The sequence below is a fragment of the Patella vulgata genome, chromosome 3 (assembly GCF_932274485.2).
Source record: "Patella vulgata chromosome 3, xgPatVulg1.2, whole genome shotgun sequence".
NCBI classification, from domain to species: domain Eukaryota; kingdom Metazoa; phylum Mollusca; class Gastropoda; family Patellidae; genus Patella; species Patella vulgata.
The window spans coordinates 14228182-14372360 of NC_065881.2; the positions used below are offsets into that span (position 1 = coordinate 14228182).

At 37.1% G+C, this 144179-nt stretch overlaps 7 protein-coding genes across 9 annotated transcripts; 4 read left to right on the plus strand and 3 right to left on the minus strand.

Annotated features, from left to right (window-relative positions):
• Nucleotides 1-17981: 17981 nt before the first annotated feature.
• On the plus strand, nt 17982-19714 carry LOC126815309 (neuropeptide F receptor-like). Its single transcript, XM_050540878.1, has 2 exons — nt 17982-18890; nt 19706-19714. The coding sequence occupies exons 1-2, from the start codon at nt 17982-17984 to the stop codon at nt 19712-19714; spliced, it is 918 nt and encodes a 305-aa protein (XP_050396835.1).
• A 14015-nt stretch (nt 19715-33729) lies between these two features.
• Nucleotides 33730-42507, plus strand: LOC126816182 (uncharacterized). The gene is made up of 8 exons (XM_050542443.2): nt 33730-34936; nt 35505-35553; nt 36660-36840; nt 37692-37909; nt 38395-38649; nt 40184-40455; nt 40803-40953; nt 42165-42507. Exons 1-8 carry the CDS (start codon nt 34934-34936, stop codon nt 42491-42493), a joined length of 1458 nt encoding a protein of 485 aa, XP_050398400.1. The 5' UTR covers nt 33730-34933; the 3' UTR covers nt 42494-42507.
• A 983-nt stretch (nt 42508-43490) lies between these two features.
• LOC126816220 (protein FAM204A) lies at nt 43491-57337 on the minus strand. Its single transcript, XM_050542523.2, has 7 exons — nt 57064-57337; nt 56189-56282; nt 55581-55695; nt 54812-55001; nt 48185-48241; nt 47861-47910; nt 43491-46589 (listed from the first exon to the last, which is right to left on the minus strand). Exons 1-7 carry the CDS (start codon nt 57250-57252, stop codon nt 46547-46549), a joined length of 738 nt encoding a protein of 245 aa, XP_050398480.1. The 5' UTR covers nt 57253-57337; the 3' UTR covers nt 43491-46546.
• LOC126816222 (ankyrin repeat domain-containing protein 42) lies at nt 49241-53199 on the plus strand. Its single transcript, XM_050542524.2, has 2 exons — nt 49241-49385; nt 50349-53199. The coding sequence occupies exon 2, from the start codon at nt 50363-50365 to the stop codon at nt 51098-51100; it is 738 nt and encodes a 245-aa protein (XP_050398481.1). The 5' UTR covers nt 49241-49385; nt 50349-50362; the 3' UTR covers nt 51101-53199.
• Nucleotides 57338-58719: 1382 nt separating the features above from the next.
• On the minus strand, nt 58720-62624 carry LOC126816227 (H/ACA ribonucleoprotein complex subunit 2-like protein). The gene is made up of 4 exons (XM_050542531.2): nt 62398-62624; nt 60786-60858; nt 60107-60212; nt 58720-59767 (listed from the first exon to the last, which is right to left on the minus strand). The coding sequence occupies exons 1-4, from the start codon at nt 62546-62548 to the stop codon at nt 59645-59647; spliced, it is 453 nt and encodes a 150-aa protein (XP_050398488.1). The 5' UTR covers nt 62549-62624; the 3' UTR covers nt 58720-59644.
• A 1906-nt stretch (nt 62625-64530) lies between these two features.
• On the plus strand, nt 64531-83845 carry LOC126816167 (poly(U)-binding-splicing factor PUF60). 3 transcript variants are annotated; one of them, XM_050542417.1, is made up of 12 exons: nt 64531-64873; nt 71680-71774; nt 72271-72479; nt 73210-73268; nt 73931-74272; nt 75044-75115; nt 75730-75832; nt 76683-76829; nt 77289-77562; nt 78337-78479; nt 79753-79942; nt 80509-83845. In XM_050542417.1, exons 3-12 carry the CDS (start codon nt 72318-72320, stop codon nt 80616-80618), a joined length of 1602 nt encoding a protein of 533 aa, XP_050398374.1. In that variant the 5' UTR covers nt 64531-64873; nt 71680-71774; nt 72271-72317; the 3' UTR covers nt 80619-83845. The 3 variants fall into 3 exon arrangements, with proteins under 3 accessions (XP_050398374.1, XP_050398372.1, XP_050398373.1); XM_050542415.1 differs by lacking the exon at nt 71680-71774; XM_050542416.1 differs by lacking the exon at nt 64531-64873 and having other exon boundaries at nt 69171-71774.
• A 9539-nt stretch (nt 83846-93384) lies between these two features.
• On the minus strand, nt 93385-109245 carry LOC126816156 (uncharacterized). The gene is made up of 14 exons (XM_050542389.2): nt 109217-109245; nt 108069-108222; nt 106647-106827; nt 105046-105141; nt 103450-103719; nt 101698-101825; nt 101238-101482; nt 99977-100115; nt 98994-99234; nt 97874-97994; nt 97498-97651; nt 97083-97195; nt 96175-96382; nt 93385-95731 (listed from the first exon to the last, which is right to left on the minus strand). Exons 1-14 carry the CDS (start codon nt 109242-109244, stop codon nt 95200-95202), a joined length of 2610 nt encoding a protein of 869 aa, XP_050398346.1. The 5' UTR covers nt 109245; the 3' UTR covers nt 93385-95199.
• Nucleotides 109246-144179: the final 34934 nt, after the last annotated feature.

The following is a 144179-nucleotide window of genomic DNA, read 5'->3' on the forward strand; positions in this document are numbered from 1 at the left end:
CGCGTTAACCATTCGGCTACCCAACCCTCCACGCACTGAAAGAGTTCGGCGTGGTTCCCCTTGTCAGTGGCCGTGGCATGGTACAACGAATAATAGGCATTCCAACTGGGCTAATAAGGACGGGCATACGCCCCACGCACAGAAAGAGTAAAAAAATGTTAAACTAGGGACACGTTCAATAATTTAGGGACCGAATACCTCGGGATTTTCCAGCGTGGTTTCCATTTGTCATTGGTGAAAGACTGTGGCGTTCGGATGGGACAAAAATAACGCGTGCACGTAAAAGAACCCTTGAGAGTTGGCATTGAATTAAGAGTAGGCCGTAGCGCCACTGCCCCGCCAATATTCCCCTCATAGCCCACTGAATGCCGTATGCCAGTCTCCATTAGGATGTTAAACCTCATTTAAATTCTATTCAGTGTTCGTTTTGTTAACAAAATGCCAAAGCAATTCTCTTTCCGGTCGCAGCTTTTGAGATGTTATAATTGAACTTGAGATTCCATGGAAATGTTCAGGCTTTCAATGTGCCGTGTATTGTTCACGGCGCCCCCGTGTGTTGGAAAGCTAATCTAAAGAGAGTGACTGACCTTTTCATTAGTCGTTATATCTGCCTCCGGTCTATCTTAGAGAAAATGTCAGCAATTAGTACAAAGCAAACGGGAGATAAAATGAAATGGGGGTTAATGTCCTACTCTTGTGCACCAGCTGGGCTAATGAAAACTGGCATATGTTGTGTTCTATAGGGAGGAGGAATTTTGGTACTGACAGCGGTGCTGCGGTCTACAGCAATTAGTACAAGTGGGTCAGGTCTAAATATTAAGGCCGCCTGCATAATACGTCAAGGTTGCGCAAGATAAATAGGGTTAGGGTACGTGGTTGTTGACGAGATTGTGGACTAAGGCTAGGTTTAGGTTTAGGCTTAAGAATTTTTGGGAGAGGTTTAGATATTGTCCAAAAACGCGATCAGCGACTTTATATTAAGTGTATTTAAAGTTTTGAATTTGCTCGGGTGGGGGGGGGGGGTGAATGGTTAGCGTGCGCGCGCTGTATCGTAAAGTCTGTCATTGAGTCGACTGGTGTGGTTTCGAATCCCCGGTTGTACGTGACAAGGAGTAGGGTGGCCTGTCCAACCACGTGGGTTTTCTCCGGGTTCTCCGGTTTCCTCCCACTGCTAAAGACCCCTACGCGCAAGCGAATTATGTAAATAAAATTAAACCATATGTTAGTCTCAAAATTACCTAGTTTGTGTCGAGTGAACGTTAAACCCCATTTCTCTCTTGAATTTGCTCACCATGATAAAAAAAAAAATATACGAAACTAGCGCTGTGTGTCTGCAATTACCTCCACATACACGAATCTGGTTAAGAATATTTTAATTCTGAAATCAACGAGTTTTGTCGAAAAAAAAATATAGTATACTTCGAGAATTTTGAGAAGTATTTTTGCTGCTCCCATTTAATAAAATCGAAAATGTTTATTTACTCTGTGAATGAACGATTAGCACAACATTACAAAATAAGCAATATATTTTGAATATGGCAGCCATCCAGGGCAAAACCACATTACAAAATACTATACCAAATTTTTTGAATATGGCGGACATTCAGGACAGAGATCTCTAAGTAGATAGTTCTGAGTGTGTAGAATGTCATTAGAATTGATGTTTCACAGACTGATAAGAGCTGTTTTAAAGCACCGTAACGAGTCACGCTGGCAGGTCAATTAATAAACAGAACGGGACAATAGTCGAGCGTTAAATGGTTCCATCATGGTCATTTAATCAATATAATATGAATTATTAATAGGAAGCATATCGAGACGAACGGACCGGTTACAGGTTTATAACTGTCATCGCTAACGTTCATTAATGGTCGACTACATGATTTATTCGTTGTCTGTCAAATAAAGTGGTTATTGGCCTATCATCAATGAATACGTTCACCTCTCAAGTTTTCGCCTTTTGTCAATGAATACGTCTATAGTGTAGGCCAATGTCACTCGAACCCATCCTATGGCCTTTCGTCAATGAATACGTCCATCTCCCAACCCGTGGCCTTTCATCAATGAATACGTTCATCCGCCAACCCTTGTCATTTCGTCAATAATTACGTCCATTCCGTATCACAGATTATCAGACTCGAACCCAAACATACCTCTAACCCTCGGTTTTCGTCAATGAATACGTCCATTCCAATTCTTAACGTTTGGCGTGTCGTCAATGAATACGTCCATTCCCAAACCTTTCGCCTCTCCTCAATGATTACGTACATTAGCTAACCCTTGGCGTTTCGTCAATGAATACGTCCGTTCCCTAACATTTCGCTTTTCGTCAATTAATACGTCCATTGCCTAAACGTCCGCCCGGTATCGCAGTTATATGCGGAAATGCTGCAACCCGGGCAAAATTGTCGCCACAGTCCGTTGCATAGCATATGTCCACCTTCATTCTCCCGCTGGGTAAAATAAATGTAGAACTATCAACCCCACTTCATTTCATTTTATGTAACAGAACCCTTGCCAGTTGGATTGCTAAATAAAAGTAGGTTATAGGGCCACTGTCAGAGCAACATTACTCTCATTGAAATATTACTCTCATTGCAACATTACTCGCAACATTACTCTCATTGCAACATTGCTCTCATTGCAACAATACTCTCATCATGGCCCAGTACTGTATGACGTTGGCGCAGAAAAGTAGAAATGTAAACCAAATTTCATTTGTCTGAATTTCCCTTTCAGTTCTATTGACCAGGTTATTCACCTTGACAAAACAGATCGATTGTTAAAACACAGGTTTCTATAGGAAGTTCATTTCTCCGGTAAATCAATATTAATGTGGTTTTTTTGGTCGGACGATCGGAGGCAGTATATCTTCTACCTTTTGTCTCCATATTGACAGAAATTACAGCCAATAAACACACAATTAACACGATTTAAGTTGGATGTTTTCCAATTCTTTGAGACATTTTTTCAATTATATTTACATTTGCGAAATGGGGTTGAACGCCCAACCTTTCTGCGCCAAATGGGCTAATGGAGATGGTCAAATGGTTAGCGCGTGCGCGCTGTATCATAAGGCCTGTTATTGAGTCAACTGGCGTGGTTTTGATACACAGTGATAACGAGTAGGTTCGCCTGTCCAACCTCGTGGGTTTTCTCCGGGTCCTCAGGTTTCCTCCCACTGCTAAATACACCTATGCGCAGCGAATTATTGAAATAACATTGAACCATATGTTAGTCCCGAAATGACCAAGTTTGTATCGAGTGGAAGTTACCCTCTCTCTCTATCTCGCTCTCTCTCCCTACCCCTCTCTCTATCCCGAAATGACAAAGTTTGTGTCGAGTGGACGTTTAAGTCGAGTGGACGTTTAATTCCAACTGTCAGGGGTTATTTTACGTGTACGACAACGTGTGCACGGGGCCTCGGTTTCTCGTCTCATCCGATCTACTAGACGTTCTCCCTTGTCAGGCCCTCTGTCCTGCACCACTGACGGGCGTGGAGGAGGGGGGGGGGCACACCAGAAAATCCAGAGGAACTTTATTTGCCAATGGAGCTAGCGCGATTCTCGTGTTAAAGCGACGTGAAGATGAACTCGTGTCCCGTGATAATTGCACTTCATAATATAGTAGGATTGATTTGTCGATTAACTTATTGTAATCTGTCATTCACGTTTCATGTTCTTAGCTTTTTGACACTTGAAGAGAGCAATTATTTTTTTAAAAAAACGCTGGGTAATGGAAATGGTTGACTGTTATGTTGTCGCTCTAAAAACAAATTTTGTTAAAGATGTATGTAAGATTTATGTGGGATGTTCTTGCTGTCATAGTTTTAACAAAAACATGAATGTATAGAAAATTTCATTCAATTTATTCTATTCTGAGCAAAGTTATGACTGTTGGAAGATGTAGCGTAGATTATTTATTATCGTAACAACGCAATCCCCCAAACAGAGTTGTCCTCCCTTGCAGTCCACAATAGCGAGACGTGTGTGGAGAATGGTAGTCTCGATCACCAGAACCTCCTAGTCTTCAACGTACGGTGGATCTAGGACCGTTGTCAATATTTGACGAAAAGTTCCATTGACCATGCTTAACAGGGAGTTTGGTTTTTTTATGTGTTGATTATCCAGTATCATTGACCAAGTCAAGTAAGGGTTGCGCCCTTCCCGCAATAAATCCCATAATTCTTGCATTAATATAAAAAAAAAACATGAATCGTGACGACGAATTAGGATTAATTTTAAAAAAAATTGGCCCATGAAGAGAGACATTTTACAAATGGATTTTCTAAAATGGCATTCTTAAATTAATTTCATCAGGTTTTAGGACTAGTTACCTCCCTTACACTTTGTTTATGATAATGTAAAAGACCGGATAATCTAGCCAATGACCCATTATTTTATCGTTAAAGATTTAAACCTCGCGGGCGTTTTAATCTATTATCATATTTACCATCCGATGCTCTAGAGAGTTGATTATGAGCTTGCCATGTTGATATATTATGTCTAAATTACACTTTTTATAACATTTGAAGACAAAATAAACGCCTGCGATAGGCAAATTTAACTCTTTAACATCATGTATCTTTAATTTCGGACTGTTGCGAGACTTTATAATATATAAGGAAAGATAACCCCCAGGGATAAATCGTTAAGACGGATTATGCATTTAGACTACTAATTCTCTCCCAAATGACTTTAATTTAAAATCCAGTCTGTATCTGTTATTTTAAACACAGACCAAATATGAAGACGGATTGCCATTACAATGACTTTATATAAGAGAAGATAACTTCCAGGGGTAAATCGTGAAGGTATCTTATGGAATAAGACTAATAATTTTCTCCCAGTTGTCTTCATTTTTATTTAAAAAAAAAAAAGGGTATTTTTATGGTGAAAACCTATAACTTAATGTGCAAAAACATCAAGATTGTCATCTTTTAATCGTCATAATTCTACTTTCATGGACAGAAATTCTAATTTCTACTATCAAATTTTGACTTACGATTTTCTAACGCAAATTTTCTCCAAAACTATGTTGTCGGCTGATAATGGCCATGTAATTTTCACCATTTTCATAACCCGAGAACACGACATAACGGCAGCATTAGTGAGAGCATACGACAAAGTAGACTTGGATATTATCGCGTGATTGTTGTCGTAACGTGGTATAAAAATACATAATTTTGCTAGCACTATGATAAGCCTCATTATATCGTACTGGAATGTCCATGAAAGTAGAATTCTGACGATTTAAAGTTGAAAAGCTTGATGATTTTGTTATACGTTTCCACCGTTATCTTTTGGGGTTTAACGTCCACTCGACACAAACTAGGTCATTTCGGAACTAACACATGGTTCAATTTTATTCCAATAATTCGTTTGCGCGTAGGGGTCTTGAGCAGTGAGAGGAAACCGGAGGATGGACAGGCGACCCTACTCCTTGTCATGTACAACCGGGGAATCGAAACCAGGCCATCTGACTCAATGACAGACCTTAGGATACATCGCGCACATGCTAACCATCCTCAGCCCTTACTTCCATAATTTTGAAAAGTTCAATTTACGGGATTTTAATCCTATGGCATTTCAGATCAGTTCGGGGCATGACCTTACGCATATTCAGTAAAACACATTATATACCTCTATGGTCATACGTGATTCGCCATGAAATTTCTCAGACAAGAACAACACGTCTTGAAAACGTCAGCTGGGCATAAACCTACCAAAGTGGAGATGTTCGGTGCTCTCTCTCTCTCTCTCTCTCTCTCTCTCTCTCTCTCATTGAAAACTATTATTATGTGCACGACATTAGATAGCCGAATGATATTTTTAACGGTTTTTTTTACTTCAAGACATTAATCTGTTCCTAGCTTTACTCTCGGGTTACTACTAGTTTGATGACTTCATGACCTTTTAAGGACAATAATAGTCTGTGTAGCCTTTGATCGATATGTTGTGAAGAGCTAACACGGGTCATATTGGAAAATGAAATGGGGTTAACGTCCTACTGTCCTTCTCCGATTGGGCTAATGAAGGCGGATTTATAGTCCAGGAGATACGAAATGAAATGAAATGAAATGGGGTTTAAAGTCCTACTGTTCAGCTCCGATACTGGGATAATGAAGACGGACATACACCATACAGTGTACTATGAGGAAAATTGAACCATATGTTAATCCGGAAATGACCTACTTCACCAATAGTGTATATAACACTTGAAGTCAAAATAAAGATAGATTTACCTCTTATATAATGCATTTTTTATTAAATGTTAATGTGTATATATCTGCGTGGATTAAGCAGCGATCAGCGACTTTGGGTCTTAGTTTTGTTAACCTCTGGCAATTGAACTGGTTTGCGCCGACGCATATGGTGTCGTATATGCGCGAGCATCTGGTAAACTGGTTCGCGCCGACGCATATGTAGTATATGCGCGAGAATCTGTTAACGGAGTTCCTGTCGACGCAGATGGTTTATCGTAAGCTCGAGCTTCTTTACGTCATTTGGTTGAATAATTGACCGAATAATCCCGATCAATTAACTGAGTTATATGACACTGTTGATATATATATAATATACGTGTGTAATATATTAGAAAGCCTATATGTGTTGATAAGGTGTCACAATGGTAATAGCAGGAAGTTTCATATAGTTTTAATTACATTTTTTACATAAAAAAACAATTTCAAAACAACTCCCCCGCTTCTCTCATGTGCACTGCATCATCATAATATAGTGACTTTGGTATCAGAACTAAGGTTTTTCGGGTCAATTTTGTATTTGAAGATATGCTCAGGGTGGTACCTTATACCATTTGGGGGGTTGGATTGCCGAATCATAAAGCCTGTCATTGTGTCAATTGGCGTGGTTCCGAATCCCCGATTGTACGTGACAAGGAGTAGGGTTACCTGTCCAACCTCGTAGTTTTCTCCGGGTCCTCCGGTTTTTCCCACTGCTAAAGACCCCTACGCGCAAGCAAATTATTGAAATAAAATTAAACCATATGTTAGTCCCGAAATGACCTAGTTTGTGTCGAGTGGACGTTAAACTCAATCCCTTCCTCCCTCCCTCCCTCCCCCCCCTCTCTCTCTCTCTCTCTCTCTCTCTCTCTCTTTTATACCATTTCCTGAGTATCCCTTCCACAAAACATGTTGACGCGAATCAAAATTTACGTATATTCGTACATCTGCACTACTACAACGCTTACTAGCATATTTAGTATGTACTCGTTTTTTGGTCCCTACCCGCAAAAACCTGCTGTCGCGGTTCTTGACAAGCAAATAGATGTGCAAGAAATTATTTACCAATTTGTCTATACCTTAGTCTATAGTTGGCGACCACAAAACCGAACATTTTGGTATTTCAGATTCTTTTACAAAAAACACTTCCTTCATTGTAAGTAAATGAAATGGGATTTAACGTCCTACTTTTCTGCTCCTAAACTGGGCTAATGAAGACGGGATTTCGTTGTAAGTAATCTTTAAGTGGCATTTAGCGATCGGTAAGCTCATTAACAGAACACAGTTTTTATGGGATACAATCACTAGTTTTATTCTAAAAGCACGACGTTTCGACAAGTATCCTATTATTGTTATCATTGTGCTTGATAAGGATAAGAGGATACTTGTCGAAACGTCGTGCTTTTAGAATAAAACTAGTGATTGTATCCCATAAAAACCGTGTTCTGTTAATTCATAACTATAATTATAAGAATCTGTCTTAGTACTGCAGTCATGAAATAAGTCGCTACGTCAGTAGACATGTTTCAACTGTATAATTATCTTTGTATGGGTTCTTCTAACCAACTGTAAATGTTCAAAGAAGATGGAAATGAAATGAAATGAAATGGGGTTTAACGTCCTACTGTCCTGCTCCTATACTGGGCTAATGAAGACGGGCATACGCCATACAGTGTGCTATGAGGGAAATTTTGCCCGGGCAGTGGCACTATAGCCTTCTCTTATATCGAATTCCAACTGCCAAGGGATCTTTTAGGTGCATTTTAATGTATACACGGGACCTCGGTTTTTCGTCTCATCCGAAGGACTAGACAGCTGTCCTTGTCAGACCCTCCATCCTGCATCACTGACAAGGGACCTCGGGTTGTTGTTCCATCTGCGGGAAAGAAAAAATGTGTTTAACGTCCACTCGACACAAACTAGGTCATTTCGGGATTAACGGAATAGTTCAATTTTATTTCAATAATTAGCTTGAGCGTAGGGGTCTTTAGCAGTGTGTGTGTGGGGGGGGGGGGGGACCGGCGGACCCTACAGGCGATCCTACGCTTTGACACGCACAAACGGGGAATCGAAATCACGACAAACTGATACAATGGCAGACCTTGTGATTTAACCATTCGGCCACCGAACATTCCTGCCCCAGGAGATTAACGTCATTTCAACCCAAACAAAGTCATTTCGAGACTAACACAATGGTTAAATTCTAATTCATTATTTCGCTTTGCAGTGGTAGGAATCCGGAGAACCTTTGACAAAAGCCACGAGGTTGGACAGGCGACGCTTCTTCTTGTCGCGTACAGGCTAGGAATCGAAACCACTCCACTTGAGTCAATGACAGACCTTATGATTTAAAGCGCACGCAATAAACCATTCGGTCACCCCCTCCCACATACATTTTTTATAGCAGTATTCCCGGTCGGGGCATAAATCTAGGACTTAAAACCCCATTTCATTTCGATTCTAATTCTATGAAATGAAAGAATGAAATGAAACTGGATTTAATTTCCTGTTCTGCTCCGACTGGGATAATGAAGACGGCCTTACGCCATACAGTGTGCTATGAGAGAAATGCTGCCCGGGCAGCGGTGCTACGGGCTACTCTTATAATGAATTCCAACTGTCACGGGATCTTTTACGTGCGCGACAAGACGTACACGGGACCTCAGTTTTTCGTCCAATCAGAATGGCTTGACAGTTGTCCTTGTTGGGCATTCCATACTGCACCACTGACAAGGGGAAACCACGCCGGAAAATCCCGATGACCTTTCTCGACCAAGACTGGGAGCGAACCCGCGACCTCCAGGCTAGCGAGTCAGCGTCTTACTCACTTAGCCACCATGGCTCTACCTGTTTATGAGAACTAAAACATACGACACCACGCAGGACGTTGCATCCCATGCATTCATTTCAAGTTATGCCTGTCTATGAGAAGTTAAGACCTATAATATAATAAGGCACCATGTTGATTTATGTGTAGAGTCGTGAGTTAATGGATAGTTTGTTGACTTTGATTTATGGTTGTAGTTATAATACCAACCGTTGTGTAACTAGTGAAACACGTTGATTTATTGTTCTTCAGTGGAAACACATGATCACAATTCATTACACACCGACGCATTTTTGTAGTACGTGGGACCCGGAAGACAAAAAGAAAAAAGCCTGTTCTTCCGGACACCTGTTACCGCTGTTCATCATGTATTCTGTACATGATGAACAGTCCATTTACTGATTACACTATTTTGCCGATACCGTTTTTTTATGACTTCGAATTTTGTCTAATGGTTTGGAATGTTCGTACTTGGTTTTATTTTATTAGGTTTAACGTCCTACTGTTTGTCTAGCAGCTAAAATGTCCCAGTTTAAAGGGGCTAAATCGCTAATATTTGGTACCTAGAAATTGACCCAAATGGGTCGCAACACATATAATAATGTAATATGAATGTTTTTAAACTGATTTACATTCAACCGTTTCTGTTTTTACTGTAATTTCTAAACAGTTATATTCGCCGAAATATGCCAGAAGTATCAATCGAATGGCAATTTCTAGCGTCTGGTTATTCCAGTCTACACCGATAATATTTATTGTGCATGCTCTCTAGATAAGAATATGAGGACACCGTTTGACAAGACTTGTGCAATATGCCTAGCCTCGTTTTTCCATTCCCTTATGACAAATAGCGCTGAAACACATTATGGTACACGATTCGTGTACCAATCGTAAAAAATGTTTATTTTGTCTTAAATATTGGATATCAGAAGTCCATCTTTGCCCGATAAGATCATGACATCAATGTTGATTTAAATTGACAAATAATTCGTGTTTTCAATGTCGATGATTTTAGATGATATTGAGTTAAAGACTTAGCTACTTTAACATCGGGTTAACGCCTAGTCCATACAAACTAAGTCATTTTGGGACTAACGTATGGTTCGATTTAATTTCAATCAATCACAAGTGGGTAGAGGTCTTTAGCAGTAGTTCACTAATGGACAATATGTCAGAGATATCAAATGACAGGCCATCCAAAATGGGACAATATTTTATTTTGAGTATAAAATTTATTTATAAATTACCCCTGGATAATGGCATAATAACTTCTGTCTATTATATTCTTCACATGTTCGGTTATTATACATAAAAATAGATTCTATTTTATCCCGTGTAATTGGCCATTAGACAGCAGGAAGATGGCTCTATTTTAGTATGGTGTTTGATTATGACAGTCATTATCAAAACATCCGGTCGCATCCTTTAAAAGTAAGAGAGAGAGAGAGAGAGAGAGATGGGATTTAACGTTCAGTCGACACAAACTAGGTCATTTCGGGACTAACACATGGTGTAATGTCCACTCGATGCAACTAAGTTGGAAGGAATACCGGAGCACACAAAGAAAATGCAAGCGGTCGGTTTTGCGGCACAACTCCGTGTCATGTATAAGTTTGAGATCCAAACCACGCCACTTGACCCACATGACAGTCCTTATGATCTAAAGCGCAAGCGTTAGACCATTAGCCCCCCCCCCCCCACACACACACACACATACACATACAACTCAACCGCCCGGCATCATTTTAAGAAATGAAACGCAATGAAATAAAATGTGGTTTAACGTCTTGATTTGCTGTGATATCGCGTCCAGTGTGAAATGATAACCTGTCAGCATCTATCGGCCTCGTGGGTACCTCTGGAATCTTTTACGGATAACGAGAGTATACAAGGGATGACTTCGGATTGTCGTTCCGCCCGAACAACTGCTTGTCGGGCCCTGCGTCGTGTGCGTCACTGACATCTACTGGGTTAACGGAGAGAGAGAGAGAGAGGGAGAGAGAGAGAGAGAGATTAACGTCCACGCTCCACAAACAGAGACAGACAGACAGAGAGAGACCTATTTTGTGTCGAGTGGACGTTAGACCCCATCTCTCTCTCTCTCTCTCTCTCTCTCTCTCTCCCTTGGCGTCTAATATTTCTTGTTTATCGGAAACATTCAGTCCAGACTGCCGTGTCCCATTTAAATTAGCGTAGGAATGGTGTGCCGGATGTTATTATGATATATATGATATGGGCTGAAACATCTTTTAATTCAGTCCCTTTTTCGATTAGCGTAGGAATGGTGTTCCGGACGTTATTATGATATATATGATATGAATTGAAACATCTTTTAATTTGCCGGACGTCTTACTAAGCACAATTTCGTTTTCCCATGACAGACTGGTCATTTTTGCTTTATACTTTCTGGGTTTTTGCCTTTGTTCGCTTTTTGACGCCTTTTGTTAATGTAATTTGCCGGAAGTACAAATTCATTTTTGTTTTGAACTGTTGCGTGGGTACATTTATCGTAGATAAGTGTAATGGATGGTTATTTAAGTATTTGTGCTTTGCGTTGGAGTGTATTTGACTAGGATAGGATTTAGAGAATGTTCTGGTCATCCTAGTCACCAAAGACCGGTTGTGAACATTGTATTTGCCATCCATATTGAAACATCAATGAGAAGCTTTAAGATAAACAGTCGAACCTGATTATATGGCTTAATATCCGATTGTTCACACTGGATGTCATCATCCATTTATAAATCTCTACATGTCAACATTGATTCAATATCTGCTCTGGTTTCATAAATGAAATGAAATGGGGTTTTATGTCCTGCCCCGACTCGGTTAATAACGACGGGCATACGCCATATAATGTGCTATGAGGGAAATTTTGCCAGGATAGCCGCGCTACAACCGAATCTTATTTCGAATTCCAACTGTCAATGCCAATGAGTACGCGGGACCTCGTTTTTTTTGTTGTTTTTTTTTTGTTCCAGCCGATGAATTTGTCGGAATCAATTTTCACGCCATACAGTGTGTTATGAGGAAAATTTGTCCCGGGCGGATTCAATCGTATTAAAACATTCCTATGAAAATTGAACGGAATTGAGAATCCTTTTCCATAATATTGTAGTTTGTAAGTGATTCTATAGGAATAAAATCAGGAGTATGTGGTCTTGATAACTTATTGTCCCCCTTTCCTTCGCTTCCGAGCCCCATAACACATTTCTGTGTTGTCCTCATTGTCTCTATCAGCCCACTAAAATCATCTCATCGCTACGCCGTATTCTAGATTTAATGACATTTCTGTTATAATTGCGCCATTTGACGCTATTGTTTCATAAGAAATTTCTGAAACTTGACATTAAAGCGATTATATGCTAGACTAATATCTTCCGTATTGTTTGTAAGATTGAGTAACACTTTAAATACCAAATGTTTGTGATAAAACATTAAATATCTTTGAAGGCGTATGTTTCATTCGAGATATAAGCCCATAAACTGTTTCGATGACATTTACATGTCCTTTCACATCCACAAGACATTATTGTTGTAATCGTCTAAATTAAATTATCAGTTTTGTTATAAAACGTTACAAATTAGATATTGTATGTTCAAAGGACATTGGTATTGTTAACCAATGTCATTATTCACCGATTACATTTATATGCTAGACATATTAAACATGGGCTTAATATAACATTAGTAATGGCGGCAAAATGATCTACTGGGACGGATATTACAGACTGATCTCTTGGTGTTTTAATAGAAAATTAATATTTAATGAAAGTCGTGTGGAATATTATTTTAAATCCAATCACTACAACACGGATTGTGATAATATCACAGACTGGGTTCAAAATCAGTTTACCGGATCTAGCCGGGGGGGGGGGGGGCGTGGGGTGTAAGTGGGACAAATATCCCTTCAAGTAGTGTAGGCCATCGAAAGTAAAAAAAACGAATCGAAATATAGATCTGTATTTTAATCAGATTGAAAGTCAAATAAACCGTAGACATTAAAGTAGAGATCCCATGTTATGGTATAAAATTCATGAAAGATTCACCATATCATGAATAATAAATTCGTTGCTGTTGACATATGTTTCGGATAATTATTTCTTGGGAATGTTGCCCTTGTTATGCCGGCGTCTGTTTCAATTTTTAGTACATGAGTACGTATCAAATTTTAACTGGTCGAGATAATTTTGTCACGAGTTGCTGCCCATGATCCGTTTAGTGCCTTATAAATATATATAAAATGAAGATTAAAACAACGGGACAACATTTGCTATCAAAACTAAATTTCTGTTTCGTTTTCCAGCAACCTAACTTTATCGTTAGTACAGGACTTCCGGTAATTGGAAATCTTAAGATATCGCTACGCCACAAACTAAGTAGCTCACCAGTTACCCCAGTGATTATTAACTATCTCCCTTTGGTCCGTTAAGAACAGAAAATAATGAACGTGGTCGTTCTCAATCTACTTCCGGTTGTAAGCATTATTTAGTAATCAAGGACTCAATTATCCTTGAGCGTTCAAATTAAATATCGAACAATGTCTTTCACATGCAATCATCAAATACCGTAGAGAAGACAGTCTTGTCCGAGGCGATGCTTATTATTTTTTGAATTTCATAGATAACAACCAATACTAGTTAATGCCCCGAGGCAGTAAGCACGAGTTGCTAGGTTTATTATTACTGACATGGACGTCAAAACATATCAGGTTTTAATCATATATTATTAACAAAGATTCATTTTCCTTCTTGAAGAAGAGGTTCCATCTCAGATGATTTGGCAATTTCAATCAATATTTAAGATTCTTCCAGGAAGACGAGGTACATTAGCAATACCAATCAATATTTTAGATTCTTCCAACCATCTGATGTTTCTTAATGATCTCAAACCTTTTTCAGGAATTAAACGTTAAAACTAGTAAATTCAGTTTTCCAGACATTTTCCCGATGTGCCCCCTCCCCCCATGGCAGTGGTGCAGGACAGAGGGCCTGGCAAGGAACAGCGTATAGTCGTTCGGGTGGGTCGAAAAACCGTGGTACCGTGTACGCATCAGTGTGCACGTAAAAGATCCCCTGACAGTTGGAATTCGATATAACAGTAGGCTATATCGATCGCCACTGTTTGGGAATAATTTTCCTCATAACACACTATATGGCAAAACAGTAGGACGTTAAACCCAATTTCATTTTATTTTATTACATGTCATTAAAGACAAGAATCCAGACCAACCGCTGCAGTAGTTCCTACTGGATTACCACGTTACATAAGCTTCCAATTATTACACCATTATTCAATGATGAATTTTGTATACACGGTAAACTGGCTTTTTTGTGAATGTTACACCAGTGGTGGGATCTTTTACTTTAATACTGGGGGTTGGGTGGTCTAATGGTTTCACAAGGTCTAGCATTGAGTCAAATGACGTGGTTTCGCTTCCCCGCGTGTGGGGTCGCCTGTCCTCCACCCCCTCCCCTTTTGTTATGGTGGATAATCAAAGCTACTTCCGGACTTTGTTGACAACAGAGAAGTCATATAATAAAATCAAACACACATGAGTCATCTAAATGAAATTGATGTTTGAGATTACCTTATATTTAGAAGGTTCTGTTACTGTTGGTTGTATTCAAAGCCAGTTCCTTGTTTTGTATCAAATATATGTGGCAGACAAGTAAGTGGAACACGTCCTATTTTTCTGCAGCGATTAGGTTAAGGTATATGGAAAACAATCAGTGGTTTTAGGAGCAATGGTGGCTCAGTGAGTAAGGGGCTGTCTTGGAAACCAGAATGGCGCTGGTTCAATCCTGGTAATTCTGTTTTCGACTCAAATCGGCCACTCCGTTCAATCTTAGCAGTGGTGATGACGTCATCCTTGGTTACAGGTCAACTTGCATTTGCTTCCTTACCAAATTTATTTGTTATTTAGTTTTATATTTTGCTTGAAGCAGGACAATTATTTGTCTGTATTTAGGTCAGACATAAAATGGCCTGGTTAACAGGATGCCTTTTGGGTTGTTTAGTGCACCACACCGTACCAAAGACTCATAGAAGTGTGTTTAGGTGATCTTCAATTAAAGTTCTCAGACAGTGAACGGATATAGACAAGGAAGACATTCATTTCATATTTACTTTATAATTTGTGTTGTTAATTCCAACAGAGCATTGCCTTACATTTAAACCGTAAATTAACCTCAAAATCATTGATCCAAACGTATACCTAATATAGTCGAGAGAACAGTATTGGGTATACAAAATTCCTAATTATTAACCTCAAATATTAAGTGGAGGGGGTCGCATTACACGCTAAACAAAACCGACAAGACAAACCTGCGGATAAGACAAACTATAGACACTGTAAAACAAGAGAGAGAGAGAGAGAGGGGGAAGAGAGAGAGAGGGGGAGAGAGAGAGATGTGGTTTAACGTCCACTCGACACAAACTAGGTCATTTCGGGACTAACATATGGTTTAGTTTTATTTCAATAATTCGCTTGCGCGTAGGGGTCTTTAGCAGTGGGAGGAAACCGGAGGACCCGAAGAAAACCCACGAAATTGGACAGGCGGCCCTACTCCTTGTCACGTACAACCGGGGATTCGAAACCACGCCAGTTGACTCAATGACAGGCTTTATGATACAGCACGCACGTGCTAACCATTCGCAACATAAACAACAAATATAAAACCAAGTGAATGGCTCCGGGGGTCATTCAAATTCCTAAAATAATTTATATAAAAAAAACTACGAACGTGTTCAACATCGGTTTGGTAACCTTTGTGGCTGTCACTGTGTGTAGTTCTCTCTGGCCTCGGGCTTAAAAGGTACTGTGCTGAGAAGATTACCTCCCTTCTTTTATTTTTCCTTCTCCACGGTGGTTCAGTGAGTAAGGTGATGGCTTAATATCCAGGATATTCCCGGGTGCGATTCCAGTGCTGCCCTAGAAATTTCTCCGGGATATTCCCCCTTGTCAGTTGTGCAGTGCGGAATGCCTTACAAGATCAGCTGTCTAGTCGTTCGCATGTGACGAAAAACCGAGGCCCCGTGTACCCATTGACGTGAACTTAAAAGATCCCTTGGCAGTTGGAATTCGATATAAGAGTAGGCCGTAGTGCCGCTGCCCGGGCAAAATTAATTCATAGAACACTGCATGGTGTATGTCCGTCTCCATTAGCCCAGTCAGAACAGAAGGGTGGGGCGGTGGACCCCATTTCATTTCATTTTATTACTTTTATTTTCCACGGTGGGTCAGTGTGTTAGATACTAGCACAACGTCCATGATATCCCGGGTCGATTACATTCTGCCCTAGGAAGTTCAAGCACGATTCATCAGCTTCAAGTCGTCCGGATAGGACAGAAAACGAAATCTCGCGTTCAGGTTGACGGACACCTAATAGAACCCTTGACAATTTAAATGACTACGGGATTGCGTAGAGTAGCCTGTGTCTAACCGCGTGGGTTTTCTCCGGGTCCTCCGGTTTCCTTCCACTGCTAAAGACCACTACCCGCAAGCGGCGCAAGGGAATTATTGATATGAAATCGAACGGCCATAACCCCGAAATTACCTAGTTTCTGTCGAGTGAACGTCCAACCCCCTCTGTCTCTCTCTCTCTCTCTCTCTCTCTCTCCAATAGGGGGGGGGGGGTGACCGAATGGTTAGCACGTGCGTGCTATATCATACGGCCTGTCATTGAGTCAACTGGCGTGGTTTCGAATCCCCGGTTGTACGTGACAAGGAGTAGGGTCGCCTGTCCAACCTCGTGGGTTTTCTCCGGGTCCTCTGGTTTCCACCCACTGCTAAAGACCCCTACGCGCAAGCGAATTATTGAAATAAAATTAAACCATATGTTAGTCCCGAAATGACCTAGTTTGTGTCGAGTGGACGTTAAACCCCATTTCTCTCTCTCTCTCTCTCTCTCCCCAATAACCTAATTGTGAACTCGGCTATTTCTTGAGTTTACAAGACATGCAATCTTGCTCGGTTTTTTTTTAATTGATGGATGAGACAGTAGAAGCATTTCAGTTACATATATATGTATAAAGAGATTGGTTTATTGACCAGTGTAAATATTAGTTATATTTTTTATGGTTTCAGTGATGACAGTTGTAATAAATTACTCAACAAGGAATCACAACGATTTCACTTATCATTCAGGATATTGAACTGTTCAGGATATTGAAGTGTCTCGAACCCGGGATATTGAAGACGGGCATACGCGCGCGCCAACACACACACACTTCTATTATTCTTGTTCTCATTTCCACTTTGAACCCGGCCAACAAGGTTCCCTGTGGCGTATGTATGGTTACCTGGCAACCTATGTTATAGGTTTCTTTTAACTTATTTTCTATTTGATTAAAGATGCATAATGCAAGGTTTATATAAAGGGATGTTCGTTCTTTCTATAATAGTTTAAAAATGGATAATGAAAACTGTACATATTGGGAATTTCAGTCAAATTACTTTATTCTGCACGAAGTTATGAGTTTTTGAAGTTTTGACTAAATGCAGAGTAATTGTTTATTATCGTAGCTACGGTACTTGACAACCGAAATTAATTTCCGATTATCTGCTGTATCTTTAAACACTTAAATTGCCGCTGTATTCTCATTTACTTAAAGCAAGGTCTAGAGTTGATTGTGGGCTTCTCGTGTTAATAAATAAAGACTTAATTATAATTTATGTAACATTCATGCATCTTTAAGCTTCCGAAAGACCAGTTGTGATTGCAAAACTGTTTATTTAATTTCATTCTATATCTTTTCAGATCCGTCAGACTGGATTTAGGAACGACTGCCGCCATGTTGGGCGATAACTCTAGCTACCACCCATTTCTATACAATCTGAAATTTTCCCGACAACATAATGTTAGTAGTTATCACAAGGTTATGTCGGAATTTACGGAATCGGATCATTGGATGAAACCGGATGTTGAAGCCATTTTGATTGCCGCGTACTGCCTGATCATTGCGGCGGGAATATTTGGAAATACTCTGGTCTGCATAATAATATTTAGAAACACTGAACTGAGATCATCTCGAAATCTGCTGATTCTAAACTTGTCTATTTGTGACATATTTATGGACGCTTTGTGCATGCCGTTTTCTCTTGTTCGCTTGACGTTAAAAAACTGGCCGTTTGGGGAGGTTTTGTGTAAGTTGATCCCATCCCTCCAGACTGTGGATGTCTTTGTGTCGACCCTTACAATCCTAGCTATAGCTATAGACAGATTCAGAGCCATTGTTTGCGCCAGTAGAGATAGAAGAAAGAGCAAACGCATAATTTACGTCATAATCGCTATTTGGGTCATCTCCATCATCTTCTCCCTTCCCATGCTCCTCTTCCACACTGTAGATACGGTTGACGTGATGAAATTCACCATGTGTGTAGAACGATGGCCATCATATCACCTGCGAGGCGCGTTTGCTTGTTGCGTCATGGTTTTACAGTATCTCTCACCAACGTTGGTCATTAGCTGCCTTCACGCACGTATATGTAGCTTCCTGCACAAGCGCATTGAAGAAAACCCGGTTACTCAGACGGAAATAAATCGTGCTATGAGGGACATGCGCAGACATCGACGCAATCTCCTATTGTTGTCGGCCATAACTATCACTTTTGCTGTGACTTGGCTTCCGTTAACTATTCTGAATATCACGGCTGATTTTAATCAAAACTTATTCCATGAAAAGGATTTTAACCTGATATTTGCTATTTGTTTGTTAATTGCCATGGGTTCATCGAGTTTAAATCCGGTATTTTACGGATGGTTCAATCTAAATTTTAGAAATGGATTCTACCAATTGTTGTGTTTTGCGACACCTGATGTATTGCCCACAGAGAGAAGCAGTTTAAACAGCAAAGAAAAGAGAGAGGCGAGCGCGATATACGACAGCATCAGATCCAACCAATCCAATCAATCCAACCAATCTAATCGATCCAACCCACCTAACCAATCAAATGGCTCAAATCATTCGAACGAATCTAACAAATCCAGTGGATCAAAATCGAAGAAATCCAGCACCGGTTCAAAATAAGTGTGTTTTCTGCGATATCACGCGTCGGTTATTTGGATGTTAAGCCCTACTTAGAAATTATATCATTCATATTGTTTAGTATGATCGTAGAACTCTGGTTGTTTTTATTTGGACTCGATCTCCGTTATGACGTGTAGCTACTCAATACACATTTGGAACTGATAATGATACGGTTAAAGACTGTTATGTGGAACATCAAAGCCTGCGAATATTGTGATTAAAAAAAACGTGGTTCGAATTATTAAGATGTTGCCGCCAATTGCGTGAAAGAGTGGCCTACAGTATCGGACAAAAGACATCAAGCCTGCGAATATTGTGATCAGAAAAAACGTGGTTCGAGTTATTAAGATGTAGCCGCCAATTGCGTGAAAGAGTGGCTCACAGTATCGGACAAAAGACATCGATACGAAATAATCGAAAACTATAATTTATGTTTGAGACGACACTTGATGATGCTATAGCATACGTTCTGGAAAAAAGCTATATAGAAATATTTATCAAGTCGAAAGGAGTAAAATATCAATAACAAATGAAACTTTCAAACGAAAAGCATGGCAAACGCGGTTTTAAGAATGAAGGCACGTTTAATTTGATATTAATTCCAGAAACCCTGAAGAACCAGTTGTCAAATGGAAGAAAGGGGCGCCTGTTTGTCGCGTCTTCGCCTTCCGCACCTCATTTGAAAATGGTGGCATTTTTGTTAGTTGGTAATGATATTTTGTAACAGAATGTTTGTATATAGTATCGTATAATTGTTTTGGGATTTTTTTTATTTTATATGTATATATCTCCAAATTTGGAAGTTATCTTTATATTCTTTGAAAACTGTGCCTATGTTGTGACAATGAATCTACAATGAACGTGTCTTTAAGAGGCTACTGTGTCAGTATTTGGGACTGTGTACATGTGTCTTTAAGAGGCTACTGTGTCAGTATTTGGGACTATGTACATGTGTCTTTAAGAGGCTACTGTGTCAGTATTTGGGACTATGGTTATGTATATGTATATATTTGGGACTCTTGTGTGCTTTTTTTTATTAATTAAGGACAGAGTTTATGTGCATATGTATTGGGACTTTTTGTTAGGATGGCCTAGTGGTCTGGGGTGCCGCGCTTCGACCTCTAGCTGGCCGGTCACCTCTGGCTTGCGGCTGTGGTTTCGATCCCTGGTGTGAGCGTATGTGTCTTGGAAATAGGGGCGCCTTCTCAACCTCGTGGGTTTACTCCGGGTACTCCGCCCCCCCCCCACAGGAAAGACCCCTGCGCATGCGCTGAGATAATGAAAATAAAAAATAAGACTTGTCTGCGATATCACCTTCGGTGGAAGCGGACGTTAAACACTAAGAACAACAACATCTTGTATGGGGATTGTGCATATGTGTACATGTATATATTTGGGACTCTTAATGTCTTTGGGGGGACCATGTTAGTGTGTATATAATGGGGATTCTCTGTCTGTTACTGTTGACCGTGTTTATATAATATATTCAGATATATTCAGGAACTGGGTTTATATGTATATACCCGGGACACTTTGTGTTTTTAATTGGGGACCGTGTTTGTGTCTCTTCTATCTGGAAAATGTGTATATATTTCTACATTAAATTGACTTTATTCGGCAGATGTGGATACATTTGGACATTTATGAGACTTTACTTGGGAAATGTGTATTTTAATTATATTTGGACATGATTTATGTGTTTGTGTTTTGGACATCCTGTTTCTTATTCTCTTTCCATTTGGATAGCGAAAAGCGATGACTGTGTATTTTTTATCTATTTAATTGGGTCTAGTTTTGACATTTTTCTGTAAATATTTAAACTGTTAGGAAATATGACACACGTGCGAAATTGATATTTTTTGACTAGAAGCGAAATCATCATTTATTTTTAGAAATTGATAGATACTATTAGGATTGGAGATAGATGTAAATATATATATATATACAATGTATATATATTTGGAAATATATATTTAAAATTGATGAAATGTTTAAAACAATGTTTCAGGCCTATTTGGAATCGATGGGCCTTAACGTATATTTTTAAGTAACGCACACTTTATTAATATGTATTTGGAAATGTATGTTTGAAATTGTAGAAATGTTGGAAACAATGGTTCAGGCCTATTTGGAATCGATGGGCCTTAACGTACATTTTTAAATAATGCACACTTTATTGGTGTTTTTTTTATAGAAAGTAGATTTCGTTTTCTCTATGCCTTGAATTGTAACATCAAAGAGCTGCTTTACGATACGGTTAGGGCTAAAAGCCAAGATCCATTGCAGATTTCGTCATGGGTCACGAGATGTAAATAGGGTTAGAATAAGAATTATGGTGAGGGCACGGGCTAAACCTAATCTTAATCCACAATCTGGTCAACAAGCACGTGCCCTAAGCCTATTTACATCTCGTGACCTATGACGAAATCTGCAATGGCTCTTGGCTTTTATCTCTTACCTTTACCATACCGGTGCTTCTAAACTTTAATATTTACATTACGTTGAATAAGGGTCCGTTGCAAAAGTTCTTAACCAGCGGAACTGGGTAGATGGGTTAAAAGACAGCGCGGATAGAAAATGATAAATTAACTGACGGTCTTCAAGTGGCATCAAAATGCCAGTAGTTTGTTACTCCATAAGCGCGGGTGAGCACGTGGGTGGGCGGTTTGAGATCTATACGCAATTTATTCATTTGGACACAAGCGCTTAAATTTTGCGACAATTCTCTGGGGCTAAATGTTTCTGTAAAGCCCAGCGCATATGGGTGACATGTGCGTAACAGCAATTGACAGGCGAGGATCCGGGCTAACAGCGAACCTCTTACTAGTCAAAATGCCCCACCCCCACCCCCAACTCCCCTTTGATAAAACCCACATTACGGTACGCAGATATTTTTATAAGATCGCTTGGTATTTTATCTTGCGCTGATTATTCAAATAAAAACGTTGTACTATGATAAATTAAATGCCGTATCAATTTGGACCAGTTAAGTTATTCTACCAGTTCAGTTAAAACGAAATCAAATTCAAGGGGAACAACTCTGTTCACTTTGATTTGTTATTAGACGGACACAGATCACTAAAGACTTCCCCATTGACTCCAATGTTAATTCTCGTATCTTAGACCGGCTCTAACTTTTTCCCAAATTTTCGTTGGGTAGAACGCTTTCTACCACAGATGGAGCAACATGTGGCAACCACTTGCCAGAAAGCACGTATGAGGTTCTTCATGAAAAACTTGAGATACACAAGCTGGAAGTAGAGACAAGTAAACATGCAATTTCAGGCCCTACATTTCAACCTAACCAATCTCTCAACTCTTGTATCCTTCCGCATCAAAATTATGAATATTCACCAAAACCTGTCAGAAAATGTATTTTCAAACCCTTTTCCTCGATTCTACACCAAAAAGTCAACAAAAATCGCCATGCAAAAGGGGGAATAAGGAAAAGGGAGAGGAAGACTAAAAATAGCTTTGGCCCTTGTTTCGTGGTGATCTGTGTCCAGACGAGCAGTTCTTTGTCCTTTGACTTCATTGACAAATATGGATATAACATCAGGGGGTGTAGCCTTTTTTTCTCAAAATTCTGTTAGTTGTTATCCTTGTTTGCTCAATTTTGAAGGTGTTGATATTGGCTTGGGTCCAAATGCCACTTACAACCCATAGATTGATCTTCACAAGAAGACTTATTTCATACGATATCCTTTAGCCATAATAGCGGATTTAGCTCTTACATAATGTATCATTAAGTTTAATAGACTCGGTTTGTTTATAATGCATGTGGACGCGTCACTACCCTAGCTTAAAATCTACATCGAGTGTGTTGGGGTTTTTTTTTCAACTAGCTTCAAATTAAATGTCTTGGACGGATTTTAAAACCAAGGGAAATAACTCGATAATGACTATTGGATATCTTTAATAATACGAACGATGACTGCTGGATAATATGTTCTATAGAAACATTCAGTTCTTGTTGTACATATTTATATATTTATTATTTATTTAATTAATTTATTTATTTACTATGATAGATATGTTGATTTATATTTTGTATTTCTAATGGTTACATTTAGTCCGAGGGGAGATAATTCGATTTTATGTACACTGTAGTTGAAATTAACTACTGTATTGTTTGTGCCGACAACACCTCAGATTGTAGTAACATACTTTAAATTCGTCAGACTCCAGTAATAACTGGTTAAGTTAAAGATACATTATGCGAGAATAGATAACGAGTTGGCAGTGCTCACTATAATAGTTAAAAACTACATAATGTAAAGGCAATTTGCTGAAAATTTCAGCCAAATTGATCCACTGTGAACCGAAAATTAAGCGATTGAAATTTCGACATTACTAATGTCGGTACGATAAAAAAAACATAGTCTCTGTTATCCATTTCATGATTAAATCATGAATGAAAGTTGAGCAGCAAATCGGATCACAATCCAGTAAATATCCCAGGCTAACGATGACATCGAGAGTTGATTATGGTCTGGATAAGTTAACCAATGTCTAATTAAAAATTTAGATAACATTTCAGGTCTCAAGAAAGACCTGCAATAGGCAGATTTAGCTCTTGCATAATGTATGTTTAATTTTATACTCTAATTTTATTGTAAATCTTGTGTGAAAAAAATGACTTAAGGCGGATTTTGCTTTAAGTCATATGTGTATTATTATATGTTACCCAAGTGAAGTGGATAGCCCACTCTATGAGACGTCAGACTCACTCTTACGTCACTCTTTTCTGACTAAATACTGAAATCAGAAAGTGTCGTGACGTGAGAACAAGTCTGATGTCATTTAGAACAGATTATTCGGTCATCCTTGGCAATTGTTTTCGAACCCCCACCGTACTCTGCATACCATACCCGGTCATTACGCACAGATGTATGATTGTGAACGATCACGCGAAAGCATTTAGTAGTGCGTGCATCATGATTATAATGATGCCTTGATCCGATAGGCTATATCTGTGGGCCGTTTGCTTGTATGACTGTTGTTTGTTGACCACGTGTGGTCTGATGTTTCCCCTTGGCAAGAAATGTATTCCGTTTATGTAATGCTTCCCCGCTATCCTTATCAGCCAATCCAAAACCTTCCGCCTTATAACTTAACCTCCATATCATTCGACCCACTCATTCAAGATTTTCCGTGAGTTCAGAAAAAGTGTCAGTTCCCATGATCTTTCGAGAACCAAAACATGGCATGATTACCCACTCTCGTTTCGTTGAGGCAAAGGTCGAATGCACGAAAGTACGAATACCTACAACATGCTACATGTGCAAGTCGTGGATTCGATCCCGGGTTTATACGTAACAATAATTAGGATCGCATGCTTAGTGTTCTATTGAAATACGATTTCTTCCATACTCCTCGCAGTGTTTCGTTTGATTAGACCTAATCACACATAACACTGCGGTAATATATTTTTCAACATTTTATTATTTCGGCAATATAATCTCATGATCTAATAGAAGGATGATGAATTTTTGAACAGCAAATCGTAAAAACTAAATAGTGTATTTTATGCTAGCATAGTAGTCATATACATCTGTCTATACTTGACAAACGAATCAAGTGATATTTCAAAGAGCCAAAAACAAATAGTATATGTGCGTAAGATCACTATTGTAGCATACTCCTCGCAGTGTTTCGTTTGATTTGACCTAATCACACTCAACATTGCAGTAATGAAAGCAAATTTCTGTTCCAAATTATGACTGGTCAATAGTCCGATTAACAACTAATAGCTAACTGCGTAGCAATATCATTACGCTTTAAACAAAGCTCTAATTGGACCAAATATGTTTACATAACGTTACGCCCAATTAACCAGTGCATAGCGGAATATTACAGAAAACCTAATTGCGTGACAAACGAGGCTATCAAAACAGATACAATGTAACAATACTGTTTGGAGATGAACAATACTTTTCACCGTTTTTAATACCTTAAATCACTGTCCAAAGTTTCAGGGAAAACCCCAGATTAAACAAATGATTGTCATGTTGATGTACTTGGGATATATTTGATTGAACGGGAAGAATAGACACACTCCCTCAAAAGCCCAAGTATCAGAAGCTAATCCAGCAATGGTCAGAGAGGTATTTCTCGGGCCATTACTTCAGGAATATGATTTTCTTCCAAGTGCCATATTGAAATATGGTTTGTATTTGATTAATATTTTTTACTTTGTAAAAGCATTTTCTATTGGTTCTGTCTTTTCTTGCATAAACCACTCTCTTAATAAAATATTGATGTTTTAGAAATTTACGTTGTCATTTTGTTTCCATCAAGCCATCGGACTAATGGTCTATGGTATGTTCTCCGCCCCCCAGCGCGTCGTTTGCCTTTTTCTACCTATGGTACCGAGTTAGTCGTGCGGTTAAGGCCTGAACTCTTGACAAGGCATTTGGTCAAATTTGACAAAATTTTACTGGATAATCAACCACAAAAAAACGCTCCAGGTTGCGCGTGGGCGCGTGGGGTTTAACGTCAACTCGACACAAACTAGGTCATTTCGGGACTAACATATGGTTCAATTTTATTTCATTAATTCGCTTGCGCGTAGGGGACTTTAGCAGTGGGGGGAACGGAGGACCCGGAGAAAACCCACGAGATTGGACAGGCGATCGTACTCCTTGTCACGAATAACCGGGGAATCAAAACCACGCCAGATGACTCAATGACAGACTTTATGATACAGCGCGCACACGCTAACCATTCTATTGATTCTAAAATGTTCGTTTTGTGTCCGGGAACACCTGGCTAAGTGGGTACGACGCTGGCTCGCTAGCCTGGAGGTCGGGTATTCGATCCCTGCATTGGCCGAGACAGTTCATCCAGATTTTCCGGCGTGGTTTCCCCTTGTCAGTGATGCAGGATGGAAGGCCTGACAAGGACAGCTGTCTAGTCGTTCGGATGGGACAAAAAACCGAGGTCCCGTGTACACATTGGCGTGCACGTAAAAGATCCTTTGGCAGTTGGAATTCGATATAAGAGTAGGCCGTAGCACCGCTGCCCAGGCAAAATATCCCTCATAGCACACTGTATGGCGTATGCCCGTCTTCATTAGCCTGTTCTTTAAGTGGTATTTAGCGATCAGGGAACAAATTAACAGAACACAGTTTTTATGGGATACAATCACTAGTTTATTCTAAAAGCACGACGTTTCGACAAGTATCCTCTTATCGTTATCAAGCACAAATGACAATTTAGTAAACTTGTGGACAATATATATGAAATTAATAAGAAACCATCTGCATGGATTAAGAATAACAGTAATAGAAATAATCAAGGTGTAAAGGATATTTAACAATAACAACAAACATAACAAGGTAATTAGCTACTAATAAGCACTGATACTGCATGATTAGAGGGTTATTAACAGTTATGAAGCCCTTCAAAAGGGTAGCATGTATGGATAGTGGGAAGTTGATAAAGCACAGGTAGTGAGGCCATGTGCATGAAGTTAAATAAGATTTGCATTATATAAGTACAACTATAACAATACACAATTTGTACTAAGAAAACAAGAACAAAAATCCTCTACAAATATAAGGGACAGGTTAGGAGAATCTATAATATCTATAATACAACCAAAGATGGCTTAATAGTTAAATTATGTTGTGCATCTTAATTACATCATCATATGCCCTGGGGATGTAGAGCCCTAAGTCCCTATTGAGTTCAGGTGAATGTCTTCTGATATTTATAGCTTCTAGGATCTTCCTGGTTTTCTTGTTCTGTTGGTTGGCGGTTAGTATCTGGACCTCATTCCATTTAACTCTGTGTTGTGGGTGATTCTGGAGATGTTCCGCTATGGCTGAGTTATTAGAAGCGGCTTTGGACTTATGTTCCGTTATCCTTTTGTTATTCTGATGGGGGATTTTTCAGGTTTTTGATAGTCTTTACTGGTGGTTTTGATAGTTTCATTGATCTGCTTTTTCACTAGTAACGGGGGATAATTATTCAGGTTACAAAACACGTGGCGTAAATGGTCCAATTCTTCCTGCAGGAATTCGGGTTCACAAATGTTGATTGCTCTGCGTGCTAGGGTGGAAATAAGGGCTCTTTTGATATAATGGGGATGACTGGAGTTGTAATTGATATATTGGTCTGTGTGGGTCGGTTTGCGGTATATTTTAGTTTTCATTTGATTATTGACTTTTATAACTTGTACATCTAAGAATGGTAGGGTATTTTCTTTTTCTGTTTCGATAGTGAATTTAATTCTAGGATGCTGTTTGTTCAGGTGTTCAAGCAGGGACATAGGTTCATCATTTTCATCAAGCACCACAAACGTATCATCGACCTTGCGAAGCCAAATGATTGGAGTGATGGGAGAGGTTCTTAGGGCACAGTTTTCAAATTCAGTCATGAAGATTTCAGAGATTAAGGGTGATAGGGGACTACCCATGGGCAAACCGTTGACTTGCTTGTATATGTCATCACCCCAGGTGAAGAATGTCGAATCAAGGCACATAGTAACTAACTCAAGGATACTATCGGTTGACAACTTGGTTTCTAGGGGTGCTTCTAATTCATTTAATCGAGTGCGGAGGACTTCAATAGCTTCTTGACGGGGAACGTTGGTAAAAAGATCAACCACATCGTACGACACAATCTTCCCAGGGCGGTTTAGGTCTCTAATAGTGTTGCAAAAACCACCAGAGTCTTTGATGAAGGATGTAGATGAAGTTCCTAATGGAGCAAGTAGCTTAGACATGTGTTTAGCAACGTTGTAAAAAACTGAATCTCTTGAACAGACTAATAACCTGGCCTTGATCGGGTTTTTGTGGGTCTTGATGGTGGCTCGGGCGTAAGGGGGACGTGGGTGGTTTGGTTTTAACTGGTAAGAAAGATCTTTGGTTAGTTGTTGGGAGTCACATAATTCTTTAAGCTTATCATTTAGTTGTTTTTCTAATGTTGTTGTTGGATTTTTCCTGATTTTTCTGTAGGTTGTGGCATCATTGAGCAGTTGGTTGACGGTTGAATTGTATTCGTCGGTGTTCATGACCACAGTTGATTTACCTTTGTCGGCTGGTATTATCGTTATAGACTTGTCGTCTTTTAGTTCTTGTATAGCTTTGGTCTCACCTTTGGTAATGTTGTGGGAGTTCTTCTTTGTAGTGGATTTAATAATTAGGTTGGCTATCTGGTGGCGAAGGAAATCAACTTTTCCCCCTGGTGCTAGTTGGCATAGACCTTTCTCAATGTTGGCGATAAAAACATCATGATTTCTTGGTGTCCAGGATGGGGAAAACTTCAGGCCCTTAGAAAGTAAACTGATTTGGTCATTGGTTAGATCTTTGCTGCTGAGGTTGACAACTGTTTTAGTAAGGAAGTCAGTCTTTAGCATAGTTGTATCTGTTTTCTTGGTTGTTACATTATCTTTCTTTAGTTGTTCAAACTTTTTGAGGTGTCGGTGTTTAATTCTTTCTTCGCTGGCTTGGTTGGTGGAAGTCTGAGCCTTGCGGATGGAATTAAAATCCTCTGTAGTAACTAGACGATTAAGTTTCAGATGTGATGCTCCAATATCTTGCAGAAGTCGGTGCTTAGTATTCCGGTGATGTTGAATGCGTTCACGTACTAGGGATTTACTAGCTTGTTATTCTTAATCCATGCAGATGGTTTCTTATTAATTTCATATATATTGTCCACAAGTTTACTAAATTGTCATTTGTGCTTGATAACGATAAGAGGATACTTGTCGAAACGTCGTGCTTTTAGAATAAACTAGTGATTGTATCCCATAAAAACTGTGTTCTGTTAATTCATTAGCCTGGGTTAGGAGCAGAACAGTAGGACGTTAAACCCCATTTCATTTCGTTTTGTGTCTTAAATATTAGATATTAGGATCACATATTTTTAACATCAGTCTTGAATGAATTGGATCAATATTGAAATCGTGTTTTTAATTTCGAGTATAAATGATAATAATGAAATTTAGCTCCTTTAATGGCATACTAAACTTAGGCTGCCTGTCTACAGTTAGCTTCTCTTGAGAAAAGACACTAAGCTATTTGACCGACATTTTAAGTCCTAAATCGACGATTTTATTCGAAAACACTATATGTATACTTCGAGAAATTTGAGAAGTATATATTCCGCGTCCATTTAATAAAATTGAAAAGTTTTATTTGTTCTTTGTGTATATAACGGATGTGAAACGGGGTAGAGACCGCATTACAAAATAGTATACTAATTTTTGGATATGGCGGCCATTCAGGGCTGAGATCTATTCTCGAAGTATGAATTAGATGGATCTCTGTGCGCAGAATGTTTAATGGTTTAACTGTCCTGTACGTCATTCTGGGTCATTCTCTATCCGTTGCATGACCAATGAGTACATCCAAACAGAAGAATAATGGTATTATCGACTTGTATGAAGTTTGATCAAGGAGGACCTGTTGCTCTATTATATCTCCTGACATTAAATGGATGTGTTAATAACTGACTTGTAGTCGTTTCATTTAATTTAATATTACCTTGGTGGTTTGGGATTTGTCCTCAATAGACACGGATCAAACATAAAGCTTGCACACTGAATAATCTCAGCTAATCAATCGGACCCGTCACTCTGTGTTTAAAAACATACAATCGTAACCTTTCGTCTTAAATCGATTATCGATATTGTAGTCATGATATCATGAAATGTATTAAAGGATCTAAATCGCTATTCTTTGGCACCTAGAAATGTACACAAATGGGTTGCAACGAATATAATAATGGGGATGTATAAAGGTTAGGTTTAGGGTTAGGGTAAGGGTTGGGGTGGGGGTTAGGGTTAGGGTTACAAAGGCATTGTACACATTGCCTGATTGTTGACATTGACTGTGACATATAGACTGATTTACATTCAATCGTTTCTGTTTTTTTTCTGTAATTTCTAATCAGTTATGTTATGTACAGATAAAGGAAATAATTATCGTTAGGAATATCTCATTGATTAGTGTAACATTGGAGAGAGAGAGAGAGAGAGAGAGAGAGAGAGAGAGAGAGATGGGGTTTAACGTCCACTCGACACAAACTAGGTCATTTCGGGACTAACACATGGTTCAATTTTATTTCAATAATTCGCTTGCGCGTGGGGGTCTTTAGCAGTGGGAGGAAACCGGAGGACCCAGAAAAACCCCCACGTACTCCTTATCACGTACAACCGGGAATTCGAAACCACGCCAGTTGACTCAATGACAGACCTTATGATACAGCACGCACGTGCTAACCATTGGAATGTGTTTACTAAACAGAAGATAGAGGGTTCGATCTCGATTCTGACACTTCTGACACTTCATTGGCCCAGTCGGTTCAAAACAGTAGGACGTTAAATTCCATTTCATTTCATTTCATTTCAGAAAGTTCTACAGGATTGCTAAGACTGGTTTACCCTTGTCGGTGATGTAGGGGAACAGGCCTGGTAAGCAACAATGTTTAGTCTGTTAGGAGGGACAAAAAACCCAAGATCCCGTTTACACGTTGGATTGCACGTAAAATATCCCTTGACAAACATCTGGAGTTTAAAGAAGAGTAAGAGGAAATGCCGCTGTCGCATTAACATTTCCTTCATAGTACACTACACGCTGTATGCCAATCTTCATTAACCGAACAGTAAGGACATTAAACTCCATTCCATTTCATTTTATTTGATGTTGGCTTATAATCGTATAGAGGTTTGTGGGGGGGGGGGGGGGGTAACGCGTGCGCGTTGGATCAGCCGGTCTTTCATTGAGTCCTCGCTTGTACGTGACAAGTAGGGGCTTTTCTCGAGTCATCTGATTCCCCCCCCCCCCCGCTACCCGCAAGCGAATTATTGAAATTAAATAGAACCATATGTTAGTCCCGAAATGACCTAGTTTGTGTCGAGTGGACGTTAATCCCCATTTGTCGCTCTCTGTAATCGTTTAGCCAATTTCTTTTGACGTACCGAATAAATATGATTGTATGTTATACACGCCGTGTGCCAATCTTCATTAATCCGAGTAGTGCAGAATAGTTAAGACGTTAAACTCCATTTCATTTCAATTCAAGGGAATCACCTGGCTAAGTGGGTAAGACGCTGGCTCGCTAGCCTGGAGGTCGGGTGTTCGATCCCTACATTGGCCGAGAAAGTTCATCCAGATTTTCCGGCGTGGTTTCCCCTTGACAGTGATACAGGACGGAGGGCCTGACAAGGACAGCTGTCTAGTCGTTCGGTTGGGACGAAAACCCGAGGTCCCGTGTACACATTGGCGTGCACGTAAAAGATCCCTTGGCTGTTAGAATTCGATATAAGAGTAGGCCGTAGCGCCGCTGCCCGGGCAAAATTCCCCTCATAGCACACTGTATGGCGTATGCCCGTCTTCATTAGCCCAGGTTAGGAGCAGAACAGCAGGACGTTAAACCCCATTTCATTTCATTTCATTTCAATTTATTTAATGTTGGCTTATAATCGTAGTGTCAATTTACCTCTACGTACCGAATGAATACAGTCCCGTGTGTTATGAGAGGTAATGAATGATTTTAATTCATCCTTGTACTATTATTCCACCACTATTGACGTTGATGTATCGGCAAATTTTATGAGTCGATCGTCTTTCAAACTTATTCGTTCACCTTTCGTAAACATTAATTAAATAGAATAATGGGATCTAGAATTGGATTGCGACCAGGTTATATTTTTAATAACGGCCACTAAAATAAAAACACGCGTCTTAGATTAGATACAGACTTGGAATTGACACGCTATAGTTGTAGTACACTGTTAAAAATAAATTGGAATATACCAGTTTGAATTCGGTATAGGAGTAGGTCGTAGCGCTAGGGGCGTTGAGTAGTCTAAGATACGTACTAACTAACTGCACACATAACAGACCGGCCCTTTGTTGTGTAATAATGGAGATACACCCGGAAAAATCTATTTATAGCAAACGAGAAGGTTTCCCCGAGTTAGATGAATTGTTGGATAAATTGTGACGTCGTACACATCGGACACGTGATCCACAGTATGCAATCATAGCTGCCTTCAGCGACAGTTTCACATTGGACGACGTATCCGAATGAAGTCACGTGACCAGAGAGAATTCCCTCCACGACGCGATTATCCAGGTCTACCATCTATCACGACTGGATAACCTGGTCTAATACGTCACAGTGTTTTAGGGAGTTTACATAAAACTAAAACAGTATTTAAATACAGCGTATTAGGAAGTTTATAAACCTTAAACAGTACAGCGTATTGGGGAGTATAAAAACCTAAAACAGTATTTTAATACAGCGTATTGCTGGGGGGGGGGGATAAAACTAAAACATTATTTAAATACAGCGTATTGGGGAGTATAAAAACTTAAAACAGTATTTTAATACAGCGTATTGGGGAGTTTATAAACCCAACACAGTATTTAAATACAGCATATTGGGGAGTTTATAAAACTAAAACAGTATTTAATTTAAAATGTATCTATACAAGCCAGGCAGTTTACAAGATCTCAATCAGCAAAATTATGTAAATAAGCACATACGAGTGTTAATGATCATGAATTTTATTTTGGCATTTTCCCTCATCCTTCATTTGACTCTACCAATATGCGTGACATACTGTTGTGCTGGATAAACTTCAGCATAATAATTTTAAAAATGAAATTATACCGTCGATCCTAAAGGCCAATTAAAAACATGAATATACTTTACTGTAATAATACGTGGTCATTTTCCACTGGAAGTATTTAATTTAACAGTCGGGCGATAAAATTCCACATGTAGTCCTTAAAAGAAGCAAGACTCAACTCATTCACAGTGTTCGACATTGCAAACAAGGCTTATTGGTCAAATTGAATCAACATTGATGTTGTTATCTTATTGTAATAAAGCGGCTCGATGAACGAGGTTAAACATACACGACAGGAGAATATTACCGGTGTAGACTGGAATAACCAGATGTCAAAGACTGCCATGCAATCTAGGTTCTCCGAGTATTTCGTCAAACATAACTGATTAGAAATTACAGTAACATAGAAACGATTGAATGTAAATTAGTTTATTCATTCATATTGCACTATTACACGCGTTGCGACCCATTTGTGTCCACTTCTAGGTGCCAAAGAATGGAGATTTAGCTCTTTTAAAAATAAAAAAATAAAAAATTTAGTGTACGAGAAGGGAGCCACAGTTGCTAAGTGAGTAAGACGCCGACTTCCTAGCCTGAGGTCGCGGGTTCGCCGAGAAAGTTGACCGAGAAAGTTCATCGGAATTTTCCGGCGTGGTTTCCCCTTGTCAGTGGTGTAGGACGGAGGACCTGGATAGAACAACTGTCTAGTCGTTCGGGTGCACACAAGAGATCCTTTGGCAGTTGGAATTCGATATAAGAGTAGGCCATAGTGACGCTGCCCGGCAAAATTTCCCTCGTAGTACACTGCATGTCTTATGGCCGTCTTCATTAGCCCAGTCGGATCAACACAGTAGGATGGTAAACCCCATTTCATTCCATAGGAGAAATATTTAATTTTACAGTTCAGTTTTAGTGTGCAAACTATTGAAGAGATTAATCTATGCTATTGTTAGTTTATTATGTGTTGGAAATCTTTAAAACATGTGATTGGTTTATAAAGATGTTACCCAGTGTGGAAGCGATCGTCAAACAGGCAGTATAAAAATATTGTTCGTATGTGTGGTGTATATTTGTTATTTCTCGCGGGAATCAAGTCAGTTGAATCACTGGTTGACATTTGATGGATTTGTAAATCCTCTCCAAACTATAACACTGTGAATGTTAACCCTCTAAAAGGAAAACCAGTCTAAGATATAGGTTTTACAAAGATAATATATGATGAATAGAAAATTTAGCCGCATTCGGCATTCACTGAGGTCGCTATATAGGATATAGTCAAGACAAGTCAGTGTTATTTGATGTTTCGCTGAAGTCTTTCGATGGACTTCTTTTTACTTCGACAGAATCCGAACTGTGAGATTATCTAGCATTGCCATTTCAATTTTGCTGATTAAATTGAATGTTAAATGATCAGTACATTTCTCCGTGTATTTAGCAGTGGAAAATTTGATATTTTCGGAAAAAGTGCAAATGACTCGCTGGTATTTTAAAGATTGATTGTGCTGGATTAAATAATACAAGAGCTTAGTTACTCGGTCGTGCCCGCTGAGGTTTTACCTCGTGTTGTTTTATTGTTCTCCCACCGACGGGTTTTCTGGAACTGGATTTCTATTTTGACTTATGTGAAGTCTGATCAATTAGCATTTTCCTGGGTATTATTGGACAATGAAATCAAAATAACGTCGTAAAACGTTGTAATTGAAGACATAATGTTATAAAAAGCTGCCATTAACAATAACGTTATAAAACGCTGTATTTAAAGAAATGGCGCTATAAAACATTATACAAAACTGCAATCGAAGACATAACGTTATCAAACATAATGCAACACTGCAATCGAAGGCATAGCGTAATCAAACACTGATATTAACGATTTAACTTTATTAAACCCTGCAATTTACAACATAACGTTATAAAACACTGCAATTAAAGACATGATTTTCTAATTCCGGATATTAGGTAATATTAGGTTTTAATCCGTTTAATAAATAATCGTGAAAGCTAAAAGAATACACAAGTTTGTACATTTTACAGTATTATCGACAGATGGTGAGGACAATTAAAACAACGTTATTTAGACTCAGGCGACGAGTAATGTCTGCGTTTATAGCAGTTACCACGTTTGACAAGAACATAAGAATCAGGGATATATTCATTGCTAACTTGATCAAAGAAAATCTGAAACATTGTGGATTTGAACAATAATATCAAGACTCGAAATAGAGCCAGAACGTGAGCGAGGACAATGGTAGGTACATTGTTTCCTGATAAAATTCATTCAAAGTTTAACTCACATGCTTTTTGTTTTACATAGTTGTTCGGATGGGACGAAAACCCGAGGTCTGGTGAACACATTGAGAGCACGTAAAAGAACCCATGACAGTTGGAATTCGAAATAGAGTAGGCCGCAGTACCGCTGCTCGGGTACCAACCCCTCCCACCATAGCACACTGTATGACGTATGGCCATCTTCGTTAGCCCAGTCAATGTGGAAAGTAGGACGCTACACCGCATTTCATTCAGGGGCGTGGTGATAGTGAGTTTGCGAGTACAGATACTCATGCGCCACTTGATTAATTGTGCCACTTATTACTATCATAAAAACATTTAATTTTGTATATAATTTTGCCAACAAAAAAAATGTGGAAGAAATTTAAAAAGGAAAATATAGTGGGCCAAATCGGTGGAGTTTTCAAAATGTCAAGGGGGTTCTGGGATGGTGACGCCCCTGATTTCATTCAGGTATCCCAACAACAAAAGGTCACCGAGATGTTTTAAATTCGATCTAATCTATTTCATTCTTATTTTCTATACAGACGAGTCTACCAAACATCGGCTATTACTGTGGATTGTTGGTGTATGTAGGTAAGATGTATAAAAAAGACCACATTTCAGTCCAGCACTCCCTCTCTCTCTCTCTCTTTCCCCTCTCTCTCTCTCCCTCTCTCTCTCTCTCTCACACACACACACACACAAGCACACAACCAACCAACGCCATATTATGCAAATTAGCAAGGTAGAAAAACACATTGGATCGAATCTGTACCCCAAACAACTAAACCTTACCCCAACCCTCGTTCAATTCACGTGCATGACAGTATTGGTTCTTAGTGGCGACCAAAACAAACTAGAGCTATTACCCGCAACTCTATTACAAGGCCATGTATGACCTAAATTGACCATATTACTACATTTTAAACAAATTAAATCGGTATACAATTCAATTTTATTCAAATCTAAAGATTATGTTATTTTGTGCGATTTTAAAGATGCATTATCTAATTTGTAGATAAAGAGCTGGTCGTTCTTATTATAATAGTTACAAAATAGATAATGAAAAATGAATACATTAAAATAGTCATTCAAATTACATTATTCTGAGCGACGTTTAATTAAATCCTTCCTTTTCTCACATTTCTGACTATATTTGAGTCTTTAAGGCATAACATGTAGGAGTTGTCTCCGGGCATTACAAAACCTCCGAGCATGTCTATATGTTTGAATAGGCTAAACATGCCAGCAAGTACTGGAGTCCTGAAAGATGCACCATGTAAGAACTAAATCTGCCTATTGTAGGTCTTTTACTGACTGCATATTGTTATATAAACTGTTAATAAGGAATTTATTAACATGACAAGCCCATAATCAACTATCTAATATTTCGGCTGATCGAGATTTAAATGCATTGTACACGATTACCAGTTAAAAAGTTAATTTTAAATACGGTTAATCTAGACAGTCACGCTTGTCAAGTACCATTTCTACGATAAGAAAAAAAAACATCTATGCTACATCCTCTGTTATTAAATTGAAACCTGCCCCCATATCGAAGCACATCTGCAGCGCCTGGGGTGCTACTGTGGTGTCATCATTTTATAATCCCAAAATAGATACGTTTTCACGCTAAAAACTAAAAATATATATATATATATATATATATATATATATCAAATTTTGTATTATATTTTCAGGCTTTATTAAAGCCGAACCCTCTGTGCCGTGGAACTTGACTATATACAACAATAAACAGTCTTGGAATGAAGGCTACAACATTTGTAAAAACAACAACCAGACGCTCCTCAGTATCAGAGATGAGAATAAATATTCTGCCATGGGAAAAATTGCACCAATATGGAGGGCGGAAGGTTATCTGTAAGTAGCATAGTAGCATAGTTGTAAGGTGCAGAAACGTAGGAGGCCTTTATCCCTATTTTATTTCATTAATGTTCTGTTTTTATTTATTTATTTATTTTTTTTAATAAATAAGGGAATTCCTACGACCCATTGTCTGTCGAATAATTCTAATCAGATTTATCGTGTGCACAGTTTATAGGGGGTTTCCAAGAAGCTTTATTGCATTGAAGACGGCATGACGTCATTCAAACCAAAACGTCATGGGATTTCGTGCACTTTATTATTTTGACTAACAGGCAAAAGAATTTTTTCCCAAAAATATTATATGTCTTCTATTTCCCCCCACATTAGCAGTCTACCCGGAGCAGCCCGGCATATCGTCAACAGAATTAGAAAGACGCTGTTTTGAGTTAACCAATATGGCGTCGATGGCTTCACCAAAATGACGTCATGCCGCCTCCGCGTCATTAAGCTTCTCAGGGGTTTCCCATGAATAGTTATTCAGTAATGTTCTGAAATCAGTGGATCAGTGGACAAGGCGTTGGCTCACTAATTACGAGGTTTCGTGGTTCGATCCTGGTGTTGATCGAGAAAGTTCAGGGGGATTTCCCTATGGTGTAGAACGGATGGCCTGGCAAGGGACAACATAGTGGTTCGGATGGGGCGAAAGCCAGAGGTCCCGCGTACACATTGGCGTGCACGTAAATGAACCCTTGATAGTTGGAATTCGATATGTAGGCCGTAGAGCCGCTATTCGGTCAAAATTTCCCTCATAGCACACTGTATGGTGTATGCCCGTCTTCATTAGCCCAGTTCGGTGAAAAAGCAGTAAGACGTTAAACCCCATTTCATTTCATTTCTATTTTTAGTAACAATGATTATTGGCTTGGGCTCTTTGACATTAGTCCGCCAGATGGTAACTACACGTGGACTGACTGTACACCCAAGGAATCATGGGAATTGTGGGACACGGGAGAACCGGATGAAAAAGACACCAGCATGTGTGTTCGAGTCTACCAATATAGCGGAAAATGGCGGACGTTTTTCTGCGATGATTATTACCAGATCATATGTGAAAACAAACTGGGTAATTATTCTAATCATATAAAAACGGAAATTTAGAAAGGAAGTTTCAACTGATGTCAATCCAATCAGTTTTAGCGGTGTTGGTTATCATGGGATCTATCGTTTATTATGACCATGATGATTATGACGATCACGACGATGAGCATAATGATGAATTGATAGAGCGTCCGAAATTCACCCCTCGATGTGCTGTCCCTAGACGTCATTACGTTTAATAAAAAAAACACATCAACACACAATAACAAAATTGGGAATCTTCAAAGTTGGTTTGTTCATGCGGCTGAACCGCCAGCATGTTAGAGATTAATGTTTTAATTAAATCATTAAATGGTGAACGTATTTTAATCCGGTTAAATCTCTGCCATCCGGTACCCTAGAGAGTCGATTATAGGGCTGTTATGTTAATAAATGTTTAAATAATAGTTTACATAACATTTGAAGCCAAAAAAATAAAGGACCGCAGAATATTTATGTTATAATTTTTAGATTCGTGTTGGTATGACGAATACGACGGCTACAAGTTATCTGGTATGTTGGAATCGTATGGTAATTCAGAATTAGACGAGTGTGTTATAAGATGCGACAATAAGGAAGATGGCGATAACGAGTGTGTTGCCTTTAGTTACAGTGTTACATTTAAACTGTGTCGTCTGTTGATAGAAGGTCACGTGTATATTGGCAACGAACCAGCCATTCAGATAGATACCATTCATACAACATTCGTCAAGAGGTGTTACGAATGTGAGTTATTGTCAATTATTTATTGTTTTTTTGAAAGAGCTTATTACTTATTTGGGGATAACGTGGCTAAGTGGGTAAGACGCTGGCTCGCTATCCTGGAGGTTGGGTGTTCGATCCCTGCATTGCTCGAGAAAGTTCATCCAGATTTTCCGGCGTGGTTCACTCTTGTCAATGATGCAGGACGGAGGGCCTGGCAAGAACAGCTGTCTAGTCCTTCGGATGAGACGAAAACCCGAGGTCCCGTGTATACATTGGAATGCAGGTAAAAGATCCCTTGGCAGTTGGAATTCGATATAAGAGTAGGCAAAAGTGCCGCTGCCCGGGCAAAATTTCCCTCATAGCGCACTGTATGGCGTATTAGCCCAGTTTAGGAGCAGAACAGTAGGACGTTAAACCCCATTTCATTTCATTTCATTTATTACTTATTTCAAAACAAACTGTGATGATATGTGCTGAGAATTGTGCGTTTGAGAAGCTATTTTTACTTGCGCAAAGTGCGCAAAGCCTCGAAGAGTATATCAATTGTAGCGGCCGACAAGGCGCCGCTACAATATTGCAGCTATCGTTTAATTTTTTTATTTCAATAATTATTTTGCAAGTCGGGGTACTTAGCAGTGGGGGGAGACGGGAGTATCCGGGGGAAATCCTCGAGGTTAAAAGGTTGGACAGGCGAACCTACTACTTGTCACGTACAATCGGGTATCCGAAACCACGCCATTTGACTCAATGGTGCGTTAAACCACTTGGCCTCCCAACACCCCTTTTGTTTTTTACATGAATGAACGTTTTGTTTAAAGGCTCAATACTACTCTTGTTGTAAGTGAATAATATATCCCAATCTTTATTCTGGTCAACAAATTGCACTATTTTACAATATTCCAATTAATTGATGATACAAATTTCATCTTAACACATCCAATTTAAAAAAAATGGAAAAATTCAACTGAATGATTTGAAAAGCCTGGCGTAAAGCTTTTCAAATGTGACTTGGATTTAAAAATATTTCCGAACCCTCTGGACAAGTAAAATAGGATTTAATGGATAATTTACACAACAGGTAGGACACTAACACATCTAGTACTTAGAATAAGGCTATTTTTTTATTTTCTGGAGCTGTCAAGCCAGCAAGAGTGTTATTGTCCCTTTTAAAAATGAATGACTTGAGGTTAAACGTCCGTACTTTTCTTCACCAGCCTGATAATGATGATGGCCTAAATGAAATGATGTTTAACTGTACCAGTCAGATTAATGGATACGGACATGCGCCATTCAGTGTGCTATGTTTTTTTCTGCTCGGACAGAGATGCTAAGACCTACTCTTCGTTCGAATTCCCTCTGCCAGGAGAATCGTCCACGTACTGCCAGGGGGGGATCGTTACTGCCAGGGGAATCTTCCACGTACTGCCAGCCAGGGGATTCGTTCGGGTACTGCCAGGGGCGGGAATGGGGGGGGGGGGTCGTTCACGTACTGCCAGCTCTCTTTCAAGGTTGTGAACGAGTGGATGTTAACCATATTTCTTTTATTCGTTTGCAGACAATATCATGCCGGAAATGAATGTTACGGTGAGCAAGGATAGACAGCCAGCCCACGAATGTACATCAGAAATTGTTGAAAGTACGGTTTCCACGGTGAACGGTGTAAGCACCCTGAAAATTGAAAGTAGCGCTATGGAAATTGAAAGTAGCTCTATGAAAATTGAAAGTACTGCGGGTATGGATATGTTATCATCGAGTAAACAGGCTGTATTTAAAGATATTAATCCTGAAATAAATTATACGGAGAAAACGTCTTACAGTTTTACTGAGGTAGGCCGGCGCTTGCCACATATATATAATATGATTTAATGTATGTCAGAATATAGTAAAGTGGTGAATTCTTTTTTACCGTGACGTATTTTGTTATTTCTTTATTTCCCACCCCCCACCCCCCATCCCACTAAGAACATCAACGCTGATTGGTTAATCAATTGTCTGATGTCATAGGGTCAAAGGCCGCTCGTATGACCCCTGACGCGAGCTCACACTACAAAAGTATAAAAAAACGAGATATAGATCTGTATTTTCAATCAGATTGGATTGAACCTGTTTCATATTTCACCATATTGAACCGCCATGTTCTGTTTACTAAAGTTTCCCATTGTTTTGTCTGACAGGATTTAGCTGCATCCAGTACCATGATGTTAGAATCTGTTAAGAACACGGCGGAATCCAGTGTTACAGATTCATCAATCATCACTACGGAGACTTCATCTTCCGTTAAAATAGTCAACTATAACACACAGCTCACCTCATCATCGTCAACAGGTAAATGAAATGTGATTTAACGTCCTACTTTTCAACTCCAACCGGGATAATGAAGACAGATACCCGCCAAACTGTGCTATGAGGGACATTTTGACCGAACAGCGGCGCTACGACCAGGGGTTATTTTACGTGTACGCCAAAAAAAATGTACCTCGTTATTTTATCCCATCCGAACGAACATTATGTTGTCCCTTGCCAGGCCCTCGGTCCATGCAATGTGCTCTTCGTCGAATTAATGCCAACTTCCAAGGGTTCTTTAAGTTTTACATGCACGCCAATGTGCCCTTCGTTCTTTTAGGGTTCTTTTACGTGCACGTTAATATGTACGACCAGACACTGACCGGGAGAGAGAGAGAGAGAGAAATGGGGTTTAACGTCCACTCGACACAAACTAAGTCATTTCGGGACTAACATATGGTTTAATTTTATTTCAATAATTCGCTTGCGCGTAGGGGTCTTTAGCAGTGGGAGAAAACCGGAGGAGCCGGAGAAAACCCACGAGGTTGGAAACACTGGCCGAAATATGACACGAGTGATTTTTGCCCAGACAGCGGCGTTTCCGACTATTCTATCTGCAAATGTGTACACAGGTGAACCTCGATTTTTCGCCCCACCCGAAAGATTAGGCAAACGTTTCTTGTCAGCCCCTAGTTTCAATATTCCTCTGAATAATCGATAGAATCAGTCCTGACAAATGGAGTAGGGTCTCCTTTTACCACATCGAGAATCAAACCCGGGAAATTATAGTCCACGGTTCAGTGCCCCGACAACTCAAAGTAAATAAAAAAAACCAAAATGGTTTAACGCGTGCGCTGTAGACCATAAGATCTGTCAAGTGGCGTGGTTCTACACTTGTAAGTGACAAGGAGTAGCATCGCCTGTTCAACCTCGCGGGTTTTTCCGAGATTCTTCCCACTGCTACAGACCCCTATGCTCAAACGTTTATTGAAATAAAATTGAACCATATGTTAGTCCCGAAATGACCTAGTTTGTGGTGCGTAGACGTTAATCTCTCTCTCTCCCTCATATAAACTTATTTACGTTATAGATGTAGTTTAAAATACTTGAAATAGCTTATGGTTAAAGGGGTATTACGTATAATTAGATAAAAAGCTGGCAGTTCTCGCTATAATAGTTAAAGGGACCATCCCGATTTTAACACAGTCTCGGAAATAAAAGTATGTGTATGTATGTATATTTATTTCTTGTAGCGACACCTGTAGCCAAAACCAACGTAGTATGTCCGTGTAAATGTTTTACGGAAATAGAAGGTTCCACCGTAGAAGCCGAGATAATAGAAGAGATAAAAAAAGAGTTGGTCATCAACACGACTTCCCTTTCCTCCTTTAAACGGAAGCTAAGTTCGGCAAGTGATAACAGAAGCTCGGCCGTTGTCGTTGGAAGTATTGGTATTGGTTTTCTTGGCTCCATCATGCTATTTGTCGCCATTTTGGATTTTCATCACATGTTCCGTGCGTTAAAGAATGTTTTGGATCATTATAAACAGAATCGTATTAGTGTTGTTTATCAGCAACAATAAATGTTGTTACATATTATTGGTTGTTGTTTATTGAATAGTTCAATCGAGGGCCACAGTGGATCAGTGTGTAAGGCGCTGGCTCACGAGCAATGAACAGAAGGTCTAATCAGGGGGTACGGTATTTATCAATGGTTGCTGTATATTGAATAGTTCCTTTGGATTTTCCGGCGTGGTTTCCTCTCGTTAGTGGAGCAGGGCGGGCCGCACGCGGTGTGTGTGTGTGTGGGGGGGGGGCGAAAAATTTAGGTCCCGTGGACACATTAGAGTGTGCGTAAGAGCACCCTTAACAGTTGGAATTCGATATAAAAGTAGGCCGTAGTGCCGCTGCCCGGGCAAAACTTTCCTCATGGCACACTGTATGCCGTATGCCCGTCTTTATTAGCCAAGTCGGTCGTCGCCTGCCCAACCTCGTGGGTTTTCTCCGGGTCCTCCGGTTTCCTCCCACTGCTAAAGACCCCTACGCGCAAGCGAATTATTGAAATAAAATTAAAAACCATATGTTAGTCCTGAAATGACCTAGTTTGTTTCGAGTGGACGTTAAGCCCTCTCTCTCTCTCTCTCTCTCTCTCTCTCTCTCTCCAGTCGGTAGTGGGTGTTGTCACCATCGTGGGTGCTAAAATGGGATTCTAGAGACTTATTACCGTGACAGGTGTAACTAATAACAACATATATGTACGTGTAAATTATGTATGTGCGTGGGGACACTTCTCTTCACAGCACACACTGTCGTAGCAGTGGGAGAAAACTGGAGAACTTTGAGAAAACCCACGAGGATGGACAGGCGACTCTACTCCTTGTTATGTGGAGAATCGAAACCACGCCAATTGACCCAATGACAAACCTTCTGATTTCACGCACACGCTTTAAACCACTAGACCCCATCCCTCAATATATTTGGTGAATTATATTCCAATGAATAGATTCCTGTGCATATAATTGGTAAAGACAATATTTGAAATTTCAGTTATTGTTAAAAATGATATAAAAATCCACAATATATGGCCAGAATTGCAATATTCCAATCAAATCAAATCTTGATTTAGTATTTAAGAAATCTGGCCCCGAGTTCTCAAAGCATTCCAAGACTTAAGGTAAGAATTCACTTAACTTTCAATCACGGTTTATGAGAAATATTTTTAATTCAGAAACACAGAAAATGTGCACATAGTTTCTCATTGATGTATTTGATATATTAAAACAAAAAAAGTGTTATAAAGGCCTATAGTTTAGTTAAAATAAGGCGAATAATTTTGAGTAAATTCTTAACTTAGGTATCAGAATGTTTTGTGAATTTGGGGTCTGGTCAACAGTAGTGCAGTATAATATATCAACTATATAAAACATAATGATAATACAACAGATAACTAGATCTTATGCTGTTAGCCTTAAATATATATTCTGCTACATTATTTACAATGTTTATATCCGACATAGCTTTTATATACAAGAAAATGTTATTACAATAGGAAGGGTCGCATTCTGATTAAAACACATTCCTATTTCGTTTCGTTTTTATTGTTCAAAATTTTCTTTTTACTTGGCTTTACCATAGGATATCTATGGTCTTTACTACACTAGGATCTGGAAGAGTTGTTATCATTGACGTGTTCTAAGTGGTGTGAGGTATTAGCCAATGAAACGGTCTGTTACGGCGAGCTTTAGGCGTGTTTTGCATGGAACTGTGGGTAATCCACTAGTAACATCAATGTCGATTGGTTAATCAAATGTCTAACGTCATAGGGTTAAAGGTCGCTCGTATGACCCCTGACGTGACCCATCGCTACAACCGGTCAGACCTACATGTAGTGTAGGCCATCGAAAGTATAAAAAACCGAAACGAAATATAGATCTGTATTTTAATCAGATTGGATGGGTCGATCCATTGTATAAGTTGTGATCTAAGGTCTTTATACATTTGACAAGATTCAATGGTCATCGCTCTATATTCTTTGGAACCCCAATATAGACTAAAATGAGTCTAAAAGCACATATAAATGTAATATGGATGCATATAAAATGATTTATATTCAATTTTTTAACACAAATTATTGTGGTTTCTAATCAATTATGTTCGGTGAAATACATGAAATGAAATGGGGTTTAACGTCCTACTGTTCTGCTCCGAACTGGGCTAATGAAGACGGTCGGTGAAATACGGGAACATTCTCAATTGATCGACAGTCGTTTACCTCTGATTAGTCCATTCTATACGCTTGTTTATTATCGTGTTGTCGTTTGTGAAACGGTCATTACTTCCACATTGTCTTGTAGGATATGTATTTTCTTTGTTCATTACAAATGGCGCTCGAAAACATAGAATACACAACACCGTGTATTGATTTTAAAATATCCATTTGTATGAATTACTCAATATTAGGTTCCCATATTTTCAAGGTAAGATAAAAACCAGATATATTGATTGATATTAAATTATAAATGGTACTTTTAAGAGAGAGAGAGAGATAACACATGGCTCAATTTTATATCAATATTTCGCTTGCAAGTAGCGGCCTTTAGCAGTGGGAGGAAACCCGAGGTCCCTGAGAAAAATGGAGTTTAACGTCCACACTACACAAACTAGGTCATTTCGGGACTAACACACGGTTCAATTTTTTTTCAATACTTCGCTTGCGCGTAGGGGTCTTTAGCAGTGGGAGGAAAAACCACGAGGTTGGACAGGCGACCCTACTCCTTGTCACGTACAACCGGGGAATCGAAACACCGCCGGTTGACTCAATGACAGACCGTATGATACAGCGCGCAGGTGGATTTATCTGAGATGCAAGTAATTGAATCATTGTAAGGTCACGCTTCAATTAGAATATTATTGAAGAAATGGCAATACCTAAGGTTTAAGGACAATATTGGTGTCAGCCAGTATCACATAATAGATCTCGTTAAACACATTCCAAACAAACGAAAGTGACGAAAGCAAACGGAAAACATGAGTTATCCTTCTATATAACTGACTGAAGTGAAGAGTGATAACAGATACACGGGCGAATTTTTGCTCACTGATAATTCCTTCCAAGTTGTTATGAGACTGTGAGAGGATATCTGACGAATAGGGAATCTCCTACTCGTCTTTTTTGATAACAAAACATGTCAACACAAGTCGATAAAGTAAAAAAAAAATGAGGCTCTGTCGAGTTTTTCTTTTACTTTATCAACGAGTGTTGATATTTTGATATCAAAAAAGACGTGTAGGAGATTTTATTTATCACCCAATCCTTTCTTACATGCACAAATGAATAAATATAATTCTTTGCTATATATATGCACAAATAAATAAATATAATTCTTTGCTATAAATTTCACTTTTACTGAACCTGATTACATTACGGCGTAGTAATAAATCATTTTTTGGCAGCAATTCAACCATTGCAAAGTACTTTATATTGACCCAGTGTTTCCATCAAGGTAAATTAAATAAAAATAGTTTATTTTTGATAACATAGCGGTGACTTTTAATAAAATACAAAATACAAAAAAGTAGTTCCGTTTTAACTGACCAGTCAAATTCATGTAAAGCGATATCTCCTCGGGGAGATATCACAGTATATTATGGAATTTATCACACAAGCGATATCTACTGTAGAATGTATTATTGGGTGATAATTTATAAATATCGTCATTAAAATTTACATATAGCGATCAATATATTGAATTATTGAAATTAATGTTCAGCTGTACATGAATTGGTGCTTTTATCACGTAATACGTCAGGCCGTAAATTAGTCCCATAACAAAAATCATTTCATTGGATCATGCACGGAATAAGAATTAATCATAGTCGACGTGACAGGAATAATGTTCTAGATAATAGCAACAAGTCATTTGTGTTCCGCCATTCTGTCTTGTCGTCAATCGTCAGCTATTCATTCCATTCGGCACGCGTTTCTTCAAGTTGTATTACTTTATCATGCGACGTCTGTGTTTTTTTCCACCATGTGTAACAATATTATAACTGGATGTTCTCGTCTTTCTCTTTACGCTAACCCTTGGTTTCCACCACTGAACCCTGAGTGTAACAATACGACTTGATGTTCCTATCTACATGTTACCCTTGGTTTCCCATCTTTCTTTCTCTTGAAATCTAAACATAAAATGACATGTTATAGGTTGATAACGAGAGGAAAATGAAGAATCTAATCTAAAAGTCAAACTTGCTAAAATGGAGTAATACCATGTGGACTGTCCTGATATTTTCCGGCGCCTTAATCAATGAGCCACCGAGGTATACCCCTCTTTAAATTGTTGTTTAATGTTAGTTCTACCATACGGGTATAAAAAAATAGATGGCCGTCTCAAAATAATACGACCATCGCCAACAATGAATGAATGAATGAATGAAATAGGGTTTAACGTCCCGCTGTTCTGGCTGGGGAGAGAGAGAGAGAAATGGGGTTTAACGTCCACTCGACAAAAACTAGGTCATTTCATGACTAACACATGGTTCAATTTTATTTCAATAATTCGCTTGCGCGTAGGGGTCTTTAGCAGTGGGAGGAAACCGAAGGATTCGAAGAAAACCCACGAGGTTGGACAGGCGACCCTACTGCTTGTCACATACAACCGGGGAATCGAAACCACGCCAGTTAACTCAATGGCAGACCTTATGATGCAGCGCGCACGCGCTAACCATTCGGCCATCCCACCCCCACGAACGACAAGAAAATATATGATATAGAATATTTATGCCCATTGACGAAATTGTTGATAATTGAAATTTTGACAAAAACGTTACTGCTAAACACAGATAAGAGCTAATCACAAAACGCTTCTGTCGGTGATGGTAGACCGAATAATACCACTACCAGTCAATGTGAAATTGTGGTCGGGTGGACGCATAGGCGGATGGATGAACGCACGCTGATCAGCAGTGAATATGCGGTAGGTCGCCACACTGATCAGCTGTGAATATTCGCTAGGCCGCGACAATCACTGATAAGGATGACATCGATGCGACTTAATGAGACACAAATATTAACTTTTTTCCACCGACAAATTAAATTCTAAAACATTTTTTTTTATGTATTAGAAAAATAAATAAAGACGTTTGAAGTAATTAGTAGGTTTAAAATTATTTCCTATTTTAGTGTAAATGGGTATTAAAATGAGTAAAAGGCGCCATTCTCGTCGAATCCGTAAGCAATGCACGCGCCATTGAGTCAATGGTTGACGCCGCGTGATATGACGTCATGTGTTGAAGGCAGTCATCTTTTATAGAGATATTAGAAGACTTTAGTAATACTCTGTGAAACAGATTGGTAGGCCGCTACAAGGATTTCGCAATACATCTGTGAAACTGATTTGGGGAGAAGGTTAGAGGAGACGACAATATTAAATGGTATAAATAATAATTACCCCCAATGTAGTTTTTTCTTTTTCTTTTGTTTAATGGATTCGTCTTCTATCTACAATTAAATAATCATATTGTTTTAAGTAAAAAAAAACCATTTTTAACATTATCAAATTCTAGATAAACTCTCCGGGCAAAATTTCACGCTTAGTACAATACATCGTGTGCGCCCGTCTCATTAGACCAGTCGATGCAGAAGAGTAGGACGATAAACCCCATTTTATTTCACTTGTCTCTGCTAGTCAGTATTATTATAAGTGCAGGAGGACGGCACCACACTCAACTAGAGAGACCCATAAGGCAACGTGTGGACACTATTGATATCTTACCTTCTTTCGTTTTAAATAGTCTCTTGCTTCAACGGCATCTGATATTTTCTTACCAAACTGCAAAATAAAATCAATTCTGATTGGTACTGTGTGAGTGTGGCAGGAGACCAACATTCCACCGGCGATCCGGACTAGGCTTGCATGGGGTTGAAAATGTCACTGAGACCGAGGAATCAACATTGAAGAAACACTGATCAGCAGTAAATATTCCCTAGGCCGCTACAATCACTTGAGAGTGATGACACATCGGTAGGTACGGGTTAGGCTAATTAGCTCACAATATTAACTTTTTTCTTCTGCAAATTAAATTCTAGAACATTTTTTTTAAAGTATTAGAAAAATAAATAAGGGTGTTTGAAGTATATTTGGATGTTAAAGAATTCGAATATAATGTAAATAGTTATATAAAAAGAGTAAAAGGCACCATCCTGTCCGGACCAGTTTACGCTACACCTATTATTTAAACAATTCACGCGCCATCGAGCCAATGATCGGCGCCGTATGATGTGACATCACATGTAGAAGATGTACTTGAACTTATAAAGGTCAGCCATCTTACACAGAGTTATAAGAAAGGTTTTTGCAATACCTTTGTGAAACAGATTGAGTCCACCACTCCACCCTACCCACTTTAATCCGACCCTGTCCACCGAAATGAAAACACTCGTTGTGCAATGCAGCATCCGATTACCAGCACGGTAAGAATTATTTACAGGTCGCGTTGCACATCCTTCGTGAAAAGTTTTTTTTTGTTTAGGGTTTATTTTATTGGGGTTTTTTTTGGTTTTTTTTTTATTTTATTTCTGGGGGATTGGTGGTGGTAGTGGTGGCGGGGGGGGGGGGGGGGAGGGGGGTCGATTCAAATATTTTTAGCACTACAAATCTATACTATTTGTAGATACGAATATAAATCTGTGGATAGCAATCGTGTATTTTCCGAGCGCGTATCCGTGAATTTTTGGTCCGGGTACCGGATAACAATTCCCAGTTCAAAACCTGCCATACAGACAAAGAGCGACATGACATTTAGTTGGAGTTATTCCCCTCTACCGACGATCACTAAATCAACATCCGAATAAATGGTCTGCACTGTAACTCGTTTTATAATTCTCTTGAATTATTTCATCTTAGCAATGTGAAATGTCATAATAAGGTGCTTGAAACGGTTACTATGGAGATGTAGTTAATGAAATACATATGGGTGAGTGAATTGTGACCTTCAAATAATTATAAAATATTATCCTTTGCTTGGTTATACCAAGGGCTAGCAGACGCATTTAATACTTTTGACTTTGATCAGAACTTTTACCCGATGCATTTACGAAACGGTAGCCTACCACGAATGATTCATATTTCTAATAACTTAGCTGTCTGCCTCAACAGGTCAAACAAGAAACAGAGCAATAATATATAGCTATAAAAAAAAACCAGAGAGCGAAAAACATCTGACCCGCTATAAAAAATCAATAAAATAAACAACATTGTATTGAATTAACTGATTAGATTGCGTTATACTGTTCTGGTTGTGCAGACGATTTACAGCGCATGAATCATCAGAGATCTTGGTATCTTAGCAATTTATTATGTAGGGTTAATGTATTTGTCGGTTCTTCATTCAAGGTGTTCGGAACCAGACTACAGACTATATAACTACGCATGAACAAGTATTACTGTAAACTTATATGCATTACACAAAAATAGCAATTTACGGTAATAAATCCAAACTTTGGTGTGATCAGCAAGACCCATACAATAATGGTGGAGGTGATTTTATAACCATCTGGTAATTTCTGGTGTATGACATTTTGTCAGCAGCTAAAACAGTTACATGTATTTCCAGGCCTGCTGACCACTGTGCTATTGCTCCTTATTTTGCACAGGTACATGGCAGACATGGGGTAATCATAATCTGCAATCGTAGTCAGCTCTTACTGATTACAAATTTGCTGGTACCGGTAATCAGATGTAATCTGTAATTAGACCTTTTCTGATTACCTGGTACAGATAATTGTAATTTAATTGATTGCATCTTATATCCATGTATATCCATATAGACCTCCTGATCCTATTAATCAAAGTCTAAGCTTAACAATATTGGTTCGATATCCTGGGTGGATACCGTTTGCTTACTATAATTAAATTTTCAATATTTATTTTCGTACAGGCCTGAAGTGAACCATGACTGACCTGTTCCACGTTCTATTAAATGGTTTTGGATCTGAGAAGAAAATGTTAGAAGCTGTTACAACTAAGGATGTGGACGTTGTCTGTGACCTAATTCAGAATGGTTTTAATGTCAACTCGAAGTTACAGCGACAGGGAGGTAACTCTGCTTTACACCTGGCATCTCAGCTTGGTGACGTGCATCTTGTGAAATATCTATTGAAAGCTGGCGGGGATCCCATGTTGAAGAACGATTTAAATTCTACGCCAATTATTTTAGCTGCACGGAATCAACATGTTGAATGTTTAGAAATTTTGATTAAGTCAGCCAAAAACTTGCTAGGGATCGAGTCGCTATGGTTACAATATAACGGATCCATATTTCTGTGGAAGGAATCGACGGAAAATATTATTTATTGTTTTATTTGTGCCACACCCGATTTGCGTCAGTTACGAAGCAACACTCAACAAAATCTGTTTTTTCTCTGTGTTGACAAAAAGATGTACCGATGTTTGCGACTTTGGGTCATTTTAGGGAACAGTCTCGCATCAAATCAGTTCGCATATTTAAATTCTGAAGACGACAAACTTTATGTTGATTGGGTGAAAGGTTTCGAACGAGAAGTGAAAACGCTACAGCATTACTGCAGTTTGGCTCTTCGGCGAGCTTTTCATAATAAATGTAATGTTTTTTACGGAGTGGAATATCTGCCGTTACCAAAAGGATTAAAAGAATTTATTATTTGGAAATAATTTTCTGATGCAATTTGTGAAATTAAATCAGTGTGGCTTTGTTTCTAAATTTAAATCACTTGTTTTTATTCAACTCTCAAAAATATTAATGCTAGGTTCCAACTATCACCTTTCGGGCTACGATTGAAATTGTTGTTTTAATTGTAGAGTAATGGTGATCCTATCAAGTCTATACCAGATCGTTGCCTCATCGCATGACAGCGGGAACCTAGCATGAGTCTCTGATCATCATCTGAAGGATGTTAAATCTATTGCTAACTAGAATAATGTGGAAGTGGGATCTCCAGAAGGAATATCAGTGCAAAAATGGTTCCGTTCCATTCAGTATTTATAGAGATATAATAAATTAAAAATTTCACAATATTCAGCATCCTCTAAAGAAGCTTGCATCAGAAGGTCTCAAGATTATCTTGATTGCCAAGTACCAAGTATTTTTAAATTTTACATAGCGAGCGGGTTCTAATCCACTAAATATCTAAGCCATCCGATATTCTAGATATTTGATTATAGTTATACGCTTGTCATGTTAATAAATGCCTTATTAATAGTTTATAATAACAGAAAAAGACCTGCAGTAGGCAGATTTAGCTCTTACATAATGTATCTTTAAAGTTTGAAATTTATGTAATGCATATTAATATCAATATTATTTAAATGTTAGCATAATATATAAGCATTGTCTGTGCTAACAGGTGCCCTAATTCCAGGATTCATTAGGCTATAATTTATTATAACAAGTATTACAATATGGATCAGGTATCGAGTTGCAGACATCTCAATTTTAGGTAGCCTTGATCAACATTACTATCATTGTTACGACAATAAAAAATGTCTTGATTATCCTTTTTTGCGGTTTATCTTCAATGGTCGTTGGATGACAGATTGGATTCAAATCTAGTTAAAATCAGACCCATCAGATGGCATCGAGAGTTGATTATGGTCTTGTCATGTCAATACATGTCTAATTAATAATTTATATAACTTTTAAGACCTAAAGAAAGACCTGCAATAGGCAGATTTATCTCTTGTATAATGTATGTTTAATAAGATTGACATAATCTTATGTGATAAGTGTTACTATGTTTATTAAAGACCCTATGCATGACTTTAGCACGCTAGAATCCCTTGCAAACTACAATATTGTAAACGTTTAATCTCTAATAGGAATATCAATCATAAAATTGAGTACATATTAGTATGGAGTAAGGCTATTATCTGTGAGAAATTTGATATTTTCTGGAAAATGCACATCTTGTATCGTTGCTTTTGTTTTAAATGTCTGTGTATTTCATTCTTCCATTTCACTGTGATAATCATTATAAGCATATCAAATTTTATTTCTTTATTTATAAAAATTATATAATTTACATATTGTGTATTCTCATCAACTTGTTTTCAAATAGATAATTATATATATTCATAATAAATATAACAAGTATTAGCATACTAGTGACGAGGAATTAAAGCATGATGTCATGGCGGCCATGTTGGAATTGTGACATTATATCAAATATCAATGTCCATAAATCGATGTACAATGTCTTACTCACTGAGACATAGAGAGAGATATGGGGTTTAACGTCCACTCGCAATAAACTAGGTCATTTTGGGACTTAAACATGGTTCAATTATATTTCAAATAATTTGCTTGTGTGTAGGGGCCTTTAGCAAAGGGAGGAAACCAGAGGGCCCGGAGAAAATCCACGAGGTTTGACAGGCAACCTTACTCTTTTCCTTGTCCCATACAACCAGGGATTCGTAACCATGCCAGTTGACTCAATGACAGATCTTATGATACAGTGCGCACATACTAACCATTCGACCCCCCCCCCCTTACTCACTGAGCCACACCGTCTTCTAAATAAGACTGAAGATGGAGCTAAACAGTAGATTCCTCTAAACATCCATAAACTTGTACCTTGTGTGTATTTCAGTATATTGTAATAATTATTGTGTATGCTGCATAATGTGATATGTCAAATCAAAAGTTATATAGGTTATTAGATATTTATAAATATTTATATTTCTTTGTTTGATTTTCAAATATTGATTATTTTAGATCAATAAATTTGTGATGTGAATTATTAAAGTATGATTATCCCGATACAAAATGTTATAGTTGTGTTTTATTTCTGGGCCAAGTTCAATCAGGTACATATTTAACTCTTTAGTACAGTTCATCTTAGGAGAGAGAGAGAGAGAAATGGGGTTTAACGTCCACTCGACACAACTAGGTCATTTCGGGACTAACATGGTTTAATTTTATTTCAATAATTCGCTTGCGCGTAGAGGTCTTTAGCAGTGGGAGGAAACCGGAGTGCCCGGAGGAAACCCACGAGATTGAGAAGGCGCCCCTATCTCCATGCCACATACGCTCACACCAGGGCTCGAAACCACAGCCGCAAGCCAGAGGTGACCGGCCAGCCAGAGGTCGAAGCGCGGCACTCTAGACCACTAGGCCATCCCAACCCCCCCCAGTTCATCTTAGGCCACATCAATTTAAATTCAAGGTTTTTGGAAACACCTAAACATTTTATTCTCTCTTGCCAAGATGGGCATTTTCTGCTTAGGCTTTAGGGGGTCATGGTGGGTAAGACGCTGGCACGCTAACCTGGAGGTCGAGTGTTCGATCCCTACATTGGCCGAGAAAGTTCATCTAGTCGTTCGGATGGAACAAAAAAAAATGTCCAGTGTACACATTGGCGTGCATGTAAAAGATCCCTTCACAATTGAAATTCAGTATAAGAGTAGGCTGTAGTGCCGCTGCCCGGGCAAAATTCCCTCATAGCACACTGTATGGTGTATGCCCGTCTCCATTAGCCCAGTTCGGAGCAGAACAGTAGGACGTTCATCCCCATTTCATTTCTGCTTAGGCTTTAGCCTTAAACAATTTGATTGGTCAAGACTTTGGTGCTCGATAACTTTGATTCTAATTTGTGTGAGGGTGGTGAAATTCAGAACAAAGATTCATTATATCAATACATTGTCTAATTTCGATGATGAGATTTTTCTGTTTAGGCCAAGTTGCAATAAGTAATTTGATTGGTCAAGACTTCGGAACATATAAACTCTGCTTTTAATTGAGGTAGAATGTTTAAAGTAGCTAAGTCTTAAACTCAATATCATCCACAGCCTTCGACAAATTATTTGTCAATTTAAATCAACATTGACGTTATCTTACTGGAAAAAGATGGGCTTTTGATATCCAATATTTAATGTAGCTAAGTCTCTAACTCAATATCATCCAAAGTCTTACACATTGAAAACACAAATTTTTTGTCAATTCAAATCAACATTGACGTTGTGATCTTACGGGAAAAGGTAGGTTTCTGATATCCAATATTTAAGACAAAATATACATTTTACCATTGGTACACGAATGGTGTACCATAGTGCGTTTCAGCGTCATTTGTAACAAGTGACCAGAAAGAACAAGGCTAGACATATTCCACAACTCGGGTCAAACGATGACGCCATATCTTATCTGGAGAGCATGCGTAATAGACTGGAATAACCAGACGTTAGAAAGTGCCATTTCGCTGGACATAACTGATTTGAAATTATAGAGTCAAAAAGGAAACAATTGAATGTACATCAGTTTATATACAATCAGATTACATTATTATATGCGTTACGACCCATCTGGGTCAATTTCTAGGTCCCAAATATTAGCGATTTAGCTCCTTTAAATATTTATGCTAATTATCTCACCTGTCTATTAGCTAATCTGTCACTCAATTCCTCCGCTGTTTGAATATCACCACGATTTACAGCTTCATCAATTTTCTTCTCAAACTCGGTCTTATCACGATGTAATCCTGTTCCAACTTCTAAATGTTTATTGACGTCCAGTAATTGTTTTACCTCGTTCCATTGGTCCTCATTATCACCTGACGTACAACTGTTTAAAATAAAAAAATATTGTGAGTAAGATGTTGGCTTGATAACCTGGAGGTTCCGGGTTCGAGCCCTGTGTTGGTCGAGGTGTTGACTCGATAACCTGGATGTCCCATGTTGGACCCCTGTGTTGGCGTTGACTCGATAACCTGGATGTCCTGTGTTGGACCCCTGTGTTGGTCGAGACATTTACTCGATAACCTAAATGTCCCGTGTTGGACCCCTATGTTGGCGTTGACTCGATAACCTGGTATATGCTCGTCTTCATTAGCCTGGTCGGTGCAGAACAGTAGAACGTTAAACCCAATTTCATTTCCAATCAATCCTAGTCCAAAATACAAGACCCCTTGTCACAGATGTCTATTAGGGGAGGATTAGATATTCTAAGCCTTTTTTTTGGCAGATTCTCCATACTCTCAATAATTCCACGTGATTTAAGGCATAAAACACTATAAATTATAGTCATGAAAAATCATTATTATCTCAGCACCATTATTACAGCTTCATGACAAATTTAATTCTGTGGCATCATTTTAATGATTGGCAGAGCGAAGGGGGAGGGGCTGTAATCTCTCATTCTTACCTCCCCGTCTTATCTACTTGTTGTTTTATCGGTGAATCTTTTATACTTGGGCCAAATTTAACGTCATATTTCTGTAGAATAACTTTACCAGCATCATCCTGAATTTCTTCCGTAACTGTCGACACAAAATATATTAATAGTAAGTGCAGGAGGACTGCACCATACACAAACAATTACACATGACAAACTTGTGGACAGGACAAAATATACAGACACCACAAACTACAAAACGTACATATCAGGGTAGGGGAGGCAGCTGTAAGAATTTATAAATTATAAATAGAAATTTCTTTTCTTGATTTAACCAGGAGGTCCAGTTCCCTGGGATTTTCCAGCGTGGGTTTTTACCCATGTCACAGGTACAGGATGGAGGTCCTGGCAAGAACAGTGTCTAGTTGTTAGGATCGTACTGTGTACATGTGGCATGCACGTAAAAGAGCCCTTGACAATGTGAACATGGATTATTTCTTGTTTCATTTGCTTGTAAACACTGCAGGTGTTACCTCTGAAAAATAGGAACCTGAGGGAAGCAGAGCTTTGGCACCAAATAAATGAAATGAGTTGATAATCTTCAATATTATTATCATATGTTCAAATATATATATAACCTTTTGTTAGGACCTTCTTCTGTAAATCTTTAATTCTCTTCTCTGTAGAATGTTTGGTGGCTTCATCGGTTCTTTTCTCAAGCAATTTAAATTTCTATAAACAAATATTAAAATATTGAAGACCTAAATGTTGGCCTAAATTTCTTTCTTAGTTAACAAAATATGATTTTTATGAGAAACAATCAATGGTTTTATTATATTATATACATTTAAAAAATTATCCTCTGGTCGTTATTCAGCACATTTCCTTTATAAAAAAAACAGTGATTGATATCCCTTTGTGTTTTGTTAATGTGTTAATTCTACTTAAAAGACTATCTATCTTAGTTGGTTGCCCTTTCAAAACTTTTAAGGTTATAATTTCAATCCTAATAACAGTGAAGTTGAGGACCCCCCACATATCAATCCCAAAATAATTACTAATGCTAGGTTCCTACTATCACGATTCGTGCTACAATTGAAATCATAGATTCTACCTTAGAAGTCAAGTTATTGTGTTCCAAAAAGTGACAGATACATGTAGAGGTATTTTAGTGGTCCCCTGAACCTTCTTTCTTTCCATATGTTTGGCACAATATAGCCCGGTTGGAGCTGACATGCCATAAAACCACATTTCATTTTATTTCCTTGATTCTTTTCTGGATGATGCTGTCCTTGCTTGACTAACAATGAAGTGCATAGTATTATATTTCCGGTATATGTAATTAACTGACAAACATTTTGGATAAACTTAGTGTGTCAAAACTGTAAATTACCAATGCTAAAGTAAAGAGTAAAACATTTCAGATTTTATATTTTATATAAACCGAAATGATTTAGAAATTCTTGGTTCATGAGAATCCACTCGTTCAAGACCCTAAAGTAAAGATATTTACCTCCCATAATCTTTTAGAAACATTCTTTGGAGCTGCTGGCACTGATTCTAAAGTATGGTTAGTAGTGGCAGTGCTACTTTCACTTTCAGTTACTGGTCTACTTTTAGTTTTCCCTCCTTTCAATGTCTTTTTCGCATTGCTGCTTATTTGGCCTCCATTGGTAGTCTCTAGCAATAATTCAGTATTCATCTGAACAAGAGTTATTGAAATACAACCAAACGAACCAATATAGCATTAATCTTCCTCATAAATTTAGTTTATTGTTTACACCGGAAATTTGTCAGAAGGGGAATAACTCTAAATAACACAGTATGCATGTCATGTTTTTCTACTTATTTTGTGTGTTTATTTAACTGGTATAACTCAATAACAATTTTATTTTTTGAAATTTAATATTAGTGACAATAAATGACAACCTTTACCTCAATTAGATACAGCATCGGTAACAAATAAAAGTATAACCAAAACAACCCTTAATTGGCCTTAATATTTCGTTAATGGGAAGCAACTCCAGTCAAGAGCATCAGGAGTCAGACTGGTATAGCGAACCCCAACCACCTCAGTGATTAAATTCATGCCATTTCTTGGCCTATATCTTTTTTTTTTAACCATGCTGTTAATCATAATCTTTATAAACATAAATAACCCAGACTATTGAAGGAGGCTGACCATCTTGATTTTTTTCTATTCCCAATCAAAGGAATCTATAGGCTGTGATGTTTTTTTCCTACATGATTTCCCCAATTTATGTCTGTCTACTTTCTGAAGGTCAACAAAAATCTAATACAAAAGAGATGAACGGGGGGGACAAAGTAATGCTGTAAATAAATGAAGGCTATGGAAATGACGGGAAGCAATTATTAGTAATATTAGCCTGAATCCACCATTAAATAGATATGACTAGATATGACTAACTTCTTCACATTAATCTTTGCAGCAAAAGATATCAGCAAACATTATCTGCATGGAGTAAAAAAAAATATTTTGAAGTAGAATAGGTAAATTTTATTAAAAAAAAATCAATGATCAGTTTTGTCCACTTTTGACTACAAGCCTGAATGATTCCAGGGGCAAGCCATAAGAGTCCACTCCACTGTGCTGTAAAGTCTGGGGCCTGTCATATTCCTGAAATCCCTCTCTGGCCATTGCTGGATTGACTTCTGATAATCTATCCCAAGTAAAGCAACATGACAGCTCTTCGTTTAATCTGGGGTCTTCCCTAAAACTTTGGACAGTGATTTAAGGCATTAAAAACGTTGAAAGTATTGTTTGTCTCCAAACAGTATTGTTTACATTATATCCGTGTTGATAGCCTCGTTTGTCACACAATTACTTTTTCTGCAATATTCTGCTATGCACTGGTTAAGTGGGCATAATAAAATCGAGAGTCATGACGTAACACTATGTAAACATATTTGGTCCAATTTGGAGCTCTGTCTAAAGCGTAATGATATTGTTACGCAGTTAGCTATTGGTTGTTAAAAGGACTATTGACCAGTCATAATTTGGAACAGAAATTTGCTTCCTTTACAGCAGTATTAAGTGGGCTTAGCTCTAATCAAAAAAAAACATTGCAAGGAGTATGGGGGCCTGTAATCATACAGTATTCCTGTAAAATGAAAAGCCTGTAACAAAAAATTTAAAACTAAAACCATGTAAGATTGATCTCTTTAATGAAATGTCATATTTACACTTTAAATGTATTGATTTTGGTCAAACTACTTTCATTTCTAGTTCTTCAGAAACACCTACTAAAAATTCCCTTTTTTCGTGAAGAAAATAGCTCATCGTGTGAGTATAATAATCAAGCATTAAAGATCAAATTTGTTTGGCCGTAATGCAATAAAAGTTTGCTTGCAGGTTAATGTATAAAAACTGTAAATTTAACTGTGTAAACAACAGTTGAAATTTAAATGCTTTGAAATTCGAATTTGATGGCAGGCAATTAACTAACTAGTATGTTTTCCAGTTGGTGCATTTCAACAGTGTCAGGACTGACAAACAGGAGAACGCTAGATCGGAGATGGCCCTACACATATGACGTCATATGTGGATTGTGCGTTAGGATTAGGGTAAGGGTTAGGCATGGTCCAGGGTTAGCGCTAGTCCAGTTTCCATCTTGAGACTTTGAGGAAATCTGCAGGTCCTAGCCCATACCCTAACCCTAATATGACATCACCTGTGCTAAAATGTGCAGGACCGTCTCTGATCTAGCGTTCTCCTGACCAACATGAAATAAAACAAGAGCTATACAAGGGAGGCTTACATCAGTGTAGCTCCGGTATTTTAAATCTGTCCAGCGTTAAACCAGTCTGGAAAATACTCATCAATAACAATGTCGGGTACAAAATCCTCAGGTACCTGTACATTTTTCAGGCACACAATTTTCTCCTTTCTATTGACATTTTTAATACATTTTCGACACAATACCAGGTACAATAAGACCTATATTCCCAGACCAGCACATTCCTAGTTTCTATTTTCTTTATCTGTGAATTGAATGATATCTACACACTTGTTAGATATTGCGCCACATTTCATAATATATACAAATAGTTCCAAGTCTTTTCTTTGACTTTGTTTAATATGGATGAGGCAGTGATTTGATGTCTGCGAATGTTTCATCATAAAGTTCTTTATAATCTTCATGTGACTGTACTAATGCTACAACACAGTACTGAGATCCCAGCGATCTACCCAGATCCTAAAATAACAAAATAAATAAAATGAAATGGGGTTTAACATCCTACTGTTCTGCTCCAAACTGGGCTAATGAAGACGGGCATACGCCATACAGTGTGCTATGAGGGAAATTTTGGCAAGACAGCAGGGTTACAGTCTATACTTGTATATCGAATTCCAACTGCCAAGAGATCTTTCACGTTGTCCCTTGTCAATCCCTCCGTCCTGCACCACTAACAACCAGGAACCATGGCAGAAAATCCTGTTGAACTTTCTTGGCAAACACAGGGATGAAACACAAGATCTCCAGGTTAGCCAACCAACTACTTACTTATTGAGCAAAAGCCAGCAAAGAACTAACCTGTTTAGAAGGTATATAACAATAAGGTATATCAGCATCTTCACATAACACAGGTAAATGTGATACAGCATCGATTGGGTACACATCTCCAGCTATTACAACAAACCTACAAATATTACAAAAACAAATATTACAATCGCAAACACCAGCAGCCATTACAGCAAACCTACAAAAATTACAAATATACATATTACAAATATACATATTACAATTCAAACATTATAAATACACACAATCTTAAACATTAGAAATATGCATATTACAATCTTAAACATTAGAAATATGCATATTACAATCTCAAACATTACAAATATGGATATTACAATATCAAACATTACAAATACACATATTACAATTTCAAATATTACATGCATATATTAAAATCTCAAATACACACAATTTCAAACATTACACATACACACAATCTTAAACATTACAAACACACATATTACAATCTACAAACATTACAAATATACATTATTAGAATCTCTAACATCTCCAGCTATTAAAATCCCAAATATTTTACTTTTCTGCACAGAGCTTATGAAGACAGAAATATGCTACGCAATGTGCTATGAGGGGAAATTTGATTGAACAGTGATAATTCTGCATTCCCTTCATTGAATTTCAACTGCCAAGGGTTCATTAAGTTAAGAATTGAATCCATTAAAGACATTACCCCTTGGATCCTCTTCGAATAAATTTTTGAATCTGTTTTATTCCTCTAACGATCTGCTTCTTCTGGCTGTTTGCTACAAGAAAAATAAAAAAAAAAGGAGAAAACTGATGAGCACCTGACCAGTAATGTACAACCATGAGATAGAAAATATTACAATTGGCTTTAATTTTATAAATTTTGACTTTTTGATATTAGAACTATGCACTAAGGGACAAGAGGGGGTGGGGGTATACATCAACCAATCTGATTAAAATACAGATCTATATTTCGTTTCGTTTTTTTCATACTTTCGATGACCTACACTACATGAAGATCTGACAAGTTATAGCGATAGGTCACGTCAGGGGTCAAAAGACCGACTTATGACCCTATGAGGTCAGACATTTGATTAACCAATCAGCATTGATGTTACTAGTGGATTACCCACAATTCTGTGAAAAACATGCCTAAAGCTCGCCGTAACAGACCGTTTCATTGGCTTATCCCTGACAACATTCAGAACACAAGTTAATTAACAACTCTTCCAGATCCAAATGTAGTAAAGACAAGTAAATTGAAATTTTGAACTATAAAAACGAAACAAAATAGGATCTGTGTTTTAACCAGAGTGACATAAGGGGTCTACCTACACACCGGAATAATGAAGATACATGTAGGCACATTCTTTACCAGATCTTCTGTCCTTCACTGCTTACAACAGTAAACTACACCAGACTCCCTTGGACAACGCTAGCTAGGTTATCACGCCAGCACCTTACTCATTGTCGTAGATAATTTCATAGAGAAATATGGTTTGGAATGGTTGGGGGATATTTCCTGAATGCTCTTATGAAGTGTTGCAATGGAAATGAAATGGGGTTTACTTCCTACTTTTCTGCTCTGGCTGGGCTAACAAAGATGGACATATGCCATACGGTGTGCTATACTATGAAGGATATTTTGCCCGAACAGCGGTGCTATGGCCTACTCTTCTATCAAATTCCAACTGTCAAGGGATCTTTACATGCAAGCCAATGTATATACAAAGGACCTCAGTTTTTTGTCCCACTATACATTTTCCCTTGCCAGGCGCTCTGCCCTGCACCACTCAGCCATATAAACCAAATAGAAATTTAGGTAAGTGGGGGGGGGGGGGGAATGAAATCTTTCAAAAGCTGAGAATCTTCAATCATTTATTGATTTGCCTAGCCCAATTTACAATAAATTTTTTTTTAAAAATCCCAATTTTGTTTCACCAGCTTACACCATACCTAAATTTCGTTTCGTCTTATGGCTGAGTTACATAAATCTGTGCATTACTCTGTATTTACATTTCAATGGCGCCTGCCAGTCTTTTTAGCAGATGGGGAGGCATTTTTAACGGCATGTTGTGTTGCACATAATGACGCTAGTGAGGTAAGCAGGGACTTATTTTCTCACTAAAAATGTTTTTACATTGTAACTTCAGGCGTTCTCAGAGACTGTCACACGACCGTTTAGTAGTCAAAAGTTGCCCAGTAAAATTGACTGGGGCCGATGTTAGTTTTGACAAGGATTCATTAGAACAGTTCCTGAACTTACAGGGCTCAGAGCTGATTTAATAAGCCCGCATAAGTCTACTGTCTAGGCCTACCTTTTTTGACTGTTTTGTAGATACGTTTTGTTAATTTTTTAGGGGCTAGTGGTTTTGCAATCGGCATAAGATTTTCTAGTTTTTCCTCATAGCTAATTTCAAGTGTTTCATTAGCCTCCGACTGTCTCTTTTCTTTCTTGTTTTTTCCCATTTTGTTTTATTTACTAATCTGTTCACTTCCAAAGCACGCACGTGTTTTGATCGGAAGTCAATAATAAAGTTACGCGTGCGCAGTCAGTGTGCATCTGTATCCAAATTTAACACTTATTTTTCATCTATTATGAAACGAAATGTTTCCATATATGTTTTATTTATTTATTGAACTCATATAGTATTCTAGAAAAATTGGTTAATAAGGCTAATAAGGCACAAACTGGATTTAAAGATGGTTATATAATGAAGGGGGAATATGTGCATCAATAAATATATATATATTCTTTTCGGCTAATGTTTGCATCAACATTTTGTACTCAATCAAGATACAAGCAGGTAATGTCTGAAACGATTTTTCTCGAAAGTGCATTATTAAATCAAAATTTAACCATTATTTCTTTTAAAAAAAGCTTTATTTTTCAAACAGTTGTAGTTTTGAAACATCCTAGCTTTAAAATTTGGATGTTAATCAAGCGTCTTGGTGACTACTGTTCAAGTCTTTACAAAACCATGAATATTGAAAGATCGGCCGCCATGTTTTGTTTGGTTCAGAGATAGGGATTTTGTTGTGTATTCATGACACGCTTAATATTTGGCTTAACGCCTTTGCCGTAGGTCAGACCCCAACCATCTTTAATATTGGTTGTAAAGTTGCCTTTCTTACTGGTTTCATATTTTCCACCATGAATTTAAGTTTGTTGAGCATCCCACAGTTTGTAGACAATTTTTCCATGCCAGGGGTAGGGGTTTCAGGTCAAAGTTTCAAATGCCAGAAAAAAATTTTTTTTAAATATTTTGTGAAAATATACATAAAATGCTACCCCAATTTTTTTATTTTATCAAAATATTCTAATTAAAACCAAAGTTATGGAATTTTAAAATCCAAGATCGACGTCAATAATGTAATCAAAATGCTCTATACCAGTCAATGCGTGGCATCACACCAAAATAAGTGCTTTTCAGTCATATCTGAATGACGTCATAAGCGGTATTTTCCCTTCAGAATCGCTAGTATCAATTTTAAAACTGAAATCCGCACGTTAATATGAAAGATAATATGTCAAATATTTATAATCTGGATGATACCACAAAAAAAGTAGGCTATATTTAGTCGAAATTTAGCAAATTTCAGTCATCAAAACAGATAAATCCTGTTTTCTACGACTGTAATTGTCGGATCTCGGGATATCACAAAACATAATAATCACAAAAATGTTATCAATTGTTTGATTGGTTCTATATCAAAATCCACCGGAAACTAAGGTGCAGATTCACCAATGAAGTGAGCCGTAGCAATGGAAAATCCCGTCAGAGTGGTATTTTCCCACAAGTGTCTCATGTAAATAAACAATTTCGTTTACATTTCGATAATTTTTTAGCCTGAATCTTTGCAGATATTGAGATTGATAATATTAAACGAATACAGTACAATTGCTAGTAATACAATTACATAAAATAGTAATTCAGAATTGTAGATTGAAGTGGGCTATATTTCAGCCGCCGGCTGTCCAATTTCACGCTAAAGTCACGTGACCTTTAACCCCTACCAGGGGGATGGCCACGATTGATCCCCATCTAGTTCAGCTCTGAACATAGGTCTCATTACACTCGCCCTGTACATTCATGAACCCTCCTATTGAATCCGTGTCGAAAAAGTTTTGATTCCCAGTCAATTTTACTGGGCTACTTTTCACTGCTAAACAGTCGCATGTCAGCCCCTGTGAAAGCCTGTACACTACAATGTAAAGGAACATTTAAATGAGAAAGTAAGACCTTGTTTACCTCGCTAGAGTCAGTATGTCCGACACAACATGCTGTTAAAAATATGTCCCCTTCTTCTAAACAGTTTGGTAGAAGCCATTGAAATCTAAATGTAGGGTAACTCAGAAATTTACGTCACTCGTCGATATAAGACGAAAAGAAATTTAGTATCTCTTAAGAAATAAATATTCAGTACATAAATATTTATTTGTATTTTAGCCACCGTTGATGAGAAGAAAATTATTCCATTAGAACAACACCCTACAGTAGCAGGCGCCAGTGATCAGATTTCCAGATTTTTAGACGAGAAATCAAAGTTAAAGCCTTCTTTCTTAATCCAGTCGTAAAGAAGGTCACACTAGAGAGAGGGGAAGAGCATCATTAACCAGCAGCAGTCAAAACGTTATGTCACTTGGATTTCCTTCACCTAAGTCTATCCCCCCACCAGGATTAGGAATGCCCCCAGTACCCAAGAGCCAATCAAATTCCATGTTTATGGGAATTCCCCCTGGTCTTGGAATGCCCCCTTTACCAGCTTCAACAAGGATGAAATATGATACCGGTATGTATTATCTGTTCTGTCGTTTTTCTCTTGTCAGTTTAGTAGTGTTTATAAAAATTTCTATGCGTGTATAACAGATGAAGAGGCCCTGCATAACCCGTATCCTACAATAGAAATGGTAGATCGAAGACATTCTAGCACGAATGACATCATATGTGGACTATGGGTTAGTTTCAGGTCCAGGATTTGGTTTAGGGTTAGTGTTAGCCCTGTTTATATATCAAGGCCTTGACAAAATCTGCGGTCCTAACCCTAACCCACACTCCAGATATGGTGTCATATACAGTGCTAGACCGCCTCCGATCCAGAGTTCTCCAAGCCAATAGGCCTGATTTTAATTAAGCTGACCCTGCTTGCGGAATGCTTATGATTTAAACAACAAAACAAGGGCCTCGGGCCTTATTCATCAAGAGGTTTAAGAATGCAGCAATTTGCTATTAATATTAGGCAATGAAAAGACTGTGTTCTTTTTAAATCTTTTAATTATCAATTTTTCAATTGGCTTCTCATACATGTTCAACTGAATTTTATTTCTACCCGTCATTGAGAAATTGTAAAGATTGGATAGCTAATGAAAAATGAAGAAATTCCTTTTCAGTTTTGCTTTATGTTTTATTTAAATGTTTTATTCAATCAAATATATGTTTTCAAAATGTGATTATTGATGATTGAGAGTGTGTTTGTTTTAAACTAAAGCCATTCCTTGGATGTTCACGTGACCAGTAGTTGATTTATAAACTAATATTATCAATATAATAAACTTCATAAAATGGTTGTGTACATCAGAAAAGACTTTTGGCAAAACTCATAAAGGGTTCGTGATTGAAATAAGATTAAAAAAAATTACAAAAATTTAATAAATAAAACTCTGTTGGTTGTCTTTTAAAAATACATACGTTTTTGTAGGGTCTTTTTTTGTTAATGATTAATGAAAGGGATTCCCCGGTTGTACATGTACGTGACAAGGAGTAGGATCATCTATCCAACTTCATGGGTTTTCTCCGGTATTGAAATAAAAAATGAACCATGAGTTAGTCCCAAAATGACCTAGTTTGTGTCGAGTGGACGTTAAACCCTATTTCTCTCTCGCAAAATGAAAGGGAGTTGTTTGGCCTAGTGGGTGAAATCGTAGGGTCTGTCATTGAGTCAACTGGCATGGTTTCCATTCCCCACTTGTACGTGACAACTTATAAGGTCACCTGTCCAACCTACTTCGCTTTCTCCAGGTCCTCTGGTTTCATACCACTGCTAAATATCACTACGCGCAAGGGAATTATTGAAATGAAATTGAACCATGTTAGTCCCGAAATGACATAGTTTGTGTCGAGTGGACGTTAATTCCCATTTCATTCATTGAGTTTTGCCAAAATGACTTGACAGTATTTATGTATGTTTTTGTAATATAATAATGTACATGTATGTTTATTTTAATAAAAAGGCAATGTAATAAAATGAATTCTACCAATATTGGGTAATGATATTTCTTGAATATCTTGCTTGTCATTTCTATTTTGTATGTCATTAGATTACTTATTTTACATGCGTATACAATTTATATTTAAAAGATTTTCCTTTTCTGTTTGTACTTTCAGTGATGTTGCTCAACTTGTTATTTACATTCTTTATAGATTACATAATACTAGAAGACATCGGGGGCGTGAAGTTTTAAAATACAGAAATATGTAATGGGGAGAGAACACATTGTTATCCTGATATTCATGTATAATTAATGTTTGAATATGGGGGGTAGATGACTTGTTATAATTAAGATTCAGTATTATTTAAGATTAATTTAAACAAACATTATATATTGAAATGTTGCCATGCTTGTGCTTGATTTATAAAGTATAAAATAGTTGTAGACCCAAAAACGCATTTGAAAGAGAAAATGGAAGACTGACTATACTAGAGACCCGAAAATAATGTTTTTTGTTCCACCTGATAAAATGTCAGACACTACTACTGGCACATGAAATGAATAATGTCAAAAAACACTGAAAAACCTCCAAAACACCATAAGTCTAGGCTGGAAAAATATAACAGGTTTTAATTTGTATCTGTCACTACAACTCAGGTATCATTTAGTTGTGTTGCTTTAGCAGGAGTTTCTGTATTTAATGTTTAATTTCAAACCATTGTTGGAAAACTGTTCAAATCTGTTTTAGAATCATAGAAAACCATCGGGTTTCTACAGTTGTGTAGTTTAAAGGGTCTGTCTAGATTACATAATGACTTGGTTTATATTTCTCAAAAGGTGTTGAGTAATTAACAGACTAATTAATTACTCAACACTGCTCTAGAAGCTGCTAAAATAACTACCATCTGAACCATTGTAAATTTTAAACGGATTTCTTCGATTATGAACAAACTACTTAACTTGTTCATAATCGAAGAAACCCGTTTTAAATTTACGATGGTTCAGACAGTAAATGATATCCTAGATGTAGTGTGTGACACAGGTGCTTTATTTCCCTGTTTCGTTGGTTGGTCAAAGATGGACTCTTGTCAACACATTCAATGATCATTTTTCTTGTTGGAACTGGAATAAATTTTAACAGAGTTGGCAAATTATTAGCTTTTAGAGTAAATTTAGGCAAACATGTTGTTTTTTACCTTTGATTTCTTAAAAGAGAATTTTAACATTGGTCTTTTTTTTTTCTCTGTGTATAATTTCAGTTTTCTAAACTAGAGACAGACCATAGCCCTGGAAGTTACAACAGTACGGTATCTTATGTAAACATTGGTTGGAATTCAGCGCAAACTTGTCTTTGATAGTTCTTTATTACATTACATTAGAATCAACAATTAGAGATGAAAAACATCCCAAAAAAAAATATATATTTGAAATAAATTGCTTAAGGCTGTCGATTCAGAATCATTAATATCATAAATTAAAGTCTCTTTGCATTATTTGTATTTTTCATACAATATCTGATTTTACACATCTTCATTAATTCATGCTAAAAACTGCTCTTGTCCTTTAGTCAAGAAAATAAATCGAAAATTACTTTGGTAGATAATCTCCTGGCATATATTCAAACAAAGTTTAAGAGGCTGATCAAAAGTTTTTAGATTATAGCTTACACTCACCATATCCAGTCCCCAGTCGTTCATGTTTATGAAATTATGCTTCATTATACTGCGAGAGTAATTCTACGTTTTCCTGGATTAAGGAGACACCAATTGTATTTATGCTTTAGTCTTGTTTAATATTCTCTTTACAAGTGTATATGTTCTTATGGAAGATAATGCCTTAGATTATCATTCGATATCAGAATGAAAACGAGGATGATCTGTTTGGTGAATATGGTAGCGTTTGAATTTCCATCATGGAAACTTATAGCTCGAATGTATGCAGTTTAAAAATAAACAAAAACTGAAAGTAGTTTATTAATCTCCATATTTAGGAAAACGATTTATCTAATATGCGACAGTCTTTAATGACTCTGCGAATCAAAGTCGAGAAGAGCAGGAGCGAAAGAGCACCTTAAACGTGAAGGACTGCCATATCTTGTTTATGTCGTCGTCAGTGGATGCAAAATGTTGATAATATTCATATCTTTTTAATTACTAAATAGAATTTAATCATATTTAAACTGATATTCCTTTAAAGATACCTTATGTAAGATTTAGAGCTAGTCATTCTTGCTATAATAGTTCGAAAATAGATAATGTAAAATGAATGATTTGAAAATTTCATTTAAATTACTCTATTGCGAGCGAAGATATTAGCATTTGAAGGTTTGTCAAGATGTGTGCAATAATTTCAACCACCATACTGGTTGTTCAAAGCTAAGTCTTGCTCCTCCATTTTTAGCTTAAATCAAAATATGGCTGAACTGGTCTAATCTATTTAATGATTATGGCCTGGATAAGTTAATTAATGTCTAATTAATAATTTAGAAAACATTTCAGGCCTAAAGAAAGACCTGCAATAGGCAGATTTAGCTCTTGCATAATGTATGTTTAAGGGATTCAGCTTTCACATTATTGAGACTTTGAAGGGAATTCACAATTCATCAAATGATGTTCAGGGACTTTAATTATTACGAGAGTTGAATAAAAATAAATGATTTAAATTTAAAAAAAACAAAACAGATTAAAAACATAAGCAAATAGAAAACAAAGGAACATACCAACACAGCACAATACACTTGAATACAGACTACAATTAATATATTCCCTTTTCCTCTATTCTATATTTTCAGCTTGTTTTGTCATCAAGGAGGAAGTCGTAATGAACAGGCCTAGTCTCAACTCTCGAGAAACAAGCTTTGTAAAAGTTCAATTAGAACTTGTCGCCATCTTATCATAGATTGTTGTTCTTTTTCCTTTTTTTACCCAAAATTCAAAAAATATATTTTACATACTACAATTTGTAGCAAAATAGGCTTCGTTTTTACTGATTTGATTTTCTGCATGAAAATATTGTTTTAAGAATAGATATATTTTCGCTAAGTTCTCTAGGGCAAGAGTTGTTTATCCCGTATGTGTATCTGTTCTGTATTTTCAGCTTGTTTTGTCAAGAGAAGCAAGCAGCCAATGAATGATTGCCTCATGGCTACTATTAATGACATAAATTGAAGTTTGAGTTGGCCCATGGATGTAAAACAAAAAAAACAAAAAATACTTTGATTAAGAAAACAAACATAATTGATACATCAACAATAGATAATATCAAAACAAACAAATTTCTTTCAAATTCTACGAATTTTGTGATTGATTCATTTTTAGGGATAATTTTGGGTCAACTGGGCCCCATCATGCATTAAACACTAAGCAAGAAGAATATTATCAAAACACTAAATTTTCTAAATAAAGATGCGAACAATAGGACTGAACATTTCATTTAAATACAACTAAACACCTTGCCCTGTCTGCTCTCTATTTTCAGCTTGTATTGTCTCGGAAGATCAGGTTAAACAGAATCAGATTTACCTAAGAAAACCATCGTGTAATCATATCGCCATTTTTTAATGTTTGTATTTTGCCGAGAGTTCACAAAAAGATTTGATGGTGTTAAATAATTAAGATCAGTTTGTTAGGGATTTGTTCAAAATTGTCTGTGATTGATGATCTCTTGAATTTGTATGGATATTTTACTTTCGTTTATCTACTTTCAATTTTCATTTGATACTTGTCATGGGCCTTATTCACGATTAATACTTAAACTTAAAGGTTTTAAGAATTCAGCATTTTCATTGGCTGAAAATTAATATCATATTAGTATGCCTTTAACCAGTGAAAATACATTGTTCTTAAAATACTTAAGTTTTAAGATTTCATCACTCTTAAAGCCCCTGACTTTTAATCAAGTGCTGCTATAAATTTGGTGAGCGTTGCGTATTGTTATCAAGCTGTGTTGACATGTCGTTCTGAAACAGACGGCTAATGCAGTCAGGGTGTCGGTTATTAGATATCAAAGTCATTGTATTTGATCCACGTCTGCGTTAATTGTTTGATTGCCTCTTACCAGTGTTTTGTTGCGTAATTTGTTAATATCCAATGACTTTGCCATAAATATTTTCATCTAGTTTCAGGTTTTGTTTTATATTGCAGAAAAAGACATCAAATATTTTATCCCTTGAATTGGAGAGTTTTAGGAATTACATATTTAGAGTGAATACCTACATGTAGCCTATAGAAATCCTAATAGTAGCATTCCATTATATATATTATATCTTAATCTCATTTTTTGCGTTGGGGTGCAGGATTGTGTATTTAATCAGATTTGTTTATGCAATGGTTGGATACGACATGTAGAATTGACAAAAAAAATCAAAAGTGACAAGCATAAATTGAAATACGGTACAAAAGTAAATATATACCCTTTTATTACACTACTTAATGCAGGAAATCTGCACACGAGAACTAGACAAAACAAACTATAGTAATGAAATGAGTCAAAATCTATCTGGAATTATTTGATAGCCGACTTCAGCGATTCACTGAATATAAAAGTTTGAATAAACAATCTAGGTATTTGAACTAGTCTTAACTAAGACCATTCGTATGATTGAAGTACCTTTTTGAATTCCTTTGCTTGTTGTTCAATTCTGGGGATTTTGTTTTCAATTCTTCGTCCTTATAAGTTGTTTAAACTATCTATTGTTCAAATATGAAGCCAATCTGATTAAAACAAAGATCCTATTTCGTTGCGTTTTTTTTTTTTATAGTTCAAATTTTCGATGTATTTGCCGTCACTACAATAGAATCTGGAAGAGTTGTTATATAACCTACGTTCTGGTTGATGTGAGGGATTAGCCAATGAAACAGTCTGTTGTAGCAAGTTCTTGGCGTGCTACACATAAGACTGTGGGTATCCTACTAGAAACATCAATGCATATTGGTTAATCAAATCTCTGACGCAACCTTACACTACAACCGGTCAGATCTTCATGTAGTAGAAGCCATCGAAAGTATAAAAAAACGAAATGAAATCTAGATCTGTAACTATTATAATCAGATAGATATTAGTCTTATAATCTGTTCAATATCCTGGGAAAAGGTACTCTTATTATTGAATGTATGATTGTAGGGAATTATCAACCTTATTGTAGGGAATTTATCAACCTTACAATTGTTTTAAGACCTACTACATTCATTGTTTAGTTAGAAAATGGTGTAATTGACTTGTTGAGATATGTTTTCTTGTTTTTAGATCTTTTTTTTTCAGGTTTCGAGAAAAAAATATATATTTTTTTTTGGTTTTAAGAAAAACACAAGCTATCATGTCAGAACATATCAATAATGTTGTTCTTTTTTCTTCTTCTTTCTGTGTTTTTCATATGAATTGGTTAAAGCAGTGCTAATATGTAACCAGCCTGCCCTTTAAGATGGCTTCTTATAAAATTACAGCCCAAGTAGGGCTTAACAGGGGCCATAAAACAACCAAACAGGGGTAAACTTTGTTTCATGTGAAGCTTTAGAAATTGTAGGCTGTTTTTTTTTTATGAATGATTTTGATTGGATGATTGAGCTCTACTTTTATTTTGTCAACAAGATCTCAGTTTGTTCCCCTAGCCCTCTACTTCTATTTTATATTTTTTTAAATCTGTTGAATCATGTCATGGATGAATCTCTGAAGACTAATGTGGGTGTTTTAATATTCTTTGTGGGCAGTGCCTGCATGGGTTGACAGCTACAGTAAAACCCCTATTATTAATACCCTCCCCTCCTTCACTGCACACTAAGACCCCTTACTCTTCGGTCTCTCCTGCAATCTTAATTCACCAAAGTTTTCAAAATAGACAACAGCTAGAGCTTCAACTCTCCTAATTGTCCCTTTAGCCAGGGCCAATAACTCCTGGGTCCATAATATAGGGGGAGACAACTGAGATCAACAAAGAAAGGAATGCATTCACGATTTTAATAATATTTTTATTGTTTTTTTTTAGCGGAAGATTACATCGGAGAAGTACCCAGTCAAGCGGATCAGTATGGTATGTTACTAGAGGGACCTGGCGCCAAGCGAGACACAAAGCCCTTCAGTCTACCACGCCTCAGTTCATCGCAACAAGAATTAATTCAGAAAGCCAAGAAATATGCCATGGAACAGAGTATTAAAAGTGTTTTAGTGAAACAGACTATAGCACATCAGCACCAGGTAAATATAATCAGATAATTATGTTTGGTAATTATCTTTACAGAAATAGACTATAGTACACTAAAATCAGATAGATTTAAATTGCATTTTTCTAGCCAAACTGATCAGCAGTGAATAATCGCTATGTCACTACAATCACTTAAAATGATCACAATCATTATCGGTTAATGAGCCCCCAATATTAACTTTTTTCCTGCTGCAAATCAAATTCTAGAACATTTTGAAGTACCAATATTATAAAAATAAAGGTGTTGGAAGTATATCAGAATAAAAAATATTTCCTATCTAGTTTCGTTTTATACTGTTTAAAATTTTTTTTTACTGGTATTTATTACACTAGGATCTGTAAGAGTTGTTATATAAACTGCCTTCTAGTTGATGTAAGAGATTAGCCAATGAAACAGTTTGTTGCAGCGAGTTCTTGGCATGCGATGCACAGAACTGTGGGTATCCTACTAGAAACATCAACGCTGATTGGTTAATCCAATGTCTGATGTCATAGGGTCAAAAGCCGCTCATATGACCCCTGACGCGTCCTCCCACTACGTCGGATCAGATCTTCATGTTGTAGAGGTCTGGGACTTCTGACAATGCTGTATTTAAATAATGAAATTTGCCTGGTTTTCATGAACTTTACAAGATATTTGTTTTAAAAAAAAATCGAGAAAATAAGTATTATTTGAAAATCGAGAAAATAAGTATTATTAGAATATTTTGTTATTTTTCATAGCAAATGCAGAATTTCCAGACAACAGTTCAAAGACAGCAAGCTCTGGCTTTAATGTGCAGGTAATAAATTAGTTACTATTATAATAATGCTTGATGAACACTTGATAGTTTCTATCTACACTAGTTTATAGTTACTGATTTATTATAATGATTTATACTAAGTTTGATAGTTCCTATCTATAATAGTTTATAGTTACTGATTTATTATAATGATTTATACTAAGTTTGATAGTTCTTATCTATAATAGTTTATAGTTACTGATTATTATAATGATTTGTATAACACTCAATAGTTTCTACACTCGATAGTGTCTACACTTGATAGTTTCTATTTACACCAGTTTATAGTTACTGATTATTATAATGAATTATAATACTTGATAGTTTCTACACTCGATATTTCCTATCTACAATAGTTTATAGTTACTGATTATTATAATGATTTATATAACCCTCGATAGTTCCTATCTACACTAGATTATAGTTACTGATTATTATAATGAATTATAATACTTGATAGTTTCTACACTCGATAGTTCCTATCTACAATAGTTTATAGTTACTGATTATTATAATGAATTATAATACTTGATAGTTTCTACACTCGATAGTTCCTATCTACAATAGTTTATAGTTACTGATTATTATAATGATTTATATAACCCTCGATATTTTTTTTGTGATTGTTCTCACAACTTTATAATTTCTCTTCTTGTTTTCAGGATTTATATCGGCAGTATTAATTTTGAAATTAAGGAAGACACAATTAAACAGGCCTTCTCGCCTTTTGGTCCGATTAAAAGTGTCAATCTGTCGTGGGACCCGATTACAAACAAACACAAGGGCTTCTCCTTTATTGAATATGAAATCCCAGAAGCAGCTCAATTGGCGCTAGAACAGATGAATGGTGTTATGATCGGTGGACGAAATATTAAAGTTGGTCGTCCTAGCAACATGCCCCAAGCTCAACCAATCATAGAACAGCTTGCAGAAGAATCCAAATCGTACAATCGTATTTATATTGCATCAATTCATCATGATTTATCGGAAGTTGACATTAAAAGGTGAGTTTAGTGTTACATGCATTTGGGCAAATCATTTGAACATTTTTGGAGTCGATCCAGTGCTTGGGAGCAGCAGGGGCTTGATGAGTAAGGCACAGACTCACTAACCAGGAGTTCCAGGGTTCGATCCCGGTGTTGATCCCCTGGGTGTTCCCCAAGATTTTCCAGCGTGGCTTCTCGGGCCTTCCCCTTGTTAGTGGGTACAGGATGGAGGGCCTGACATGGTCAGGGTCTAGTCGTTCGAATGGGAGAAAAAATCAAGGTCTTGTGTACAGATAGACTTGCACATAGAAGAACGCTTGACAGTTGGAATTGGATATAAGAATAGGAAGTAAACCTAATTTCATTTACCCAATTCCGCTTAATGGGGCATTATGGAAGATTAGATAAAGAGTTGACAGTTCTTGCTATAATAGTTAAAAAATAGATAACCTAAATAGAATATGCTGAAAATTTCACTCAAATTGCTCCACTGTAAACTAAGATATTAGCTTTTGAATTTTAGGCTAGCCTCGATCGTCATTACTAAAGTTGGTGCAATAAAAAACGAAGTCTTGTATATCCATTTTAACGTTTAATTATTTTTAAAGATGTATCCCAATCCACTAAATATTACAGATGGTATTCAGAGTTGATTATGGTCTGGATAAGTTAATTAATGTCTAATTAATAATTTAGATAATATTTCAAGCCTAAAAAAAAGACCTGCAATAGGCAGATTTAGTTCTTGTATGTTTAAAATATATTATAATTTTTTTTTTTTTTTTCCAGTGTTTTTGAAGCTTTTGGTACCATTATAACTGTTAATATACCTTTAGATCCAACAAAACCAGGCAAACACAAGTAAGGCAACAATATTACCTCTATCAAATATCTATAGTAAGATCTAGGTGTTCAACCGGTGCCAGATTTACCTATAGGCTTGGCATGCTGGAGCTTAGGGTCTCAAGATGTAGGAGGGCCTGACAAGGACATCTGTCTAGTTGTTAGGATGGTACGGAAAACTGAGTTCCCATTTACACATTAGCGTGCACATAAAATATCCCTTGATATAAGAGTAGACCAAAGTGCCGCTGCACAGGCAAAATTCCCCTCATAGCACACTGTATGGCGTATGCCCGTCTTCATTAGCCCTGTCGGAGCAGGACAGTAGGACGTTAAACCCCATTTCATTTCTGACCACGTTGTATATTTTTGACACTGTCGTAAACCTTTCTTACAATCACTGTAGTCTTAATCATCCGTCATTATCCTCAGCTTTCCTCATATGTGTTTAAAACAAACTTTAATCTCCCTACAGTCGTGAGGGTGGTTTATTGGGAGGAACCTCATTATTAGTTAAATCCAGCACTGTTTTTAACCATTTCTTGTTGACTGGGAGCCAAGTGTGCAGGTATATTGATGACCAAGTCTTCTTGTTAATGTTGATGTTAAATTCTGTTGGGGGTTTTTTTCAGGGGTTTTGGTTTCATTGAATATTCAACTCAACAGGCAGCTGCTGACGCTGTCGCTTCCATGAATCTGTTTGATTTAGGAGGACAATATCTTCGTGTTGGCAAGGTAAGTTACTTCCCTTGTATTGGTTGGGTTTTACATTTATGGGTTTCCTCACTTATATCAGGCAAGCAACGGTGGCTAAGTCGATTCTGTCGATTCTAGTCATACGGTCTTTTATGGAGGCATTTTGTATGTTGGTAATTAAGAAAATCAGTCTGTTTGCGCTAGTTTTGAACTTGTTATATTTGGGAAATATTTCCCTGTTTTTTGGATTGTTTCCCTTATTGTTAATTTGGGGAAACTCGACCGAATGTTCCGGAATTAAATTCTCTCAATTCCAAAAATCGGGTCAATTGAATGAAAAGAAGAATTTCGGAGTACAACCTATGTGCAGATTGCATTAAAAAATCTCAACCAATCATGACAGCTGAAACATATTTTTTAAAATAGGTCACAATTCTACTCACAACACCTCAGCTATCGGGACTGGCAGAACTGTGACGAGGCTGAATTTCATATCACTTGAATGCAATTTTGTCAATTCGGGACGTTCCGGACTGATTATCGGGCACCCCCTTTGTTTTCATATTGAGTAAAGCCTGTATCACTATAGAACAGTGCAGGCTTACAGCCAGCCCCCGGATCTATTCACCTGATCTGATATATGTGACCTGTCACATCAAAATAGGTTGAGAGTCAATGTTTACGATATATAAACAAAAATGTTAAAATAGGCTAAAAATATTCCTTTTTTTTTTTCTTTTTTTTAAAAAAACATATTTTAGCCTGTTTTAACATTTTGGTTCATATTATATAAGATGTTGTGATTGTTATTCTTTGTGTGTCGTGTAGTACTCCTGTACTTAATACTATTTTGTTTCAATGTTTTCAACTGAATCTGTTTGTATCACAGGCGATAACACCACCTGATGCTTTAGACGTACCCATCGGACCTGGTAGCATGCCTACAGCTGCAGCCGTAGCAGCAGCTGCTGTAACAGCCAAAATAACAGCCATGGATGTACAACAACAGATCAGTCAAGTTACAGGTTTACCTATTGTAAGTATTCTTATATCAGTGGGGCGGGGTGGGGGTGATGTATCATAAGGTCTGTCATTGTGTCAACTGGCGTGGTTTCGAATCCCCGGTTGTACGTGACAAGGAGTAGGGTCGCCTGTCTACTCTCGTGGTTTCCTCCGGGTCCTCTGGTTTCCTCCCACTGCTAAAGACCCCTACACGCAAACGAATTATTGAAATAAAATTGAACCATGTGTTAGTCCCGAAATGACCTGGTTTGTGTGGAGTGGAGGTTAAACCCTCCCCCCCCTCTCTCTCTCTCTCTAATATATATATAATCAAGGGGGGTGGGGGTACTAGTTTATTTCAAGTGGACATTAGCCTAATACCTCAATGTACGAGTTAATCCACATTTTTCTCTCTTTGCCAAAATATAACTCGTATATATAAATCGAAACCCAGTTAATAACTTCACTATAATTGACACTTTCTCTGTTTCAGCCAGCATCCACCAGTCCAGCCGCAGGTGCCACCTCTAAGTTCCAACAAGTGGCTCCACCAGACGCTATTCCTCCACCATCTGTCCTCGTGCCTACACAGATCGGACAACCAGGAGTTGCCGTCGTGCCAACGTTGGGTATGGGTATGCCAGCTCCTGTCAGTATGCCCGGTATGATGTCGATGCCCGGAATGGGTGGTATGCCCAATATGCCAATGTCTCTACACAATGTCCCACTACCTCCCATGCCTCCACCAAGTCAAGACAGTCCTTTTGGTAAGTTTATAGTAAAAATATAAAAAAATGACACAAAAACAGGGTTTATCACCCTGCTTTTCTGCACCAAATGGGTTAATCAAAATAGGCATACACCATCCAGTGTGCTATGATAGAAGTTTTTGTCAAGATTTTCTTTTTATGTATACTGAGTAAGGAATTCCATAGGTTAGGAGCACAGAATCGGAAAGAATCTGAATATTGAATTTGGTAATTTCTGAAAAAATGACATCTATTTTTACGGAGGATTAGATGGCCAAATGGTTAGCGCATGCGCGTTGTATCATAAGGTCTGTCATTGAGTCAACTGACGTGATTTCGATTCTGAGTTGTACATGTCAAGGAGTAGGTTCGCATGCTCAACCTCGTCGGTTTTCTCCAGGTCCTAGTTTCCTGCCACCACTAAAAGTCTGTTACGCGCAAACGAATTATTGAAATAAAATAGAAACATATGTTAGTACCGAAATGACCTAGTTTGTGTCGATTTCTCTCTCTCTATCTCTCTCTCTCTCGCTTTTTTAAACCTGATTTAAGATTCATCTTTCGTAATATTGTAGTTATCAGAATAATATTATCAAAACTCTAAATTTTCTAAAATACAAACTTGAACAATAGGAATGAATTTTAGATAATTTTAAATCGTTTGTACGTGGAAATGATAAGAGAATACTTGTCGAAACGTTGTGCTATATGTGTATAAACCAAGTGATTGTTTTCCATATAAATTTGTTTTTTTATAAATAGTTAATGTTATCTGTGGTTTTCAATCAACAGCTCGGGAGAAATCTGAAGAGAATGACAAGAAGAAGAAAGATGAGAGTGACTTACCACAGACGTTAGATCAACAAGAAAATATGAAAATCAGTGGAACAAACGCACGTCATATGGTCATGCAAAAACTCATGAGAAACTCTGAGGTAAGTGGTTTATATAATATATATGTTGAAAGAGGGGGGGTTAGGTGGACGGATGGTCTCTCTTTTGGGCTTTACGTCGTAAGATCTGTCGTAGAGTCAAATCGCATGATTTCAAACACACACTTACGTATAGTAAATAATTGAAATAAAATTGAACCATATGTTAGTCCCGAAATGACCTCTCTCTCTCTCTCTCTCTCTCTCTCTCTCTCTCGTAGGTGTTCAAATAATTGTATGGGTCATTGCTCTTTTATTTATATATTGCATTTGATTGATGTCTAATGTTTGATAGAAATATTGAAATTAATATTGACCATTCAATCTGCTCTGTTTATTTCCCAATTGGTCATGTTAGTCCCAAAATAACGTGTTGATTGAGCTTAAAGAGCAATAATGTGGATCCCTTGCAGCTAAACCCAAAACAAGTATTGTGTAGGTGTATGTGTAGTTGTGCTGTTTTAGCTGGAGTTACTGTATTTAATGATAGTTTCAAACCATTGCTGGCCATTTGTTAAAATACATTGAGAATCGTGGACAAATATTGGCATATAGTTTAAAATGGTCCCTCCAGACTCGATAATGAGTGTTGGGTTTACAACTGTTTACTTTCACTAGACACTGTAACCTGGGTATCATTTAAAGATACATTATGGGAGATTCGATAACGAGTTGGCAGTTCTCACTATAATAGTTAAAAACTAGATAACGTAAAGGCAATTTGCTGAAAATTTCATTCAAATTGATCCACTATGAACCGAAAACTAAGCGAATGAAATTTCTGCCTAGCCTCGGTCATCATTACTAAAGTCAGTACGATAAACAGCATAGTCTCGATTATCTATTTAATTGTTTAATCGAGAAGGAAAGTTATGCAGTAAATCGGCTCACAATCCACTTAAGATCGCAGGCTAGCGATGCCATCTAGAGTTGATTATGGTCTGGATAAGTTAATTAATGTCTAATTAATAATTTACATAACATTTCAGGCCTAAAGAAAGACCTGCAATAGACAGATTTAGCTCTTGCATAATGTATGTTTAATTAATCTTGTGTATCTAGCACTAATTTCTTTCACATTCATTTAATCTGGACATAAGTACAAATTAGATGATTTTGGGTGATTTTAAACGATTTTTACACATTTTTAAACAAAGATTTGATATTAAATGAATGTGAAAGAAATTAGTGCTAAATACACAAGATTAAATGATAGCTGGGTTACAGTGAGAGGTGTTGAGTAATTAATTCGTTTTTCTTTTTATTATTATTTAAGTGTCGTGTAATGGTGTTACGTAATATGGTTGGACCTGAAGATTTAGATGATGAGTTAGAAACAGAAGTTACGGACGAATGTGGTAAATTTGGAATCGTAAATCGTGTTATTATTTATCAAGAAAAACAGAGTGAAGACGACGATGCAGAAATTATCGTAAAAATATTTGTTGAATTTACGCAACAAGAAGGTGAGATTGTCTCCATATTTGGTAGAGTTGGGAGGGAGGGTGGTCTCAATTTCAGCAAAAATCATAGGTGATGGTGGTTGGTTTTGACTATATCCTACATACCGAATTCATCATCTCTCTGCGAATACTGAATAGGTAGCGGGGGCGATGATCTAGTGGTTTTAACAAGTGCGCGTCCAATCGCAAGGTCTGTAATTGAGTCCTGTGACGTGGTTTCAATTCCATGCTGGAATGTGAAAAGGAGAAGGGTCGCCTGTTCAACCTCATGGGTTTTCTCAGTGTCCTCTGGTTTCCTCCCACCACTAAAGACCTTTACGCTCAAGTGAATTACTGAAATAAAGTTGAACCATATGTTAGTCCCAAAATGACCTTTACGCGCAAGCAAATTATTGAAATAAAGTTGAACCATATGTTAGTCTCAAAATGACCTAGTTTGTGTCATTTTAGAGATTAAACATTACAGTTTAAAAGGTACCCCTGGAATCATCAAATGACATTCATAGATTTTAGTAAAAATATACAAATTTTGACCAATATTATAAATATCCATGTGCTGTATTTTTCAGAGGTAGAAAGAGGTATCGCAGCTTTAAACGGAAGATTCTTCGGTGGACGGAGAGTTCGAGCCGAAAAATATGACATGGATATGTACGAAGGAAGTGATTTGTCCGGTTGAATGATTTAATTTATCGGGACAAGAAAAAAAAACATGACGTTGTTATTTGTTATCTATTTCGTTGTTAATATTCTGTGGATTATACGATACAAGATACAGCAGCCGTTTTATAACAAGTCAAAGAATTACGATGATTTAAAATAGTGTAGAAATAAATGCTGAAATTGCTAATGAACGAAAAATCGCTTAAATTTCATGATGTGACTGGTAGATATTACGTATTTCGTTGTTAACATTCTGTGGATTATATGATACACACTAGATACAGCAGTCGTTTTATAACAAGTAAAAGAATTACGATGATTTAAAATAGCGTAGAAATAAATGCTGAAATTGCTAATGAATTGGAAATCGCTTAAAGTCCATGATGTATGTGATTGACGGATATTACGTGTTTTTATCGCAGAAATTTGAAAGTTTTAAAAGATCACAGAATTTGCTAAGAAGTGGTGATTTAAAAGCTTAAAATTGTGTAGAAATTAATGCTGAAATTGCTAATGAATGGAAATCGCTTAAATTTCATGATGGATGTTAAGTGACAGAAATATGAAAGTTTTATATAAAAGTGATATAATAATACCGGTACACCCCTGAACACACTGAAACACTTTGAAACTAGTGTTTGTTAGATCGCCCCAAACCGTCCATGATACATGTGTATTAATATCTGTACGCCCCTGAACACACTGAAACACGTTGAAACTAGTGTTTGTTAGACCGCCCCAAACCGTCCGAGATACATGTATGTGAATAGCCGTCCATATTCCACGTGTAAGACCATTTTGCGTGTGCCACGGCTGTGCACGTGATTTTATATGGAAGCTATCAATAAGGTACCAGTTCGTTCTTCAAGATACTGTAGTAAATACTATTAAAAATCTTTTGAATCTTTATTATTAGTTTAATCTTTTCAATCTTTATTATTCGTTTAATCTTTTCAATCTTTATTATTATTTGAATATTAGTTTAATCTTTTCAATCTTTATTAGTTTAATCTTTTCAATCTTTATTATTTTATTACTCCTGTTACAGTAAATACTAATCAACACTAATACAAGATAGATTAACACTAATACATGTACATGGCTCAAAATGTTTGCCTATATACTTGTGGCCGACAGGTGATTTTTAAGTCTTAACAGGTAAAAAAACTACCTGTCAACAGGTTGTCTCAGTTATACTTGATGTAGGGTAAATTGATTTCAGATCAGAATACTCAAGTATCATGTCACATATATTTAATTATTCCTTTGCAAATGTAAGAATTAACCATGGAAATACCGCTAAAAGACGAAATTTTCATTATTTATACTTAGCTTTTTTGTAAGGTACAGTTTGATTATCCAATTCACGGATAATTGATTGGAACGGATGGAAGACATGAAAATAAATTACAGCCGCAACGACAAAAATTATATCCAGATGTAAAATTTGATCACCAAAATATTATTTTTATCACAGTTTGACAGGGTGAACGTTGCATGTGATAGAGCGGTTTGGGGTGGTCTATGACCCCTAGTTTATAGGACGGTCTACATGTAAGTGCTAAGGGGTTTATGAGAATATCACTAGTGGTGTGAAAGGATACAATTTGGTTGATGGTTTCCTATATACAGTGAAATCTGTCACATCCGACATCTGAATACTACGACATTCTGTGAAATTGTAAGGATCCTGTACGGTGTCAGATTTGACAGTCAGTACGATGTCAGATTTGACAGAGGTCCACTGTACATATATGTAAGGCCAAACCAATTTGATTTTCTGTGAATTATGTAAAAAATGTTTTGTATAAAATTTTAAAACTGACTAATTTCGTAGTTAAAGCTTTTGAACAATGCAACTAAGTACATGTTATGTACCTTTGGAATTTAAAGCAGTTTTCTTCCGGAAGAAATAAGGAAAATATTTAACTGGTGTTCACAAAGAAATAAGGAAAATATTTACAGGTGTTCACAAAGAACAGAAAATCAAATTGCAGTGGCCTAATTTATAGTGCTAAAACAGGCCTGGTAATATGGCACCTGTCACGGACATTGACAGGTACACTATCCATACAGTGCCTGTCATTATGTCAATCATAGACTTGTGTTTTTATTGATGTCAGTTACAAAGTTCATCACTGTCTGACACATTGTCAGGTATAACTAAATGCAATATTGTCAGGCCTGTGCTCAACATGTAAATAATACTATTAAAGATTCATCATGTAAGATTTAGATAAAGAGCTGGTGGTTCTTGCTATAATAGTTATATTAAAGATGCATTATGTAAGATTTATATAAAGAACTGACATTTCTCGCTATAATACATAGTTAAGATATAGATTATGAAAAAGGGAATTTAAAAATTTCTGTCAAACTTCTTCATTTTTAGGCCAAAATAAAGATCTGCAAAAGGCAGATTTAGCTCTAACATAATCCTTCTTTAATTTTCATACAATTCATAAATCATTTCATTCTCACCTTGCTTTTATGTAAAAAAAATAAAACTGTTATAACTTGATATCGCAGTACAATGGTATCACATTAAAGATATATTTCCTGGACAGTTGAAATTAAGAATATAAGAATAGGCTGTAGCAATTTAATTCAAATACAGATCTGTATTTTGTTCTGTTTTTTTCGATGGCCTACATTACATGAAGATCTGACAAGTTGTAATGGAAGGTCGCGTCAGATGTCATACGAGCGGCCTTTGACCTTATAACATCAGACATTGATTATTTAATCAGTGTTGACGTTTCTAGTTGTTTACCCAAAGTTCAGTGCACAGAACTCGCTGTAACAGACTTTTTCATTTGCTAATCCCTCACTCCATCCAGGATGCAGGTTATATAACAACTCTTCCAGATCCTGGTGTAGTAAAGACAAGTAAAATGAAATTTTGAACTTCATGTATAAAAAACAAAACAAAATAGGATCTGTGTTTTAATGAGATTGCGGCCGTAGCGCAGCTGTCCAAGCAAAATTTCCCTCATAGCACACCATATGCTGTATACGTGTCTACATTAACCCAGTCATTGCTGAAAAGTAGGACGTTGCTCTTCATTTCATTTCATTTACCCGATGTATTAATTAATACAAGAGCCATAGTGTTTCAGTTTTGGCTACCTATTAACAGTAAAGTGAATTTTAAATCATTCATGATGTATGTAATATAAATATCTGTGTTTATCAATTGTGTAGTAAAACAGATTGTACAGCAAATAAAATATTGTTATCATACCTGGTGTATTATTTCATTCTTTAATTACTTTATTTAAGTCGGGCTGGGGGATTGGATGGCCGAATGGTTAGCACGTGCGCGTTGTATCATAAGGTCTGTCATTGAATGAATTGGAGTGGTTCTGATTCGCCGGTTGTATGTGACAAGGAGTAGAGTCGTCCTCCTGTGTCGTCCCACCCACTGCAAGAATTGGCCGTGGCACTGCAAGAGGAGTGGGTCAGATTGCCCCAAATCGTGATTGGACGGTTGATTAGGAGGATGCCACAATGAATTGCTGAATGTCTGAGGATTGGTGGAGCAATTATTCATTATTAAGACAAAAATAAAAAATTTCCATTTACACTTTTGAGGGTGTATCTCTTTGCGAATGAAATGGGGCTGTCAGATAAGCCGACCATATGAACTGTTTATGTTCATGTGTAGGCAATTGGCCTGTTATTAACATACACTGGTTACCTCTAATAAAAACAGCAGTGCATTTCCACAGTTTTGTATTGTTTCTGAATATCCCCTACCTTTTTTTTGAAGAGTATATTTGGCAGAAATGACATTTATTTACATTGTAACTTAAGGCACAATTTTTTTTTAGAACTAATTTGAGAGCTCCTTCAAGAAATAGGACCCTTGGCTGCAGTCCAGTCACCCTTACCCCCTCCCCCTCCCCCCTCATAACTCTTCAATCTGAGCCTGCAGCAGATAGACCCCACCCCCAACAAAATATCCTAGCTCTGACACTGGAACTGAGAAACATTATCTGATAAGAATAGAATTGTGTTTCTTGATATATCCTAATTAGGTTAGATAACGGTTAATTAAAAGATAATTTTATTTAGAAAACAACAATAAACCAGTTCCTGCCAGTCAAGACTAATTTACTCAATATTAAATGAAATGAAATGATGTTGAATTAGGTACATAAATCTAAAGATACATTATGGGAAATGAAATGAAGTGGAGTTTAACGTCCTACTGTTCTGCTCCTAACCTGGGCTAATGAAGACGGGCATACGCCATACAGTGTGCTATGAGGGAAATTTTGCCCGGACAGCGGCACTACGGCCTACTCTTATATCGAATTCCAACTGCCAAGGGATCTTTTACGTGCACGCCAATGTGTACACGGGACCTCGGTTTTTCGTCCCATCCGAACGACTAGACAGCTTTCCTTGTCATCCCCTCCGTCCTGCATCACTGACAAGGGAGAACCATGCCGGAAAATCTGGATGAACTTTCTCGGCCAATGCAGGGATCGAACACCCGACCTCCAGACTAGCGAGCTAGCGTCTTACCCACTTAGCCACATGATCCCCATACATTATGGGAGATTAGATAAAGAGCTGGCAGTTCTTACTATAATAGTTAAAACCTAGATAATGTAAAGGGAATTTTTTGAAAATTTCAGTCAAATTTGATCCACCTTGAACCGAGAATTTAGCGATTGAATTTTGGGCCTAGCCTTGATCATCATTACTAAAGTCGGGAGATAATAAACATAGTCTCAATTATCCAGTTTTTTTATTAAATCAGAAACAGCAGACCGGGTTCTAATCCAGTAAATATCGCAGGCTAGCGATGTCATTATGGTCTGGATAAGTTAATTAATGTCTAATTAATAATTTAGATAACATTTCCGGCCTAAAGAAAGACCCACATTAAATTTGCAGATTTAGGTCTTGCATAATGTATGCTTAATTTCCTATTCATTTGTAGCAGTGTTGGCTGAGAAAGTTCATCAGGATTTTCTGGAGTGGTTTCCCCTTGTCAGTGGTACACAGTATAGAGGGCCTGACAAATGAAATGAAATGAAATGAAATGGGGTTTAACTTCCTACTGTTCTGCTCCTATGCTGGGCTAATGAAGACGGGCATATGCATGCACATAAAAGATCCCTTGGCAGATGGAATTCAATTTAAGAGTAGGCTGTAGTGCCGCTGTCCAGACAAAATGTCTCGCATAACACACTGTATGGCATGCTCATCTTCATTAGCTCAGTCGAAGCAGAACAGTAGGATGTTAAACCCCCTTTCATTTCATTTCTTTTGCAGCAACTTTGCTAATGTAATGAATGAATGAATCATGGCAGGTCCAAACATACAATGAAAAATGAGACAGACTAACTATTTCACAATCAATAGGTTTAATGCGCGCGCGTCGCATCATAAGGTCTGTCATCGAGTCAAGACGTGTGGTTTTGATTCCCCACTTGTACATGACAATGGTCGCATGTCCAGGTCTTCCAGTTTTCTCCCATTGCTAAAGACCCCCAATGCGCAAGGAAATTAATGAAGTAAAATTGAACCATATGTTAGTCCTGAAATGATCTATTTTGATTTTAAACTTTTAGGGCTGCCTATGGTCAGGGCTGTATTAACCTTGTTGGGAGAGGAGGGGGGGTCCAGGATAAGTCAATGGGGGAGGGGTTGAATAAAATGTCCTTTAGGATTAGAAGATAAGTTTCAAACTTCAACCATATATGAGAAACATTTAGCCAAAAGATGACCACGTTAGGAACTCTGAGTCAATTCAGAAGCTTTCGTTGTGATTTGTGGCTCTATCGAATGCAACAGCCAGGAGATAAAATCACTCGGTCATCCAATGAAACTTGTACACGGGACATTTTGTTTCCACTTTCACCCCTAGATTCCTCCCCCCACCACCCCTCCCTAGATCTGGTACAGTGGTACTTATATACACGGAACAGCAGTTTTATGACTTAATCAGGGGGTTAGATGGTCTAGTGGTTTAACAAGTGCGCGTGAAATCACTAGGTCTGTCATTGAGTCAAATGGGATGGTTTCGATTCCCCGCTTGAACGTGACAAGGAGTAGTGTCGCCTGTCCAACCTAGCTAAAAGACCACTACGCGCAAAGCAAATTATTGAAATGAAATTGAACCATATGTTAGTCCCGAGTGGATGTTAAACCCCATTTCTCTCTCTCTTTATGAGGGGGATCACGTGGCTAAGTGGGTAAGACGCTGGCTCGCTAGCCTGGAGGTCGGGTGTTCGATCCCTGCATTGGCCGAGAAAGTTCATCCAGATTTTCCGGCGTGGTTTCCCCTTGTCAGTGATGCAGGACGGAAGGCCTGACAAGGGCAGCTGTCTAGTCGTTCGGATGGGACGAAAAACCGAGGTCCCGTGTACTCATTGGCGTGCACGTAAAAGATCCCTTGGCAGTTGGAATTCAATATAAGAGTAGGCCGTAGTGCCGCTGCTCGGGCAAAATTTCCCTCATAGCACACTGTATGGCGTATGCCTGTCTTCATTAGCCCAGTTTAGGAGCAGAACAGTAGGACGTTAAACCCCATTTCATTTCATTTCTCTCTTTATGACTTAATCATCAACTAGACTGACAAAGGGTAACCCAAACTTTCTCGACCTCTCTAGAATGGAACCTGGGTCCTTCTAGTTACTGACCGAGCGGAGCAACGAAAAAGACTTCGGTTGTTTTGAATCTGTCATGTTTTTTTTATTGGAAAGGGAGAGAATTCAATCTGATTAAAATACAGATCTCGTTTTTTTTTTTTTTATACTTTCAATGGCCTACACTACATGAAGAACTGACCAGTTGTACTGGAATGTCGCGTCAGGTGTCATACAAGCAGTTTTTGACCCTATGAAGCCAGACATTGATTAATCAATCAGAGTTTACCTTTCTAGTAGTTAACACACAGTTCCGTGCATCGCACGCCAAGAACTCGCCGTAACACACCATTTCATTGGCTAATCTCTCACTCCAACCAGAACACGGGTAATATACAACTCTTCCAGATCCTAGTGTTGTGGGCTAATAAAGACGGGCATACACCATGCAGTGTGCTATGAGGGAAATTTTGCCTATAAAGCGGCGCTACGCCCTACTCCTATTTCAAATTCCAACAGTCAAGGGTGCTTTTATGTGCACAACAATATGTACATGGGAGCATGGTTTTTCGTCCCTCTGTCCTACACCACTGACAACGGCGAACCACGTCGGAAAATCCTTATGAACTTTCTCGGCTAAGGCAGGGATCAAACACCGGACTTCTAGGTTAGCAAGCCAACATCCTAGTCACCAAGCCACGGTGGCTCCCACGGTGGCTCGGTGATTGTCTAGACATTTGGATGGAACAAGCAAAACTTCAAAGAATCCAAAACAAAATAACACTATTGTGGTATTTAAATATAGTATTTTTATTATTTTAACAATATAAATACACAGTATTTATTTATAACAATATATATCACAACACATTTAATAATATATAATTACACAATAATACACTAGCTGCACTCAGTGGGCATAACATCTTCACCTTACACCCCATAAACCACTACATAAGCCACACTTGGTAGGGCGGGGGGGGGGGGGGGGGGAGGGGAGAGAGATGGGGGGGGGAGAGAAGAATGGAGAGGGAGAAAATGAAAAGAGACTGGAGAACCTGGGGGAAACCTCACTCATTAATACCTTTAACAAAAAATATTTTTTATTTGGAGACCCAGTGAAAAGTGTGTCTTATTCTTTAAACATACATTATGGAAGAGCTAGATCTGCCTATTGCAGGGCTTTCTTTAGGCCTGAAATGTTATCTAAATTATTAATTAGACATTAATTAACTTATCCAGACCATAATCAACTCTCGATGGCATCGCTAGCCTGCGATGTTTATTGTTTGACTTCTATTCATAATTTAATCATTAAATGGATAATCGAGACTATATGTTTTTTATCTACCGACTTTAGTAATGATGATCGAGGTTAGGCTGAAAATTCAATCGCTAAAATCTTGTTTCAGAGTGGATCAATTTGACTGAAATTTTCAGCAAATTCCCTTTACATTATCTAATTTTTAACTATTATAGTGAGAACTGCCTGCTCTTAAATATCTAATCTCCCATAATGTATCTTTAAACAGATGATATAGTGTTTGGTCTTGATCATCCAGTGGCTAGTACTACTGCAGTTTAATGAGGAGAAGGCAAGTAGCAAGAGACAAAGCGATTATACAAGTAAATATTGGAATAGCACATGACACAGTTATATGGAATACAAGTTACTTGAAAGATTTATTTTCGGTGACGTTTCGACGAGAGTTCTGTCTTTATCAAGCAAAGAATAACAATCGTAGTACAATAAAATGAAATGAAATGAAATGAGGTTTAATGTCATACTGTTCTGCTCCAACTGGGCTAATGAAGATGGAGAAGTACTATGAAAATATATAAATTATGGAACAAAGAAAACATTAATGTGTTATCCTCATCCAGTTACTAAATGGCACTTAAACAATTTAAATATGGTTCAATTTTATTTCATGATGTTGGACAGGCGACTCTACTCCTTGTGATGTACAAGCAGGGAATCCAAACCATACCACTTAACTTAATGACAGATCTTACGATCTAAAGAAGTGATTCTCACTAAAGAAGCCAGCTATTTGAATGATGAAATTCGAAACACTAAGTTCATAGATGTGTTTGTCTATATTTAGTTTGAGCCATTCTCTGTGTCTATGACTAGTCTGTGTCTACGGTTGTATGCCATCTGACTTGCCATGTTTTTATTTTGTAAAATTCAAATATTTTTCATGTATATTTAGCCAGGTGTGCCGCTATTCTTTCATGTGTTTCAAGGTGTGCTGTTAGTAAAAAAAGGTTGAGAACCACTGATCTAAAGCATGCACGTTAAGCCATTCGATCACACAAGAAATGAAATGAAATGGGGTTTAACGTCCTACTGTTCTGCTCCTAAACTGGGTTAATGAAGATGGGCGTACGCCATACAGTGTGCAATGAGAGAAATTTTGCCCGGGCAGCGGCGCAACGGCCTACTCTTATATCGAATTCCAACTGCCAAGGGATCTTTTACGTGCACGCCAATATGTACACGGGTCGATCACACAAATACCCTGAATATAATCCCAAGGCACATCATAGTTTTACTGGTTGTAAAATCTGATTAAAATACAAATCTATATTTCGTTTCGTTTTTTTATACTTTCAATGGCCTACACTACATGAAGATCTGACAGGTTGTAACAATAGGTCGCGTCAGAGGTCGTACTAGCGGCTTTTGACCCTATGACGTCAGACATTTGATTAACCAAACAGCATTGATGTTACTAGTAGATTACCCACAGTTCCGTGCAAAACATGCCTAAAGCTCACCGTAACAGACCCTTTCATTGGCTAAGCCCTCACACCATTCAGAACACGTCAATGATAACAACTCTTCCAGATTCTAGTGTAGTAAAGACAAGTAAAACCAAATTTTGAACTATTAAAACGAAACGAAATAGGATCTGTGTTTTAATCAGATTGACTGGTTGTAAAAGTGTCAACATTTTGCTAATAATATTTTTGATATACATATATATATATAAACAGATAATAAATAAAGTAACAATAACAAATATCATAACATAGCATTCTATAAACATTACAAACATTTCTTATATAATAACATCTTACAAACATTACAAACATTTCTTAATATATCAATATCCTTCAAACATTTCTTATATAACAACATCTTATAAACATTAAAACATTTATAATATAATAACATCTTACAAACATTAAAACATTTCTAATACATCAATATCTTTCAAACATTTTAACATTTCTTATATAACAACATCTTACAAACATATTAATAACTGATTAAATAAACATTTCAATATTTCATCTTTTTTTAAACATTTAAATATTTCATCTTATAAATATTTCAATATTTCATCTTATAAATATTTCAATATTTCATCTTTTAAACATTTCAATATTTCATCTTTGAATATTTCAATATTTCCTCTTTTAAACATTTCAATATTTCATCTTTAACCATTTCAATATTTCATCTTTGAACATTTGATATGTCATCTTTTAAACATTTCAATATTTCATCTTTGAATATTTCATCTTTGAATATTTCATCTTTGAATATTTCAATATTTCATCTTAAAAGATTAAAATATTTCTGTGTTATATTATGTTCAATTGTGAAATGCCATTAAAGTTTATATAAACATGCAAATATTTCATATCATAAATATTTCAATAATTCCATTAAATATTTCATATTATAACGATTTCAATAGTTCCATTATTAACATTTAAATTTTAAATACTGGTAATTCCATCACTAAAAAGTCTTAACTCTTTCATTACTAGGGATACAATATATACCTATATGGATGATATTTAATTACATGTGGTTTAATGGTTGAGAACGAGACATTGAGTAATATATGTGACCCGGTCACCACAAAACCAGGCGCTTGTCACACAACTTCATTTTGTACTACGGGCACAAAAGCATAAACTGTATGCCTTCTTGTTGCTGTGAATGAGCCGAAAACTCCAGATGATACGACAAATTTAAAAAGAATTGCATTTTTGGAAAGCTTAGGCCGTGGACTATTCAAATATGCTGCCAGCTCTATTTTTATAAAAATGACCAAGAGCCTGGTTTTGTGAGACCAAGAGCCTGGTTTTGTGGGACCAAGAGCCTGGTTTTGTGAGACCAAGAGTCTGGTTTTGAGAGACCAAGAGCCTGATTTTGTGGGACCAAGAGCCTGGTTTTGTGGGACCAAGACCCTGGTTTTGTGGGACCAAGAGCCTGGTTTTGTGGGAGCAGCTCACATATTGATACTGAACGAGGGTGTCATATTAAGGAATGTCTTACTCCAGACCATTAAACAGCTTAAAATACAAACATGAAATCGTCACGAAAATCCAATTATTTTATTGATTATAAATAATCGTTCGCCAGTATCAAAGGATGACGTCAAATATGTATTTTAATTACTACAATATCAATGTGGATGATAAATAAATACAGCCTTATTATAAATCTCATTCAAACAACATCTATCGTACCTTGTTCATTTACTTTAACAAAACATTTATACTCCTAATTAAGGCCACACCAATTTGCTTTTCTGTTCGGTTAGATCTATTTCATAAGGCCACCTGCAGATTTGGTCAAAGGTCATGAGATGTAAACAGGGATAGCACTAACCCTAACCCTGGACCTAGCCCTAACCCACAATCTCGTCAACAATCATGCACCCTGCCCCTAACCCTATTTACATCTAAGCGACCTTGATGAAATCAGCAGGTGGCTTTAATAATTAGATCTAGCCTTTCTGTTCTTCAGAAACACCTACTTATTAAAAATTTTAGTGTCCAATTTCTTCAAGAAAAACATTAATTAGTAATTATACAAAAAGTTCTTAGTTGCTCTTCTCAAAAGCTTTTAACTGCAAATATTTCAGTTTTTAAATTTTATCGAAACATCAAACCCAAGAACTGAGGGTGTTATTTATTGATCAAGAAACTGAACAACTAATAATCAAATTGGATTGGCCTTTCATAACATATCTTCAAACTAATACAAGCAGGTTTACAGCACAACAATTTACTCAGTTATTTTACATACAAAAATTAAATACATAAATCATTAATATTGTCATTACCCAGGGACAAATATAGAATGTCCTAATGTCATAAAATGTCATAAACACAATTTGTCTTAAGCCATTAGCACTATAACTAGTATTCCTTAGAGCCCCATTACTGTCCAGGGAAAATCTGGTTTGATGAACTATATCTAGTGTTCCTTAGAGGGAAAATCTGGCATGAACTATATAACCAGTTTCCTTAGAGCCCCAGGCCTGTCCAGGAGATAAACCGGTTTGAACTATATAACCACTTTCTGTAGAGCCCCAGGACTGTCCAGGGAAAATATGGTTTGAACTACATCTAGTGTTCCTTAGAGCCCCAGGCCTGTCCAGGGATAAACCGATTTGAACTGTATCTATTCAGGGATAAACCCGTTTGAAATATAAAACTAGTATTCCATAGAGCCCCAGGCCTGTCCTGGATTAACCAGTTTGAAATATAAAACTAGTGTTCCATAGAGTCCCAGGCCTGTCCTGGGATAAACCGGTTTGAACTATATCACTGGTGTTCCATAGAGCCCTGAAACTGTCCAGGGATAAACCGGTTTGAACTATATCACTGGTGTTCCATAGAGCCCCGAAACTGTCCAGGGATAAACCTGTTTGAACTATACAACTTCCAGAGAATTGGAGTAGTAAATATTTACATGTACCAAACACTAAAGGAAGAATGAGAAATGGGGTTTAAGGTCCATGTGACAGTAGGTCATTTCAGGACTAACATATGGTTCAATTTTATTTCAATAATTCGCTTGAAGGTACAGGTCTTAACACAACAAATTTAATGTTTAGTTTCAAATGTTTTAGTTTAAATGGTCTGTCTAGATTAGATAATGAGTGTTGGGTTTTCTCTGATTCTCAACAGATTTGAACAGTTTTCCAACAATGGTTTGAAACTAAACATTAAATAGAGAAACTCAATTAAAACAGGGGGGGGGGGGGTGGATGGCCGAATGGTTAGCATTTGCGTGCTGTATCATAAGGCCTGTCATTGAGTCAACTGGCGTGGTTTCGAATCCCTAGTTGTACAATACAAGGAGTAGGGTCGCCTGTCCAACCTCATGGGTTTTCTCCGGGTACTACGGTTCCCCCCCCCCCCCACACTGCTAAAGACCCCTACGCGCAAGCGAATTATTGAAATAAAATTAAACCATATGTTAGTCCCGAAATGACCTAGTTGTAGTGTTAGCAGTGGGAGGAAACCGGAGGACCCGGAGAAAATCCATGAGGTTGCACAGGCGACCCTACTCCTTGACTCAATGATAGACCTTATGATCTAAAGTGCATGTGACAATTCTGCCAACCATCCCCACCTATACAAAGATATGTCAGAAAATGTCATATAATATATGTAGTCAAATATAACAGGTATTAACAATATGAACAAGAAAACAATTTATTAAACATACATTATGCAAGAGCTAAATCTGCATATTGCAGGGGTTTCTTTAGGCCTGAAATGTTATCTAAATTATTAATTAGACATTTATTAACAAAACAAGACCATAATCAAGTCTCGATGTCATCACTAGCCTGCAATATTTACTGGATATGATCCTATTTGCTGCACAACTTTCATTCATGATTTAATCATGGAATGGATAATCGAGACTATGTTTTTTATCGTACTGACTTTAGTAATGATGATCGAGGCTAGGCCGAAATTTCAATCGTTTAATTCTCGGTTCATAGTGGATCAATCTGGCTGAAATTTTGGGCAAATTGCCTTTACATTATCTAGTTTTTAGCTTTTAGTATTATAGGAAGAACTGCCAGCTCTTTATCTAATCTGTCATAATGTATGTTTGACGTCTTAAACAGCCAACAGGTCATGCACAATTTGTATATAATATATTAAAATTTGAAAACAATAAATTATCACCTATAATCTTTGAATGCCATTTATTCAAAAATTGTAATAAAACTTCACAGCCATTTGTAACTTTAGATTATGCCAACTATTGTTATTCCATACAAATAATCTGCTCTTATTACCATACAAAATAAACACATGTTTCTTCATAAAAAATAAGACTGTTTTTTCCAAAACAAAAGAACACACGCTTTTCCATAACAAATAAACACATGTTTTTCCATAATAAATAAACACAAGTTTTTCCATAACAAATCAACACAAGTTTTTCCATAACAAAATGGACTCAAGTTTCTTCATACAAAATAAACGCCATGTAAAATAAACTGCTGTGTTTTGCATATCAAAAAAAGCCAGTTTTTCCATAACAAATAAAGCCAGTTTTTCCATAACAAATAAAGCCAGTTTATTCCATAACAAATAAACTCTCAAGTTTTTTTCCATAACAAAATGAGCTCAAGTTTCTCCATAGTTTGAAATGTTTTCTTTCAGAATTCTAAAACATTTTTAATTATTTGAACTCTAAATGCCTCAAAAGTTGATTTTAATAAAGGATGTTGAATCATAAATGATCAAGATTCTCCCTAAAACAATCGAAATTAGACGTCTATTTCACGTCAAATAAATTTGCAATCAAAGTCTGAATGGCAATTTTTATTGCAATTTTTTTAAAGCCTACAGTTATATAGAACTCAATTTTGGTGAAGTGATCAAATGACTGATTTTGCTGGCACCGGTCACATTTACCCTTTCTTCTGGCACCATGTTGAATTGCACTGTATCACACATTCAAAAACCTTATTCCTACATCATGGAATCAACGCAAATCTAAATTTCGGCACCCCAACCCTTTTTTTTACTTTTGTTACAGAAATGTTTGTCGGGCCATTTTCACAGTTTCGAATAATCTCCATATCTCACAATCTATAAATAATTACGCCATTTTTTCCTGTTAATTCACAGTAGCTATATCTTAAAGTAGTTTTTCACAAAGTATCACAGCAACTACTACTGTATCGAAATATCTTCTTGAAATCTCTTTCAAAGTGACGTCACGGTTTGACAAATTTCTTTGGAATTGTCGCTAAAATAATCACTTGTCGCGTCAGTTTTGTCACCGGCTGCTAGCGTCATTAATTGTTTCTGATAAGAACTACTTCTGCGCATGTCGTAATTCACATACAACTCCTTTGGCAAAACAAGCGGCGCATTAATACTGTTTCGTCGCGTCTGTTCATTTGGCATTAACACAACTCGGGACTGTGACTTTGCAATTGTTTTAGTTCCTGGCAGAGTTATACTGGAGGATTTTCGCGATGCCGTTAACTTTTCCTGCGAGCCGGCTGATCGTCGCTGGAGGTACGCGATCGGGGATGTTTGTAAGTTGACGGTATTTTGCACTGATGGTATCGCCATTTCTAACGAGTCTGTATCCTCCATGACAACGCTGGTCATTGGAAGATCGATGCACGACATTAAGAGGTCTGGATATTTTTCCAGGAATTCGAGGATCTGTCGCATGTCCGGTCGAACTTTCATATCAAATGATAAACACCAGTTGATAAAATTGTACCTGAAATCAAATATTATATAATTATGCCTTTGTTGGTTGGTGAGAGAGAGAGAGAGTGAGAGAGAAATGGGGTTTAACAACCACTCGACACAAATAGGTCATTTAGGGACTAACACATTGCTCAATTTCATTTCAATAATTTGCATGCGCGTAGGGGTCTTTAGCAGTGGGATGAAACCGGAGGACCCGGAGAAAACCCACAAGGTTGGACAGGCGACCCTACTCCTTGTCATGTACAACCGGGGAATCAAAACCACGCCAGTTGACTCAATGACAACCTTATGATACAGCGCGCACGTGCTAACCATTCGTCCATACAACCCCCCTGGATCGGACGAAAACCCAAGGTACTGTTTACACATTGCCGTACATATAAAAGAATCTTGACATTTAAGAGTAGGTCCCATTTCATTTCATTCTGGGCTATGGTTTTATTAACTTACACTGGTTCTGAACAACCATTTGGCATGGAAAGTTTATTTCCTGATTTCACATATTCCAATACTTGATTATTGGACATTCCTTGGTACGGAAAACTTCCAAACGTCACAATCTCATAGATTAATATCCCATAGCTCCACACATCAGACTTGGACGTAAAAAGCCCGTCCCACAAACTTTCGGGTGCCATCCACCGAACCGGTAACATGCCTATAAAATAAACAACAGAAAAAAATTAAAAACTTCCCAGCACACTTTCGGGTGCCATCCATCGAACCGGTAACATGCCTATAAAATAAACGACAGAAAAAAGTGAAAAACTTTTCAGCACAGTGATAGGTCAATGGCTACCATGGATGAGATATGTATCTGAGCTGCAATAAGTCTAAAGATGCCAGAATAAATTGTTGTAATGTAACAAAGTGTTCAATAACTTTCATAAAATTGTATATCGTATAAAATAAGAACTATTATTTAGATGCAGTGAACTTATTGACCCCAGCTGGTTTTGATAATATATGATATTGGGAGGAAACCGAAGGACCCTTTGAGAAAACCCATGGGGTTGGACAGGCAACCTTACTCATTGTCACGTAATCCAAGAGATGTTTCTCCGCCAACAGCGGGAGCAGAACCCATTCCTCGTGGTTAGCGAACAATCGCCTTACTCACTGATCCACCGCAACTTCCAAATGTAATGTGTACTGGGTACATGTCTGGAACTAAGGTGTCTGTAACAGACTTGATTCGATGTCAGACCTTTATAATCTAAAGCGCATGCCTTAAACCATCTGGACCCCTCCCCCCCAAGTACGACAGAAGAAGTCCGACTCAATGACAGACCTTATGATCTACAGTACATGCCTTCTAACATTCGGCCAGCCAAAGAGTTTGAGAGGAGCAGTCTCACCTTTTCTACTGAATCTATAATAATCTGATTCGTGCATCTTTCTAGTCATACCAAAATCGGCCAATTTCACCGTTTTATCAGCATGTACTAAACAATTTCTACACGCTAAATCTCTGTAAAAAAAACATAAATCAACTATAACAATCAGTTCAATGTCCACTTTAATCTATGAAGGATAAGACAGGACTAATGGGAAAAAATAAATACTTATGGAAAAGAGCTACTAGTGTATTTTAAGGCGACGTTTCGAAGAGTATTTTCTCAATATCAAGCTAATACAAAAATACAGATACAAGACAAAATACAACAACATAACTGAAACCATACATGACAACGACAAGATCAAAAGGACTGTAACACACCAATTAAAATGTACAATGCACAGAATGACTCTTAATCAGTACTTTTTACTTACCGGTGTACATATTTTAATTCATGTAAGTAATTCAAACCAGCAGCTATATCCCGAGCCATCTGTGTTAAACTTGAGGCATTGATATCTTCAGCTTCACGGATTTCTTTATTATCAACAATATTTCTTCTGGATAATAGATATGTCTTTAGATCACCTGTAGACATTTAAATATACATCACGATCAGAGAGAACAAATGAGAGAGGGGGACAGAGGATAGGAATGGGGAGAGAGATAGAGAGGGGGAGAAAGAGGGAGAGAGAGAGAGAGAGAGAGAGAGAGAGAGAGAGAGATTAACGTCCACTCCAGACATATTTCGACAAAAATTGAGGTGGCCTTAATAAATAAATTTAGCCATAGAAAGATCAAAACACCTACCATGTAGCATGAACTCCATGATACAGTAAACAGGTTCACCACGTGTACATACGCCCAATAATTCCACGATATTATCATGTTTAAAACGTTTCATGACTTCTGCTTCACTCAAAAAATTTAACTGAAATAAATATTGGAGATTGATGATGACGATATTTTTCAAAACATTATTTATTCACAGAAACTGGATTGGAGAACAGGCAGATCTCTATAAACACTGAAAAACATTAAAGAGAGAGAGAGAGAGAAATGGGGTTTAACGTCCACTCGACACAAACTAGGTCATTTCGGGACTAACATATGGTTTAATTTTATTTCAATAATTCGCTTGCGCGTAGGGGTCTTTAGCAGTGGGAGGAAACCGGAGGACCCGGAGAAAACCCACGAGGTTGGACAGGCGACCCTACTCCTTGTCACGTACAACCGGGGATTCGAAACCACGCCAGTCGACTCAATGACAGACTTTATGATACAGCGCGCGCACGCTAACCATTCAGCCATCCAACCCCCCAAACATTAAAGAAGTAAAGTATTTGTTTAAGTACATAGTAATTGCAGGAGGATCACACCACACACAAACAATTACACAAGACAAACCTACGTACAAGACACAATATACACTGGTATCTGCAAAAACAAATGAGAGAGAGGGGGTTTAACATCCACTCGACACAAACTAGGTCATTTTGGGACTAACATATAGTGCAATTTTATTTGAATAATTTGCTTGTGCGTAGGGGTCTTTAGTAGTGGGTAGAAACTGGAGGTCCCAGAGAAAACCCACGAGGTTAAAAAAGCGACTCTACTCCTTGTCATGTACAACCGGGGAATTGAAACCACCCCCAATTGACTCAATGACAGACCTTATGATACAACGCACACACATTAACCATTTGGCCATCCACCCCCCACCCTAAACACAAACAATTACACAAGATAAACCTATACACAAGACACGATACACACAACATACAATATACACAGGCATCTTAAAAAACAAACAGATATATCAGATTAAGTGAATAGATCCAGGGGGCCAATCGAAGCTTCCACTGCACTACCACTGCCTTTCGCACCATAAAATTTGATTGGATCATCGAGATACAATAATAATAACTACCTTTTCCTCCATGGTGGAACCTTTTTTTAATGTTTTAACTGCGACCGCCACCCATTCATGAGATAAATAGGCTTCACCACCAAAAACAGTACCGAACGCACCTTCACCTAATGTCCGATTCAACACGACACATTCACGCGGCACTTCCCAACCATCTAGACTTAAACACTGGGCAAAATCTGTAGAAAATAACCCCAGCTCCTTCATTCTGTTGTGAGTTTTTCTCACCTTGGAATCGTACCTGAAAATAATAAAAAAATACGACTTAAAAAATTAACGTGTTCTGCACTGACTGGGATAATGATGCTGAGAATGCTGTTCTGCCTACTCTTATTTCAAATTCTAACTGTCAACAGGGTCTTGTATTTTAGTTATATCCGAATGCCTGGACCAAATCTTTGTCCGCCCCTCAGTCATCCAAGACTTATAATGGGATACCACGCTGGTTATGCACATGTGTATACGGTACCTCGTTTTTTGTCCCATCAAAATGACTACACATTGCTCCTTGTCAGGCCCTCCGTCCTGCACAACTGACCAGGGGGATCCACGCAGGAAAATCCAGATAACCTTTTTTCTTGATGTAGACAGGATCTTGGTAACTCGTTCTGTGGCTCAAAACATCGGTTTCAATGAAACATGTAGATAAATGAAATGGGGTTTAACGTCCTACTGTTCTGCTCCTAACCTGGGCTAATGAAGACAGGTATATACGCCTTACAGAGTGCTATGAGGGAAATTTTGCCCAGGCAACGGCGCTATGGCCTACTTTTATATCAAATTCCAACTGCCAAGGGATCTTTTACGTGCACTCCAATGTGTACATGGGACCTCGGTTTTTTCGTCCCATCCAAACGACTAGACAGCTGTCCTTGTCAGGCCCTCCATCCTGCATCACTGACAAGGAGAAACCACGCCGGAAAACATGTAGATATGTCTAATATGTCTAATAAAGTATTTCTGTATATGAATAATTTAATTACCTGCATTTAATCAAAACCAGACACAAAACACTGACCACAATAAACGCAGCGAATCCAAAGACATTACCAACAATAACAGCCATACTACACGATACACCCAGAAACTTACGAAACGACTCGATAGCACAATGTTCATGATCTAAAAATAACAAGAAAATAGCCTTTATCCATACAATCTAATAACAAGTCAACAGTTAAACATACATTATGCAAGAGTTAAATCTGCCAATTGCAGGTCTTATTTTAGGCCTGAAAAGTTATCTAAATTATTAATTAGACATTAATTAACTTATCCAGACCATAATCAACTCTCGATGGCATCGCTAGCCTGCGATGGATAATCAAGATTTTGTTTTTTATTGTACCGACTTTATTAATGATAATCAAGGCTAGGCCCAAAATTCAATCACTAAAATCTCGGTTCAGAGTATATCAATTTGACTGAAACTTTCAGCAAATTTCCTTTACATTATTAGCTTTTAACTATTATAGTGAGAACTGCCAGCTCTTTATCGAATCTCCCATAATGTATCTTTAAGCTGAAGATCAACCTGTCTTTATTATCAAATAAATAAATTACACTCATTAATTACTTGAAACATTTATTTTTTTTTATGTGAATAAAATGAAATGAAATGGGTTTTTCAATGTCCTACTGTTCTGCACCAACCGGGATAATGAAGTCAACCATATACCATGCAATGTGCTATGAGGGAAATCTTGCCCGGGCAGTGGGACTATGGCCTATTCTTATTTTGAATTTCAGTCCCGGGCCTGTTGTAATCATGGTTAAATTAATTTGATTTTGATCAAAATACAGGTTGCCAGGCAATGATACATACATCCCTTGGACTCTATGATCGACCATATGACTTTACGTGCTGGGGGGATGATGGCCAAATGGTTAGCACGTGCACGCTGTTTCATACAGTCTGTCATTTAGTCAACTGGCAGGGTTTCGATTCCCTCGGTTGTACGTGACGAGTAGGGTCGTCTGTCCAACCTCGTGGGTTTTCTCTGGGTCCTTCGGTTTCCTCACACTGCTAAAGACCCCTACGTGCAAGCGAATTATTGAAATAAAATTGAACCATGTGTTAGTCCCGAAATGACCTAGTTTTGGTCGAGTGGACGTTAAACCCCATTTCTCTATCTCTCTCTCTCACCTTACATGCTAAATGGAGTGATTCATCAATTTACCCAGAATTCAATTTCAGTTCCCATCTTTATACACAAACAAAATAAGATGTAGAATGAAAATGACCTGACTTACTATCGTGGCCGTCTGTTGGCCTCATTCCAGACGGTGTCAGCCATCTTATTCTCTTGTGGAATATACGTAGACTTCCTTCCGCATCATTTGCCATTGGTTGATATTGACCAATGAGAATGGTTTCATTATGGAAGAATTGTATGACATCAACGTTGCCCATCCTATCGCTACCGTCAAATCGTATGTAACCTGACACGCCCTGAAAACTTGTCTCATTTAAAGCATCCATGTATGCTCTGAAATAAAACAAAATGACGTTATAGCAAATTGAAATTAATGAAATTATAACAAAATGAAATTGTATATAACAAAATGAAATTATAACAAAATGAAAGTAATGGCTGCAGACATGTCATTGATAAACTTCAAAAAAGATTTTGTCAAAAATTGTGGCCTCTAGAGTTCAGATCCACGGACAGGACAACAGCATAATAAAATCATATAAACTTACTTAGTTATTTTCCCTTCGTGAAGCCGAGTCTCGACACCAGGATGGCGGTGAAGAAGTTTATCGAGAGCATGAGCAAACACCCAAACACCATCGTATACAAAACTAGCAAACTCACTTTCTTCAACATCCTTAAATAATTAACATGGTCAATTCAAGTAATTATCATGGTCAATTAAAATAATTATCATGGTCAAATAAAATAATTATAATGGTCAAATAATTATCATGGTCAATTAAAATAATTAACATGGTCAATTCAAATTTTAAATAATTAACATGGTCAATTCAAATAGTTATCATGGTCAAATAAAATAATTATAATATAATGGTCAAATAATTATCATGGTCAATTCAATTTAAAAAAATATCTTTCTCACAATGTCATTCAGTGTTACAGTGTCTCCGATAGTTTCAAAATTTAACAGTACCGGCAGTTAGTAAAAATACTGGTCCAATCATAATCTTATTGATTTGATAAAACCAAAAAATTTCAACAAAATCTTATTGAAATAAACTGTGTAGGGTTTTAGCTGAACAAACATCAACAACATAGTCATCAATGAGAAAGTATATTATAATAATATCAAACATCTGACAAACAGATTACCGCTTATCTACAGACTACAATTCATGACATACATGATACATGTACGATAAAGGCTGACAAACGGTAGGGTGACCCACCATAAATAAATATCTCCATATATCTCCATATATCTCGACAATTACGCCACAATATTTATATATATGCCAAGCCTCAAATCAGTTTCACACAATTATAGTCACTAAATAAACGATCATGTTGTACTTAATAAGCTATGACCATTAATCATCTATAAATAATAGACTGAAAACTGGTTCCAATTGTCGTCCATAACATCCAGACACTTTTGAGTAAAAGATAGGTTACGTGCCCTTGTTTTGAAATTAGTCTCGCTTAACCAGTCTATCGACCATTCTACGTCTGATTGACAGGTCGGGATAATCAAGACTACTTTTTTACGAAACATAACAGAAAGCTAGAACAAGAAATTGAATTTAGAAATAAGCACGTTAGGTAGCTCAACAATCGTTTTAAGAACCTTGTAAAAGTAAAATGAAACTACTGCTAGTATCATGTTCCTGTCTAACCAGAGTGATTCAGAGATATTATTTGTACTAAACCAAAAGATGCCGCTCTTAACGGTACAGTTAATGATAAAGCGATTTAAAAAATGAAACGAACGTAATTTCTAAATCTGCTGTAATAACCAAGAAGCTTTATTTCACTGCTATTCAAAATCGTCAACAATAAATTTTTTACGGCTGTAATAGTTGATAGATTTGTAGAGAATTGCACGTGCCATGGCTATTTATAGTATCATACTGTCAGAAAGTTGGTCTCGGCACGGCGAATGTGTACGCTTCAGTGGTAGTCTCGAACTATCAGCGGTGGACTTTATTTCTGTAGAGTACATGGGCCACCCTACAAACGGTGACAGACTACGAATCAGAGGTATATCTCATCAACAGTGATTGAAAGTTGAGTAAATTCTTAACTGAAGAATGAGAATGCTTTGTGAACTCGGGGCTTGGAGAAAACCCCATATGTTCGAACGTTCTAGCTCAATTAAATGGAGAGTTATTGTGTCTAAAAAAGTGTGACGGACAGACAGACTGGTTGACAGAATGGTAGACAGACGGAATGACAGACCCATTTTAATGGTACCCTGTGATTTTCGAAAGGCGGAGGAAAATAAATGATATACTTACCGCTGATCCCACTCGGACAGCGTATTGATCTTTATACTGCTTCACCGTGATACCGCCTGCAACCAGAGTCGAATCTAAATCTGTGAACGCCTTCGTCAAGATAAAATGTCCGTCTATGGCGTAAAGAAGTTCGGCTGTAGTACAAGGGACTGATTCTTGTGGTCGGAAGTCACCAGGATTTGGGGGACTGTTGTAGAAATCTACGTCCCACCAGTCCGTGGTATACCAGGACGGTAAAAACCATATAAAACCTTCGTGTGCTGTCATTTTCTGTAAATAAACCAACAGTAACATTTGATACAGCCGCAAACAATTTGAAATAAACCAGTGTACATTGTATTGGTTATCCTTAAAAAGCAGATCATTCACGATTTACTTTTTTTCCATTGTCACAAACAAAACAAAACAAGAGAGAGAGAAATGGGGTTTAACGTCCACTCGACACAAACTAGGTCAATTTTATCTTAATAATTTGCTTGCGTGTAGGGGTCTTTAGCAGTGGGAGGAAACTGGAGGACCCGGTGAAAACCCACGAAGTTGGACAGGTGACCCTACTCCTTGTCATGTACAAACGGGGAATCGAAACCATGCCAGTTGACTCAATGACAGACCTTATGATACAGCGCGCAAGTGCTAACCAGTTGGACATCACCCCCCCCCCCCCCAAAAAAAAAACCCAAAACAAACAAAAACACAAACCTAAACAAACAAAACAATAAATAAATGTTGTTGTTAATTACAATTTTAACGTACAATACATATATATGATATTTAAACCTGTTGGCATAATTCAGATTAAGTATATAAGTCAGCGCGAGGAGAAATGAAATGAAATGAAATGAGGTTTAACGTCCTACTGTTCTGCTCCGACTGGGCTAATGGAGACGGAAATTTTGCTCGGACAGTGGCGCTACGACCTACTCTTATATCAAATTCCAACTCTTAAGGGATCTTTTATGTGCACACCAATGTGTACACAGGACCTCGGTTTTTCGTATCATCAATATGACTAGACACCTGTCCTTAGCAGGCCCTCCATCCTGCACCACTGACAAGGGGAAACCACAGCGGAAAATCCTGATGAACTTTCTTGGCCGAAACCGCGACCTCCAGGCCATTGAGCCAGCGTCTTTCTCAGTGAACCACCATGGGTTCCACAGCATGAGGAGACCAAGGTCCCTCAAAATATACAATGTTTGCAATGTTAAAAAGTGGGGATCAAGGTCCCTCAAAATATACAATGTATACAATGTTAAAAAGTGAGGAAAGTTTACTTGATGAGAAATGTAAATCAAACAGGCGACCCTACTCCTTGTCACATTCAAGCTTGGGATTGAAACCACAGAGTCAGTGACAGACCTTTAGAACTAAAGTGCACATGTTAAACCACTTGATCACCCAACCACCCAAAATTCGATTTGAACTGAGTGGAGGGGATTATTGAACTCATTTATTGCCAACTAACCCGAAAAGTTGGAAAATAACTCTTTATATAAAGGACCACAGGTTTTTGTCCCATCCAAATAACTAGACACTGTTACCTGCACCACTGAAATAGGGAACCACGCTGAAAATTACTAAAGAACTTTGACTAACCTGTTTAAAAGCTTCACACATTATGGCTCTAGCAGCAGCCACGAAGAAATCAGCAATAATTATACGAACATTCTGAGATCGTAAATCAGCAAATATCTGACAGTATGAAATAAAAAAATATTATAAATGTGCCTATGACCGATCTTTTTTCTCACTTCAAATTCAAATGTTATATAAATTATCATTAAAACATTTATTAACATGAGAGAATAATAATCAACACTCTAGTTCATCGGATGGCTTAGATATTAAGTAGATTAAAACATTCTCTCTATCTGACACTGTAACATGGATACCGTTGACTAAGCAACAAATAACTGTTATAAATGAAAACATACGACACCAATAGATCAAAGTCGTCAGTTTATATATTGTTTATTAGTTCATTAAAATTGCTAGTAATCAGACAGTAGTCATTAAGTAAGTGTTTTGTCACTAAGGTGTTAAAACTGTGACTATTGAATGATATACACTAATATTGGTTAGGTTTGTGTATTCAATAGTGATGGGTGTTATAAATATCACGTTTTCACACCAGTAGTGACATCTTGTACAGCTAGTTACACACCTTCTAACCACTTTCTATACATACTAAACATTAGTTTAGAATACTGTCCACTTATATGATTTAATGACAAAAATTGTCATTACTAAAAGGCCTAACGGTATCAGCTTACCAGTGTGACATAATGAAGTAAAAAGTTTATTTACGAAGATGTATTATGTAAGAGCTAAATCTGCCGTTTACAGGTATTTTTTTCTGGCTTCAAATGTTATATGAATTATTATTTAGAACAACAAGTCCATAATTAACTCTCTGTCCATTAGATGGCTCTGATTTTAAGATTATAACACTGCAGCCATTTAAGAGTTTAAGAATAAGATAAATAATCGTGACTTAGTCAAGTACCGTTGATATGATATTAAATGCTACAATTTGACCAAACTTCAATCAGTGATAACTTCACCCAGAATAAAGTAATTGGAATGAAGTTATCAATGTATTCATTTTGTAACATCTATTTTGGAACTATTATAGCAAGAACGGTCAGTTCTTTATCTAAATCTTACATAATGTATCCCAATCTTACATTATGTATCCCAGTCACCTAATTCAATAAATCTCTTAATATTCAAATTGAGTACATTTGATGTGAAATTGTCAATTTGAGTTCAATTAATGTGAAATTTTAAATTAAGTTAAATTGATGTGAAATTTTAAATTAAGTTAAATTGATCTGAAATTTCAAACTTAGTTAAAGTGATCTGAAATTTGAAATTGAGTTCATTTGATGTGGTGTTTGAAATTTGGTTCACTGGAAGTGAAATTTGAAATTGATTCATTTGATGTGAAATTTGAAATTGAGTTAAATTGACGTGGAATTAGAAATTGATTTAAATTGCTGTGAAATTTGAAATTGAGTTAAATTGATGTGAAATTTGAAATTGAGTTAAATTGATGTGAAATTTCAAAATTAATTAAATTGATGCGATATTTGAAATTGAGTTCATTTGGTGTGAAATTTCATGTCACTTTAATTCAGTTTGAAATTGAGCTCAATTTGAACACTTAAATGAATGTTGAATTTAGAAAGTAGTACCTGCGAGAGATCGATTTCGTGAGTATCACGGGCTATTTTACGTTTAACTGAGACAGATATTCCTTTACGATGTAGATGTTGCTGAAGTTGTACATGGTAACCAGGCAACTCTTGACCCACTTCTGCCAGAGCACCGACATGGTACCATTCCATAGATTTAAAAAACTTCTCGTAGACATACCTTGATAACAGAAAAATTATCTTATTTAATTTTCATATCAAAAACTCAATTAACCATTCAATACACAATCTATACCTATCTACAGGTTTTTTTTTTTACCAGAGACTGGTTGCTAACCACTACTCATCTTGTTCTTCTTGTTCTTCTTGTTTGGGTGACGCTCTTAAAAAAAGCCTAAGGTTCCGTCAATTCAAGTCCAATCGACATGAAAATTTGCATGATTCTTCTTTAAGATTTTTGAAATTCATCCAATAACATGGTCAGTTCCTGGTCCCTAGTACAATTGGACTTGTTTTCAAAACTACATGTAATGAAATTAGATTTAATCTGTGCACCAATTACCAGGCTAACGAAAGAGATAGAGAGGTTGACTGGGGGGAGGGGGGGAATAGGTTAACGTTCAGTTGACACAAACTAGGTCATTTCGATAGGGGTCTTTAGCAGTGGGAGGAAACCGGAGGACCCTGAGAAAACACACGAGGTGGGACAGGCGACCCTACTCCTTGTCACATTAAAGAGGGGAGTATTTACCAAACATTGTTCTGCACCGACTGGGCTAATGAAGCCGGGCATACATCATACAGTGTGCTACAGTCTACTTCCACCTGCAAGGGTTCTTTTACGTACACACCAATGTGTACACAGGACCTAGTTTTATTTGTCCCAAACGAATGACCATAAGCTGTCGCTTGCCAGGACTTCGTCCTACACCCCTGACAAGGGGGGAACCATGCCGAAAAATCCCAATGAACTTTCCCGGTCAACACAAGGATCGAACATGGAACCTCCAAATTAGCGAGCCAACATTTTACTCACTGAAACACCGTGGCTCCCCCAAAACATTGTATTAGAATACATTTTGACAATCTGATTAAAACACAGATCCTATTTTATTTTGTTTTACTTGTCTGTACGACACTAGGATCTGGAAGAGTTGTTATGTTATAGGCGTTCTACTTTAATTAGCCAATGAAATGGTCTGTTACAGCGAGTTCTTGGCCTTTTTATGCATGGAACTGTGGGTAAACCACTAGAAACATCAACGGCGATTGATTAATCAATGTCTGACGTCATAGGGTCTAAAGCCGCTCGTTTGACCCCTGACGTGAACTCCACTAACTTGTCAGATCTTCATGTAGTGTAGACCATCGAAAGTATAAAAACGAAATGAAATATACATCTGTATATTAATCAGATTGACATTTCGAGATCTTAATCCATTCCTGATTAAAAGAAATTACCTGTGATGATTAACTTGTGGTATAGTTCGGAAGAAATACGGATATTTAAAACGATTAGACAAGGAATCTGCCTCGGCTTCATAACTAACGACAACAACATTAAAATGTTTGGATAATGCTGCTATTGGTTCGGCTGCATCAGAACAAGCTGGGCCTGAAAAGAATTACAAAGTGTCATATTGGAAAATGGTGCATGTAATGGGTGACCATCAATCCACCTACAAGATGCATTTCTGTGTACCCATTATCTTTTTTTGCTTGATGGACACAAATTTCACGCTTAAAAGTTCCAATAATAGAACACAATTTTTATGGGAAACAATCACTGGTTTCCAGTGATTGTTTCCCATAAAAATTGTGTTCTATTAATGTGTTTTCCAATCGCTAAATGCCACTTAAAGATTAAAAGTTCCAACATAAACAGACATGCATAATCATTTCATTCATTGGTCCCAAGTATTAACATTGGGTGTGTTTGTTTCCTGTGTTATAAATTTAATACCAACCTAGAATCCCTAACTGGTTTAGTCATCTTTAATACCAAATTTAATACCAACCTAGAATCCCTAACTGGTTTAGTCATCTTTAATACCAAATTTAATACCAACCTAGAATCCCTAACTGGTTTAGTCATCTTTAATACCAAATTTAATACCAACCTAGTATCCCAGTTGGTTCAGTCATTGGAGTTATAAATTTAATACCAACCTAGTGTCCCAGTTGGTTCAGTCATTTGAGTTATAAATTTCTTTACCAAGTTATTATCCCAACTAGTGGTTTGGTTATAAACTTAATACCAACCTGATATCCCAGCTAGTGGTTTGGTCATCTGATTCATAAATTTAATAACAACCTATTATCCCAGCTAGTGGTTTGGTCATCTGAGTCATAAATTTAATAACAACCTAGTATCCCAGCTAGTGGTTTGGTCATCAAAGTTATAAATAAATTTAATACCAACCTAGTAACCCAGTCGGTTCAGTCATCTGAGTTATAAATTTAATACCAACCTACAATGGTTCAGTCATCTGAACCTAGTGGTTTAGTCATCTGAACCTAGTGGTTTAGTCATCTGAGTTATAAACTTAATACCAACCTAGTATCCCTGCTAGTGGTTTGGTCATCTGAGTTATAAACTTAATACCAACCTAGTATCCCCGCTAGTGGTTTGGTCATCTGAGTTATAAATTTAATACCAACCTACAATGGTTCAGTCATCTGAACCTAGTGGTTTAGTCATCTGAACCTAGTGGTTTAGTCATCTGAGTTATAAACTTAATACCAACCTAGTATCCCCGCTAGTGGTTTGGTCATCTGAGTTATAAACTTAATACCAACCTAGTATCCCCGCTAGTGGTTTGGTCATCTGAGTTATAAATTTGATAAAAGCATTCATGGCTACATCCGGTTTACACTCAGAATCACTAATGATCAGTTCCAGAGAATGGTTGGGTAAAACGTTGGGATCCTTGTTCACATAATCTAACGCCAACAGAGCACCTGAAAGTATTGAAAGTATAACAACAGTGTTAAATCAGGGGTGTGTCAGGAGTGAGGTGGGGCCTGTGGGTGGTTCTGAGATGAATATGATGAAAGTGATCAGCCTGTATCAAAGATAGGTTGCCAGGCAACGAAACATGAGCCCACAGCAGCTAATGAAACATTTATAATACACTAAAATCTGATTAAGAGTAACAACTCATTAAGTAATTATCAGAAAATCATTAGAATTTGTTTGGTTTTTATAAAGTTCTGCCCCATGCTAACGTTTAGTATATGAAACATTTAATATCATGGATTTAGCTGTTTAAGTTATCAAAATTCATTGAAAATCAATATACTTGTTCGTCTCAAGACCTTAAACTCTGTGTATCAATCTGAAGTCAATCGGATGATAACTTTAGCCTCTATAGCATCCACAAGATATTTAGTAGTGATCAAGGGCCATAACTCTGGCAGAAATTATCAGGAAATGCTGAAAATCAATAGGCTCTTTCGTCTCATTACCTTAAACATTGTGTATAAATTTAAAGTCAATCGGATATTAACTTTGGCCTCTAGAGCGTCCACAAGATATTTTGAAGTGATCAAGGGCCATAACTCTGGCAGTAATTATCGGAAATTGCTGAAAATCAATAGGCTTCCTCATCTCAAGACCTTACACACTGCTTGTAAATTTAAAGTCAATTGGATATTAACTTTGGCCTCTAGAGCATCCACAACATTTTTTGAAGTGATCAAGGGCCATAACTCTGGCAGTATTTATGGAGGCAGACCACCATTAATTTCCCCATTGACTTCAATGTTAATTCTGGCCTCTTTGCCCACCTCCAACTTTTCCCCAAATTTTCGTTGGGCTGAATGCTTTTCACTACAGACAGAGGAACAAATGGTCATGTCTTTGCACTAAAATTTGTATGAGGTTGAACACCAAAATTTTGAGATACACAAACTTGAAGAAGCATACTAAAAACATGTAACTAGTTGCCGTACATATCGCCGTAGCTAACCTGATAACCCTCTTATCCTTCCGCCTCAAAATCATGAATATTTACCAAAACCTGGCAGAAAATGTTAATTCAAACCCTCTTCGTCCATTCTAGACCAAAAAATCAACACAAATGGGCATGCAAAAGGGGAGAAAAGAGGGAGAGAGAGAATTGCTATAAATAGACGAACTACAATTCGTGGGTACCGAGATGATGAAATTTAATGGTGGTCTGCCTCCTATATGGTTTTATAAGTTCATATATCATCAAAATTCTTTTCTTTATAGCTTCACATTTATTTTTGCAACATTATTATAATACAGAATCAGAAAAAAATAATTACTGCAGAAATGGTGACCCTTTAAAGTTATGTAGTGTTTTGTATACCGGATTGCAGCTCAGGTCCATGGGCCTTTTGTTCTAGAATTGAAGATTCTTTCTTAATTTTGTGGAAATGTGAGTTCTGCGAAAAGATTTAAAGAGTTTCAGACAAGTCACATCAAAAATATTCAAAATATTGGAATATTTTTCAAAAGTTGACTTTCTTTTACCTTTTTCTACAAAATGGTCCATTTTTGACAATTTGTATGCCTCAAAATGCTAATATTTCCCTATTTCTGGGAAAGTCTGAGATGAAAAGCATTTATTTCTAGAAACCTTGGCCGGTATACAGGAAGACAAGCTGCAAATTTGTTGCATTGAAGGTAACTGTAAGGAACTATAGTGAAACCTGTAAGCCCACCCCCTAAAAATGTTGGTGTGGTAACAAATCCCACTTGTGTCCACATAAGTAATACTGTTGATGGAATATGGCTAAAAGCCATGTTCTTCTATCCCTGGCTTATATACATACATATAAACACAGTTTGTTTTAAGAAGTATGAATTATTTATTAAAATATAGATTGATAAATGTAAAATAAATGCTGTATTTCGGTGACAACCAGCCACTCTAATAAAAGGGTCGCAAAGCACTATTTTTTTTTAAAAAATGGGAATATTTCAGTTTTTAAAATACTTTAACAATCAGAGGTATCCTTGAAATTACATAGTGTAAATATTATGTGGAAGCAAGTTGTTTTAATCTTTACAACAATGTCCTGACAAAATGAGATGGAAAAAGGGAGTTCTGACATAATTCAAAGCATAAAAGGGGTATGAAAAGGCTATTAATTAATATTTTATTGCCCTGTAAGTGCCACATTTTCAAAGATCACCACAAATAATAGATTTACATTCAAAATGTAAAACATTAAGCTGCAAAAAACACATCTACAACATATCCATTTTGGGGTGTGGACTCATTTGGAAGAAATGTCATAGGATTACATGTTTGACCATAAACAAAAAGTCTTAGAGATCCTTGAAATCTTATATGTAACTATTTGTTTGTGTCAAATAAAATGCTCGGTTACAATTCAAGCACAAAATCAGATTACTGCTAATTTGGAGTCAACAAATGTTCAATTGAATATCCAAATATCATCTTCAAGAAAAGGGGTGGGGTGGGGAGGGTGAGCCAGTCTAAATGAAATGAAGACAGAGAAATTTCCCTGCAAACACATAGATTTTACTTTCTCGAGAAGGGAAATGCAACAATTTCAGGTTTTGAAAGATTAAAATTGTGTTAAGCCTGAGGAAAACAGCCTCAAAATCATGAATATTTACCAAAACCTGGCAGAAAATGTTAATTCAAACCCTCTTCGTCCATTCTAGACCAAAAAATCAACACAAATGGGCATGCAAAAGGGGAGAAAAGAGAGAGAGAGAGAATTGCTATAAATAGACGAACTACAATTCGTTGGTACTGAGATGATGAAATTTAATGGTGGTCTGCCTCCTTATCAAAAATCGCTGAAAATCAATAGACTTGTTTGTCTCATGACCTTAAACACTGTGTATAAATTTAAAGTCAATCGGATATTAACTTTAGCCTCTAGAGCTTGTGGACGGACGGTCAGACGGTCGGACGGAAGGGGGTGATGACAATATACGACCACATTTCAATGTGGGTGTATAGAAATACACTTGTCAGGAGTAAGTGTTGCTGTGTTTAAATGGGGTTAAGATGTACACACTAAACCGGATCATTTCAGGTTTGATCTCGGTGTTGACCAAGAAAGTTCATCATAATCTAACACAGGGCACCTGAAAATATGATCACAAAGCATTCTCAGACTAAAGTTAAGAATTGACTCAACTTTCAATCACTGTTTATGAGAAATATCTTTCACTCAGAAACACAAAACTTTGCACATAGTTTCTTATTGATGTATTTGATACATTAAAACAACAAAAGTTTTATAAAGGGGCTATATTTTAGTTAAACTAAAGCGAATAAATTTGAGTAAATTCTTAACTTTAGTCTGAGAATGCTTTGTGAACTCGGGGCCTGGTGATTAGAACCATCAGCAGAAACTTTCACTCTCTTAAACCCTGTTTACTTGATCAAATTTTTCAAATCTGTTGTATTACAACAAGTACGAGCATGCTATGGACCAGGATCTGACCGTGTTGTTGGATGAAATTCAAAAATCTAAACCACCAAATCAATGCATAATCATTTAAAGAAGAAGCATGCCAATTTTCATGTCTATCAGACTTGTACTGACGCTGTCTTAGGCACGCCAAGAAGAAGAACAAGATGAGTAGCAGTTAGCGACCAGTTCCTGGTCCAAAAAATGAAATGAAATGGGGTCCTACTTTTCTGCATTGACTGGGCTAATAAACATGGGCGTACACCTTACAGTGTTCTATGCTTACATTTATTTCTTTTACAAGGACACCAATGTGTACACAGGTCATCATTTTTTGTACCATTCAAATGACTAGATGCTGTTCCTTGTCAGCCCCTCCATCCTGCACCACTGACAAGTGGAAACCATGCAAAGAAATCTGAAGGAACTTTCTCGACCCACACCAGGAGCTGACCAAGACCTGTTGCTTCCAGCATACAGCATAAATTTGTCTTACCTTCAACAAGTCCTGGTTGTTCAAGATACGGTCCACTCAGGGGAAATAACCCTCCAATATATATAGTAGTCTTGTTTGACAAGTCAGGAGGGAGCCACTGTTTCCAAATGTTTTTATGATTTAGAATCCAATCACATGCTATATCCTCATCTGTTTTATTCTCTAAGATATTAAACTTGTGTAACAAACTTTCGTACTCCTCCTGTCGGAACGTCATCTTAGATATCACATGATAGGCTTCAGGCGCGTTAATCTTTATTTTATGCCAGACGACTTTAGAAAACTGATGAACGTCGAAATCACAGGTATACGGCAACTGTTCAGGGTCGCCACTGCACATCGGAAGTTTAAGTCGAGTGTAATTATGGCTGGCAGTTAACGCATTCGGGTACCAATCAAAGAATAAAACAGGATTTTTTTTCTGTGTTTGTTCCTGAATGAATTTTGGAAGAAGATTTCCTAGCCACACTATTTCTACTGGAAGTTCAAGATTTATAATCTGTTCTTTTAAGACTCCAGTATCCAGGTCTGGAAGGGGAAAAAAGTTCAAAATTTATTTCATAGCCATTAGTACTGTCATATACTCCGTTCTGAACCTACTTATTCATAATATTATTAAGGATTAGTGGTCTGACACCTTCTTGAGCTTTTTGTGTTAATTGAGTTACTTTCCTTGATTAATAAAGGCTTTGATCCTAGATACAATTCTGGGATGGAGTGAAATGTGAGATGGCTGTTTTTAATTAGCCCTTCTGATTGTCATAAACAATCCAGGTCATCTTGTGGCCTATACACCCCAATACCAAAGTACCCAAAATAATTCCTTCAATACACCAGTTTGTAATTTGATGGGGATGTCGTTTCTATGACAAATCTAAAATTTTGACCTAATCAACCTACTTTGAGCTCTTGGCAAGGCAGACCATATTTAGAAAATATTCTAAATCCTACAGTAGTGAACACAAGCAAAACGAAAGTTGTTAAAGTTAAGATTATAGTTAAATTTTTTTTTTAAAAATATGTTGTTTTCTCTCTTTTTAGCTTCAGTTATCATTTCTTTTGAGGGAGGGGGAGGAGGGACAAATGAAATGAAATTGAAAATTAACAAAATGAAATAACATCTAACCCTTCGATGAGAGTGGAGACAATATATGTGATATTTACCATAATAACTGAGGCCTATATTTGTGATATTTACCATAATAACTGGGGTATATTCTATTGATATTTACCATAATAACTGTTACATATATTTGTGATATTTACCATAATAACTTGGATATATATATTAGTGATATTTACCATAATAACTAGGGTATATATTTGTGATATTTACCATACTAACTGGGGTATATATTAGTGATATTTACCATAATAACTGGGGTATGTTTTCGGGATATTTACCATAATAACAAGGGCATATATTTGTGATATTTACCATAATAACTTGAATATATATTAGTGACATTTACCATAATAACTAGGGTACATATTTGTGATATTTACCATAATAACTGGGGTATATATTAGTGATATTTACCATAATAACTGGGACATTTATTTGTGATATTTACCATAATAACTGGTGTATATTTTAGTGATATTTACCATAATAACTGGGCTATAAATTTGTGATATTTACCATAATAACTGGAGAAGAGAGTAGCACACGGTGTGGTTGTATTCTGACAAATCACTGGTCGAAACATTCTTGAAATACAATCCACCTCAACACAAACAGCTAAAGACGTTAAATTTACAGACCAGGAAAAACGTTTTGCTACGTGCGGTTTCTTCAAAGCCTTCCAATGATCAACAATGATTCCACTTTTCCAAAATTCGTCAACGACCGTCGTCGGCATAAACCAACCCATCCTGAAATAAAATGAAACAAAATCAAATGATGTTTAACGTCCAACTTGTCTGCACCAAAAAGGCTAATGGTAAGGTGCATACTCTATGCAGTGTACTGTGAGTGAAATGTTTGCCCAACTGCAGTGCTACGCCCTGAATTTAGTCTGATTTCCAACTGTCAAGTGCAGCCAATGGTATACAAGGAACCTCGTTTTTCTGTCAGACCCTTCTTCTTATTCCAGTGGAAACTAGGGTAGGGTCACTTGCCCAACCTAATGGGTTTCCTCTGGGTGCCCTGGTTGCCTCCCACTGCTAAAGATCCCAACGAGCATGCAAATTATTGAAATAAAATTGAACTATATGTTAGTCCCAAACAGACTTGTGAGTTGTGTTGAGTGTAGGTTACACTTTCTGTCTCTCTCTCTCTCCCTCTCTCCATTAAGCTCTTCCCATCTCTCTCTTTCTCTCTCTCCCTCTCTCCATTAAGCTCTTCCCATCTCTCTTTTTCTCTCTCTCTCCCTCTCCATTAAGCCCTCCCTCTCTTTGTCAACCCCTCTCAGCCTAACTACAATGTGTTTATTTTACCCACCTATTTCTTTATCTCTCACGCGCACCCTCTCTCTGGGTCTCTCTCAATCAATAAGCTTTCCTTCTCTCTCTCCATTCAGCCCTCCTTCTCTCATTCAACCCCTCTCAGTCTAACCACAATACTATCAAGACTCAGTATTTATTTTACCCACCTGCCATACGGTCCTAACGGACCACAATCTTCTAATCGTATTGTAGATATCCATGGAGATTTATCAAAACCTGCTACCATCCATGTTTCTATATTCACCATTGTTTCTGGTATAGAATCTATACTGATTTCATCACATCTATAAATAGTAACACAATTTTTACTGATTTTTCCAGGGGCATGTCCAGTAAATTTAGCCGAAGAGGGGGCCAAGGTGGAGACAATATTTCTGATCATTTAGTTGCATACATGTACAGGGTTAAGGCATGTCAGAGTTATGTCCCCCTCAAGATCTTCGTTTTTATAAATCGGAAGTTGTCACAATTGCCGAATCCAAGTCACGATAAATATTTCAAGTCGACTCCCAAGTCTGGCCTTTGGTGCGAATTAAGTCGGACTTGATCTCCCACCTCTGACACACTTCATTGAGCGAAGGATAATAAATTTTGGTACCTCTCAACAGGACATCCAGTTATACGATCTAATATACCAGTAGCATTCATCGAATCTTCGTTAAACATTTTAACATCCATATAACCAATAACCTCTTGTAGTAAGATACGAAGGATCTGATTGGCTATCATGTGTGACAGACGGTTACTACCCTCTAATACAATCGGCAGACGTAACCCATGGTGATAAAAACGTCTCTGTTGATAATAATCTGAAAATCAGAAAATCGGGTTTAATATGGTACATAATCAGGCCTGGTAATAACGGTTTTAGAAGAACCTGACAAAATGTCAGGCACCAATGAAATAGTACCCGACATTTTTAACTTAGTGCCCGTTATGTATTAATAATATCAATAGGTTTTGTGCCTGGGAAAGCCTGAACCTGTGCCTGACATTGTCTGTGACAGGTGCCTTATTTCTAGGCTTGGAACACAGAACCCTTTTAAAACATTCATAACACTTGCTGCTTGATCCCAAATACACACAATTGTTCACAGTCAAACCTTACTGTCGGTGAGACAGAGGATTCAATCATTTTACATGGCCATGTATTCCAGAAATCCTTTTTTTAATTTGGATCTTTACTGGGATGTTAGCCTGGTGGGCCGAAACGGAATGCTAGAGTCGGTGGGCTAAAACAAGATGTCAACATCGTGGGATAATACGGGATATCAAACTGGTTGGCTAAAACAAGATGTCATCATGGTGGGCTAAAACAAGATGGTAACATGGTGGGATAATACGGGATATAAAACGGGTCAGCTAAAACAAGATGTCATCATGGTGGGATAATTCGGAATGTCAACATGGTGGGCTAAAACAAGATGTTAACATGGTGGGCTAAACGGGATATAAAACTGGTGGGCTAAAACAAGATGTAACCATGGTGGGCTAATCGGTATATAAAACTGGTGGGCTAAAACAAGATGTAATCATGGTGGGCTAAAACAAGATGTTAACATGGTGGGCTAAACGGGATATAAAACTGGTGGGCTAAAACAAAATGTTAACATGGTGGGCTAATCGGGATATAAAACTGGTGGGCTAAAACAAGATGTCATCATGGTTGGATAATTCGGGATATCAACCTGGGGGGATAACAAGATGCAACATGGTGGGCTAATACAGGATTTCAAACTGGTGGGTTAAAACAAGATGTCATCATGGTGGGATAATACCAGATGTCAGTCTGATGGGATAAATTGGGTTGTTGGATCGATGGGCTCAAACAGGATGTCAGCCTGGTGGGATAATAAGGGATATCAAACTGGCGGGACAAAATATGGGATGTCAGTCTGATGGGACAAATTGGGTTGTCGGACCGATGGGCTCTCAAACAGGATATTTCAGCCAGGTGGGATAATACAGAAAAAATGATGTGATTACCTGGACGTGTATGTAGACAGTGTCCCCAACATTTACCAATAACAACAGCCAGTAAGATAAAAACACACTTCATTTTGTTTACTTTAAATTATGTTACAGGATATCAGGTGATTGAACGATATTTTAAACACAGACTCATTGAACTGAAATCCCATTCCATTTTACCAATAGACCATTGACTGAAATAATAAAACAGAATTTGTGGTAACCTGATATCTCTACAGCCAAAACCACGAAGTGTTGCCTCTGAAATATTATTAAAGGAGCTACATCTTCATTCTTTGGCACCTAGAAATGGTCAAAAATGGGTTGCAACACATTATAATAATGTGATATGAATGTACATGTATATTTAAATGGATTTACATTCAATCGTTTATGTTTTTATTGTAATTTCTAATCAGTTATGTTCGGCGAAATATGGGAGGAGTCCCAATTGAATGGCAGTCTTTGGCATCTGGTTATTCAAGACTAAACCAGTAGTATTCTCCCTTGGGTTATGTTTAGCTTCATTCGTCCAGTTGTTTCATTACAAATGGCGCTCGAAATCATTCTGGCATGCAATTCGTGTGCCAATTTTCATTTTGTCTTAAATATTGGATATCAGAAGCCTATCTTTTCACAGTAAGATAACAACATCAATGTGTTGATTACAATTGACCAATAAGTCGTGTTTGCAATGTCGAAGACTGTGGAATGGATGATATTGAGTTAGAGACTTGCCTCCTTTAATATTACATATTATATTCCGAACGTTTCACGATCAGTTGATAATTATGATCTGAAGCCACAAGGCTATTGTAAAATTCTTGCTTACCAAATGCAGTAAATAACCACTCTTAGAAAAAAAATCCCCTGTTATGCCACAGCTTTAATGAATTTAAGAATTAGACTTTTCAATCATAGTATTTTTAGAAATGTGGATATTTGTAAGATTCAGCAAGTTTGTTGTATAATAGTTATATTAAAGATACATTATGTAAGATTTAGATAAAGAGCTGGATGTTTTTGCTATAATAGTCATATTAAAGATACATAATGTAGGATTTAGATAAAGAACTGGTTGTTCTTGTTATAATAGTTATATAAAAGATACATTATGTTAGATTTAGATAAAGAGTTGGTCGTTCTTGTTATATAAGTTATATTAAAGATACATTATGTAAAATATAGATAAAGAGCTGGTCGTTCTTGCTATAATAATTCAAAAACCGATAATACAAAATGAATACCATGAAAATTTCATTCAAATGACTTTATTCTGAGCCAAGTTGTCACTCTTTGGAGTTTTGACAAGACTGGCATTGATTGATTATTATCGCAACAACAGTACTTGTTATTCAAGACTTAGTCTCGCTTCTCCATTTTTAAATCAAATCATTAAGTGGCCGAAGCGTTCTAATCTACTTAAAATCAGAACCCTTCCGAAGGACTAGAGATTTGATTATTATCTTGTCATGTTAATAAATGTTTAAATATATAGTTTATATAACATTTGAAGCCAAAATAAAGATACGGTATAGGCTGATTTAGCTCTTATATCTTTAAACATACATTATGCAAGAGCAAAATCTGCTTATTACAAGTTTTTCTTTAGGCCTGAAATGTTATCTAAATTATCAATTAGACATTAATTAACTTATCCAGACCATAATAATAAACTCTCGATGTTAAGGCTAGCCTTCGATGTTGGCTGGATTAGATTCCTATATGCTGCTTAACCGCCATTGATAATTAAATCAAAACAGTGGATAATCAAGATTATGCTGTTTATATTAATGATTTTAGTAATGATGACCGAGACTATGCGAAAATTTCACCCGCTTTGTTCTCAGCTCATAGTGGATCAATTTGACTGAAATTTTCAGCAAATTACCTTTACACTATCTAGTTTTTAACTATTATAGCGAGAACTGCCATCTCTTTATCTTATCTCCCATAATGTATCTTTAATACAATCTGATTAAAACATAGATGCTATTTCCTTTCGTTTTTTATAGTTAAAAATTTTGTTTTACTTGTCTTTACTACACTAGGATCTGGAAGAGTTGTTATATAACCTGCGTTCTAGTTGATGTGAGGGATTAGCCAATGAAACAGTATGTTACGGCAAGTTCTTGGCGTGCTCTGCACGGAACTGTGGGTAAACCCCTAGAAACGTCAACGCTGATTGATTAAACAATGTCTGGCGTCATAGGGTCAAAAGCCGCTCGTATGATCCCTGACGCGACCTCCCAATACAACTGGTCAGATCTTCATGTACATGTTGTGTAGGCCATCGAAAGTATAATAAAATGAAACGAAATATAGATCTGTATTTTAATCAGATTGTATATAATAAGAATTTTTCTACTTGAAGGGTTTCTATATTGTGTTCAGTTACACCTAACTTTTTGGGGGGATCACGTGGCTAAGTGGGTAAGACGCTAGCTCGCTAGCCTGGAGGTCGGGTGTTCGATCCCTGCATTGGCCGAGAAAGTTCATCCAGATTTTTCGGCTTGGTTCTCCCTTGTCAGTGATGCAGGACGGAGGGGCTGACAAGAAAAGCTGTCTAGTCGTTCGGATGGGACGAAAAACCGAGGTCCCGTGTACACATTGGCGTGCACGTAAAAGATACCTTGGCAGTTGGAATTCGATATAAGAGTAGGCCGTAGTACCGCTGTCCGGGCAAAATTTCCCTCATAGCACACTGTATGGCGTATGCCCGTCTTCATTAGCCCAGGTTAGGAGCAGAACAGTAGGACGTTAAACTCCATTTCATTTCAATTCATTTCCTAACTTTTTGCCGTATGCAGTGCACATCAATTTCGAACATATGACTAATAAATGTATCAGGGTATTATTTATCAGGGGGGGGGGGGGGTCTATGGCTGAATGGTTAGCACATGCACAATGTAATTGCATCATAAGGTCTGTCATTGAGTCAACTGGCGTGGTTTTGATTCCCCGGTTGTACGTGACAAGGAGTAGCTAAAGGGTTGCCTGTCTAACCTCGTGGGTTTTCTTCGGGTCCTCCGGTTTCCTCCCACTGCTAAAGACCCCTACGCACAAGTGAATTATCGATATAAAATTGAACCATGTGTTAGTCCAGAAATGACCTAGTTTGTGTCGAGTGGATGTTAAATCCCATTTCTCTCTCTCTCTGGCATGCGCTTTGATCCGTAAGATCTGTTATTGAGGTAAGTGCTGTGGTTTTGATTCCTCCAGTTCCCTCCCGCTGCTAAAGAACCATAACATTCAACAATATGTGCCAAAATGACCTATTGAGTGGAATTTAGATGACTGTTATACTCATTTTCAACCAATCAGAATCCATTATTGGCTACAATTAATGTATATTCTCTCCGTATAAGCAGTCGGGATTGGGGTGGGACTGGGTGATTTGATTTGCCTAATGTGCACTTTACATTATAATTTCTGTCCAAGTCCCCCCAAAAATCTAGTTGCAAAATGACCTAATTAGTCTTTCTATCTCTCTCTGTCTCTCACTCACTTTAGTTTTAAACTGTCAAAAGTTCACTGATAATTAAACCATGATAAAATTCATCAAGCTGTGTGCACCAGTCATTAAAACCTATTTTCAATAAATTTGTCACGTCAGCTATATAATGTGGTATATATATATGATGGAACATCTGTCCTGATCACCATTCACCATGTTCATTGCACTTGATTATCTCTATAACAATCAACTCATTAACGGGAATCTGCAACCAACCAGCAATAAATATATTTACAATAAGGCCAAGATGAAAATACCTGTGTTTATACTGTAACTTGCCCCCCCCCCCACACACACACACACACACACACCTTCCAAACACCAGTCATTCAGTCGGAAAAACCTTTTTGTTTGTTATTTGGTGGGGTTTCTATTTCTTAGTATTTCTTGCTTAAAGAGGCATTATGGGAGATTAGATAAAGAGTGACTGTTCTCGCTATAATGGTTAAAATATAGATAACAAAAATAAAATACGTTGAAAATTTCAGTCAAATTGCTCCACTTTGAAGCGAGATATTAACTTTTAAATTTTAAGCCTAGCCACAATCATCAATTACTAAAGTCTGTGTCGGTCATCATTACGATAAAACACATAGTCCCGATTATCCATTTTTGGATTTAATCATCTATCAGCTTTGAGCAGCAGTTCAGAGTCAAATCGAGAGTTGATTATGGCCTGGATAAGTTAATTAATGTCTAGTTAATAATTTAGATAACATTTCAGGCCTAAAGAAAGACCTGCAATAGGCAGATTTAGCTCTTGCATAATGTATGTTTAATTACTGGGTAAGGTTCTAGAAAATAATACTGAGAAAATCACATCAAGACTAAGTGATGTGGCCTGGGAAATGTGGAAAAAGATTTAGGGTTGGCGATTTTGGTGCCAAAATATAGGGTTGGTTGGGTGACCATAAACAAATGTAGGTTTGTTTTTGGCCTAATGTGTATTGAATGATGAATATGAATATACAATCGGCTTAGTAACAGAATTAATTATCTCATTTTTTTATATTTTTAATCAGCCATTACTATTTACTTCTGCATTGCCTTGTAGGATATAATTTGCTTTGTTCATTACAAATGCTGCCGAAACCATAGAGAGAGAGAGAGAGAGAAGTGGTTTAACGTCCACTCGACACAAACTAGGTCATTTCGGGACTAACATATGGTTTAATTTTATTTCAATAATTCGCATGCGCGGAGGGGTCTTTAGCAGTGGGAGGAAACCGGAGGACCCGGAGAAAACCCACGAGGTTGGACAGGCGACCCTACTCCTTGCCACGTACAACCGGGGATTCCCGAAACCATAGAGTGCACAACTCGTGTTCTCAGTTCAAAAGTTCAAGGTGACTTAATCATGAATATTAGGATGTCATATTTTCATGGCAAAGATAACAACATGCATATAGATTGAAATGGACCGATATTGAACTTTAATTTGTGTCTTTAATTTCGATTATTATGGATAATATTGATCAAGCTAGTGGTTTAGCTTTTTTTCAATCCAATTAGGCTTTTCAGGATTTTCCAGTCTCCCCCCTCCCCCAACCTCACCCTTTCCCATTTGTCGGTATTTGAGTACGGAGGGCTAGGAAACTAGTATATGTCTAGTTTCTCGGATGAGACGAAAAACCAAGATCCACCCGTGCTCCTGTTAGCATCTGCTCAGCTGCTACAATCACTGAGAGGGATAACATTGATGCAGCCTAATGAGTCAGCAATATTAACTTTTTTAAATCTGCAAATTAAATTCCAAAACATTTTCAAAGTAATAGAAAAATAAATAAAGGTGTTTGAAGTATATCTAGATAAAAAATATTCCTATTTAGTGTAAATGGGACCTCCAGGCTAGCGCACCAACATCTTACTAACTGCGCCACCGTGGCTCCCTTGCATATATGATATAGTTTGGTGGTGATTCTCTCTCTGAAAGGTGCCATATTTCCAGACTTGCATGCATGCATGCATTATAATTTGTTTATCACTTCATAAACTTACTCTCGCACCTTGATGAAAGAAGAAAGCCACGGTGGCTAAGTTGGTAAGACACTGGTTCGCTAGTCTGGAGGTCGGGTGCTCCATCCCTGTATTGGCCGAGAAATTTCATCGGGATTTTCTGACGTGTTTTCTCCTTGTCAGTGGTGCAGGACGGAGGGCCTGACAAGGACAGCTGTCTAGTCATTCGGATGGGTTAAAAAAACGAGGTCCTGTGTATACATTGGCATGTCAAAGATCCCTTGGCAGATATAAGAGTAGGTTGTACACTGTATGGCGTATGCCTGTCTTCATTAGCCAAGTCGGAGCAGAACAGTAGGACATTAAAACCCATTTCATTTCATTCGATGAAAGAATGAACACAACAATCTGCAGGTCAACCAAAGCCGGGAATCATTTAATCTTGAGTATTTAGCACTAATTTCTTTCACATTAGTTTATCTTTGTTTAAAAATTTGTAAAAATCATTTAAAATCACCCAAAATCATCTAATTAGTACTTGTGTCCATTCAAAAGCTGACTTGATTAATTTTGATAATCAGTGTCCAATTTACAAGTACTTAATTTCCTGATCACTGTTCAAAAATGTTTTTTTTTTTTAACAGTGATCGAGAAATTAAAGGCTTGTAAATTGGACACTCATTATCAAAATTGAATGGTCAGCTTTAAACTGGACACAAGTACAAATTAGATGATTTTTGGTGATTTTCAATGATTTTTACGAAATTTTTAAACAAAGATTTGATATTGAATGAATGTGAAAGAAATTAGTGCTAAATACACAAGATTAAATGATACCTGGGTTACAGCGAATATACTCTACTACACATGCATGGTGTGCTAATCGCTCCACAAGCTTACCTTCACATGCTGGTATGTTGAATGAGGCATAACAATCTGCAGGTCAGTATCCTCAATAGACCACAGAAATTTCCATCAGCTGTTTCAATCAACTGATAGATTTATAATACCTGTACATTCTTATTGATATATGACTTAGGTCAAGGGTCACTAGATATAAATTACTTTAATTTTATATTAAAGAGACATTCCAACCAACTAAAGATATAAAATCAGCATGTAAGACATTAGGTTTTAAATGAATATAGACTCATGTACCATACACAATGAAAATGATAATATAGACTCATGTACCATACACAATGACAATATAAACTCATGTACCATACACAATGAACTCACTAACCAGGAGATCCCAGTTTAATCCTGATGTTGGCTGAGAAAGTTCCATGGAATTCGGCAGCACAGTTTCACCCTGTCAGCGGTGCAGGACGGACAAAGAGCAAGGAAAGAAAATACAAGTTAATAGGAACAAAAACTTCTAGGTACACGTAGTGTGCAAGTTAATGAACCCTTGACAGTCACAATTCAATGAAAAGCAGGTTTAAATTTTCTACACATCATCTTAATCCAACTTCATGGGTTATCTCCGGGTTCTCCAGTTTCCTCCCACTGTTGAAGACCCCTATGTGCAAGCGAATTATTAAAATAAAATTGAACCATAAGTTAGTACCATAATGACATAGTTTATGTTGCGTGCACATTAAACGGGGTGTTCCCACTTAGCCGGCAGGCTTTGATGTCAAATTTTGCCGCTAATCCAGAGCTAATCCTAGAACAATGGTGTTATAAACTATAGTCCATATCTTTTTTAAAGACTAAAACTGTATTGATTTTAACAAATTGAACTTTTATTAAATAACATTAAATAGCTTATACATATAAAAATAAATTGATTTTAACAAATTTAATATTTATTAAATAACATTAAATGATTTACACATATAAAATTGCATTAAAATTTACACATTTAACTTTTATTTAATAGCATTATATAATTTATAAATAAATGCCTTACAACATAACAATCATTTAACAGCCCCACTAAATAGGAAATATTTGTTCCATACCGATTTACACTTAAAGAGCCATTTAATAACTGTGTTTTCAAATGTTCAATTCTTGTATCAAGTTGTCGATATTTCTTAACTCGAGGCCTTTTGGTACCACCAAATAATATCTGTGAAATGGTGATTTCGACATAGGATTGTTCTTGTTTTATTAAGTTAATGAACTTGTAAATATTAGGATGGCATGCTGTCATTTTATTCAACTTAGAGGGATTTAGAGCTTATTAACGCTGAACACTAGTGAACAGTTCTTGAGTGAATACTTTTAAACAGACTATAGTTTTAAGATCAATCAAAGGATTAACAGTCTGCCGGCTAAGTGGGAACACACCCAAACCTCATATCTCTTTCTCTCTTTTGCTGTGGGGGAGGGGATGGGGAAAGGGAGAATGGCCGAATGGTTAGCACGTGCAAGCTGTATCATAAGGTCTGTCATCGAGTCTGTTTTCTCTGGGTCCTCCAGTTTCCTCCTACTGCTAAAGACCCCTACACGCAAGTGAATTATTGAAATAAAATAGAACCATACGTTAGTCCCGAAATGTCCTAGTTTGTGTTGAGTGGACATTAAACCTCATTTCTCTCTCCATCTCAGTGCAAGTAGGACATTAAACTCCATCTCATTTCTTTTTATGATTTCATGTGTATATAAGCTTACATAAATATCTTATCGTAAATACTACAATCTGAGAATTTAATCCTTCTTAAATCAAAATATTCAAGGGACATTTAGCTCAGCAGCATTTCATAAATTAGTAGGTCTTAATCAAGTTAATCAAGCCATATTACTCTTCCAGTACAAGCTCTGTGCATGCACAAATGGTGTCTCACCTTCACACACACACACACACACACACCCACCCACCCCACCCCCTACCCCGGGTTCAAAAAGTTTTGAAAGATACATATAAGCGTTATTTTGGCATAGATCTGGAGTAACTGGAGGTCACTTTACTAAAACAAATTGGTCGGAAAAAAAATCCGTAATTGGTAAGAGTATCAAAAAACTTCGAGATTTTAGCGCCTAATGAAACAAAGATGAAAGTAAAAGTTTCGCTTTCAGTTTGGTTTTTAATGATCGGATACCAGTCAGCCTACCTAAAGCGATAGATAACCATGTGTATGATCACTGGTGGCAGGGCGCTCACCATCATTGCAGCGTTCTACAGGCCCAGACTAGATCCCGATTATTTGCCGGGGCCTGGACAGATAGCCTGAAATGGAACGAGGACAGGCCGCGGCCCTACTGTTTTTCTTCCACTTTACTCTCACATAACAGTGTATTTTTTTTATCAATTTATGCCGATTGCGAATGCGTTATTTAAACCATGGACTGTATTACAGGTCCATAGTAACACCCAGAAATTAGTGAATAAGCGTTGGGGTATAGATGTTAACAACTTTGATTTTATTCAAGTTGTAAGAAAATGTTTTAAAAGCATATCTTCATCCCCATCATCAAAATACAGTTTTAAAAATGCGTAAATAGCAGAAAATATAGCAGGCGCCATACTGAATAGCCAATGGTCTGGGCCATTTGCGTTCGGGTACTGGTTCAGACTGTAGTTGCAACCACAGTTTACATCTGAAGGTTGCCCTGGGTAATTAATGTATGCTTTTACACTATTTGCATAAAGGGGAGCAGCCCACAAGCTGAAAATGTGATTTTTCATACAATCAAAGGCCATAGAGTTACGGTTGGATATAGCAATATCGAAAGGAACCAAGATCTTTGGGTTATAAACATACATTGTAAGTCTCATCAAAATACGATAAAAATTGTGACCTCTAGAGTGTCCACAACCTTGGTATTTTTATGCATATATTTGTCCTGTTCAGTCTTACAGGAAAGCGCCATCGACTGCAGTGCTTTCATGGTAAAGGATTACAAAAACATAAAAACTTCATTTAACTAGCCAGAAATCGCTTAGAAAGCATCTCCGACGATCTAGACCCCCGGAGCTTCCGATATCTAGGCAGCCCATGGGCCATCGCCTTAAATCCTAGGACGGTAACCCCCCCAAATCAAGGATTGCTTCAGTGCAGAAAGGTACCATGTTAAACCCATTCCATTTCTCAATTCCATTTGATAATTGATGCCTTTATAAATAAAATAAAATAAAATAAATTGTTTATAAGATATACTAATCATCTGATAATCGTTATCTCTGTGTCATATGTCTTATATTACATAAACAACTGGAATTTAATCCTCTACAGATTGATATAGAAACAGATATATTAAACATTAATTAATCTTTAAACCCTCTTCACAGATAAATACTAACATATATCACTATACTTGGTAGATATTAATCAATCTTTAATCCTCTTCACATATATACATGTACCCTAACGCACTAGAAATTAATTATTTTTTTTTTTTAGTTAAAGATACATTAATGGGAGAGTAAATAAAGAGCTAGCAGTTCTTACAAATATACCAATGCACTAGAAATTAATTATTTTTTTAGTTAAAGATACGTAAATTATGGGAGAGTAGATAAAGAGCTGCCAGTTCCCAATATAATAGTTAAAAACTCGATAATGTAAAGGGAATTTGCAGAAAATTTGAGTCAAATTGTGCATGACCTGTTGGCTGTTTAAGACATTAAAGATACATGTACATTATGGGAGCTGACAGTTCTCACTATAATAGTTAAAAACTAGATAATGTAAAGGCAATTTGCTCAAAATTTCAGTCAAATTGATCAACTCTGAACCCAGAATTTAGCGATTGAATTTTCAGTTTAGCCTTGATCATCATTACTAAAGTAGGTACGATAAAAAACATAGTCTCGATTATCCATTTCATGATTTAAAGGAGCTAAATCGCTAATATTTGGGACCTAGAAATTGACACAAATGGGTAGCAACCCATATAATATTTCTAATATGAATGTATATAAATTGATTTACATTCAATCATTTCCGTTTTTACTCTAATTTCAAATCATTTATGTTCGGCGAAATACGCGGCAATACTATATACCGTAAAACACAGGAAAACACCGGAAAACTACCGGAAAACACCATTTCATAATGAATACCAGAAAACACCGGAAAAACATTAAATACCGGAAAACACATTAAATACCGGAAAATACCCTAAATATGTAACCCGGAGACTGGCACCCTAAATAGGTAACCGGAAGCCTGGTTCTCTGTGTGCCTGGGTTAGGGTTAGTTTCCCGTTTAATGTATAGCCCTTCTCCGGGTTACCAATTTAGGTTGGTTTCCGGTATTTTGTGTGTTTTCCGGTATTTAGTGTTTTTCCGGTGTTTTCCGGTATTCAGTATAACATGGTGTTTTCCAATTGTTTTTCGGTGTTTTCCGGTATATAGTATAGCCCGAAATACGCCAGAAGTCTCAATCGAATGGCAATCTCTAGCGTCTGGTTATTCCAGTCTACACCGATAGTATTTATTGTGCATGCTCTCCAGATAAGAATATGACGTCCCCGGTTGACACGACTTGTGGAATATGTTTAGCTTTGTTCTTCGAGCCTCTTGTGACAAATGACGCTGAAACGCGTTATGGTACACGTAAAAAGTTTTTTTTGTCTTAAATATTAAATATCAGAAGCCCATCTTTTCCCAGTAAGATCACAACATCAATGTTGATTTAAATTGACAATTAATTCCTGTTTTCAATGTGGATGACTTTGAATGATATTGAGTTAGAAACTTAGCTACTTTAATCATGAATGAGCGTTGAGCAGCAGATCGGATTATAATCCAGTAAATATCGCAGGCTAGTGATGACATCGAGAGTTGATTATGGTCTGGATAAGTTAATTAATATCTAATTAATAATTTAGATGACATTTCAGGCCTAAAGAAAGACCTGCACTAGGCAGGTTTACCTCTTGTATAATGTATGTTTAATAGATATTATGATTTGAGTTATAACCTTTAAGCCTCTCCAACTCTATCTAGAAATTAATTATTTTTTAATTAACTGGTATTGTTGTTTTAGTCATACTTTGTTATAACCTTCTGAGATTACATATCACAATAATAAGCTTTATCATATATCTATCTATATAAGTTATATTGGGGGCAGGGGGGAGCTGAATGCTTTACGCCAGTGATGGGATTTCGCCCGCATATTCCGGACATGTCTGATGCTATTTTCCAAACATCCTAAATTGTCCGACCAGGAACACATAAGCAAACAAGCCAGGGGGCCGCTACAACCCTAACTTTAGGGCAGACGGCTAAAGTGAAAACAAAAATTACTATTTCATCTAGTTGGCAAAATAAAGTGCCCGAAATCTAATAAAACACCAATTTTACTTTTCTTTTAATTGAATACCATGAATTTGTACTGAATTGATCATGGATTAAAGCATTTTGTCTGGAGTCACTCTACTTTGTGTGACATTTTCGAGCATCGATTATTATTTGTGAATGCAGCTGCAACAAACTGATTGGATGGTTGAATGGGACAAATTTGGAGTTGCTTAACTCACAGGCTAGAATAGTCGAAAAACGCATTTGTGACGGTTACATTTTCAAAATTTTCTCCAGGAGGGCGAGGCCCCCATGCCCCGCGACGATTGGTTGTTTGTTTGTGATTCGGGTTAGCCACCTCAGGTAGGCTATATTGGTCCACATTGATGTTGCTGTATTCAAGGGCTGAAACAGCAGGAAAACGGGTTTGCGGCAGTTAAATTTTCAAAATTTTCTCCCGACAGTCCCCCGCCTCGGTGAACTGTCAACGATTGATTGGTTGATTGGAATTCGAGACAGCCAGCTAGGCTTTTTAGACCACTTTGAAGTTGCTGTATTCCCGGGCTGGAGTGGTAGAAGAGCGTGTTTGAGGTCGTCAAATTTTCCAAATTTTTGAGTTCTGCCCCCCAACAGTCATCAAGCCCATATGTCTATGCAGGAATATGCCCAATCGAACATCAAGATATGGTGAATAATATTCAAAATTCCAAAATTGAGTGTACTCAGTGTATAACCCGATTTTCGTTTATAATGGGCTGAACTGATTAGGAGTGATCAAGTTATTTATCCTGTTATATCGTCTATACACTTACCTTGATTAACTGCTTAATATGCCATGATTGACTGACTTAATTCTTTATCAGACAATTCATCCATCTAATCTTAAACAGAAGTCGCTTTTGCTTTTCCTTTGTCGGATAATGTATAAATTCATTAAGAGTGATTATAAACTTAATCTAGTAAAGTTTACGCAGTAAGTTAGATCATTAGGTCTGTCATTTGGTGAACTTGACTAGCAGTAGGGTTGTCTGCTCAACCTCCTGGATTTTCACCGGTTTCCTTGCCATTTGCTGATTAGAAATTTCCAAGATTTACTCATATTGTGTTTCCATGGAAACAAATTTGACTTAGTTTTTGCTCAACAATTTTTCTCCTTATGCTAATGACTTAGGCTACTTGTTTTTATTTTAAAGGAGACACACCTCCTCACGCTTTTTCAGCTTGATTACCTCCTTGTTATTCAATTGGGAAGAAAACCCAAGGTTTTGATTACAATTTTGTGTGCCAATAAAGGAAGCCTTGGCAGTTGCAGTATAAAAGTTTATACATGCAGTACAAAGTTTATAGTATAAAAGTTTGTAGTATAATGTTTTAGTATAATCGTTTATAGTATAAAGGCTATTTTCCAGAGCCCTCGGTCCCCACCGGCATATACGGCTGACATGGAACCCATGGTATGTAGTATAAAGTTTTTAGTATAAGTGTTTGTAGTATAAAGTTTATAGTGCAAAAGTTTGTAGTACAAAAGTTTGTAGTATAAAGTTTGTATTAAAAAGTTTGTAGAATAAAAGTTGTAGCATAAAGTTTGTAGTATAATTTAAAAGCTTGCATGAAGTATAAAGCTTATAGTGTATAAGTCTGAAGTATAAAGTTTGCAGTATAAAAGTTTATAGTATAAAAGTTTATAGTATTAAATTCTGTAGTATAAAGTTTGTGGTATAATAATTTATAGTATAATGCTTACAGAATAAAGTTTATAGTAAAAAGTTTGTAGTATAATAATTTATAGTATAAAGTTTCTAGTAAACAGTTTGTAGCATAAAGTTTGTAGCATAAAGTTTGTAGTATAATAATTTATAGTATAAAGTTTGTTGTATAAAGTTTATTGTGTAAAGTTTGTAGTATAAAGCTTATAGTGTAAAAGTTTGTAGTGCAAAGTTTATAGTATAAAAGTTTGTAGTGCAAAGTTTATAGTATAAAAGTTTATAGTATAAAATTTGTAGTATAAAGTTTGTACTATAAAATTTATAGTATAAAATTTGTAGCATGAAGCTTATTGTATAAAGGTTAAAGTATAAAATTTGTAGTATAAAGCTTATAGTGTAAAGTTTGTAGTATAATTTAAAAACTTGTAGTAAAGTTTGTACATGTAGTATATAGTTTATAGTATAAAGTTTTTAATATAGGGACATACCTATATGTTGGTATATAGTTTATAGTATTATGGTCTCCCTCTGCTAAAGTGACCAAGAACGAACCTATATATTGTGAGAGCAAGCGTGAGAAATGGGGTTTAACGTTCACTCAATACAAACTAGGTCATTTTGGGACTGACACACGGTTCAATTTTATTTCATCAATTCGCTTGTCGTTATGGATCTTTAGCAGTGGGAGGAAACTAAAGAACCCAGGGAAAACCTGTGAGGTAGGACAGGCGACCCTACTCCTTGATATGTAAAAGCCACGAATACAAAACACATCACTTGACTGAATGACAGACCTTATGATCCAACATGTTACTTATATATTGTAATAGTAATATAGTTTATAGAATTTCAAAAGACCTATACATCAATACTACGATATAACCTATATATTAAATGTATGGTGTTTTGTCATTATGGATGGACCTATGGTATGTAAAGTATAAAGACCTATATATATTAATGCTACAATGTTAACCTATATATCAAGTGTGTGATCTATGTTGTTATAAGTATATCTTTGAACCAAATCAATACACCTTTAGTATACTCTATATATACACAGTATATACTATAACAAGTAGTAGGTCCTTGAGAAACGCAGTGTCTCGGTGAGAAATGAAATGAAATGGGGTTTAACATCCTACTGCTTTGCTCCTATACTGGGCTAATGAATTAACAGAACACAGTTTTTATGGGATACAATCACTAGTTTATTCTAAAAGCACGACGTTTCGACAAGTATCCTCTTATCGTTATCAAGCACATTTTTGTGCTTGATAACGATAAGAGGATACTTGTCGAAACGTCGTGCTTTTAGAATAAACTAGTGATTGTATCCCATAAAAACTGTGTTCTGTTAATTTGTTCCCTGATCGCTAAATGCCACTTAATGAATATTGGCTAATGAAGACGGGCATATGCCATACAGTGTGTTATGAGGGAAATTTTGCCCGGGCAGCGGCGCTACGGCCTACTCTTATATAGAATTCCAACTGCCAAGGGATCTTTTACGTGCATGCCAATTTGTACATGGGACCTCGGTTTTTCGTACCATCCGAACGACTTGACAGCTGTCCTTGTCAGGCCCTCCGTCCTGCATCACCGACAAGGTGGAAACCACGCCGGAAAATCTGGATGAACTTTCTTGGCCCATGCAGGGATTGAACACCCCACCTCCAGGCTAGCGAGCCAGGGTCTTACCCACTTAGCCACGTGATCCCCCGTCTCAGTGAGAAAGACACTGGCTCGTTAGTCTGGAGGTCTCAGATTCGCTGCCAGGGCTGGCTGACAAAGTTTCACAAGATTTTCTCATGTCAGTTCTGACAAGGACAGTTGTTCTAGGCGTTCGGATGGGTCAAAAATCGGAGATCCTGTATACACATTGGCTTGAATATTAAAGAACCCTTGACAGTTGGAATTCGATATGTCAGGGCAAAATTTCCCTTATAGCACATTTTACGCGGATGTTTTTCTTCATTAGTCCAGTCAGTGCATAAGATTTGAAACCTTATCCAATGAAAAAGGAGTGTCAAGTAAACAAGTTTTTCTTTAAATCAGTGATTCTCAACCATTGTGCCACAAGATCTTCCTAGGTGCGCTGCGAAATTTTGAATAACACACAAGAAAATTCCTCACTAAAGAAGCCAGCTATTTGACTGTTCATAGCTGTGTTTTTCTTTATTTAGTTTGAGTCTTTCTATGTAACTATGACAAGTCTGTGTCTATGGTTGTATGCCGTCTTTGACTTGCCATGTTTTTATTTTGCAAAATTCAAATATTTTTCATATATATTTAGCAAGGTGTGCCGCTATTTTTTCATGTGTTCCAAAGTGTGCTGTTTGCACAAAAAGGTTGAGAATCACTGCTTTAAATAATAACATTTTATTCTTCCAAATGATTGGCCTAGATAAAAAAAAGAGGCCATCATCCAAAATACAAGGGTCAATCACCCACCAAATATGAGTGTCAATCACCTACCAAATGCAAGAATCAGTCATCCACCTATTGTACTGATCAATCACCCCCATAAACAAGGGTAAATCACCCACCAAATTTAAGGGTCAATCACCCACTAAATGCTAGAGTCAATCACCCATCTATTGCACTAATCAATCACTCACCATTTTCAAGGGTCAATCACCCGGACACATGCAAGAGTCAATCACCCATCTATTGCAATGATCAATCATCAATCAACGACCAAATAAAAGGGTCAATAACCCACCATATACAATGATCAATCACCAATCACCCACCATACACAAGGGTCAATCACACACCAAATGCAATTGTCAATCACACACCAAATTATGCAATTGTCAATCACTCACCAAATAGTGTTTATTTGAGCGTTACAGGAATATCTTGCAAACTACAATATTGTAAAAATGGAATTTATCATAGGATTAATCAGTCCGCAAATAATTCAATTCTGTTTGATATTTGGAAACATATGATGATATTGGTTTGTAAAGGTTCCCTCATATCAGACCCACATGGATTTTTTTTTTGCATGCTTGTCACGTACACCCTGAATGTAGTAATTGAAACACAGTAGCTTGAAAAAAACATTCCAAAACTTTATAAGCATACTTGGTACCTTTTGTGTTAGAAGGGTCACATGGTTAAACTCCCATACTATTAACATACCTACCAAGATAAGTTTGATTATAGTTATCAGGGGTCACCAGAGGTCATGATATACATACATGTTTATTATGCAGGTATTTATTGATAAGATAAAATTACATGTATATATATGTACTTATAAGTAAATAATATTCAATATCTCTCAGTTAAACATATAAGTAAAATCGAAGCATCTGAGAAAAGAAAAACAATTTAAAATTTAATTTCTGGCTATTATTTTCATTGTGTTAAAACAAATGGTATTAGACAGAAATTGAATTTTATATATTTTTTTTTCTCAAATACTTAATTGATTTTACTTAGATGTACTTTGAGAGAGAAAGAGAGAGAGAGAGAGATGACCACTCAACACAAACCATGTTATTTTGGGACTAACATATGGTTTATTTTAATTTCAATGATTTGCTTGTAGATCTGGATCTATAACAGTGGAGGACCTGGAGAAAACCCACGAGGTTGGGTGGTAGGCAACGCTACACACTGTCATGAACAGGCTTCGATTGAAACCAGACAACTTGACTCAATGGCAGATCTTGGGGATGAAATGAAATGAAATGGGGTTTAACGTCCTACTGTTTTGCTCCGAACTAGGCTAATGAAGACGGGCATATGCCATACAGTGTGCTATGAGGGCAATTTTGCCCGGACAGCGGCACTACGGCCTACTCTTATATCGAATTCCAACTGTCAAGGGATCTTTTACGTGCACGCCAATGTGTACACGGGGCCTTGGTTTTTCGTCCCATCCAAACGACTAGACAGCTTTCCTTGTCAGCCCCTCCGTCCTGCATCACTGACAAGGGAAAACCAGGCCGGAAAATCTGGATGAACTTTCTCGGCCAATGCAGGGATCGAACACCCGACTCTTGGATATGAATAAGACCACTCAACCACCCACCCAACAAATGAAAACTCCTGTGCCTGTTCTATCATTTTACTTGTTTATTTTCAAACTCAAATTCAAGAAATTTTTTAATTTTATAATAATTATATTTCATACATAACTACGGTACCAGTATATTTTTTTATCCAGTAAAATGAACCAACTCAGCTGAACTTGAACCCTGCAAGCTTCTAGTCCCTGTAAACCTGATTTGAAAACATTTTGATGAGCAAGCTTTTGAAATTGAAACCCCAGTTTAACGCCTTCAAATCTAAAAAATACTAGAGCTTTGCATTTTTAGTTTACTGGACAGTCTATTTCATCATACGGCAAATTAAATCAACTCAGTTGAATCCTCCAAGGCTTCTGGCCTCTGTAAACCTGTATTTAAATATTGGTTTAACACCTTTTCGATTTTAAAAAATCTGACTAAAAAGCATCAGTAAGAGTACTTAAAACAACATTTTATACCTTAAAAAAATCCTCAGATGAGGGAAAACTAATGACAAGGGAGCTTTATGGTTATTCAGAAGAGCGTAACCTGTCTCGTGTTCAGTTTGTTTCACCAACAATGAAGAGGTGTGAATGAAGATAATACCAAAAACATGACTGCATGAGTAGACTGTATATATAATATACCGGTGTAATTATCTAGTCTAAATCAGTACACAGTGAATGAGTAGTTAAGGACGAGTTCAAATGTAAAAAAGGAGACACAAATGTAATAGAAAGAGAGTTAAATGGAGTTTACCGTTCACTCACACAAACTAGTTCATTTCAATAGGAAAACAAAAATAGGATTTATAAGAAACTGTAGCAAGTTTATGCATGTACAGAGAGAGAGAGAGAGAGAGAGAGAGATGGAGTTTAAAGGAGCTAAGTCTCTAACTCAATATCATCCAAAATCTTCAACATTGAAAACACGATTTATTTGTCAAATTAAATCAACATTCATGTTATGATCTTACCGGAAAAAGATGGGCTTTTGATATCCAATATTTAAGACAAAATAAACATTTTACCATTGGTACACGAATCGTGTACCATAATGCGCCTCAGCCCCAGTTGTATCAAGAGACTCGAGGGACGAGGCTAGACACATTGCACCAAATCGAACGGTGTATGTAGACTGGAATAACCAGACGCTAGAAATTTGCACTCGCTTGAGACTGCTGGCTTATTTCGCCGAACATAACTGATTTGAAATTGGAGTAAAAACGGAAACCATTAAATGTAAATCAGTTTATATACATTCATATTACAGTATTATATGCGTTGCGACCCACTTTTGTCAATTTCTAGGTCCCAACTCAACACAAACTACATGTAGGTCATTTTGGGATTAACATATGGTTCAATTTCATTTCAATAATTCGCTTGCGCGTAGGGGTCTTTAGCAGTGGGCGGAAACCGGAGGACCCAGAGAAAACCCACAAGGTTGGACAGGCGACCCTACTCCTTGTCACGTACAACCAGGGAATCGAAACCACGCCAGACCTTATGATACAACGCACACACGCTAACCACACAAATTTAAATGTTTGACCACGACTGCATGACTATAGTATACCGTATACCGGACCGTATACCGGTATTGTATACAGGGTGAGCCCCAAAAAATGTTACATATTCTGATTGTACACTACCATTTTAAGTGTGAATACTTTAATACTTTGTTTCAGACAAAGAAACATGAAGTTTTTATTGGATACTAATAGTCTCCTATTTTTTAACTATTTCTGAACATGGTTCAATAATCAATGACATGCTTGATCCATGCACCCCTTCCCAGATGGGGTAACATTTTTTTGCCCGACCGGCGACCGGGTATATATATAATTATCTAGTCCAAATGGTTCAAGTGTACATGAGAAGTTAAAGATGCATTATGTAAGATTTAGATAAAGAGCTGGATGTTCTTGTTATAATAGTTTCAAAATAGATAATGAAATTTCGAACATATTGAAAATTTCATTCAAATTACTTTATTCAGGGTGAAGCTATCAATTACTATCGACTATAGCAACACCAATTATAAAACACTATCAATCACTATTGACTATAGCAACACCAATTATAATACACTATCAATTACTATCGACTATAGCAACACAAATTATGAAACACTATCAATTACTATCAATTAGCGATACCAATTATAATACACTATCAATCACTATTGACTACACCAACACAAATTATAAAACATTAATTACCTGACCATCAATCAATTACAGAATTTTCATCAAAACTATTTCGATATTCTTAAAATTCAGCTAAATTATTTTTTGTAGCGAAAAATGACACATATACATCTTAATCATTTCTGTTATCAAAAAATATCTGCTCATTTTCCCCCTCAAACTGGTGTTTTTGTTTTTGTTGTTATAATATATCACACACACATAAAAAGTGATGAACTGTCATTATATGGAAAGATAAAAATCAACAACTTGTATACACATGTAACTTTGATATAACCCTTTTAATAATGTGTATCTTCTTAGATCAAGTATTTTTTTAAAACATACTTTGATAGAAATGTTTTTAAAGACATACTGTATCAAGTTTTTCAGGATGATGTTAATATGAATGAACAGGGTATGCATCATATAACCCTTTCATTTTATAAGCCAATTTCATACATGTACACAAAGATCAAGAAAAAATAAACAAGTTCAACTACTACCTAGCTAGAGGACGTAGAAGATGAATGAAGTGAAATGAGATGGGTTTAACATCCCACAATCACAATACCGATAAATTTTCTCGGACAATACCTGGACTGAGCCCTGGACTTCCAGGTTAGCGAGCCAGCGCCTTTCTCACCGAGGTCATCGCACCGGAAAATCCAGATGAACTTTCAATGCCAACACCAGAATCGAACATGGGACCGCCGATTATCGAACCAACGTCTTACTTACTGAGCCACAATGGCTCCAGCAGAGCAAAGAGAACACCACAGGGTAAAAAGAGCTAAATGTTCTTTGATTTAATGAAATAAAACAAAAAGGTTGTCTCTACTGGACCTCTTGATTCATACACGACAGAAATGTACACGTACATGTAGAATAATATCTCTTCAACACAATCTTTTGGCCATTTGGTGGAGACTTAAAATATTGTATTAACATGTTGTATTGCTCACCTGTATTGTCACCTGTGCAATACATGGTACATGTAAGAGATTTTTCCTCGATCAGCTATGTTTCTGTTTACTCTTCTTCAAGGGATCTTTTACATACACACCAATGTGAACAGGAATGGACATTAATTGTTCATCCCATCCGAACAACTAGACCCACTTTCAAAGGATGATAATTAAACCCAATTCCATTTCATTTCATTTTTATTTTATTATAGTAAAATGAGAATAATTCAGTTTGACCACAATAAAATGGAAAAAAACTTCCTGTTTTTTTTACAAAAAAACGGTTGATTTTTATTGGCCAGCTCTGGTATTTAAGACCATGACTATGACGGAAATATCTTCTAATTAACATACATATGTCTTCACGGATACTTTAAAATCTCAGCAACTCTCATCTATAATGTTTTTCATTTCACCTTTACATCAGGAAATCATCTTGAAATATAGTCTCATTTATCACCCTATATAACTAGAGGGTGGGGGTGGGGACGAGGGGTCAAATCCTCTAATGTATGTGCTTTAGATCATAAGGTCTGTCACTGAGTCAAGTGGCGTGGTTTCGATACCCAGCTTGTACATGACAAGGAGTATGGTTGCATGGCCATGGCATCCTCTTGGGTTTTTCCGGTCTCCCCCTTTTCTGAAGACCCCTACGCACAAGCGAATAATTGAAATAAAAATTAACCAAGAGTAGAGTCGCCTGTCTAACCTCATGGGCTTTCTCCAGATTCCTCCCACTGCTAAAGATCCCTATGGTTGCCTGTCCATGGCATCCTCTAGGGTTTTTCCGGTCTCCCCCTTTTCTAAAGGCCCCTACGCACAAGCGAATAATTGAAATAAAATTTAACCAAGAGTAGAGTCATGGGTTTTCTTCAGATTCTTCTCACTGCTAAAGATCCCTATGTTCAACTGAATTATTGAAATAAAATTGAACCATATAGTCCCGCAATGACTGAGGACGTCATTTTTCTCTCATTTTTAATAGTGGTTTTAATTTTAAAAATATTTAAATATACTTTAAAAAAAGTGTCAGTTATAACTCTATATATAACTGTGTCACCTGTTTTTATTATCTTTTTATATAACTGTGTTAGGAATGTGATCACTAACCCTCCAGACTTGCATCTTTAAACTATTCTATTATTAGGCTTGTACAATTTACTTACTGCATAATTAGAGATAATAAATTCGACCTTACGAATTGTTGGAATTTTTTGGAGCAGGTTATAAACTAGATTATAATTAAATGATGAAATAATTCTTGTGTGGTTGTAGCGAGGTAGTGGTCCTCATGGTGAGGAATGTAGGTTACCTGCCTTGACATGGTTTGAATACCTGGTAAAGAATTCTAATAAATAAATTTAAAAAATGAAATTTGTCTTGATGTCTTACTGTTCTGCACCGAGTAGGCTAATGAAGACGAGCATACCTATATGGTGTGCTATGAGGTAAATTTTGCCTGGATGTAAGCACTACGCGATACTGTTATTTCAAATTCCAACTGTCAAGGGATCTGTTACATGCACACCAATATGTAGCCTACACTGAACCTTGTTTTTTTATCCCATCCAAAAAACTATACAGGTTTTTTGTTTCATTTGAACGATTAGATACTATCCTTGTCAGGCCCTCTCCTCTGTCCTGCACAAACCACACCTGAAAATCCTGAGAAACTTTGTTACTCGGTGAGCCACGGCGGCTCTGGCCTCTGACAAAATGGACGGAGAGGGAGAAAATGGAGTTTAATATCCACTCACATTAACCAAATCATTTCAAACTTTACATGTACGTATATATGGTATACATTTATTTCCAGTGGGAGGCAAACGAAGGACTTGGAGAAAAGTCATGAGGTTAGGATTGAAACCACACCACTCAATCAGAGACCTTATGATCTAAAGTGCACACCTTCACTGCCATCATAAATATCTAGCCATAGGATTAATTATATAGAACCTTAATGTGTTGATTGTTTTTCAATGGTTCCGAATAACTAGACACTGTCCTTGCCCTCAATTATTAAGTCATGGTTTCCTCTTGTCAGTTGTGCAGGACGAAAAAACAGGGTCCTGTGTACAAATTGGAATGTACGTAAAACGGCCTTTGTGATTAAAATAATTAGACAATTAGATTGCTTCAATTATCGAGGGGGGGGGGGGTCTGTCATTGAGTCCTCTGGCGTGGTTTCGATTCCCCGGTTGTATTTGACAAGGAGTAGGGTTGCCTGTCCAACCTCGTGGGTTTTCTCCAGGTCCTCCGGTTTCCTCCCACTGCTAAATACCTCTACATGCAAGCAAATTATTAAAATAAAATTGAGTTATAGGTTAGTTCCAAAATGACCTAGTTGGTGTGCATGGGCCTTAAACTCTCTCTCTAAACTACTCTCTATATCCCCCTTTCTCTCTATGCCTCTCTCTCTCTCTCCCTCTACTCTCTCTCTCTCTGCCCCTCCCCCTCTCTCTGCCCCTCCCCCTCTCTCTCTCTCACCCCTACTCTCTCTCCCTCTCTCACCCCTACTCTCTCTCTCTCTCCCCAGGGGGGTTGGATGGCCGAATGGTTAGCACGTGCGTGCTGTATCATACGACCTGTCATTGAGTCAACTGGCGTGGTTTCGAATCCCCGGTTGTACGTGACAAGGAGTGGGGTCGCCTGTCCAACCTTGTGGGTTTTCTCCGGGTCCTCCGGTTTCCTCCCACTGCTAAAGACCCCTACGCGCAAGCGAATTATTGAAATAAAATTAAACCATATGTTAGTCCCGAAATGACCTAGTTTGTGTCGAGTGGCCGTTAAACCCCATTTCTCTCTCTCTCTCTCACCCCTACTCTCTCTCCCTCTCTCACCCCTACTCTCTCTCTCTCTTGTTGATTGATCAATGATTGATATTGATCTGGTACAGCAGCTGGTGCGTGGGGTTAACATAATAACAATAAATTATACCATTTGAATTTTCAACAAAAAACTCTTTTTTTTATATTTTACAGCACAACTGTCCATGTAACTTAACTGTTATCTTCGGCGAAATACGCCATAAGTCTCAATTGAATGGCAATCCCTAGCGCCTGGTTATTCCAGTCTTCACTGATAGTATTTATTGTGCATGCTCTCCAGATAAGAATATGGCGTCACCGTTTGACATGACTCATGGAATATGTGTAGCCTCGTTCCTCAAGTCCCTTGTTACAAATGGCGCTGAAACGCATTATGGTACACAATTCGTGTACCAATGATAAAAAGTTTATTTTGTCTTAAATATTGGATATCAGAAGCCCATCTTTTCCAGTAAGATCACAACATCAATGTTGATTTAAATTGACAAATAATTTGTGTTTTCAATGTTGAAGACTTTGGATGATATTGAGTTAGAGATTTAGCTACTTTAAACCTAGATTTATAAAATACCTTCTTATTTTACGTCACAGTTATCCATAAAACTCCATAACTTGAAGTGAATTAACGCTTAAACTGTTTCTAGTCAGTATATCTGGATTTAACTGCAAGAGCAGATCCAAAGGTGGGCTTTCGAGGGTCCAGACCCCTTCCTGTCCAGACTCAATTTAAGGGGTTTGGGGCCTAAAATATTCAGAAAAGACATCTACAGCATTCCATTTTTTTCAATTATCAGTACAACACTTCAAAATAAAGATCTAAAATTTCTGTATCATACCCTGCCCCCCCCCCCCCCCTAAAATTTCTGTATCAACCCCTGGAATTTTTCTCACAGTAACAATTTATGGTCAAATCTCTTTATTAATTAGGAATCCATTGTTTAAAATTATCTCCACCACACCTTTTTTTATTTCATTTTTATTTCAGGTTGTGGGGGGCTTTTTAACACCACCTTTGCTTTCCGTTCTGTCATTTATTCAGTTTAGAAGGTATTTTGGAAAATTATAATACATGATATTGTTCATAGGCTGTTACTGAATTAATGACTGTTAAAAATTATTATTTAGACATTTATTAACATGACAAGCCCATAATCAACTCTCTTGATCATCAGTCTCAGATGGTCGAGATAGTAAATGGATTAAAATATCCTAGTTATTTAATAATTTAACATTGAAATTGATAATTAAGACTGATTATCATCATCAATGATACTTGACAATCAAGACTAGTCTTGTCAAAACATCAAACACTCTTAACTTTGCTCTCTATCTAAATCTTACATAATGAGAGAGAGAAATGGGGTTTAACATCCACTCAACACAAACTATATCATTTTGGGACTAACATATGGTTCAATTTTATTTTAATAATTTGCTTGCACGTAGGGGTCTTTTAGCAGTGGGAGGAAACAGGAGGAGCTGGAGAAAACCCATGAGGTGGATCTTACATAATGCATTTTTAATGAAAAGAAATCAAATGGAGGTTAACATCCTACTTTTCTGCACCAACTGGGCTAATGAAGACTGACATATATCATACAATGTGCTATGCAGGGGCGGATCCAGGGGGGGGGGGGTACAACCCCCCTCCCCTCCAGCTCAGCTACATAAAAAAAAAGTAGTAAAACAACAATTTTAATGAGAAAAGTTTCACATGCTTTATCCTTTATCATCAGTTGGTGGCATGGGATGGGTATTGAAATGCATCCAATGCGCAATATAATGATATAGACGTATGATATCATCAAAAAACATCCACACCGCCTTAATTCTCCCCATTATATTTGGAGTCATAATTGTGCAAAACTCTATTTTAGGTTCTTGTCAAGTTATTTGTGCCCCGACATATTTCAAAAAATTTAACAAAGAGTTTATGTGATGAATTTGCTTGATATTTTGGTGTTTGACACAATCGCATTCGTTTTTTGTTTTTCTGTTTTGCTTCCTTAAAGTTTCCTGTGAAAAACGCGCTCGATCAGAACGGTTTTAGTTGCGTATACATGGGTAAATTCAAAATAAAAGTATTCTGTATGTACAACAACACTCCGCAGCGATCTTGTTTGATCCGACTCCCTTTTCTATTTCCTTCACTTTTAGCCCGCCCCGTACTGTGTCCACATGGAACTTCTTACATTTCTAACACAACATTATCACTGTCAGGGCAAAATTCCCCATATACTACTACTAGCAACTGTGAATGACTCTGATCAGAACACATCATTTCACTTCTTTTTTAGTTATTAAGTTTTATAGGCTACATGTGTAACATCCGATGTTAAAAAAATCAAAATAAAAGTATTCCGTATGCATGTACATAGCAACGCTATCAGGGCAAAATTCCCCCATAGGAAAGCGCGACATCCTAGCTAGTAAGTATTTAGATAAAAGTCGGTTAAGACCAAAGTGTTTTTTCTTGTATGTAGCCTAAGTCGTGCTGTTAATGTAAATATTGCAAATAGCGAAAACTTACATTGCATTGCATGTTCTGTTTCTTTCTCCACGATAAAATCAACTATAGTCACAGATTTAATGTCGACGAACAAGAAGCCATATTGATTGTGTTTGTATTATTGTTATTAAATTCTAGCAACCTGTTAAAACATGATTAAAAGTCTACTGACCTGTTTTATAGGCAGACCACACTGACAAAATTCATGTAAATAACAAAACAGACCTAACACCCCCTGTCCTATCTAAATAGGTCAGACGAGCCACGTGATATCAACAGATGATGGACTCGTCCATTAAAAATAGTAGGGGTTAATCTCTTTGACGTCT

Excerpts from the sequence above, each read along its gene's own strand:
- LOC126815309 (XM_050540878.1), top strand. The coding sequence starts at position 17,982 with ATGAAACCGGATGTTGAAGCCATTTTGATTGCCGCGTACTGCCTGATC.
- LOC126816182 (XM_050542443.2), top strand. Across the intron at positions 36,841-37,691 it reads TGGAGGGCGGAAGGTTATCT|TAACAATGATTATTGGCTTG; the intron begins GTAAGTAGCATA and ends TTCTATTTTTAG. Across the intron at positions 38,650-40,183 it reads CGTCAAGAGGTGTTACGAAT|ACAATATCATGCCGGAAATG; the intron begins GTGAGTTATTGT and ends ATTCGTTTGCAG.
- LOC126816222 (XM_050542524.2), top strand. The coding sequence starts at position 50,363 with ATGACTGACCTGTTCCACGTTCTATTAAATGGTTTTGGATCTGAGAAG.
- LOC126816220 (XM_050542523.2), bottom strand. The coding sequence starts at position 57,252 with ATGAATACTGAATTATTGCTAGAGACTACCAATGGAGGCCAAATAAGC. Across the intron at positions 56,283-57,063 it reads TTTCTAAAAGATTATGGGAG|AAATTTAAATTGCTTGAGAA; the intron begins GTAAATATCTTT and ends ATTTGTTTATAG. Across the intron at positions 55,002-55,580 it reads CAAGTAGATAAGACGGGGAG|TTGTACGTCAGGTGATAATG; the intron begins GTAAGAATGAGA and ends TATTTTAAACAG.
- LOC126816227 (XM_050542531.2), bottom strand. The coding sequence starts at position 62,548 with ATGGGAAAAAACAAGAAAGAAAAGAGACAGTCGGAGGCTAATGAAACA. Across the intron at positions 60,859-62,397 it reads CTACAAAACAGTCAAAAAAG|CAAACAGCCAGAAGAAGCAG; the intron begins GTAGGCCTAGAC and ends TTTTTCTTGTAG. Across the intron at positions 60,213-60,785 it reads ATTCGAAGAGGATCCAAGGG|GTTTGTTGTAATAGCTGGAG; the intron begins GTAATGTCTTTA and ends TAATATTTGTAG.
- LOC126816167 (XM_050542415.1), top strand. The coding sequence starts at position 64,717 with ATGTCACTTGGATTTCCTTCACCTAAGTCTATCCCCCCACCAGGATTA. Across the intron at positions 73,269-73,930 it reads GCTCTGGCTTTAATGTGCAG|GATTTATATCGGCAGTATTA; the intron begins GTAATAAATTAG and ends TCTTGTTTTCAG. Across the intron at positions 75,833-76,682 it reads AATATCTTCGTGTTGGCAAG|GCGATAACACCACCTGATGC; the intron begins GTAAGTTACTTC and ends TTTGTATCACAG.
- LOC126816156 (XM_050542389.2), bottom strand. The coding sequence starts at position 109,244 with ATGACCAAACCACTAGCGGGGATACTAG. Across the intron at positions 101,826-103,449 it reads CTGTCCGAGTGGGATCAGCG|GATGTTGAAGAAAGTGAGTT; the intron begins GTAAGTATATCA and ends TAATTATTTAAG. Across the intron at positions 95,732-96,174 it reads AATGGTTGTTCAGAACCAGT|GTACAATTTTATCAACTGGT; the intron begins GTAAGTTAATAA and ends ATTTGATTTCAG.